At 32.6% G+C, this 127,627-nt stretch overlaps 11 protein-coding genes across 12 annotated transcripts; 7 read left to right on the top strand and 4 right to left on the bottom strand.

The window, feature by feature from the left end:
- Positions 1-343: 343 nt before the first annotated feature.
- Positions 344-32,101, bottom strand: LOC140051867 (A disintegrin and metalloproteinase with thrombospondin motifs 3-like). The gene is made up of 24 exons (XM_072097197.1): positions 31,982-32,101; positions 29,981-30,307; positions 29,200-29,248; positions 28,451-28,839; positions 26,702-26,816; positions 25,620-25,816; positions 24,631-24,714; positions 21,228-21,366; positions 18,069-18,177; positions 16,994-17,134; positions 15,541-15,676; positions 15,157-15,276; positions 12,802-12,935; positions 12,372-12,435; positions 10,569-10,680; positions 9,347-9,480; positions 8,272-8,392; positions 6,489-6,569; positions 5,822-5,985; positions 4,793-4,958; positions 4,186-4,321; positions 3,283-3,487; positions 2,726-2,864; positions 344-1,640 (listed from the first exon to the last, which is right to left on the bottom strand). The coding sequence occupies exons 1-24, from the start codon at positions 32,099-32,101 to the stop codon at positions 1,414-1,416; spliced, it is 3,609 nt and encodes a 1,202-aa protein (XP_071953298.1). The 3' UTR covers positions 344-1,413.
- A 1,123-nt stretch (positions 32,102-33,224) lies between these two features.
- LOC140051665 (small ribosomal subunit protein RACK1) lies at positions 33,225-39,007 on the bottom strand. Its single transcript, XM_072096950.1, has 7 exons — positions 38,797-39,007; positions 37,237-37,405; positions 35,785-35,932; positions 35,197-35,292; positions 34,654-34,764; positions 34,273-34,413; positions 33,225-33,615 (listed from the first exon to the last, which is right to left on the bottom strand). Exons 1-7 carry the CDS (start codon positions 38,903-38,905, stop codon positions 33,442-33,444), a joined length of 948 nt encoding a protein of 315 aa, XP_071953051.1. The 5' UTR covers positions 38,906-39,007; the 3' UTR covers positions 33,225-33,441.
- A 4,674-nt stretch (positions 39,008-43,681) lies between these two features.
- LOC140051865 (aggrecan core protein-like) lies at positions 43,682-46,433 on the top strand. The gene is made up of 3 exons (XM_072097195.1): positions 43,682-43,960; positions 44,142-44,166; positions 44,414-46,433. Exons 1-3 carry the CDS (start codon positions 43,682-43,684, stop codon positions 45,331-45,333), a joined length of 1,224 nt encoding a protein of 407 aa, XP_071953296.1. The 3' UTR covers positions 45,334-46,433.
- A 5,168-nt stretch (positions 46,434-51,601) lies between these two features.
- Positions 51,602-60,373, top strand: LOC140051860 (aggrecan core protein-like). Its single transcript, XM_072097188.1, has 3 exons — positions 51,602-51,622; positions 59,181-59,205; positions 59,451-60,373. The coding sequence occupies exons 1-3, from the start codon at positions 51,602-51,604 to the stop codon at positions 60,371-60,373; spliced, it is 969 nt and encodes a 322-aa protein (XP_071953289.1).
- An 8,492-nt stretch (positions 60,374-68,865) lies between these two features.
- On the top strand, positions 68,866-69,834 carry LOC140051858 (aggrecan core protein-like). Its single transcript, XM_072097186.1, has one exon. It carries the CDS (start codon positions 68,866-68,868, stop codon positions 69,832-69,834), a length of 969 nt encoding a protein of 322 aa, XP_071953287.1.
- Positions 69,835-73,398: 3,564 nt separating this feature from the next.
- LOC140051339 (serine/threonine-protein phosphatase 2A catalytic subunit beta isoform) lies at positions 73,399-80,206 on the top strand. The gene is made up of 7 exons (XM_072096524.1): positions 73,399-73,612; positions 74,778-74,987; positions 75,273-75,446; positions 75,976-76,065; positions 76,585-76,746; positions 78,511-78,629; positions 79,001-80,206. Exons 1-7 carry the CDS (start codon positions 73,505-73,507, stop codon positions 79,071-79,073), a joined length of 936 nt encoding a protein of 311 aa, XP_071952625.1. The 5' UTR covers positions 73,399-73,504; the 3' UTR covers positions 79,074-80,206.
- A 3,476-nt stretch (positions 80,207-83,682) lies between these two features.
- Positions 83,683-95,529, top strand: LOC140052089 (germ cell-less protein-like 1). The gene is made up of 16 exons (XM_072097486.1): positions 83,683-83,853; positions 84,317-84,440; positions 84,795-84,891; positions 85,155-85,252; positions 86,245-86,291; positions 86,643-86,708; positions 87,526-87,591; positions 88,240-88,324; positions 88,839-88,926; positions 89,575-89,706; positions 90,361-90,430; positions 90,900-90,981; positions 91,359-91,420; positions 91,737-91,820; positions 92,136-92,223; positions 92,825-95,529. The coding sequence occupies exons 1-16, from the start codon at positions 83,708-83,710 to the stop codon at positions 92,993-92,995; spliced, it is 1,506 nt and encodes a 501-aa protein (XP_071953587.1). The 5' UTR covers positions 83,683-83,707; the 3' UTR covers positions 92,996-95,529.
- A 387-nt stretch (positions 95,530-95,916) lies between these two features.
- On the top strand, positions 95,917-97,823 carry LOC140051926 (very long chain fatty acid elongase 4-like). The gene is made up of 3 exons (XM_072097273.1): positions 95,917-95,967; positions 96,636-96,762; positions 97,010-97,823. Exons 2-3 carry the CDS (start codon positions 96,637-96,639, stop codon positions 97,571-97,573), a joined length of 690 nt encoding a protein of 229 aa, XP_071953374.1. The 5' UTR covers positions 95,917-95,967; position 96,636; the 3' UTR covers positions 97,574-97,823.
- Positions 97,824-99,503: 1,680 nt separating this feature from the next.
- Positions 99,504-103,459, bottom strand: LOC140052719 (very long chain fatty acid elongase 6-like). Its single transcript, XM_072098411.1, has 2 exons — positions 103,400-103,459; positions 99,504-102,639 (listed from the first exon to the last, which is right to left on the bottom strand). Exon 2 carries the CDS (start codon positions 102,623-102,625, stop codon positions 101,792-101,794), a length of 834 nt encoding a protein of 277 aa, XP_071954512.1. The 5' UTR covers positions 102,626-102,639; positions 103,400-103,459; the 3' UTR covers positions 99,504-101,791.
- A 1,195-nt stretch (positions 103,460-104,654) lies between these two features.
- LOC140052720 (thioredoxin domain-containing protein 15-like) lies at positions 104,655-108,069 on the top strand. Its single transcript, XM_072098412.1, has 4 exons — positions 104,655-104,728; positions 106,091-106,523; positions 106,745-106,872; positions 106,983-108,069. The coding sequence occupies exons 1-4, from the start codon at positions 104,680-104,682 to the stop codon at positions 107,192-107,194; spliced, it is 822 nt and encodes a 273-aa protein (XP_071954513.1). The 5' UTR covers positions 104,655-104,679; the 3' UTR covers positions 107,195-108,069.
- Positions 108,070-108,361: 292 nt separating this feature from the next.
- On the bottom strand, positions 108,362-114,168 carry LOC140052718 (core histone macro-H2A.1-like). Of its 2 annotated transcripts, XM_072098410.1 has the most exons (8): positions 114,018-114,168; positions 113,781-113,894; positions 112,633-112,739; positions 112,064-112,381; positions 111,648-111,738; positions 111,299-111,388; positions 110,591-110,774; positions 108,362-110,031 (listed from the first exon to the last, which is right to left on the bottom strand). In XM_072098410.1, the coding sequence occupies exons 2-8, from the start codon at positions 113,869-113,871 to the stop codon at positions 109,866-109,868; spliced, it is 1,047 nt and encodes a 348-aa protein (XP_071954511.1). In that variant the 5' UTR covers positions 113,872-113,894; positions 114,018-114,168; the 3' UTR covers positions 108,362-109,865. The 2 variants fall into 2 exon arrangements, with proteins under 2 accessions (XP_071954511.1, XP_071954510.1); XM_072098409.1 differs by having other exon boundaries at positions 113,781-114,168.
- Between the last annotated feature and the right edge of the window lie 13,459 nt (positions 114,169-127,627).

Here is a 127,627-nt window from a genome sequence, read left to right as displayed (position 1 = left end):
TATTTGTAACGATCAGATGAGTTAGAGCTGAAAAGCCAGTTGGAACCAAGTATAACTGTAGTACTATATACTGTAGGTCAAAGTAGCAGAACAATAGCATACATTGTATTCAAACTATACAATACTTTGAGAAACCAAAGATTTTGATGTGCTAGATTTAATTGCTCTAAAATTTAATTATGTATATTTTTGTAATTTGCTAAATTTTGTAGTAGAAGTGTAGATAATTGTGCAATATTCAGTGCAAAATGTTGTTCTAGTACTATTTTCACTTTAATAAATATTTCTAACAAACTTTAATTACTTTTTGTATTTTATTACAAAGTTATATACAATACCACCATATATCATGTGTTTTAAAACAAACTATAATGGTTTAACAATGTGTTCCATTTAGTTGTTTTAAATAGACATGATTTTATATTAAACAAAACATGATTATTTTAATAATTTGAATTTACTTACAGTATCTCATAAATAGAAAACAAAACTTCCACTAATAAAATATTGTATTGATACAGTATGTTAAGTTCTGTACAATTTAAGATACTGATGAGTAGAGTTTTATCACAGGCTCCAGGTTCAAATCCTTTCTGAAGGTAATAATAAATAAAAAATATCTGTTTCAACATGTTTGATTTACTTTAATTAATACCAATCATGGAAGGGTATACACCTTGAAGCAAGAATTTTCTGGATCTTTTAATAATAAATAAACCAAATCCGCGCCAAAGACCACCTATTATTATGATAAACAGGATAAATTTGATATTGGCAGTTTAAAAAAATGCTCTTATACATCAGTAATCCATTGGGGTCACTGTTCGCATTGCAGAGCCTTCTAATTCCCCAGTGTTTAGGTTTATTTGTACAATATTCTAATACATTTACTTAAAAACTATTAACATTACTTTAACGTTAAGTTATAAATATTAAATTTTATATACATTATAATACATGTAGGATCATTGAGCCATATCAATGTCATATTAAATAGCACCTTGTAGGATTGTCTCTGAAATCAGTATTATTTGTTTCATTATATTTGTTAAATCCAAGTAAAAAGAAACTTGAATATATACTACACAAAATAAATGATACTTATTTCTTTACGAGCGCCACCAACAATAATGTCTTTGTTTTACGAATTTTAAGCTGAATATCTGTCTAGCACCTACAGTAGACTAGGTGCAAAGATTAAATTAAAAAATTATATACTTTTAAATAGAATGAATTAATACTACAATACTGCAAATAATTTGTGCGTTGGAAATTGGTTGCATAGATATTACTATTTAATATAATTTTAAAAAATTACAAACATAGTAGATACTGTCAACCTTCAAGTTCAACAGTAATTGCATGGTTGACTTTCAGAATTTGTATGGTACTGTAGATCTAGGTGGAAATCTTTCATCCCGTATTTCTTCTATTTTGCTTTGCACGTTTAGCCTCTTTATCAAGTTTCTGTGAAGCATTCTGATTGGTTTTTGCCACCTTGCTAGCTTTGATCATATCCTCCAATAGCAGCCTTTGTTTTAAACATGTCGAACAGCATTGTTCTCGATAGATGGTTAGTTTACAGTATTGTTGGTATGTTCTTAAGCTGCAAATCTTGCCTCCCGCTTTGGGATTGCAAACTGGAAAACAAAAATGTAGACATTTTTAAAACAATTAATAGATAGAGTATCAAGTATCAAGTATAATCTTTATTCGTTCCCACAAGGAGAAAATTACATTGCTCGTCTTAAAATACATCATAATTACAATATTTATAACAACACGAAACAGTAGCTAGGTTCACATTCAGAAATTATCATGAGTTTCTTTATCATGATGTTCAATGTGAACCTGCAGGAAGTCGTCAACGTGATCTTGGATATCACGTTAATTCCGACTAACGTGCTCTCGGAGAGCACGTTAATTATCATGATCTTACGAAGTTATCATGATAAGAGACGAAATTCAACCAATCAGCGCTCGGTTGCTAATCGGGTAATGTATGGGTCATCGACCCAACCGGAAGCCGACGACTCAAACAACAACAATAATTTTGACAGCGCGTTATATTCTTTTTGACGTCTTCATCTTTCAACCAAGCAAGCTGCAATACATTCTTTTTATTTTATCGCAATCTTTCGCTTTTTAATCTTCGGATAACTGCTGTATAAAACTGAACTCGCGCAACGCAAACAACAACAAACCAAGCTACCGCACCATGTCACACACCATGTTCTCAACGTTTGACCTCTGTCACGCAACATTGCACCTCATTAGCATACTTATATCATGATGTCCAATTCTATGTGAACGCTCTTCCTGCTAACGTGCACGATACGAGAGCATGATAAAATCTTATTTTTATTTTGATCTATGTAACACATGTTTGTGTTGATCTGATAAAAACAGAATAATGAATACAAAAAAAACAGTGTTTTTTTTTGGTGGACTTCCTTTTCTATGAATTACTGAGGAAATGCGTATTTAATTTGTGGAGCTAATTCAGCACGATTGCCTTGTATCAACTTTTTATAAATTCTTCCTTATCATACTGTTAAAACTTATATTTTACAACTTTATTTCATGTGTGTACTATGAACTGTAAAATATTACAAGTACTACGCTTTGGTATGTAATATGAGGATAACTTTTTTGCAATGACCCTTGACTATCTTCTTTCAATATAAAATTGACAGTTCCAAAATATGTAATAGAAGTTACTCACCACATGGTCCCATATCACAAGGTTTGGTACTTCGATTTTTGTCTTTGATATCACAACCATAATCTGGGTTCGGCTTGCCGTCACGTGCTACGCATGTTATTTTACGTGTCTGAACGCCCTTTTCACATGATACCGAACACTAAGATAAAGAGTAGAGGTAATCAAATGTTTATGTATGAAAATCATCGAAAAAGTTACAACAATGAATCTGACATGGCGGGTCTGCTATTACTATTTTATTGCCTAGTAAAACAAACGAATATTAAAGCATTGAAAACATTGGAATGTCATCATGTTTATACCATAGGGTCTAGAAAGCACATTCTGAGGCAAGCCCACTACTATGTTAAGTTTAAAGCTATAATTTTATACAACAACAAAATCAGTTGTAAGTAAGAAAAGTTTGTAGTAAGACTAGGATACCTATAAAGCCCAACTCTCATTAATAATCAAAGTGTGCATTTATGGCGGATTGGTACACTTAAGTCAATTATCTTTGTTATTATCTACAAAAAATATTTACTTGGAAATCTTTTTAAAAATGATGTAACTCTTACTTGAGACCATTCACTTCTTTTCCATTTGCCTACACAAAGTGAAACATTGCAAAGTTTACTTATGTCAGGCCGTTCACCTTTACACAACCTTATTGGAACTGTTTCGTTTACTCCGTTTTCTTCCATTACACAGTCAACCCAGCGACGTTTGTAGCTACTTAGACCACATGTCTCAGAACATTCACTCCAATTGTATGTACGCCACCTTTATTAAAAGTTGAACAGTTGAGCAAAAGTTGAGCAAACAAATATATACATGTATCTCAAAAAAATTCTCTGGATTCCTGCCTGATTTCAATAGATGCAGATAGAACACTCTATTGCATTGGGGATAATTGCATGAATTTTTTTATAATCAATAAAGTACAGAGAATTATAAGTATATCATAATTTCTATACCTGAAAGTGTGAGTGAGTGGAGTGAGTGAGTGGCCGAGCGGTTAAGACAGTGGAACCGTAATTACGTAGCCATAACATCAGCAGGGGTTCGAGGCTCACTCACTCCATGGTTCTGGTGGTAGAACGAGTCTTCTCGGATAAGGACTATAAACCGTAGGTCCAGTGTACACATCTAGCTCGTGTGCACTTTAAAGAACCTAGTACATCTTTCGAGACGAGTAGGGGGTTGCCCCGGTGTATTAGTACATCACAGCCACTGATCACCAACTGGGCCCTCTGGGAGACCAGTCTTTGACTGAAGAGGTTACCCAGTATAAATATATATATCAATCAATACCTTTTAAGAATATGGCCTTTTAATGTAAGCTACAGAAATCATCAATTATTTTATTTTCAATTAATAAATACACCACAATTAAAAACAAGCTACAATCGTTAGCCATGGCTGTGTCATGGACGTTATTCATGAATTATTTATTCCAGCGAAAAACCATGAGAACTTACTGAGCTACAATACAATCACGTTCATTGCATACTCTACTAACTGGAGTGAGAAAATGACCATTTGAAATACAAAAAAACTTGTCCACTACACGGTCAGTACCATTTTCTATGCAGTCAAACATTTTAATTGATGTGCCTATGGTGAAAAAAAAAACACATTAATAGTGGAAAAAGTTAAATAATCTATATAATTCACAATGTAATTCTGGGGGTCTCCAATTTATTCTTTTGATTTCTTGTTTTAGATACCTACTGTATATTTTGTACAGGGTCATGATGAGACTTATTCTAATAATAGTCTAGTTTTTCTATTCATCCTTTATTTTTTCTTACTGTAAACCATTATTGAATAAATGTTACTGATTGACTGTTACTATAAGACGAACAGAATTCAAATCTTCTCAATACAAGATCTTTTAGCCATTTCAATTACAATTTATTTTGTCAAACACTCTGGCCCGAGAAGTGTCTTGCTTGTTAAAAGTAAACAATCACATAATAAAATATGATAAAATTGATAAATAGTTTGACACATATATACTTTAAATTGTCAATGCATAACAATGATGACACATGTGAATTGAATTGATTACATAAATGATCATACCATTTCCGCATGATTTACTGCATACAGTCCAACCCTTGTCTCTCCAGTGATACAGTCTCTTCTCTATATTCTTTGTTTTATGTGAAATTTGTTTTATTAATTTGTTTCTATTTATCACGTAACTGTAGTGAACAATGATTGGTCCTTTGTCACTTCCTTTACCTAGCTATAAATAAAAACAAATCATGACACAAACGTAAGTACAAGTTTCTAAAGAGATTTCTTCACTCTCTAATTGTCATGCAAATTTTCTAATTGCATATTATAATTTGTGTACAGTATAAGTTGGGTTGGGGATGGTAGTGTATGGGGGATAACAATGGAGTCAGTAGGGAACCAGTAACAATAAGCTCCACTTCCAAAAATTAATTTAATTTAATTTAAATGCTTATTATCTAATGTAATGTTAGCACGCTGTTATTGTTCATGACTGTGACAGGCTATGTGACAAAAGCATAAGAGAGCGCTGGACTCTTCTTGATTTGATTTGATTTGAATTTATTCGGAAGTACACAAATATACATTACAATTGGTAAACAAGAACAATTGTAATGTATATACGGTAGTCTTCCATGGATAACCCAAAAAGCCAGTAAATATCATTCCAGCTTATTTCCATTGGGGTCCATTATATACATACATACATACAAACAATAAAATATTAAACCAGTAAAACAATAAAACATAGCATATAAAAGCATACTGTATAAAATTGATTATTAAAATAATATTTCATGTCATTCTTTATTTATTTATTTATTTATTCAACCATATTTCACGAGAGTGACCCAGCCAGCGGAAGTTGATTTTAAGGGGCCCTCAACAATACGACATAAAACATAATAAGTAAAAAATATATTAAAGTCTTACAGTAAGTTAAAATGTATTTATTCATGAGACGTTGCTAAATATTCCTTTACTTTAAATTTAAAATCTGTCTTGTTTTTAAAATGTGTGGTACTATAGGTTCCATTGTTTGTTTGCTGTGTAGAAGAATGTGTCTTCTAAATTCATGTCACATTTTCTTACCAATACTGTTAGGTTGGACCGCATTGGACCTCGTGCTTTAAGTATCTCAAGCCCATCTTCATTAATGTACACAAAGCTAACTCTATGATAGACAAATTCACATGATGGCCCCTGTGTGCTCTTACTGTTTAATATATACCGTCTATGTAAATCATCTTTTAGGGCTAAAATAAAGAAAACTATATGATTGATATTTAATACTGTATAGCTCAAGTATAATCTCACACTATAATTAAAGCTAAATCTAGAATTTTGTAAATATATTGTAAATGCAATCTGAGTATAATTCCCACACCATATTTCCCCCCCCCCCCCCTGAGCATGCACTCAGAGATATAAACATAGAAACATAGCAAAAACATTTTGAGAAACTACTGACAAATTTGGTTACATCACTTTATAAAACTTTCAATGACTTTCTTTATACATTTAAGATCAAGGAGGTATCATCATCATGATTTAGTATTGGAAAATGAATAGCTCCCTCTAATCTACGGTTAAGATAATATCAAGATAAAGACTTAATACAATAACATTCTAATAATATGTTATGACAAAACCATTTATCTTATTTTTAATTACTGTATACTGTTTCGGTAATGATTTATTTTTAATGCAGTAGCAAACAATTATGTTAAGAGATAGAGAGTAAAAAAACTTAATTTACCTAAAAAATGATTGCTTTTAGTGACCTCTTGTACTCTAATGTCATATGCTCCTATTGGTATTTTAAGTGCCACTTGATATGCTGTAATAAAATCAAGAATCCACTTCTGTTACTAGACAAATTGTATATCATGTTTATTATTTATAACAAGCTTTAACAATAAATGGGGTGCCTCGTATCTACTATTTTTTTTTTTATTATATGGTGCTATGAAGATCTTTGGTGAACTGTAGGCTATATTATGCCTAGCTTCATATTACACTGATGCATCATTCATGTGTTATGATTCAACTCCAGACAGTGGTGTAACAACTATGATTGCTCACTGGCTAAACTCAGGGGCCCAGAGCTTAAGAAGGAACCCCAGAGCAGTTCAATGCAACTAACCAGTGTTGGAGGGCCCCTTAGAAGTGCTAAACTAGGGGCCCAGAGCTTAAGGGGGCCCAGAGCATGAGCAGTTCAATGCAACTAACCAGTGTTGGAGGGTCTCTTAGGAGTGCTAAACCAGGGGCACAGAGCTTAAGGGGGACCAGAGCTTAAGGGACCCCAGAGCATGAGCAGTTTAATGCAACTACCCAGTATTGGAGGGTCTCTTAGGAGTGCTAAACCAGGGGCCCAGAGCTTAAGGGACCCCAGCGCATGAGCAGTTTAATGCAACTACCCAGTGTTGGAGGGTCTCTTAGGAGTGCTAAACCAGGGGCACAGAGCTTAAGGGACCCCAGCGCATGAGCAGTTTAATGCAACTACCCAGTATTGGAGGGTCTCTTAGGAGTGCTAAACCAGGGGCCCAGAGCTTAAGGGACCCCAGCGCATGAGCAGTTTAATGCAACTACCCAGTATTGGAGGGTCTCTTAGAAGTGCTAAACCAGGGCTCTTCGCCATGACTCCATAATAAATATGTGATATTGCATAATGTTAAGGAACTGAACTATTATATTAAATGCACATTTTCACAAAATAAATTAAAGAAAAGATCAGGGATCATGGAACAGAAAATAATTTGTTTCTATTAATACATTGCATTAATGAGCATTCAGTTTTTTAGGTATCATTCCGAGGCAATAAATATAATAATAGACACCATTAAAAAGTACTTTCATGATGCTAGTGTGCAATAACACAAAAATAAGAAACTTTGATGCCATTTTATAAGTAAAAAAACATTTTACAACATGATTAGATGCAAAACGATACCCATAGGAGATTTAACATTTACTATCATTTCCTATATATGGTCTAGACATGTACATATGAACACATGTCAAGTTTGACCTAATTTGGGCAAGAGGCTGAAACTAAAACATCAAGAATAACTTTACATCTCAAGTCTTGTATTCTTATTTATTATAACCAAAAGCAGATATTGTGCATTGCATTATTGTGGGTGTCAACAAGTGAAACAGTTTTCATTGTTATTGTACATAGGCCTACAAAACAATCTGTGAATAATTTTAAACCTATTTTATGTGATTCTTTATTAAATGTTAATTTTATTCTTTACAAAAAATAAAATCTTGCTTTCGATTTGTGATTTAGGACATTCACATTGATGCGTCATTGTTTATTGTCTGTCAACGTTTTGTTGTTGATGCAATAAAGTTAAGAAACACGTCTAAACTTGCTAGCATGCGTAACTTGTGAATTACATGACATAACCTGCTCATAGGATGACGATCGTCATGGCCACATCATGACAAATCAACATTGTTGGCACATGGAGTGCACCATAGAGATATTATAGTGATCTCTATGAGTGCACAAAACAATTTGTTAATACACTTACTTCTCTTTAAACGTCTTCTTTTTGAAGAATCGATTTCTCTGCATGTTGAATTATTCCCTCCACATACACCACATCTGTCAATCTCGACTTTCGATCCTAAAACCTTGTCACAGCCAATTCTCTTAATCAAAAATACAATAAAATCCTGTCTTATATTGATTGAGTTATTATGTTTTCATTTTTTTTTTATTTATACTAACTACAAATAAAACATCTCTTTTTCAACAATTATAAAACAGTTAATAAAGTATCAGGTAGAAACACTATCTTTGTACAACTTTTACATTAATCAATACTGTAAAAGTAATCCAGAAATATTTATTGACATTTAACATGTCTACATAACATACATAACCTAACCCCATCTAGAATTTCAAGACATGCCTCAAATCACAAAACATATTTGATATAAATTGGCCATTCCCATAGGTATTGAATTACACTTCCAAAATTATTTGAGGCATGTTAACTATGAGAAATGTAATTTCCATGTGATGGACTACATGATATCTACCAAAGTACAGTGACTGTTGTTTCAACTCATGGAAAAGTATTTTCAGTTGATTCTTTCAAAACCATGAACACTCTGAAAAATCTCTATCCTTAATTTCATTACGGTTTCAAAAGATGTTTCACTGTTTATGAATTTTCAGATTGTGTATAAAATAACAATTTGAAATATTACAATGCTTAAAACAAAATTTGACTATTGATGAACGTAAAATATAGATAGATATATGTAGGCCTATTTTCAAATCTAAACAACATCTATTTTTTAAGTTAAGAAAGCTTGTCATTTCTCTTGTCATCCCCTGGCTGTTTATGTTATTAAGTCTTGATTTAGAATTTTGTTTAATTGTTTTGGACGTAGTCCTATCTCAATTGATATCCTGCCATTATTACCTACAGCATTTTGGTTTTTTTTTTCAGCAATTGCATGTATTTGTCGGATGCAATCCATGACTCAATCTTAGTGTGTGAACATTTTTTTGTAGCAATCCCACTCGGCAATAGAGAGATGATAATTTAATAATATTCCTTTAAATTCAAACAGCAGTTAAAATTGTTTACTCACCACACATCTCCCTTCAATGCAAATACCATGTGGGTTTTCATACGAGCATGCAACACCATCAATGACGTTCTGATCAGTGACCACCACTGATTTTGTGTTGAGTGACACACAGGATAACTTACACGAAAGACTTCCTAAATGCAAGACAGCTATGTTAATCAGTGTCAGATATCATAATAAGAATACATGTACTAAAAGCGAGATAGCAAAATCATCATTACACTGAACAAAATAGTACAGTAACCTTACGAGCTAGCTTATTAATGCTTTCTTTATTATTGACTAGTATGATTAAATCAACTGCTACAGTCTTCTTTGAATAATGTGTGTATATGAGAAACTTTTAACTATGTGTTTATATATTAGGGATCATTTCAAAATGATTCTACTGAATTTTGATTTTAAGTTTGCGGTCACTACGTATATTTAGTTATGAAAAGAACTGTTTTTCGGCGTTTCGATCAAAATACTTCGATCGTCCTCAGTTACTGCAGTGTGTATACCCAAAAAAACTTTGCAAACAGGGTAAATCGTAAACAAAATATATATAGATGTAGTTACTGCAGTAACTGCAGTAGAATAATTTTGACATGGTCCCTTTAATATGTCTATGAATGAAAATATTAATTATTATTATTAATAATTAATTAATTAATTACTTTATCAGGCAATCTATACATAAAAAATAACTTGTGAAACTAATGCCTAAACTAAACTTTTCATATACATATGAAATGTAACAACATGATTAACATGATTGACTGTTGTGTTATAAATGTCAAGATTGAATTTTCTAAAAAAAACCTCAGAAAATGAATTTCAGAATCACATGTTGCCCTAGTTATGACACCTTTGTTTGTAACCCATCATAAATTAATGACATAAGGGACATGTGCTGGTGATACACACCTGTCCAGACTACATATGACACATATCAGGTGAAACCAGTATAAACAAATTTATATCAAACACATGTCATGTATGACATAATCCATTTTAAATTACTTCTTCCCCACCCCATGTTTCTTAGGTAGTGGCACAGTTTTGGTCATGAAAACAAATCCTGATAATGTGCCAGACAGGATTTGAACTTTGCACCCTGGAATTAGCAAGCATGTAATTTAATCACCAAGCTATATTGCTACTACAGTACCATTCTAAAAACAACACCCAAGAATGAAACCTCTCAACATTCCAAACCATAAACGTGGAGAGTACCTACTATTAAGAAGTTCTGAAGGAACCCAAGAGTGTGGTTCCCCTTCATGTAGCCAGTTGGACAAGTTGTCCTTACATTTGTCAGCTCTGGGGTCTTGAATTGGATTTCCACAATCCTGTAGAACAAAGAATAAAAGTACAAAGTCATTCCGGCGTTAAATGATCTGAATTGAGAAAGAAACATTCATAATTAGATTAAAAGCATGAGAAATAAAGTGTAATATTATTTAATTAAATTATCATATCACTGAAGTTTTAACAATGAGGTGCTGGTGAGTAAATAGTCTGTATCATACTATATTAAAGCATGTTTTCTGTGTATATAAAGTGCAATATATTGAAATTTACACTTTTAACATTGACTTTTTGTTTTCACATTTTGTTTTTTTTTTGGGAGGGGGGGGGTTTCGGAGTCTTGTTTTAACATTTTCTGAGTTTTTGTTTCCACATTTTCTATCTTATGTTTTCTGTCTTTTCTGTTTCATTTTTCTGTTTTGCTTTAATATTTTCTGTCTAATTGTTTTATTTTTATTTTTGTGACCAAATATTTTTTATTTTAATAGTAGAGCTAAAACAACGATTTCTAGCTCTTTTATAATGTAGTCTTCCATACTGTATAAATAACATCTTTGTTATTTATGTTATAATATGAAAGTAGCCCTAGTAGGATTATCTAATTCTACATATATCCCATGGTATTTCACTATTATCATCCACTTTTCCTTAAATCTTTCCCATTTTAATCCATATAGTCCACTCACTTCCTTCTCAGATATTCCCATTTTCATTTCACCCTCAATTTCTTCTTTTTTTCTGCATTTATTAATAGTAATTGTTGATTATATTATAATAAAGACACACTGATCAATAGCCATGAGTGGTTTGTGTGGCTTGACCGAAAATGACCAATTATGATCAAATACTGGATAGAAATACGATATATGTTTGCATTTGTTCTGTACAAAGGAATCCTACAGTGTGTATATGGTTGGTATTTATTATAGAGCATATTAAATTATATTGTATTTCAACATAATACAAAATGAATGTAAAAGCACAAACTTGCTAACGTCATACTCCAAAACAAGCTTGTTTCCCAATTAAAACGGATTTTTGTCTGCCAGAAAAAGACATCAGTTTATTGAATGATGTCTGAGGCAAATAAATTAAATAATTGCTTCCTTGGAAAGAGTTATTATCATAGACACAAGGACTTGCAATAATCCAAGTCCCATTAATGGCACCATACTATGCAGTTGTGGTAGGAAAAATACATAGCTTTAAAATCTATTGTGCGACTGGGTTTTAATAATTTTAGTAAAAATGTTCTATACTTTATTATTATACTATTTATATGGTGTATAGTTTATTCCAGACATTTGACTCAATTGAATTACTGGATGGAAATAATGAATTATAGACATGCTGCTCTTCATCATGGGTGAGGACTGTGTCATTATGACGCTTTGGGAGGAGTCTCCATTAGTTTGATGATGTGTCATTTATAAGTGAGCAAGAAGAATTTTTCTTGTAGACCTTAAAAAGAGACTGCGTGATCGTTTCATACTGCGCAATAATACCATGAATTGCCAATATTAGGTCAATAAATGTAGAAAGCATATACTGTAGCCTCCTGAACAGTAGTATGTGTGTATATTACGGTCATGGCAATCTGTTATAAATCATACACAAAACACGACAGAGAAACAGAAGTCATTAAAATGCATCTGCATAGTTGAAGGATTATTTTACATGACTATGACATTAACAATTTCATTTGAGAATTTCAGAGGCTTAATCATCTTACCTGTGTATTGCACAATTTATATTCAAATGATTTTCCTTCACATTTTTTGCCACCAAACTGAGCTCTGAAAAGTTACAAAATCATACAAGTGAGATGATTATCATGCTAATTTTTCATAGTATACAAATAAGTATACAAGGGTGCGACATGCACGACATTCTGAATACCCGAGAGTGCGCATCTCCACTCCACTAATGCACAAAATTTAGACTTGTGCATTATTTGTTTTATAACATGGGTCTATGAACTATTTTCACTTACACCTTTTTGGGTGAATACAACTAGGCCTAGCCTGCAAAAAAGCAAGGCTTATGGCAGGCACCGCTGCTAATAGCTTGATTCATGTTTTTTTGTATTTTCTTCCTATCCACATGTTTAACTCCTCTATCTTACTGGATACAACTCTTTTATTCCGTACAATTACACTTACCTGGGCTTATCACAATATCTGCGTCGCTTGCTGACACCAATACCACAAACTCTAGAGCACACTGTCCATGCAGTCCACTTACTCCATCCACCATCCTGATAATTTATATGAATGCATGATCCATTTATACACCACTAGAAAATAGAAAATATGAATTTACATTTAAGTTTTTTAGTATAATTAATAACTATGGAAGGAAGCTGAGGAAGTAAATACGTTTTAAAAAGTATATAAACACTTCTTAATTGTATAATAAACTGAAAATAATATTTTAAGCATGAAATATAGTAATTTTGTCAATAAATATATAATTAAAAACAGTATTTTACAGTTTGTTATATTAAAAGAAAACTGATTTGGTCTTCTAGCAGAATTTTGTCTTTTCTAGAAGAATTACTATAAATAAATCAATTTAAATTACAAAGTAAACAAAAGGAAATACAGGATTTATGTTGGAAATACAGTACTTTTATATTTATTTTGGAAGTTGTGTCACTATATAATGTTATTTTAATTGTATCAATGCATGTAAACTTAATATTGTATGGCAAAGGTAAAACAATATCAGAAATGAAGACTAATAATTCAATCAAAAGTCTGACTACTGTGCAATTACTATACCCTAAGGGATGGGATAAAATTGATGGTTGCCAGGTTCAACTAATAATCCGCTGAATCATCTTATATATCCAGAGATTTAATCCAAGCAAGATTTGTATGTGTCATAGGTCAAAACTGGTGTTGGGATTCGTCGTTCTTTTTTTCAACTTTTTTTTCAATGTGATTTTCATGTTTCTATGTATTGTTTTATTAATAATGTTCGGTGAATTGTTAATGATTCCTAAATGATTCCTAAAACTACTTAGAAAATGTGTATTTGATTTTATTAGACAATTAATAAAACTTGTTTGTCTTTTCAGGAAAGAGTTAAATTACAAATTATAATTTAACTCTTCCCTGAAAATAGTTGAATATGGTTTTAAATTTATATAATTGATATGTCCTTGCAATAATCTGAACCTAATAGTCCTGTAATAAGTAGTAAAAAACATGTATATCACATTATCCAATAATGAGGCATTAAATGGATGTATCATGGGAAGAGGCCTTCTCTATGATCAGTGGTTAAACCATAGAGAAAACATGAACTTGAACTTAAATACAAGGTTTTATATACATTACATTAAACCAGTTTATCTACACTTCCTTCTATAATAAGTGTAATTTATTTATGATAAATATTATGAACGATTTAGAAAATGTGTATTTGATTTTATTAGACAATTAATAAAACTTTAAATAGTGAATTATTTTTGAAAAGTAAACATCCTTGGTAAACATTTGCTTATAAGGACATCTTACTAAATCTTGAATTAGACCGACAGATGGAGAAAGAGATAGAAACATTTAGAGGAAAGAATAAAAAAAAAGTATGTGCTAGAAACTAAAGGAAACATATGCATCCTAATATTATTAATGTCATTTAGGAAAATAACTTCAACGATCTATAATATGCACAAAACAACAGGATACGAAGAACAGATTAGCAAATTGACCAGTTATTAATCCACCCTGAGGATGGAATTCCAGAAGGAAAATTGTGTATGGAATTTGTTTGGGTGTGGGCAAACTTGGGAAACATTATAGACCTTACGTCATGTCACATCAAAGTTTGCAATGATGTAGATAAGATCAGTTTGGCTAAGACATGGATTTGTTCATATATATCACAAGTTCAAATATTTTGTATTAATCTAGATCAGCCATACTACTGCTATGTATATGTGGGTCACCAGCACCTTAAAGCGTAGCATGCTGTAACCAGTACAAAATGTTCTTATTTTCGGTGTCATTTGGGTAATGGAATCTTATTCAAACATCTGAGATATGTGTTCAGATTCCAGACTACAGTACAAAAAGTTTATGGATATTAATGTGCAGGCCTAGAACATAATTTATATACCCATTTTGAATACCATTCGTTGATTATGTATGGGGTTTACTGAATTAATCTTCATTTCACAGATGCCATCAATTGGACAATTTTAGGTTTGATGCGCATTAAATTTTCTACTAAACAGTTTAATAAGAAACAATAGTCACATAAAAGTGTTTAATGTACTGAGTATGCAGTACAAGTATATGAGAGTAGGGCAAAACATCTGAATAATTAATTTAGCTCCCTCACTATTTATTTGGCCAACTGAAAAACAATAGTACAACATATAAAAATTAAAAAAATGTGGGACAGAAGCAGTTTAAGCAAAGTGCATTGCAGTATATAAAATGAGTCAGCTATGCCCGATGCAAAGCGATGCCTTACTAGGTAAATTATCATCCTTAATATTCACTTACATGATCTGTTTTACAAAAAGTTCCAGGAAGGGGTGGTTTGGCTCGTCGTTGTGAGAGACAAGTAGGATACATAAAGTCAGCACCACATCGTAGATAACGACAATCAATCTCCTTATTTTCCTGAAGGTAAAAAGAACTTAATGTTATCACCAGGCAGGGTTTTTTTAAACTTAAAAATTGTGTATAGCAGTGATGTAGCCACAAGAAATAAAGTGGTCCTAGAAAAGGGAACAATTTCTGTTCAAGCAACTGAGTTGTCAAGGCCTCTGTGAAAAAGTGGTCAGGTTGAAACCTTATACCAACTGTACTGGTGGCTACGGCCCTGTATAGAAAAAAAAGTAGTATAGTTGAAGATACCAGTAGTACAATTTAAAATATACTTACTACAACACAATGTCTATAGTCTTCACCATGGTTGAAATAGCATTGCTGATCACGACTATACAATTCCCCCGGTAGCATCTGTGATGCCTTTTTGTCTAGTACTTCAAACGGACTGTCTAGCAGACAAAACTTTGATCTTCACATCAATCGGAAATGGAAGGAAATTAAATTGTCTTCATTGTGCCATAATTGAAAGTAAAAGCACAAAATTGTTGTTTCTTTATTAGTATTTCAAAATTGCAGAATTAATTCAATTGTTACAAACATTCCTAGCCTAAATATAAAATGTTAATTCGACCTCGGTGTTGTTGATTGAGTTAGTTGGAGAAACACAATTACTAATTTCAAATTATGCTGCGATTTTTGTTTATAGTTTTTTAAAAACCAATAGTGCAAATCTTTCATATCAATTTAGTATGTCTATAAGTGGTATCATTGATTTTGCCATTGCCATTTAGTCATTAAAATTAAAGTTATTTAACTATGATTAAAATTAAATTTCAATACACTTTCTTATTTCTATTCTTTATTGATTACTGTATTATTCTATCTTTATTGAAATAAAATAAATAAATTGCATATAAAACATATATCCTTCTAGTCCTTCATTAATACTAAACATACTAAAACATTTCTGCTTAATAGCAACTTTAGTCAAAAACATCCTAATCAATCTGTCAATAAAGGTCTTCCCCAGGATACAAATTAATTTAATCAGAAAATGTATAGTAATATTATTCTTTGCCATTTGAATGTTGATTGATATTAACGTTTCAACCTCAAAAGAATTAAAAGAAAATGTCTCAAATTTTATACTAATTTTCACAGAATTTTTTTTTTTTTTGCAGTTATGGTCTGTCTTATTTATGGGTAAACAGTGTCGTAATGGATATGAGCGCTCACTGGCTAAACCCAGGGGCACCGGAGCTAATAGGGGCCTCTGAGCAGGACCCAGAGGAGAAAAAAACAGGCATTAAAATATGTAGGAAAAGTCTAAAAACACATGGCCTCCAGCATTGGAGGGCCACTTGGGGTTCCTAAACCAGGGGCCTCAGGCCTCCGTGTTATGCCACTGTGGGTAAATTGCTAAACATTGAAACACATACTTTAAATGCTATTAGAATACTTACTATACGTATGAACAATGTACTAGAAACGGGACTAGAAAATTAAACAATGTGGCCTCTTCCATATGATTACACTAGTGTCCAACTTTTGACTTTGAATTACTTTCTTTATACCACTGTCTTGAAGGTTGCTTCAAAAACTTTCCAGGTTAAACTACAGCTTTGTTAAACTGTCATGTTATTCATTTATCAAAAGAAGACCTTCACTTTTTTAAATTTTTAATTCTCTTAATAGTTTAAATGTTTTCTAATTCGATATCTTATTGAAGAACATTATCTATAAGTAATTTGGCTAAAATAGAACATTACAATTACAGATTACTCACTCTATGTTATCTTTAAATGCTCTCAGGCTACATTCCGACCAATAGTATCCACTGTGGGCTTTCACAAGTGATGACATCACACTTGATTTTTCAGCATCCTTCTTACAATCTTCTATATCATTATCATGTATCATTCCTAACCTAAAAGAAAATATCATTTATTTTATATATATATGGTACTGTAGTTTGTTGAATATTATTTTACATGTTGGACTTTTGTATCAGATAACAATATGTATTTTGACCAATTTGACATCAAAATGTATTAAATATTTTGTATATAAATAAGTAACACTCAGGTACAGCTCTAATTATGGAGAAAAGTGGGTTTAGACAAAAAACAAATCTCAATCTGCTATAAAAAAAAGTTTTTATACATCTACCAAGCATAACTACTATTAATTTCAGGTTAGCCAACTCATTGCTAAATTGAATCCATATTAATATCTGTATATAACTGAAGTATAGTAGAAGCCTCTTTTTGGGATGCCCCTATTCAGGAACACCCCTATTCAAGGGACACCCCTATTCAGGGGACACCCCTATTCAGGAACACCCCTATTCAAGGGACACCCCTATTCAGGAACCCCTCCCTTGAGATGCCCCTATTCAGGGGACACCCCTATTCAGGAACACCCCTATTCAAGGGATACCCCTATTCAGGAACCCCTCCCTTGAGATGCCCCTATTTAGGGGACACCTCTATTCAGGAACACCCCTGTTCAGGAACACCCCTCTTCAGGAACACTGTTGTTTGTTTGTTTTTTTGTTTTTTGTTGTTGTTTTTTTTATCCATATTTAATGAGGGTGATCCATCCAGCTATTGCTGATCATTAGGGACCCTCAGAGGTTCACAAGACAAACATATACACAAGATGCTCTACATAAACAAAGTTTTATTACAAGTCTTTGGGAGTGGAGTGATTTGATCCTTATAAAAATCCTGACATGTGACGGGACTTGAACCCAGGACCCTTAGAGTGGTAGCCAAGCATCATAACCACCAAGCCACAACTCCACTCCTGGGTTTGAAGGGTTCTACTATAGGCCTACTGTAGATTCATAGCTTACTCACATATGGCCTACTTCATGTGCTATTACAAAGGCAGTCTGCAACAATCCATCATCCCTTACCACAGCACAGCTTATTCCACTCTTACACATACTATTCGTCATGCTAAGACCTGCAATGTGGAGATCATCAAAATAAATATATGAAATACTACTTAGTTACCAGGGATATCATGCTGAAATAAATAATAATGTAAAACAAGATGACTCAAAATAGAGTGAAAAAAACAGACCTACTGGGGAAGAATAAGAGTTGACATAATAAACCCAAGTATGGTGTAGTGAGATCAAACCTACTTATATTATAAATGTGGGATTGCTACTAGTTAAATAGGTAATATTTTTGGAAAATGGCAAAAAAAAAGTGACTCAAAATAGAGTGGAAAAAAAACCAGACCTACTGGGGAAGAATAAGAGTTGACCATAATAAACCCAAGTATGGTGTAGTGAGATCAAACCTAATTATATTATATATGTGGGATTGCTACCAGTAAATAGGTAATATTTTTGGTAATGGCAAAAACAACCCATATGTTTCAACAGTTGATTTTATCAATTTGTCACTCGGCCCAATACTTAATATTCATCATCACAACATGGATTATGAACAAAAATTAATAAATTCTAAAGAATAAATGTAAGTCAAGAAAATGAACTTTTTCATAATGAACTTTATGAACTTCACATCTGACCTAGTGTAAAAGGATTAAAGAAGATACAAATACAGATAAAAGTTCTCTAAATGCTTCCTGCCTGGATCAATATATATTTTTTCAATGACATTTAGCTTGTTTTCAAAATAGTTTTTCATAATTAATAAATTTACTAAAAATAGGATGATAATTAACAATGGCGAAAACATGAATTACGACTAGAAGTAATTTACAAAACAAAAACACATATATAATCCTAAAAATAAAATAAAACATTAGGCCTATTGCATGATAAGAGATGTCATACAGGTTAAAGTTCATAATAGAGGATGCAATGAATTTTGTAGAGGCAATTTCTGTCACTGATATTAAGGATTTAGATTGGATGGATGGGATAGTTGTGTTGAACTACGGAAGACAAATTTGCTCTGGCTCCAAGTTACTGATCGAGTGCAGAAAAATGTCAACTTAATTTGCTCTTTATAATAGCAAGCTCTAAATGATAAGGATTTTAGAACAGTTATCTAATCACAGAAGCTTGAAACTAGAGTAGTTTGTACTTTAACAGTTGCTTTCACTAAATTTTAAAATTTCTTGAAAAGGTTTTTAGCATGGATCTGTATTTACTCGCTTGTCACTCAGTGGTGGGTGGGAAACTATTTTTTTTACAACAAAATCACTAAGTGTATAAAAGTATTGTTTATTTAAACACTCAAATCACACCTCTTCACTTTGTGACTTGAGGCCTAACAAAAGCTAAAGTAAGTCTGTATTGCTAAAGATTGACTAACAAAATGCCATGCCTTTATTCCATGCTAAAATGCATTAATATTTTTAATCATAAATTAATAATACAGTAAAACAGAATCATGCATGTGTCTTCGTTATAAGATAAAAAAGATGATGGGAATATTTTGTTTTAGTGTTTTCCATTGGATGGTAGTTTACAATGCTGGGATGATAGATTTTCATTTTTAGAAAAGTGTATGCAAACATTTGCAATTAACAAACAAATACTTCTTCGTCTCAACACTTTACTGATAATAAATACTAAACTAAATAAAAACTAAAGTGTGTGAACAACAATAAATACATTTTTATTATTACTGTACCCGTATTAAAAATAGTTGGTTTACAAACAAGCAAACAACATACAGTATAACCGATGGACTGTAATAGTACATTAATTGGTAATTTACTATAATATACTGGATTTATAAGGAATAACATTGTAATACTGTGTAGCTTAACATTGGGTGGCTGCCAGTAAAATCACATTAAACTAAAACCTGTCAAGATGATTAATGATGCATTAATAATTCCTGTTGAAAATAGGATATTAATCATGGAGAGCGTTCAAGAACATGTTGAAAATATCCCTATAACTGACATCAAATCCATTAAAATAGATTCTTGCTGTCGTACAAATAACATAATGTACTCTTTATTTTGATTTATATACAGCTTAAATTTTAAATGAATAAAACAAAATCCTGAAAAAAATATATGAATTACAATAAACATACTGTAAATCGATATTAAAATCATAAATATATTATTTTGATAGTTGTATAGGTACTTGACGAAAGATTGATGTTATTGAAAGCTTGGCATTTTCTTTCTGCCACTTTTAGTTAATCATTTTCCATATTTTATTTCTCAATGATTGTTAGATTATAATAGCGCACATGCAATATATATTTTAAAGTTTTACTGTTGATGGATGTTTTAATTAATGTTTTTAAATTGTAAATTTGTTCTATGTATGATGTAATTATGAATGTTTTACCATATTTTTCTGTTGAGGAAAACAATTTTTCAATGTACAATTTATTTTATATGGAACGAATAAAGATTTGATTTGATTTGATTTGATTTGAGATTCAGCCACTGATGCCTATAGCATTGTTATTTATTCAGTAATTTGTCTTTAATTATAATTTACTATCTATATCAATTATTATTATTTATTGTAATATTTTAACAACATTTAAGAAAATTCTTTCAATTAACATTTACAAAAATTCATACTTTGACTCTATATTATAAAAATATGGATTCTGAAACATACTCCTATAAATGCAACTAGTAAAAGTTGTGTCTTAACCTTAGCAGGTACCCATTTGTACACCAGAGTTGGAGAAAGGCAAACATAAGTAAAGTGTCTTGTCTAAGGACACGGGCAATGTGACGAATGGTGGATTTGAACCCACTATCTCACAATCTACTATCAGTAGTCCAACATCCAACACACTGTGCCACACGCCCTTACGGAGATAAGGGAGAGCTTTATTGTGACTGGTAAAAAATAAAGAAATAAAACTTATAGAAGGAAGATGGCCAATAAAGTATACATAAGACAGGACTTAGGCATGGTAATACTAAAATAACAGACTTCTTTTGCAATTTAAACACTCCAGAATTAGATATAAATTGATTCCAAACACTACAACTACTAAATAAAAGCAAGAAATGAAGAAGAGCACATGCAAGAAGTGGTATAGGCCTACCTGCGACTAGTAATGTCTTTCGAATTATAAAGGCTGTCAAATCTGGATTACGAGTGCTGGATTTGGAAACATTTTGAGCTAATAAAGCCACACTCTGGAAACTCGAATCACGAGAACCACTAGTTTCAATTTCAGTAGACTACCGAGAACAAAAGTATAATTGATGATAAAAAGGAGGTAAATTTGATATTACCAGGTAAATAAATATATATTGAAAAATTTAAACAACATCCAGAAGACTATATTTTTTTTTTAAGCAATTACAGCATTAAAACTAGGATTTTGGAGAGAAAAAAAAATTTGTAATTTCAAAAATAAAGCTAATAAATATAAAGTTGAGATTATAGGCAGAGTCAGGGGAAAAAATAGAGGGGGTGGGGTGCTTAAAGTGTCCAATTGTAAAAGGCAATTTTTTCTCATCAATTCTAGACCATTGTTGATGAAATCAATTATGATTGAAAATGGTTTGTAGTGAAACAATTTCTTTTTTACCAAACTTTTTTTACCATCAAAGTTTTTTTTTATTTCATTGAAAAAAAAGAAATTACCAAATTTATTGAATAAAATTGTATAGAAATTGGTGGGATTAAAAGTTATATTTCGGATCTCAAGCTATAGTCTAATTTATTTTTTTTTTAAGGTGTCCCTAATATTTCTCTAAACATATTCTGATGTATGATGAGGATTCCTCCCAATATTAAACTGTCCTGTAGCAAAATCCTTCAAAATTACAGACAGCGATGTAATCACTCCCATAAATTTAACATAAATACATTTTTATATCTTTATGTACCACATGTTTATTCCTGCATGTCAAAGGATTTGATCTCACCGCATAAATGTGATGAATGAATTGATTTAATGGATTTCGTCTGGGAACCCCCTTGACAGTTTTTATTTCCATTCCAAATGTTTTGCTAACATTCCCTGGACGACAGTGTCCATTAGGTTTAGTTTCTTGATATACAAAGTATGGTTCAAATATAACTGATAAATTATTTTAGGGGAAAAAATGAGAAAATATGCTTATCAAAATAATTTTTTTTAACATAATAAATCTGGAAAAAGGCTGGAATAATGTTACAGTAGGTTAAATATGGGATACACATGTTATGCTGTATCACTGAATAGGTCTATGATACTGGAAAACTTACAGATACAATACTAAGAATCGGCTCATAACATTAACAACACAAATTTGTTTAGAATGACAAGAAAAAGAACATCTAATTATTCAAAATCACAAATAAAAAAAAAGGATAAATAAGTGATTAAGGCTGGCCATGGTTTCATTATCTTCCACTAAAAATTTCAAACATTTAATCAAAAGAACTTCTTGGAAAACAGTCAGATTAAAGTGCAGTAAAAGTTGTAGAATTTGGCTAGTCTAACACTTCAGCTTCAGGGTAAACTATCATATCATTTCCTCTTAGTTTAATACCCAATTACACTGGATTTCAAAATTGTTTTTTGTACTATTCCAATCAAGAAATCAATGTTCTAGAATATACGCTTTTTCACTATTACAAAAACAACTTTGACAGACAAGATTAGAATACTGATAGATCTAAAATTAAAAACAGACTAGACTTCTTATTCACACAGCCTACTAAAGATATTGAAAGACTATTTTAGTTTTTTAAATAAGAATTTAAGTTCCAAAAATTGTTAAATGAATCCTTATACCTTGACCTTAATTCTTCATATAAATTTAAGAATTGTGCAGTTTTTTTTTTCATTTAATGACCCTCTAAATCCATATATTTTAATCAGTCTTCTATTCCTGAAACTATTGGCCTCATGATCGAAAGTTTTAAAGAGGTATGGTATTAGTGTGTTGCATTAACTATCCACACAGAAAAAAAAAAGCTAAAAGACAGGTACAAATACAACATTTCACATACTTTTAGCAATTACAAGATTTACAAGAAGTGCATTTACTGCAGTAAGAAAATGGTCTTGCTAAAAAAAATTGCATGGTTTATTATGTAATGTTGAAGAATAGACTAGTCTGAAGCGAGACATTTTTTAGTTTGGAGTTTGGGGTTGGGGTGGTAGGAAAGGAGGATGGATTAACAAATAGGATTCAATGACAAAAAGCTATAAACGTGAGTATAACATTTTTTTAGTAAAGGGAAAGCTTAGGCATGCTACAGTAACTGTGTGTTATTAAATTTTCTGGTTAATACAAACTACCTCCCTAGTAGAACAATAACAAAATAAGCAGCAAAGAATGTTAAAGCCATTGAGTAGTAAACAGTAGTGAAGAAGTCACTGCAAAAGGCTTTTTAGCTATGCAGGGTTCCTTTATGCAAAAGGCAAGCTATCATAAATTGAAACAAACTTGCATTGAAGGACTACCTGCAGGGGGTGACAGATTTCTGAAGAGGAAGACAGCAAAATCATGGTTGCCTGCAGTAGCATCATTATGGTTTGAACGCATCCATATCCATCTACAAGGGATTTTAAGACGTTTACGCAAATCTACTTTATATTTCTCACTGTAGTTTCTGGACTGAGCAAAAAGAAGACGAATATAGATGTAAAACTATGCAACAAATCAGGAGAGAGAACAAACTCTTAATATTGTAAATTACAGGTATTGATTTTTAAATAAATAAAAATAATAATAGTTAGTTAATATAAATATTTAATATTATAATATAAATTATGAACAATTAATCTTGAATTACAATTACAGAACAATACTATTGAAATGCGTAAATATAAAATATTGAGCATTTAATCCTGTTTGGCACATTTTTCGACTATTGTGTAATTGACATAAATAAACATTCTTCATGTATTATCTCCAAAAGACATAACACCACAGAAGGAGGTTTATTGTTTGCAGTACCCTATGGGTCTTCTGTAGTTATCTATCAACTTCAAATGCTGTGGGCCAAACATTCAATTTAAACTCAATCCAGCGGCCTACTTCCTGGGGTATTATGTTATCATTTATGTTATATTGAATTTTCAAAGAAAAATTGGATTGGATAAAAAAGAAAATTTAACATTGTAGTGATGTGTCCATCATAATCAAGGCCATATGATGGTTAATGCCAATGTTTTACAAATGTACAAAATAATGTTTACTGAGCCTTGGTTTGGAATGACATCTCCTTTAAGAATTATATCAAGTTTATGAGGGGCGAAGGTAGTCTTAGGTAGTAGTAAAATTGGGTTGGTCTTGATATGAACATTCATATGTTTATACTTTATTAGATGGTATAGAACTACTGTATATGCTAAATGACGACCTTGATAAAATAAATATACCAAAGACTGAACCAGAAAAAATGAAAAAGAAGGTTTCTTTTGTGTTTTTGGATGAATTACTAAAACATAGGATAACATTCTAGAAAATTAATTTGTTAAAGTTACTATATATTGCTCTTACCTGTCGTTCATTCAAATAAATAATTTTTATAACCACCAAAGTAACTTTACTGTTAAGACTCGGATGATTAAATAATTGATTAACCTAGAATTAAAATGATATAAATAATAGTTATAGAATGTATGTTAAACACAATAAATGTTAGTATCATTTCCATGGTTCATCCTGTTGTTTATTGAGTTATAATAGGAAAAGAAAGATTATTTCATTTTGAACAGACAATGTGTGTATTATCTCCTGGGAATTGATCACTGTGTCTACATCATCAAATCAAATTAATACATTTTTAAAATGATTATTGCCTTAATCAGATAATTACAACAACAATATCTACCTAAAGGGTCTTTCACACCTGTTCCGGCACGGTTCTGGTCCGGTGGCGACAAATCAAATCGAATGTCAATGTTTTTACGGTTTCATGACGCTCCATGCGGATATGCACCAATCGATATGGGCATAGCCGTGTGAACATGAAACATTGACGTTCGATTTGTCAGAGCCAAATTGGAAACTTGCCGGGGCGAGTGTGAAAGAAGGTTTAAATTTAGAACCATAATTTCCCAGTGAAAACCACTGTGTATGGATTGGCCTAATTTTCAGGAAAAATATCTACCCAAACAAATTTCAACAACTTCATTTGCAAGAAGGTATAGGGTTTTTTTTTGTTGATTCTTAAGTGCTTAGAGGTGACCTGCATTTTGTGCTATATTAAATTGAAGTTTATAATTGTTATTATATAAACAGATTTAAGTTTTGAAAGGAAATGAATGGGTATGTTAAATGTTGATCCATAAATAAAATCCTGATGATAACTACAAAGTAGCTTTGTGTCAGTGAACTATTAGTTAATCGGTCAAACATTGTTTCCTACTCCGATGTATACACTGTACTGTATATTGAAAACACGTTGCAAAAAAGGGTTCATAGTACAGTTACAATTGTGTTAGAGTAAGGCAAAACATTTTACCAATTAAATAAAATCTTCTTACCATATTTATAAGTTGTATAACATAAGTTTCCACGTCGATTGCTCTATGGAAAGCATACATACTGCTGTCCACTGCTACAAGAGTTTCCACGAAATACGGCCTTTCAAAGTGTGTTGACCTTTTCGATCTAAACTCTTCCAATATCTTATAAGGTTCTTTTGAATACAGATTGTCTTGTACAAGGTTAACTTTTGAATCTGTCAAACAAAAGGGGAACAAATTTATAAATTTTTGGTTCCAACATCTTGTTCGTATGTTGGTGGCTTACAGTTTCAAATTACAAAACATAAATTAAACAGAAGGGAGAGGTGATCGATATTTTGGCTAAATTTACCTAGAAAATTTCAAAGAATTATATAACAAGTTAAGTTAATATAATATTTTTACAGAAAAAAATGAGAACCTTGAATCTTAAATCCAAACAATTAACTTATTTCCTCTAACCTTGATTTTATTGAGTAATACAGATCGACTACAAACAACATTAAACATTTCGATAAAGTATGTTTTAATTTATTTAGTTATTATTCTTGAAAGAATTTCATTTGGCTTCGATTTTGTATAAATGACAAATCTTGTTTTTGTAAAAGCACAAGTTAACGGAGTACTTACTCGAACGTTTTTTAGTTATTATTATTTGGAAAAGTCAGTTTCACATAAGGTCTGTTTCTGCTGCATAGCACCAAATAAACCGTTTATTTATTAAAAATTGATTTAAAATATAATTTTTATAGACTGCATTTCTGCTCAATTTTTGCTCCTAAATAATCTGTTTAAATCAGTGGGTGGTCGTCGACAGAAATTGTTAGCAGTACCCAAAATTCAATGGGCATTGGCGGTCAATTCAAACGTTAATGCAGTGTAGTTGACACAAGGTCAATCAACGGCTGTCAATCAAATTTAAACGTTACTATCAGGCTGCCATTAAACCAGTTATTGAAAATTGGTCCTGTTCTGCTCCCAAGAAATACAGAAAATACAGAAATTCACATGGTTATTAACTGGTTATTTTTTTCCAGCAGAAACAGGACCCTATTGTAAACTGACAACATGTTCAGCTATAAACATTGAACCACACTTACCAAGCTTATTAGTTTTACAAATAACATGAACTAAACCATTGCTTCCATTACTATGAACATGAGATTCTGAAAACGTTATTAAAAAATCTTCATTCTTCCATTGAATCCAACCATTCTGAATAAAAAAAAACGATTATGAGCAAATATCAGAAATGTCATTAATAATTGTATACTTTGCAGTGGCTTGCTAAGTACTTACTACTGTAATTTAAATAAAAATATTAATCACTGCTCTGACTTAAATATAATGGTAAATGTTTTAACTCATGAGATATTCTCGCTATTCAATTCATAAACATGCATTATTTGTATACCATTGAACGTGTCTAGTCTTCATATAAAAAAGAAATCACAATCAGAAATACCATTTCAGGTAAAGGTCACAGGACAATCCTCCCACATGCTTGTATGGAAAAAATATTAAAAGATATGATTGCTGACTTCTTGGTACCAACATACAGAACAAATTTAATGCATTTACCAGGTATTTTGTTTATCTCTGTAAAGCATTTGTTATGCCTATAGTATGATCAAGGTATTGAATATTTAAATTATTATACTGTATAATGTATTTTTCTAAATAATTGTTTGGTTTAATATATTTATATTTCTTCATATATGAATATACTGTTTTTGTTTATATGTAATGCTTAAATGGTCTGAATGTTTTGGTTGTTTAATAAATAAATAAGATATGCCAATTTTTTTTTATTATTTAAATTTTAAATTATTTTCCAAGTTGCAATTAAAATTCTTCCATCCTACAATCTGTCTGTTGCCAAATGGTACTATATATTTTTAAAGGCTACTGTCAAACTACATACAGCATTAATCAGGTGACATTTTACATGGTAAGAAATATTTCATCATATACAGTATTAAATTTCATTTACACTTGTATCCATTTCCTCCTATTTCTTTTAATGTCATGGTTGCAAGGACATAATTTATGTTATCTGGGAGATGATACTCTAGCAACATTAAATCTTTCACTAATTAAGTGAATTTAATCCTTAATTGCAAAGTCTACCTACCTCAGATAAACACACAATGCAATTATGTTCTTAAAATGTGTTTTTTTAATTCAAAAGTTATGTGCTAATAAATGTAAGGTATATAATTACATAGCATAAATCAGAATTACCCACAGGTGAGTAGAATAGGGTTTCTTTTGTTAGAATAATTTATAGGACTTTGGATCTTGTTTCAAAAGGCTATAATAATTTGTAGGGTTCATAACGTCAAGATAACTTTTGAAAGCAACTAATCAACAGAAAGTTAATCACATCATATTAGCCTCCCCTAATCCCATGCTGCATAACACTGAAAAGCCATTTATTGAAAATAGATGGAAAAAATTTAATCAAACATATATCTGCTAAAAAACTGTTTAAAACCCCCAAAAAAATACTCAAATTCAATGCACTTGGGTGATCGAATTTTCAAACAATATTGTAAGTACAATATAGACTAGTCGACAAAACAGCAGACAATCAAATAACCGTTATTTTGCACAGTGGCTAAAAGTTGCACAGCGATAAACCTGCTAAACCTTTAGGGTGTTTAAACTATGTTGAGAATATCATTCTAAACCTGATTTTATTTTCAAATTTGTCCTGTTCCAGCTGCTAAAAAAATGGTGTAATTTTATTCACACAGTTTTATTAATCAGTTATTTGCTGCCAACAGAACCAGTGGCAATTTTTTCCAAAACACATCAGATGCAAATAAGAAAAAAATGTTACTTACCAAACCTATATTACAATTATTTATAGACACAATAGAATTATATGAATTGTTCACTATTCCTTGGTAGAAGCATTTCTTTTGCACAGAGTTTGTAGAGATCGTTCCATTATCAAGGTGTTTTTCAATCGAGGTGTTTGGCGCCACCAGATGCGAACTTAAGCTTACGTTTAATACAAATTGTTCACCAAAAGCCGAAAATGTATAAAATATTGATGAAGAACTATTCTTTGGAAAATTTGTTGGAATGTCATAGTCCGGATGATTGTTTGCGAACATCAAATATTCCCTGTATTTCTCTTCTTTCTCAGTTGACAAATTGTAGGAAATATAATCGCCATTTGACGAGGAACGATAAGGTGTAATGTGTTCATAATGTTCACAAGGGGAATCTGAAAGTATTGAAAATAAAATTGAGTAAATTAATAACCATATCAATTAATTATATATTATTCTACATACTACTGTATGAGTTTAAGGAATTTTTTTACATTTTCTTTTTGTTAATTAAAAATAAAATGCATCAATTTCCATTATGAATGATTTGAATTGTTTTAACATCCTGTAAGAGTATTTAATTGGATTGGGTCAGTGTCAGTCTGCAGATACTTACAATTACAACCCAATATAATATTGTCAAGAACAAGGCCATTATTTTTGTGTACTTATGAAGTTATCCACCTTTACTCTGGTGAGAACATTCTGCCATTAACACCTGAAAAGAGTAGGCCTACAGTACAATGCAAACTTACCATCAAAGTGTTCAGTCTTTGAAAAATCCTGATTTGCACAATTAACAACCTGTAAAAACAATCATCATTCAGTTAAAGATGTATTGTCCCTTTGACTAATTCCCAAACAAATTTTTTTTCGCAATATTTTGAAAAAAAGTGGGTCATTTTGAAGTATCATAATAGTTATTAACTTTCACCAAAAATTAGTCCAAAAAAAAATCATTAAACTGAAATACAGACGTTTCTTAGTTCTAAAAATAACTACTTTGACTTCCAGTCAAAGTTTTCGATCAAAACATATCTCATAATGCAACGGGCTTGTTTGGCTACTCTGTATGCATAATCATAAAACTTCCTCGCGATCTGTGTAAAAACACCATCTCAACCGTGACGAGTCGTAAACAATCTTTATTAGCATCATGCATAATGCATACTCCTGGTTTGAAATCTTTGTTTACTTTCGCTCGCGGCAATTTTCCAGAAGAAATGTAATCAAATTAATTTACCTGTTAATTAGGAAAACTTGTTGTTTTTGGCTTTAAATTTCGACTTAAAGTGAATAACTTTAATATTACTTTGATATATCCAATTTAAATTTTTTGTGTTTCAAGGGACAATACATCTTTAACAGTGTACAAACATAAAAACCATTTAATTTAAATTTCAAAGTGTACTGTACTAAGTCTATTTTATAAATTAGTGCACTTAATTTAAATTTAAATTATTAATTACTTTGAAAATACTTTTAAAGTACTCAACTTTACTTTTAGAAAAAGTATGCTGGAATTTGGAATTCTACAGAACTACGTCCCCTACATCCCCAATTATTCCTCCCTCTCCTTCCACCACCCTTTGCCATGCTAAAGTTTGCTTTGTTGAAGAATGGAAATCCTTCGACAAAACAGAACTCACTTTGCGGCATGGCTGACTGCTCATCTAGTATAAAGTTTTCGATCAGCATGGTCGATCTTGGAAACAAGTCATTAGACAATGGAACATGATTCACCACGTCGATTTTAATAAAGATTTTTGTACGCATTGTTGACCGTGCCGATAGAAAAAACTGATGTGATAGCCAGTAATCAGTGTCTATAGAAAAAACTGATGTCTGGCCAGTAACCAGTGTCTATAGAAAAAACTGATGTATGGCCAGTAACCAGTGTCTATAGAAAAAACTGATGTCTGGCCAGTAACCAGTGCCTATAGAAAAAACTGATGTCTGGCCAGTAACCAGTGTCTATAGAAAAAACTGATGTCTGGCCAGTAACCAGTGCCTATAGAAAAAACTGATGTATGGCCAGTAACCAGTGTCTATAGAAAAAACTGATGTCTGGCCAGTAGGCCTAACCGTGAGTATCTATAGAAACTTAGAATGAAATGCACGGTTGACTGTGCCAATAGCCTCAACCTAACCTATACTGTTCCAAATGTAACCTAATGGCATCAGTACATACCATTATAGTCAGAAGTGAATAGACAATGATGATTACTAAATGTTGTGACAGTTCGTGTCGAATCATCTGTCTACATTAATGATCAAACTTGATCACTTTACTTTACTCCAATACAACAAAGATTTGTATAGTGTATGTTCAGTTCTTTTGGTAAATATTTCCTAAAAGACACCTGGGAACAAAAACTGCAAACAAATTCAGATGATCGACCATTCTTATCTTAATAGCATCTCAGTCGCTGGTCAGTTATCAACCCAGTACAGAAAGTCCTCCTAGAGTTCGCAGCACTGAACTCAATTATCATTGTTGTCTGTAGGCCTACAGTTTCCATTGAGTAAATTATTCCATATGAGTTATTGTAGACATATACGCTGCAACGAAAAATATGCACTTGTCGCGTTTAGGTACCTCTTGACTGGAAATTAAGTCTCGTAAATGTAACACAAGTGCTTACAAGACGACAGTGCATCAATGAGTACGTGCTGAATTTATAAGTTTCCGTCAATTGAAACGTAAGAACTGTCAATTACCTTGGAACCGTCCATTATGTCCCATAGGTAAACGTAATAATGTACGCAATTTAAAAATAAATTAACATTAACAAAAAACACATTTTCGTTCAATCAAACACTATTTAAGTATAAAGTATTTGATTTGAAATTAATCAATAATAATAATATGTATAATATGTATTCATTATAACTTTAAAGTTGTTCAATGACTCCACCTTTAAATAAATTAACCGCAGGACGTCGGGAGGTCAGACGCAGTCGCGGTCAGAGGGAACCAACAAGGAGTGATATTACTTTTTACACGGTGCTACAAAGGGTCTTTTTTATCACACCTCGTCTTGGGTAATACGATGATGATGATTCATTCTTGTAAGTTCAAGAAATGTCAAAATAAAGTGTAAATATTTATAGGCAAAAACGCAGGAATGTCCCCTCTCCCCCGACAGGAAAGAAATGTCAATTTAAATGTTTTTTTGGCAACAAAGAACGGCCAAGGAAGTTCAAGAATTCGGTGATGATGCCAAATAATCAAGTTCAATTTTCGATGTTCTGTCCAAACAAAGGCCCTTTTATGATATTATTATTAGTATATAAGACCTTCTCTGTGATAAATTTTTAATCAAAACCCTTATGAGTTCATCTAATAACATATTAAATTCCGAGAATTGTAAATTCTAATTTGATTCCTCTACTACTAAGTATTTGGATTAATGTATTACTGTATAGAAATCATACACTTTAATATGCACTGTCTATACTTTCTCCACTTCTGTTAATCAAGTTGTACAATGAAATTCTTAGGCCTCTAATCAATGCCATACAGAGACATCATACCCATTTCCAAGTAATAGTCTCTTCTGGATTAAATTTATCCACGCTCCTACTAACAGGGCAATAACCATTGCTGACCACAAGGCATATATCAAGAAATTCTGGCACATTAGATTTCTTCATGTTTGCAATAGTCCATTCAATTCCCACATGAATTGTACAATGTTCCTATAAATGGACTCCTTTCCTTTATAGATGAATAGTAAACTAAACAGGAAATTGATGTTTTAATTTATTTAATGTAGATGATTAGTGTGTGGAGACGCCTTTTCCTAATTCCAAGTCCTTTAAGATAATTAATGATTATGTAAACCACATATATGAGTATATTAAAACAAATGTTGGTCTATACCAGTCATCTGGTTTGATATCAAGCAGAAGGTTCCTGGTTCGAATCTCAGTTGCGGGGACCTTTTTCTCATTCTCAGATTTCCTTATCTTTATCATATTAAATTAATACAATTTAATCAGTATATCATAAGGTGATTTAGAATTAATGTTCTGTGACTGTGTTTATATATAATGTATATATACAGTATATACTCAATAATAAACAGAATAATCAAATATGTTACATTATGTTCCATATTGATTTTGCACTGTATACTACTAAAAGAGTTGAGTTTTCCAACACTGCCAATTATTTCCACTTGATTACCGCTAGAAACATGGCACCAAATTGAACCCTACACACCATTTTTTATACTCAGCAGCCAGAGAGCAAAATGTAATATAATGCGACATTTATATAGTGCTATTTCATGAAGATCAGAGCGCTGTAGACTTAGATGTTACACCTTTTCATTCATTCTTCTCCACTAAGGGTCACATCGTGTCATCGGCAGCCAACTACAGCGTCATTACGTCTGTCCACGAAAGTGTGTGTGTGAACAAGTACACCGGGGTAACCCCTACTCATCTCCAAAGATGTACTAGAAAGTGCACACACGCAATATGCATACACTGGACCTACGGTTTATAGTCCTTATCCGAGAAGACTTGTTCTACCACCAGAACCATGGAGCGAGTGAGCCTCGAACCCTTGCCAATGTTATGGCTATGGATTACGGTTCCACTGTCTTAACCGCTCGGCCACTCACTCGCAAATGCAACACAACTATTCCTCCTGTCCAGCTCTCAATCACCCAATTGTACTGATACTATAATAGCGACATATGCATTTCAAATAAACACACTTCTGCATTTTATGTAACGAAACACTAAAAAATGAAAAGTAAAACACACATTTTCTTTGTTCTTCTGTATATTCAGAAGATTTATTTATGATGTGATTTGCATTTTACATTATTTAACACATCTATTTGTTATCTTTTTTTTTTAAAAAGACTTTTAATGTTGTTACATTGTTTTTTAAGTAAGTTGGAAACTTATATTTAAAATAATGATTTCTTATAATGATTCATTCGTTAAAATTGACCATTTTTTTTATCAAGCTCGATGAATTAACGAGCAATCGACACTTGCCAGACACGGATTAAGCTATCTGTGTATCCAGCAAAAAGTGTCTGACCATCCGCAGACCAGGCCAAGCAGAGGCAATCTGGAGGACGGCTCTTGCTGCTGCTTGAGATGACGTCAAGTCTTAATTCATCAACAATTGTTTTGGCTTCTAGATCCTGCAAAATCAAAGTTTTAAATTGATTTTAATTTTATTTAATACAAACATTATTTGTTCAATTTGTATATTGTAAAGTAAATCTATACTCTAGTAAGAGTATAGTCAGGGGTTATTTTCAACTGGCCTGACAATTGACCAGCAGACCTGTACTAAATCGAATGCTAAAATTTTACCAAGATTTGAAATAATATATCATTGTATATTATGTTTTAAACTTATCAGTGACTTATATGCAACACATACTAGCAAAATAGAAATGACCACTGTGCCATTGGTTATTTGGCCAATGAAATAAAACTTAAAGAATATTTTAATAATGAACAGCTTGGAATTTCAGTTTAATTAAGTTATTTTTAATATTGTTTTTTTTATGTTATCTTGTCTTGTATGTATTTTCTTGTTTTTTTTCATTTTACTGAGTCATACTTAATGATAATTGTACTAGGCCCAACCACTCACTTTTCAGTCATTACGGATTGGACCCCATTGGAAATAAGTTTACTTTTTTGTCGACTTTGGGTTATCCAGGTATTCTTTTTATACATTGTATATTTTAACTTTTATGTATGAATATCGAATAAAATCAATCAATCAAAGTATTCAAGTTTAAAATAATGTAGACGTGTTAATGATGATGATGTTTATAAATACTTACCCAAATCTTGATGGTTGGACCAGTAGCAGCGCAGAGCCAGTAACGGTTTGGACTGAAACAGAGTGAGTTGATTGGTGCTCCACCTTCTAGGGTGTACAAGTGCTTGCCCTCATTTAAATCCCATAACATAGCTTGCTCATCCTTAATAAAAATGTTTACAAATTTGTATAATCCTACATAAATTACATAAAGCTAAACGGTCCAAATAATCAATACTCTTAAAACCTACTTGAAAATGATATCCTTTTTCACTTTGAAGGGGCTAATATTAACTTAAATATTTTGAACAAAAACTTGCGAGTTTGTTTCTTTAAATTTCATGTTTCTCTAACTTACCATTTCTAAATATTATGTACTTGTCTGGTTGTAATTGTAACTTACCTTGCCACCAGAAGCACAAAGAGAACCATCTGGAGAGACAGTCACACAGTTCAAATAGCCACCGTGTCCAATATGGTTGGTCTTCAATTTACAATTGGTAAGATTCCACACCTATTACATAAACAAAATTATGTTATTTTAGTGATCACTATATATTATGTACAATTTGAGTTTCAATCTGCTGCTCTGCGCATTCATTCAGGGATATTGGGGTGTGGTTCCTTTCTTTCTCCTCGACATAGTTTCTGTGGCTTCTAAGTTCAGGTGATGACCAACAATAAGCTGCTAAATCCACTGAAAAAAATAAAAACCTGAAAAACAAACTTAATATACTATATATATAAATGCGCTGATGAAGGGCTAGTGTTGCCCGAAAACTCTGCTAACTTTTCTGGCTGTTTTACTTTGATTTATCTTTTCGCTTTTTTTTTTTGTATCTCCATTGAGATCCAGCCACTGATAGCCACAGCATTGTCATTTTTTCAGTATTTTGCCTTTGGATTTATATATATACATAAATTTAAATAATTGATTCTATAATACCTTGACATGTTTGTCCCAGCCACATGACACAATGATGGGATTATTGTTGCTTGGTGAAAATCGTACACAAGAAACCCATTCAGAATGGTTATCCTCCTAAATAAACAAAATGTAAACACATTTTTAAATTGTTGTATGGAAAAAAGGAACAAATAATTCAACTGATATAGACAAAAATATTTGGTCATAGTGCTGTACATTAAAGCATAAACAATCTAAGACATTGGTTAACTCATATTTTATTTAGCCTTGGAGAGGAATATACCAGTACTAGACTAAAACAGATTACCTGTAGACAAAACCAATACATTTGTTGTTCGTAACTAATATTCTCAAATCAACAAAAACAAGGAAAACAGATTGCTTTTATAGCTTTATTATGAGATTTAGTACATTTTCCTTTCTTTGTCAAAACTACAGTACAAGTGTTTCAGGGGCAGATCCAAATTTCGTAAATTGTAATGCAAAAGATCAAATTAAGCTCAGCCCTTCATTTCACCATTTTTAGGCCCTGGGACTCCAATTTCAAAATCATGGGTCCGCCACTGTGTTTCATAAATAGAAGACAACCGAAAGTGTTTTTCTTACCTGGATTGTATACTTGCATACACCTAGTGTGTTCCATAGCTTGATGGTCTTGTCTCTTGATCCTGAAACAATTTGACGATTGTCGGCAGAGAAAGCCACACTTAGCACATCCTTGGTATGACCAACAAACTCCCGTGTTGTTTCGCCACTAAATAAATTATGATAAGAAAATATGATACACTAAGAATCAACTACTCCAATTTTAGCAAGAGCTTATCTGTAAAGAATATCCAATCAGTGATTTCAACCAAATTTAAACTTACTGTATTAGATCAGATGAGGTCAATATTTGTCTCAGTGTATTTGGAATAATCAACAAGCATAGGTGTTTAGCACCTGTTTGGTCTTTCCTTGCCTTTTATATTTGTTTTGTCTTCTTTGTATTGTATATGGCAGAAATTGAATAAATATTATGATTTCTACAGTAGGACTACGAGTAAGCCTAGAAGTGAAAATGATATCAGTAGTGCGTCATGAGAGACGGACGTGTTCAACTGAGCTCCACTCACCGGTTCTAACTACAGTACTCTCAAATCTACAATCAAAATCAACTACGATAGATGGTAGGCCTACTTTAAGACGAAGTCATACCACATCGTTTACTGTATTATTATTATTTATTAATTAATTAATATATTTATTAATTTATACTAAGCTAATGTCTATATTATGCCATGATTTCATGCATGCATGTGTATGTATAATGTAATGTACAGTTTGTAGGCCTATATGGGCACATTTAACATTTCTGCTTCTGTTTTGAACCTCATCTGGTATTTGGTTGTCCTGGCAATGGTATTCCCTAACTATGCGCGTCCCCTGTTATAATTAATGGTCTAATCGTCTATCTTTTATTTATTTATTCATTCATTTATTCTTTTTACGGTAGCTTAATTAATGTAACTAGTTTTTAGTGGGCCTCCTATCACACGCCCCTTGGGGTTTCTTGGAGGTCCCTTTCATTGTTAAAAATTTGTTTTACTCATTTCTTGCTTGTTTTTGTTTGTTTATGCGATGAATAAAGAGATTTATGTTATCACCAGCCTACAATGTTTTAAGAAATTACAAAATATTAAATTCCAATATTAGTTTTAAAAAAAACTTCCTTCTCCCATTTAGAATTTATTATTTTTTTTATTGTATTGTTTACCACTGATAGAAATTAATAAATGTTGAATTCTATTGTAAAGATGTAAAGACATCTGTAAAGTGTTTTAAAAATGTGACCATTTTTATTTATCTTCTGCTTTTGTTAGATGCTGTGATTCCAGAGCACAGGGTGGTGGTTGTTGTTATGGAGGAAATAATATCTATTTCTTAACATTTAATTTGATGGGTAAGAATTCTTCTCAGCTAAATCATATCATTTATTTTCAACAAAGATTTTAACTGGTTTACCAGTGAATTAGAGATTTAATAAAACATTGGCAAGAGTCAAAACTAATACCATACCTAGTCAAATCCCAAAGACGCAAAGTGGAATCCCAGGAACCAGACAGAGCAAACTGACCATCAGATGAAATGACGACATCAGATACAAAGTGACTATGCCCTGTCAGAGACCTCTGAGGAATACCATAGTTTTCATCTCGGGTTAGCTTCCATACAATCACAGATTTATCTAAATAAACACAATTTAAAAATTGCATCTATTAATTAAATTTTCTTTCTTTTTATCTAAAATCGAAATCAGCACATTGTTAAATCAAAATGAATATTAAATACTAGTTCTTAAGCTCTGTCTACACTATCAAACTAGTTTGACAAACAAAGTGTGATGGTAGTGATATGCTTAAATATGGAAGGAATATAACACCATCATGTCTATATATGGGCACATCACATTTTTTGTCACAAAGTTTGATAGTGTAGACAGAGCTTTAGTAGTAGTAGTAGTGCCACTTTTATAATTCTACAATTATTTTGAAATGATAAAATGTGTGAGCTGACTACAGTTAATGTTTGATTATTTCTGAATTCCCTATTCTTCTATTTTTTTTTTTAACTTCTCCTCTCTTGAGTTGCTAGCCTACTACTATCTGTACGTCTTTTTCACAAAAGGCAGAGAAAGACATCTTCAATCGATGACAATGGTGTGCAGAGAAGCGTAACCAACAGAAATAACATTGAGCAGGGTTACTTCAAAATTTGTAATTCTTTGACGTAAAAAAGATTAGCCTACATCACTCACTGTATGATTTTAAAAATTTTTTTTGATCGCCTAAACTCCGACGGAAAAAGATGATAGGTAAAACACATTGAGGTACCGCGATAAAACGGTGTGGACAGTGTACCCTACTGTATGCTTTATTTAACACTGTATTGTGTCTTTTTTTCTTATTGGATCTTAGGCAATCAACAATTTTCTAAATTTTTTTATTCATTCAGGAATGTAGGCCTAGGTCAATCTTTGGTATCATGGTATGGTATCCTGAAATCCCCTGAAACACTATATTTCTGTTGGTTATTGTTATTGAGCAATCAAAGATGTCTTCCGTTTCGTGAAAAGCATATTATTACTTACTAACTTAACTAGCTGCTAGCAAAGCTAAAGGCCTATAGGCTAGTATATAGGGCAAAATATGACTGGAGTCTCCAGAGAGGTTATTAATATTTAGCCTATATCATAACGATCCATAGGCCTAGCCTACTTTTATCTAGCCCGGCTAGGCTACTACACTGTGTAGGTGACCGGTTACACACCACTACACACATATACGACACATACAGAAGGAGTAGTAGGCTAAATAAAAATAAAGTAGGCCTAGCCTAGTTTAAAATTAGTCCTATTTATGCTAGGCCTACTCCTACTGTCTAGCTAGGCCTAGCCTAGGCCTAGTAGCCTATATTAGTAGTAGGCTAGGAGGCCTACGCTGTGTGGGGTATAATATGCAAAGTATAATCATATAGGGGCCTACTGTTTAGTATTAGGTAACTGATACAACATGTTTTACGCTACTCGTCATATACATACAGGCTCTAGGCCTACACATACTGTCATACAATCCTTACCCCGAGAGCTTGACAAAATCATGTCTGGAAATCGTGGTGCAGTTGCAATTTGAGTTACCCAGCCATTATGGCCTTTAAGGGTACCCTTAAGAGTCATTTGCTCAGCCATCTTTAAATGTTGTTTTGTTGTTTTCTTGATTTAAGCGGATTTTTGTGGCCCTTTGCCACGATTCTGTACAGACAGAAAATAGGTGAGCTGAAAAAGACCGATTTGTTTGTTCGTTGTAATATATGTAGTCTTTCCTCCAGTGAAAACAATTTCAGATGGTTGTTTGTGTAAAGAATGGTTTCAAAACACAAAGGTCAACTAGCATCAATACGCGTCAAAATTGAATTATAGTAAAGCCACACACACACTGTAATTTGATGTTAATTGTTTATTATATATAATAAATATGCGAATTTGGTGTAATGGTATGTATAAGCAGCCTTTCAACTAACAATAGAACAATGCCAAAAACAAACGGGTGAATTTTAAAAGAAATAGGTTTTTTAAAACTACTCGTATACAAAAACCTGTAAATTAAATCAAATTATGTTTTAAAATTACAAATCACAAATTATAACCCTTGCCTCTTGTACAAAAATGAAGTTTTTTGGACAAGTAGTTCTCGAGAAAATGCAATTTCAGTTTACTTGTTACTTTAAGACTGCAATCGTCCTATTTTTTAACACTATCAGGTCTGATAATTATACTAAAAATTGGTCCAGAATTGGAACCGTGGTCCCAAAATTTAATGGAATGGTCCTCGACCACATATCTATCTCTATTTTCATTTTGGTAAAACAAACAAACAGCCACAAACGCGATCGACTACATATACCTCCTTGGCGGAGGTAAATAATAACATAATATAATGTAATAATAAATTGGCCTTAATTGAAAGAAAGGAAAAAGGAAGAGATAGTTTTGACAAATTCGGATCATCTTTTCATAATAACATTTTTTAATTATGTTTCTTATGCGAGTTCTCATTATATACAGTGGTATCACACCTTTCTCTTCTGGTCTGGAGTTACCAGCTTCTTAACATCAGCCGTGCTGGATGTTCGGTGGTTTGTTCCAGGAAAGTTTACTGTTACGCCCGTATTCTTAAACCGGACTTTAGTCGTAGTTCGAAGTTCGACTTGGAAAAGTCGTAGTTCGAGCTATTACTTCAAATTCGATTCAAAAACGAAGTAGTCGAAGTTTGCAGTTCGACTTAATGAAGTCGAACTTTTAGTCGAGTTGCACACGTCTGGGTAACAAAGGCTATACATTGGCCAATGACAAGAGAGTATTTGAGGAGCAGACGAAATTTTGCGCATTGATATCCCTTTCCATTTCTTACAACACTTTTTACGCATCAGGACTATATACATGAAAAATAATTTTAATCGTTAATTATTAGAACAATATCAGTATTAATTTAACAGTGAAGTATATTTGATTAACAACAAATAAAATCTTAAAAATATATTTAGGAACCATGGCGGTACGGTAACTTTTATATTTTCTAGGCCCCCAACAAACTATGATCGCCACGAACCACGCACTTCATAGCGTGACAAGAAAGCGCTAGGCCCCCTAAACATTCCATCGCGTGGTGAATTGCCGCATCTCCCATTGTCGCTATGGCGTGACGTAGCTCAAGTCGGACTTGCGCGAAGAAAATAATGTAATTTGTATACAGTTGTAAATAAAGATGATTTTCATTATTATAATCTATACCAATGTATATTTAATTAAGCTAATATAAATATAGATATTTCATTCTTCAATATCTGGCCAATATAACAACTTAATGACTGTTACGTTTTTTATAAACATCGTTTAAAAACCATTTAGTCGACCATTTAGTCTTCCCCCTCCAGGACTAAAAAAATCGATCAAAATCCGTCTCGATTTAGTCGAGGTTGGCCTGATTTAGTCGGTGATTTAGTTGAAGTTCGGTTTATGAATTAAAATGACGTCATTTTTTTAGTTTTAGCTCGAACTACGACTAAAGTCCGGTTTAAGAATACGGGCGTTAGTCTGTTAATTACAGTAAGAAAAAATCAATAAGAAGATAACAATTAACTGGATACAGGCCAAAAAAAGTTCGTTCACATACATCGAAAAGGTCATTATTATTGTAAGCATTCTAGATTCATTACCTAATAATTATCTTTGTGAAAGAATATAAAAAATGACAAACCTTATGAGCCTATAATATTGTATTGTTATACACACGAATTAAGAATTAATGTCTCTGCATAGAAATACAATAAAGTTTACGATTATATTTGTGCTGCATTAAAATATAAAATATAATAATGTTATTGTTATTGATTATCGAGTTAATTATTTTACCGTCGGAAACACTGTACAGTCGGACCCAGCATATATTTGGATGCTAGAGAAGACTGCCTCTTTGATGCGACTGGAGGAAGGAAACTTATGCAGCAATACAGATATTTTTTTAATTTAATTTTTATTTTTATTTTTTATTTTCCACTGCACACAAAATATCAGTGAGCTTAAAGCTCTGTCTAACACTATCATCAAACTAGTTTGACAAAAAAAGTGTCATATACCCTAATATGGTAGTGATATGACATTATCATTTCCATATATGGGCACATTTTTTGTCACATAAAGTTTGATAGTGTAGACAGAGCTTTAAATACAAATGCTAAAAGTAAAATAAGCAATATAAGTGTGTGGACGGAGACTAAAATAAGTTTGAACGCACTTTTAAGACAAAACGCTTAAAATATGTAAAACACATTTATGAAATCAAGTGATTTTATCAATAAGGAAACATTTAGTAAATAACAGATGCCATAACACTTTAAAAAAGAAGAACTGAAATTTAAAGATTGTTTATTGTTTTGGAAAGTCATGACAATATACGGAATATAAAAGTTTTGTATTTACTTCTCGGTAGTGTTACAATTATATTTATATAAATATAAATTGAATATTTCTTATTATTATTTTAACAGGTACTGGATAGAGTACCAAATGATGCAGTGTTAAGCTTGTGTGTGGGTGAGTGGCCGAGCGGTTAAGACAGTGGCCATAACATCGGCAGGGGTCCAAGGCTCACTCACTCCATGGTTCTGGTTGTAGAACAAGTCTTCTCGGATAAGGACTATAAACCGCAGGTCCAGTGTACACAACTTGCTCGTGTGCACTTTAAAGAACCTAGTACATCTTTCGAGACGAGTAGGGGATTACCCCGGTGTATTAGTACATCACAGCCACTGATCACCAACTGGGCCCTCTGGGAGACCAGTCTTTGACTGAAGAGGTTACCCAGTATAAATATATATTTCAATCAATCATTAAAAAGCAGATATTGTGCTATTTTGGTCACATTAAGCGGCGAGATTTTAATCAGTTTTTGTAACGTCACCAATATATCATTTTTCATAAATATACATGATTTGTTGGTATACAGGTATTACAACAGAATGATAACTTGGGATTATGCCAAGTAATATAATTTCGGAGACTATAGCGTAGGCTTCAGATTACATTTGTGTTTTCGTGAAAACAATTTAAGTTTGTGATACGTGTTACTTTGATGTGATAACATTGAACGTAAAATCGATTAGTGTTGAAAACAAAAGAAGCAATAATAAACTACTTCTGCAGGTTATTAAAGAAATCATGTTTTATGGTTAAACATTGTAATTTCTCGCTACTGTATTGTTTATTATTATCTCCGGTTTTAAAAACTTTAAAGATGTATTGTCCCCTAAAAAATAGTTCTTAACAAAATTTGTGTATGCCATTTAATGTAACATAATAGTTATTCACTTTGACGAAAAATTGGATCGAAAAAACATGTATTTACCTGAAAAACTGTAATTTCAATGGGTTTTGGGTTGAATTTAACCATTTATTTGGTCATTTTATATAAAAAAATTTCTACGAAAGTGATTAACTTTTTTTAAACTACAAAATAACTTATTCAAAGTCCGATTTAATTAATCTTCATTTTTCATGTTTTGGGGGACAATACATCTTTAAATTATTACAGATCTCTCACAGCTGTGCTATTGAAAAGGCCTTAATGAATGTAAACCAGAACAATAATTGCTAGTCATAAGACTACCAATTTAGTGTTTCGATTACTAGCTACCAATATCAATTTAACAATAGTAACCAACAAAGATTGTTATCGTTACTCACTCTACCAAAATTTACAATCTCTAGGCAGGAATTTTTACAGGGTTTTATTACAGCGTTTTTTCTAGAAATGGCGTAAATCGTCATAGGAAAGGTTATTAAGGCTTTAGGTCTAACTATCATTTCTGCTGATATTTTCTAGTTTGAAAAAGGCACTTTATGAAAAAGCTCTGTCTACGGACTTGCACAATTCGTGAATTAAGCTATACCGAATGACACGGACTAAACATTGCGTTTTTTTAAATAAATTGAAAATAACTTCGCTATAATCTTTTGTACTGACAAACGCGACACGAATATGGTGTTTGTACGTCAATACAGAATCTGAGAGGTTAGTAGAAATGTTTGAACAGGCGATCTGAATCCACAATTTCTGTACAGTATTAGATTTAGAAAGAAAGAAAAAAACTGTTGAACTGATTATTAGATTTAGATCTTTTTCAAATTAAAATATTAAATTACAGTTCAACAATGATTTCAACGAAGAACGGTACAATGTAAATACAAACAGGTATTGCAATGATACATCAATCATCAATGTATATCTTTATTACCACAATATACAATATTGATTTTGTACAAACATAACGATTTACTATACCAATGCATACTAAATGTAATAATCGATTTTAATTTTGATTATCACAGACAAACTCTTCTTATTTAAAGCAGTAAGCAAAAGTACATTATTTGACAAAATAGGATAATTGAGGACAGGTCAACATTATGTATTTCCCCGTACTCTTTTGTTTAATCGTACTCTGTAGTGAACCTACAAGTTCTCAATTATATAGAGTGATTTCACAACGTTCTCTTCTGGGCTGGAGTTACCAGCTTCTTAACATCGACCGTGCTGGATGTTTGTTGGCTTGTTCCAGGAAAGTTTACTGTTGGTCTGTTAACTACAGTAAGCAGGATCGTTTGTGTCAACTCAACAAAAATGTACAAGACGAAGCATATACAGAAGATTTTCAACAAGAACTTTCATTTGAATATATAGAGAAGGTATAGTTATTCGACTTTTCTTTTTGTATTTTAAACCCTATAGGCTATATTATATATTTTGCTCATTCTTTACGTGAAAACAAAAGTACATGGAAAATATAATATTATAACTTTACAATTATAATATTTAATGTCATTGTGTAAAATATGTCTTTTAATTGTGGTATTATCTCTTATATAGGTATTGGATAAAAGTTTAAAGAATCGTGAGTATAGACCTAATGATTTCTGTAGAATAATGCCTAGATATTTAAAATAATCTCTAATTTAAAAAATTATATCCATAATGTGCTGTTTCTAAATACTTTTGTATTTTAAAAAGCAATACTGTGGTAGCCATATAACTGTGTTACGACACAGAAGACACAAAATCATTTTTATAGAATAAACACAATACATATAACTCTCATCAATGAGATATTTGTTGATGAGCGGTTCTTTCGTCTTTTTCAGATGGTATTTATTCTAGTTCAATTAATGCTACTTACGAAGTAGCATCCAGTACGTGTACCAATAACTTAGGTTCGCTTGCATCGTATGAACAACTTTACAACACATATCAACCACGTATGGACAACTGCATCGAAGGATGGCTGATTAGTGGTGAGATAGCCTTCACCGAAATCAACGGAGACAAATGCACATTGAATTCACCAGATCAACGAAGTAATGTTTTTCCAGACAAGACATATCAAAGTGGCTATTATTGTTACAGAGGATATAATCAACCATTAGGTTTGTTTGATTATATTCCGACAATCCAACGAATTATAAGGCTAACAGGTTTAAATTCAGATAAACTGAACGCTAATGAAGCTGAAACTAGATGCAGTACCCTCTTTGGTGGTCGGCTGGCGACTCCTTTTGAGGTGTATAATGCATCACACTCACTAGATGTTGATCTTTGTACTAATGGATGGTATTTGAAGGGATTGGGAGGAAATTCTTGCACAGGTAATATTCCGTCGGATTTTTGGCTTTATCCATTTGGTGACTACATTAAGCTACACGACCCATCAATGGAATATTTCGCCATGTGTTATATTCCTTTAACAAACCAGAACATCACGTTTCCAGATCCATTTCCCTCACATCGAGTGATGAATGTGCGTGGAACTGAAAGATACCAACTTACGTACCAGGATGCAAAAGATAGATGCTCTGCTTACACTGGAGGAGCACTAGCAACACGAGCGCAACTACAAGCGTCACAAATAGCTGGTTATGATTGCTGTAACGCCGGCTGGGTCGAAAGTGAAGAGGTCATTTTCCCTACAACGCATGCTAGAACAGGTTGCGGGAATTATGGAATTAATAGTTGGGGATTCGAGAATCTTGAGGTTAAACGTGATGGTTATTGCTACATATTATAGGCCCTAACAAGTGGAAGCTTCATACAAATCCTTGTTCCAATAAAACCGTAACTATATAAACTGTCATGATTGATGCAGGATGCGGCATATATTTATCTCTTAAGTGCACAGTGTTGTAGATTGCACCAAGGCCGAGGCTCTGCTGATTTTTGTCATAAAAGTTTTAACAATTGCCATTTTCTATATTTATTCCCGTCCACTTTGTGAATGTACGAACATACTAACTGATATAAAAAGGTTGTTCCTATTTATATCATGTATAGTTAATTCTTTAGTGTACCAATCATGTATAAAATTACACATATTTTAATACAGTATTATTAATATTTGTACCGTTGCACTATAAACATTCATTATTTGTATATGTTACCAACCAAATATATGCAATCGTCAATAAGATACATCTTAACTGACTAAATCTAGATACAAATATTTATGGTATTTCTATAAATGTAAGTTGCAAAATTGGGTGATGACTAATATTTATATTTATTATTTCATATAACAATACGGCAAATATACATATTATACTGTACTATTTTTACTATAATTGTTGTACATGTTTTTGAAAACTGTTCTTTCTATTCTTTAATTACTTTTTGTATCGGAAAAAATTACCATAGTTAAATTGAAGGTCTATAATTATTATTAGCATTATTTTAATATAAACATGACAACGTCAACAGGAATTATACAACATAGCTTGTTAAAATAATACAACTTATCTTATTTTTTTATGGCAAGCAAGAAATGATTAATTTGGTTTAGTCTTACATTAATAGTCACATAAGTGATTGGTTATTATTAGATCAAGATAATCTAATTACAAAAGCGGGGCTCCAACTACACGTTTAGTGTTGTTTAGTTGCTATGACGACCATCTAGTCTACCTGACGCAACATCATTATTAGTGCAGGCTATCGGATGTAGCAACAACAATAATGATGTATTTGGATTTCGTCCGTAACCTTCTGAAAAATAACCAATTATACACTATTTCTTTAATTATTATATTATTATTGTGTTTGTTTTATCATCCGTGAATTTAATATGGATGACTAGTTTTTTAAATATTTTAAAGGTCGTTATATCTGAATATTATGAACAAACAAAATATTATTAAGTTTAATGTACATTACAATAACAACTTTAGCGTAAATAATACAAACCTAAATGTAATCAGCAACACGCCTGATAGGATTCATTCTCGATGTGTTATATTCCTTTACCAAACCAAACTATTACGTTTCCAGATACATTTCCCTCTCATCGTGTGGTGGCCTTACGCGGAACTGAAAGATACCAGCTAACGTACAATAATGCAAAGAATAGATGCTCTGCTTACACTGGAGGAACACTAGCAAGCGTCACAAATAGCTGGTTATGATTGCTGTAACTCGGGCTGGGTCGAAAGTGGAGAGGTTGTTTACCATAACGTATGCTAGAGATAATTGCGGAAATGGTCATGGAATTATTAGTTGGGGGTTTAAAAGTTTTGATTCGACATATGACGGTTTTTGCTATATTCAAGATCTCATTAATCTTTAAACATGAGATTACGCATTTTAAATCCTTTAGTAATGAGATGAAAAGAAGTTTTGTGAATTGAATGATAATGATGATGATCAACATGTTAAAGTTTGGTGTTGACAGACACAGACAGTGAACTGAACGGACGTGTCGTTTTTTTTTCGCTCTCTAAAGCGTGGTTCCCACTAGCGACGCAACACAAGGACGTAACGCAACGCAAGTGAAATGACCAATCACAAGCGATGGCTTATTCGCTTGTGATTGCTAACTGTCTATAACGTCATTGGTCAACACGCTTGCGTTGCGTTTACGTCCTTGCGTTACGTTCTAGTGGGAACCAAGCTTTACTGAACACATTGTGTGAGTATTTGATACTCTAGCCATGAAGCTGGCAGTAGTTCAGTAGATATTATACTTAACTAACAGCTCAGATAAGTACAGTGAACATTATTTTGATTTTTCATTATGTTTAAACGCGTTTTGAGGCGTGTTACTAAAAATGTTCGATAGTCGTAAGCAGTTGAACGCTACAATGGCTAAACTAAAGGATATATTTCAATGTAACATTTCAATACTATAACAAATGCTAGTGATGTTAATAAATTACAAAGTTAGTGATTATAAATAGAATTCCTTTACATTGTTATAAAATATTGTTAATAGCCTACAACATATAAATGTAAATTTTCGAACAATTTTACAAAATAAAACCTTTTACAGTATAGGTCAAAGGTCAATAACAAGATTTTAGGTCAATTTCTTGAAAAAGTTCTTATTAGACTGAATAGAAACATATACCTTCAGATTAATTTGAGCCCTATTTAAAGTTTGTCCAACAGTTATATGATATGTAGGTCAAATGTCAAAAATGGCAAAATTCATACTTCCGGCCATTTTTGGACAAACTTTTCCATTAGAACGAATATTAATATGCATCTTCCAAAAAGTTTGACACTAAAATTATTTCATTTAGTCTAAGCGTTACAAAGATATGACCATTTTATTTTCAATGGGTCAAAATATTCAAATTGAAGTCAGAGGTCAATGATGAATTTTAAAAATTTGACAACATGATTTGCGTATTTTGGTAAAGCATAGCGCCCTCAATTTTCGTATTTTGGCATGATTTGCGTATTTTGGCAAAGCAGATTTGTGTATTTTGGCACGATTTTACGTATTTTGGCAAAGCAAAACGCCGCACAGTGGGCCAGAATTGGTTCAAAGTGTACCAAAAATCTATACGCATGAATAAATACTGATTACGTTAATTTTTAAATGATCTAAGGGGTTTTCAAGCCCGTAGAATTTAATGGAAGTATTTTTAAATAGGTATGACGTAATGCAAATTGGTTTGAGTTGATTGGTTGAGGTGAATGTGCTTGTAATTCTTAAGTCGATTAATATTACATTCACTATTGAAAGTGTAAAGGTTTCTATTACCAAATTTTGATTTTTCTGGCTTTCTCATAAATTTTTCCATCTTAAACAAAGCTGTTGAAACAGGTGTCAGTTCATATCCAAATGCCGTTTCGATGTCTCCATCTCTTTCAGCGAGAACAATAAGTATGTTGAAGAGAACCGTTTTTTCGACAGAAATCTTCTTTGTTCTAACTTTTACATGCTTTTCAAGAGAACTTAGTAGTTTTACTTTCATAGGTGAGTGGCATCGTCCAAGCTTTCTTCGATGTCTTGGCCAATGTTCCAAGCATATTCACAATTAACTGAGTTTGTGTTGGTTATAGTCAATCCAGTTGAGAGTGAAGCTATCACAAGAGGATCGCTTACCACTATAAATGGTCTTTCTGTAGACGTACTTTCCCGAAATCTTTGTTGCTTCGTTTGTCTCTTTTTGAACCGACCCTTTCATTCATCATCATTTCCAGATGCTTTAAGTGCAATAAGCTAGAAACCCACACTTTTACTGAATTCGTATGACGAAGTCTGCCACATGTGAGACCACCACTTCATTTGGCTTTTCGCATTAGGGTTTCCTCTATTGTCATGTCTGAAAACTGAACATCACTATATAAACGCGTTGTGTGATATCCATTCTTATGGAACATCTCATATGTATGTGGAAGTTTGTGTTTCAGCTCAAGCATTTCCTGTAGAAAAATAACACTCTTGGCATATTGTCCATGATTAGCTGCTGCAAATATGTAAAGCATAGATGATACTGTCTGAAGATGGAGCTCCCAATCGTGTAAGCGTTCTGCGGCTAGGAACAGTATTGCCTAACAAGTGGTACCATCTCGTGATATAAAGCCCACAGCTTAGATGTTCTTGATACCTGTTTGATCTTCCCGATTGTTCTATTTACTGTGTCTATATCTGGAGTCAAAAGATCTTCATCCTGTGTCATCATTGTATGATAAACAGCTGAATCTGCTAAAAATAGGCATTGTATGATAAACAGCTGAATCTGCTAAAAATAGGCTCTGAGAGCTTTTGAATATGCAGCTCCCTTTAAAATGTAAGTGACAGTATTTGGTCCATAAAGTAAGCTAAGCACATCGTCCAAACCCGAACCAGCCATTATATGTACAATACAACCCAAGATGCTCTTGAGAAGATTGAATCATCCAACAACTGGCATGTGCCTTTTCCTGATTATCTTTATTGTTTTAACCCACAGTGGTTGATTATGTGAAGAGCTATAAGATATACATTTACAGAGTGTAGTATAAACTGTCGAATTATCATTTGGGTCATTTAGAATGATCGCCAGAAACTCTATTGTCGACTTCTCCACTGATCCAGTACTTGTGCATAAATCCAGACCAGTTAGGATGACCAGTGCTGGTACACCACATAGGACGCTGCTTTAAATGGGATCTCTTTTGTCACAAAAAGCATAATTATATATGATGATAGCAGCCATTTTGAAAAACAAAATGGCGACCATAGAGTGAACTTAAAATAATTTATTTGCATTCATTGACCCTCAAAACATACATTTTGCCACATCCATTTATTTTGTAGAAGCTGAGATATGAGAAAATCTGTATATGGCGGCCATTTGAAAAACAAAATGGCGGCCATTGAGTGAACTTCAAAATGCTGTATTTGGATTCCTTGACCCTAAAAACATATACTTTACCACGAAAATCATGTCCATACATGATGTATAAGCTGAGTTATGAACAAAAATCTGTAATTTATGGCGGCCATTTTAAAAATCCAAAGTGGCGACTTTCTCCAGGTCAGATGAGCTGGAACTTTTTTTGTGGATATATAGACCCCAGATGACACAAATCAGTTGAGAAACACTTGTTTCTAATTTTTTCCCAAATTGGCCCTTTTTAGATTTAATTTAGGGATGCCAGTAAGTTTGGTGTAAAGGTATGTAACCAGCCTTTCAACTAACAATAGCTTCAGTCAACTAACAATAGAACAGCAACGCAAAAAACACAGGGGTGAATTTGAAATGAAATAGGGTTTATAAACTACTCGCATCAAAAAACCTGTATTTAAATTAAGTTTTAAAATTACAAATTATAACTCTTGCTTCTTGTACAAAAATGAAGTTTGGACAAGTAGTTCTCGAGAAAATGCAATTTTAGTTTACTTGTTAATTTAAGACTGCTCACCGGCTTTTATCTTTTAACACTAGCAGGTCTAAAATTAGTTCTAAAAAGTGATCCAGAATTGGGACCGTGGTCCGGATTTTCACCAATTGGGCAGTGTCGTCCTTGCACCAGACGACATGTATGATAGTAATTTGGAGTCATTCGAATCAAAATTGTGAGCGCTAGAGTGATGACAAACAAACAGACAAACAAACACATAAACCAACATCAAACATACTTGGACAATTTTTAATTTGGCCAAGTAACAAACAAACATACAAATGAAAGCACTCAGAAACTGAGTGAAGTACTTGGCAAAATATATCCACTGATAGGGAGCATGTTAAATGATACAATTTTTTGCTTTAGGCATTAGCTTTATATGGTTCAAATCCTGCTGGGGTTTATATAATTTGTTTAAATAATTTTTAATGCAAACAAACTCCGTCATTGCAACAATGACCTTTCTAAAATCTGCAAGATTGACCAGGAGTTGAGGAGTGTCTTGAAGCTATGCCGCTTGCGGGGCCCCTGCCTTAACCCATGGAGTAAGCTTAACCGCTCGACCAGTCAACTAATATTTTGGTCTATATCAAAGAATATGTAATGTTCATGTTAAAAGAAGACAGAGTGCGTGCCATTTAATTTATCGTACGGAAGATAAGCTTTTTTGACATGACCAATATATCAATTTTCCTGAAAATCAATAGTCATGTTCTGTACCGTAAGTATATACCTATGTACAGAATGAAATAAGGAAATTAAATCAAATTATGTTTTGAAATTACAAATCACAAATTATAATCCTTGCCTCTTGTACAAAAATGAAGTTTTTTGGACAAGTAGTTCTCGAGAAAATGGAATTTCAGTACACTTGTTACTTTAAAACTGCTCGCCGGTTTTTAAAAATTGTCTCCTATTTTTTAATACTAGCCGGTATAAAAATAATATCATTTTTATTATTTATTAATAAACCAATTTTGTTGATTTTCAATAGGCAAAGTAAATGACTATACTTAGCCAAGTAATGAAAGCACTCAGAAAATGAATGAAGTACTTTACAAAATATATCCACTGATTGGGAGCATGTTGAAAGATATTTTTTTGATTTAGGTATTCTTTGAGAAATAAGTCGTAGTTCAAGTGGCTTTAATTTAAGTGTTTCAACTATGGAGGTTGATCTGCAAGTTGTAAGTTGTTGGCTTTGGATTGACATGGCATTTTCCCCTTCATGTGTGACAAATCCATTCTTTGTTATCCATTGATGTTCTTCTGTAACCACAAATAGCATTACAAATCTCTGTTTTCAGCTTTTGATAATTCAGTGGTTTAAATTATACTACTGAACACCGATATAATAATCTGAGACACGAACAACAAATATAATCAGCAGCATCTTCTTTCACATGTTTATGAAAATTAGCAATTACTTCTATACTAATCGTAATGCTGAAGTGTCAACAGCAGTTTCCACACTTCGAGTTCTTTTTATATTTTGGTTTACTTTGGCCAGTCTCTCTTTTTTTTCTTCCGTTGTTTCCTTATTTCGGGATCTTGTAACATTCGTTTTTACTTTGGCCAGTCTCTCTTTTTTTTCTTCCGTTGTTTCCTTACTGCAGGATCTTGTAACATTCGTTTTTACTTTGGCCAGTCTCTCTTTTTTGCCGTTGTTTCTTTACTTCAAGATATTTTCACATTCGTATTTACTTTGACTAGTCTCTTTGGTTTTTGCTCAACGGTTTCCTTATCTCGAGTCTTGGCCATACATATGGTAGTAATATGACATCATCATTCCCATATATGGGCACATTGCAATTTTTGTCAGATAAAGTTTGATAATCTACACGTTTAGTGTTGTTTAGTTGCTATTGCGATTATCCATGAAGCAACATCATGTACTTTTTCATTCAGAATGATAACTTGAAAACTGTAGGCGCTATCGTGCTAACAAACAAACATACATATACAAACAAAGTAAATACTATGCTTGTCAACATTTTACAACAAAATAAATAGTAGGCCTATACTTGGCAAAATTGTATTTATTGCCATGTTACATAAATACAAACAAAGTAAATACTATACTTGGCAACATTTTATGCTAAGCATAGTCTGTTAAAACTTAATAAGGAACATTTGTATTATTTTGTATAGTTATGACTACAACCGATAGATTACAGTAATGAGAAACGTTTTTATATTGTTGTAGAACAAATGCATTCATATAATAATAACACAATGTCGTCCTTGATGATACAAATTGGCCTTAATTGAAGAAAAAACAAAGATATTAAAGACAAATTAAGAAAAGTATAGTATTTATTTGGTGTGCATGCGTTATTATCTACGGTACTGATTCTTCGTGCAGTGTAAGAACTGTTAAATTACAGAATAGAGTGTATTTTATTACCAAATTAATACAATTTTTGTTAAATGTTTACCGATAGAATACATTTTTCAAAATCATCTTTTCAATTATGTTTTTAATAATGTTTCTTTTACAAGTTCTCATCTATATAAAGTAATTTCACAACGTTCTCTTCTGGGCTGGAGTTACTTGCTTCTTAACATCAATCGTCCTGGATGTTTGTTGTTGAAAGATTACTGTTGATCTATAAATTAATATAAGCAAAAATCAATGAGAAAATACAAGAACAATTACAGGCCGAAAAACAGTTTGTTCGAATACATCGAAAAGGTCATTATTATTGTAAGCATTCTAGATTCATTACCTAATAATTATCTTTGTGAAAGAATATAAAAAATGTGCTTATATCGAATAGTGTATTGTTATACACACGAATTAAGAATTAATATCTGTGCAATAGAATACAATTTAAGTTTACGATTATATTTGTGCATTAAAATATTATACAGATATTGACTGCTTAGAGGTTAAATATAAGATTTGACATCCCCGAGGGAATGATATTATGTTTGAGGGAATATATATTTGCCGAATATTATGTTCGAGGGAATATATATTTCCCGAAGCGGCAGGTGAGGGAAATATATAATTCCCGAGAACTTAATATCATTCCCGAGGGGATGTCTAATCTTATATTTTACCGATATAAAAGGCGATATCTGTTATATTACATAGCCAACAACAAGTAGAATGTCTGCTGGGTCGGGTAGCTAGGCTAGGCTTAGGCCTCCTTTTTGTATTGTATGTAAACAAGCTGCCCAGACACCTTACCTTTCGAAGAATAATATACAAATAATTACTAATTAATGGCAATAAAATATTCACTAGCCTAGGTCGTTTAAATAATAACAGAAGAATTTCTATCCATAAGCCCACATTAATAATAATAATATTATTATCAGGTAGGCCGAATAAATAATAATTCTTCTTCTTCGATCGAGCCGAATCACCGGCCGGATGTTCAGTACGTCGCGCGCGTATCGGTTACTACTGTGAGTATTAACCAATCACAAACGGTCTTTCATCACATCTAGGGAGGACTAATAACAAATGAGGACACTATGTATGCATAGTTTAAATAGTTTAGTTGAGTAATTTCTTCAAGCAAGTTCCGTGGCGCAGCGCATGTAGCGCAATTTCATCGCGAGTTCAAGACCCAGTAGATGACTTTTGTTTATTTATCGGCAAACGCGAGTGTTGCCACACGAAAATTACAAAGTCAATATCTTGTACTCAAGAATTTATATGATTAATGACAGGACACGATAATTACGCGAAAATTACTCAGTTCTCGAGGATATATATACGATTTACGATCCTCGCAGCGGTAGTCATGTGATGCAGTTTCAACCAATCACGTTCACGTATTTACATAGGCTATGTAATATAACCAGCTATTTTGAAATATCAACATTGTTCATAAATGTAGGGCGTATCAATTGATCTCTGGTGGTGTAATATAACCAGCTATTTTGAAATATCAACAATGTTCACAGATTTCCTCATCTTTATCGTTTCAAATTAATTAATTAAATTTCAGTATATCACCGGGCGGTTTAGAATTAATGTTCTTTGCCTCTTGTGTTTATATATATAAAAGTATCTCTTCGGAGATCCCGCCTCTCGTGAATAAAAATACTGAAAGATGAGGGCGTATCAATTTGATCTCTGTTGCGCGTGCGTACAACTGAGGACTAGTGCTGTTCCGCCGTACCACGCCGAGAATGTTAAAGAGTCGTTATCCAATCGAGTTCGAACAATACCATGAAAGCCCCAATGGTCTAATGGTTAGAACATCTGCATATCAAGCAGACGGTCCGAGTTCGAGTCTCGGTTGGGGCGACTTTTTCTCATTCTCACAGATTTCCTCATCTTTATCGTTTCAAATATATATATATATATATATATATATATATATATATATATATATATATATATATATATAAATCAATGATGTTGCGTAGCACTGTGTAAATTATATATAAATCATACTGTAAATTATAGAAACAGTGCTCATATTCGGAACATGATCTCATAATCGCATCGAGCATAGCTCATTGGCGAAAGTTCCGTATTTTTTAGTTGTATGAAAAAATGTCTCTGGCTGGATTCGAACCTGCAACCTCTCGCTTACAGGGCGAGTATCATACCACTAGACCACAGAGCCATGTATGGTATTATCACAGATTTTCACCCACCAGATACATTCTCTCATACAACAAACGCCCTCACAATCAGTGGAGGCTTAACAAGTCAGAATAAATTCCAACTTTAATTCGCAACGGTTTTTAAATAATATTGTGTATATGTAAATCAATGATGTTGCGTAGCACTGTGTAAATTATATATAAATCATACTGTAAATTATAGAAACAGTGCTCATATTCGGAACATGATCTCATAATCGCATCGAGCATAGCTCATTGGCGAAAGTTCCGTATTTTTTAGTTGTATGAAAAAATGTCTCTGGCTGGATTCGAACCTGCAACCTCTCGCCAATGAGCTATGCTCGATGCGATTATGAGATCATGTTCCGAATATGAGCACTGTTTCTATAATTTACAGTATGATTTATATATAATTTACACAGTGCTACGCAACATCATTGATTTACATATACACAATATTATTTAAAAACCGTTGCGAATTAAAGTTGGAATTTATTCTGACTTGTTAAGCCTCCACTGATTGTGAGGGCGTTTGTTGTATGAGAGAATGTATCTGGTGGGTGAAAATCTGTGATAATACCATACATGGCTCTGTGGTCTAGTGGTATGATACTCGCCCTGTAAGCGAGAGGTTGCAGGTTCGAATCCAGCCAGAGACATTTTTTCATACAACTAAAAAATACGGAACTTTCGCCAATGAGCTATGCTCGATGCGATTATGAGATCATGTTCCGAATATGAGCACTGTTTCTATAATTTACAGTATGATTTATATATAATTTACACAGTGCTACGCAACATCATTGATTTACATATACACAATATTATTTAAAAACCGTTGCGAATTAAAGTTGGAATTTATTCTGACTTGTTAAGCCTCCACTGATTGTGAGGGCGTTTGTTGTATGAGAGAATGTATCTGGTGGGTGAAAATCTGTGATAATACCATACATGGCTCTGTGGTCTAGTGGTATGATACTCGCCCTGTAAGCGAGAGGTTGCAGGTTCGAATCCAGCCAGAGACATTTTTTCATACAACTAAAAAATACGGAACTTTCGCCAATGAGCTATGCTCGATGCGATTATGAGATCATGTTCCGAATATGAGCACTGTTTCTATAATTTACAGTATGATTTATATATATATATATATATATATATATATATATATTGAAATCAATCAATCAATCAATCAATCAATCGTTCGATTTATATAGGGCCATTCCCACATTCATTGCTCATGGCGCTGTAGAAAAAATCAGAAAAGGTGAGTTTTGAGTAGTGACTTAAAGTGACTCAATAATGATGTGTGTTTAATGTTTAAGGGTAGGTGGTTCCAGAGCCTAGGTCCAGCAACACTGAAAGTCCGATCTCCCCAACTATGTTTGCTCCTTGGAATGTCCAGTAGCACCTGATGACTAGATCTTAGTTCTCGCTTTCCCTTCTTGACTGTCAACAATTCTGAGAGATATTTTGGAGCGCAACTATTTAGGCATCGGAACACCAGCAGCAGGATCTTAAATTTAACACGTGACTCCATGGGTAGCCAATTTAACTCTTTGAACAATGCTGTGACATGATCATACTTCTTGGCACACATCACCAAGCGAGCTGCCCAATTTTGCACCTTCTGGAGAGTCCGCAACTGCTTCTTTGGCAGACCATACAGCAGGGAATTTCCCATATCAAGCCGAATGGTAACAAAAGCATGTATAATCTGCTCTGTTGCACAATGGTTAAATGTATTATTTAAAACTCGTACTTTCTTTTTCAATACCTTATTCATTTGTTTTATTGTTATTGGTTGAAAGAAAGAAAATAAATGTTTACGTTGAATTGAATTGAATTGAATTGAATTGAATTGATAGTCGATGTGCGATGCAACACAACATTTTTTTAGTCATAATGAACCCTAGTTTTGTGACAGTGATTCGGTATTTAACTATTTTGGCCAATATTGAACATACAGATCACTCGAGATTTAATATATTTTTGTAACGTCACCAATATATCAATTTTCATAAATAGAGATGATTTGTTGGTATATAGGTATTAAAACAGGATGATAACGTGGCATTATGCCAAGTAATATAATAATTTCAGAGAGTATAGCGTATGCTTCTATATAAATGTGTTTTCGTGAAAATAATTTAAGTTAATGATAGTGTTACTTTCATGCGATAACATTGAACGTGAAATCGATTAGTGTTGAAAACAAAAGAAACAATAATAAACTACACCTGCAGCGAGGATTATTAAAGAAATCGTGTTTCATGGTTAAAGATGTGTTGTCCCCATGAATAATAATTTAAAACATTTTTTTTAATATGCCATTTTAATTTCACATAATAGTTATCCACTTTGACAAAAAAATTGGATGGAAAAAAACTGTAATTTTAAGCAAACAATGGTCAAATTGGCTGCCAACCAATGGATTTTTGGTTTTGAATTTAACCATTTATTATGTTATTTTATAAGTGAAAACATTATTTTTTTTCTTTTTTCCTACGGAAGTGATTAACTTTATTAAAACTACAAACCTATTCAAAGTCTGATTTAATTAATCTTCATTTTTTTCATGTTTTTGGGGGAAACCAGTACAATAATTGCTAGTCACAAGTGTACTAATTCAGTGTTTCGATTACTACCTAAAAACAGGATCGTTTGAGTAGGCGGTTCAATGCAGCATGGACACGGACTAAACATTGCCACTTCTAAAAATAAATTGAACATTGAGATTGAAAATAACTTCGCTATAATCTTTTGTACTGACAAACGCGATACCAATATGTGGATTACTACAACAATCTAATTACAAAAGCGTGGATCCAACTGCACGTTTAGCGTTGTTTAGTTACTATGACGGCGAATATCCAATCTACCTGAAGCAAAATCATTATTAGTGCAGCCTCAGAAGTTAGTAGAAATGTTTGAACAGGCAATCCGAATCCACAATTTCTGTATTAGATTTAGAAAGAAAGAAAAACTGTTGAAGGTTTATTCGATTTAGGTCTTTTTCAAATTAAAATATTAAATTACAGTTCAACAATCATTTCAACAAAGAACGGTACAATGTAAATACAAACAGGTGTTGCAATTATACATCAATCATCAATGTATATCTTTATTACCACAATTTACAATATTGATTTTGTACAAACATACCGATTTACTATACCAGATCCAACTGCACGTTTAGTGTTGTATAGTTACTATGACGGCGGCCATCCAATCTACCTGAAGCAACATCATTTACTTATTAGTGCAGTCTCAGAAGTTAGTAGAAATGTGTGAATAGGCAATCCGAATCCACAATTTCTGTATTAGATTTAGAAAGAAAGAAAAACTGTTGAAGGTTTATTCGATTTAGGTCTATTTCAAATTAAAATATTAAATTACAGTTCAACAATGATTTCAACAAAGAACGGTACAATGTAAATACAAACAGGTGTTCCAATTATACATCAATCATCAATGTATATCTTTATTACCAAAATTTACAATATTGATTTTGTACAAACATAACGATTAACCATACCAATGCATACTAAATGTAGAAATCGATTTTAATTTTGATTGTCGCAGACATACTCTTCTTTTTTAAAGCAGTAAGCAAAAGTACATTATTTGACAAAATAGGATAATTAAGGACAGGTCAATATTATGTATTTCCCCGTATTCTTTTGTTTAATCGTACTCTGTAGTGAGACTGCTTTTACAAGTTCTCAATTAGGCCTATATACAGTTATTTCACAACGGTTTCTTCTGGGCTGGAGTTACCAGCTTTTTAACATCGATCGTGCTGGATGTTTGTTGGCTTGTTCCAGGAAAGTTTACTGTTGGTCTGTTAACTACAGTAAGCAGGATCGTTTGTGTCAACTCAACAAAAATGTACAAGACAGAGCATCTACAGAAGATTTTCAACAAGAACTTTCATTTGTATACATAGAGAAGGTACTTATTCGACTTTTCCTTTTGCATTTTAAACCCTAAGACCCTATAGGGCCTATTATATATTTTTTCATTCTTTACGTCAAAGTATAAGTAGGTACATGCGGGCATACGGTAGTTAATATTATAACTTTACAATTATAATATTCAATGTCATTGTGTAAAATATGTCTTTTAATTGTGGTATTATCTCTTATATAGGTATTGGATAAAAGTTTAAAGAATCGTGAGTATAGACCTAATGATTTCTGTAGAATAATGCCTAGATATTTAAAATAATCTCTAATTTAAAAAATTACATCCATAATGTGCTGTTTCTAAATACTTTTGTATTTTAAAAAGCAATACTGTGGTAGCCATATAACTGTGTTACGACACAGAAGACACAAAATCATTTTTATAGAATAAACACAATACATAACTCTCATCAATGAGATATTTGTTGATGAGCGGTTCTTTCGTATTTTTCAGATGGTATTTATTCTAGTTCAACTAATGCTACTTACGATGTAGCATCCAGTACATGTACCATTAACTTAGGTTCGCTCGCATCGTATGAACAACTTTACAACGCATATCAACCACGTATGGACAACTGCATCGAAGGATGGCTGATTAGTGGTGAGATAGCCTTCACCGAAATCAACGGAGACAAATGCACATTGAATTCTCCAGATCAACGAAGTAATGTTTTTCCAGACAAAACATATGAAAGTGGCTATTATTGTTACAGAGGATATAATCAACCATTAGGTTTGTTTGATTATATTCCGACAATTCAACGAATTATAAGGCTAACAGGTTTAAATTTGGATAAACTGAACGCTAATGAAGCTGAAACTAGATGCAGTACCCTCTTTGGTGGTCGGCTGGCGACTCCTTTTGAGGTGTATAGCGCATCATACTCACTAGGTGTTGATCTTTGTACAAATGGATGGTATTTGAATGAATTGAGAGGAAATTCTTGCACAGGTAATATTCCATCGGATTTTTGGCTTTATCCAACTGGTAACTACATTAAGCTATACGACACATCAATAGAATATTTCGCCATGTGTTATATTCCTTTACCAAACCAGAACATCACGTTTCCAGATCCATTTCCCTCACATCGAGTGATGAATGTGCGTGGAACTGAAAGATACCAACTTACGTACCAGGATGCAAAGGATAGATGCTCTGCTTACACTGGAGGAGCACTAGCAACACGAGCACAACTACAAGCGGCACAAATAGCTGGTTATGATTGCTGTAACGCGGGCTGGGTCGAAAGTAGAGAGGTTATTTACCCTATAACGCATGCTAGACCAGGTTGCGGGAATAATGGAATTAATAGTTGGGGATTCAAGAGTCTTGATAGTACATACGATGGTTATTGCTACATATTATTGTAGCAAGTGGAAACTTCGAACAAATCAAGGCCGAAGCTCTACTGATGTTTAGTGGCAAAATGTTTTGTAACAACAATTGCCATTTTCTATATTAGTCCCGTCACACTTAACATTTTGGCATGTCAGAACAAATTCCCTCTTTGTGAATGTACGAACATAGCCTACTATACTTATATAAAAGGGTTGTTCTTATGTATTTTATATAGTTAATTCTTTAGTTTACCAATCATGTATAAAATTACACATATTTAGTATTATTAGTATTCATGTACAGGCCATCTTTCACCTCATGAAAATATTTGTACCGTTGCACTGATAAACATTCATTATTTGTATATGTTACCAACCGAATATTACAATTGTCAAATAGATACATCTTAACTGACTAAATCTAGATATACAAATAGGCCTATTTATGGTATTTCTATAAATGTTAGTTGCAGAATTGGGTGATGACTAATATTTGTTTATTATTTCATATAAATACAGTAATTATACATATTATTCTGTACTATTTCTACTACATTTGTTGTGCATGTTTTTGAAAACTGTTCTTTCTATTCTTTAATTACTTTTTGTATAGGAAAAGATTACCATAGTTAAATTGAAGGTCTATAATTATTATTAGCATTATTTTAATATAAACATGACAATACGTTTGAAAGGAATTATACAATATGGTTTGTTAAAATAATACAGCTTATCTCAATCATTTTTTTTTTTTTTTTTTTGGCAAGCAAGAAATGGTTTATTTGGTTTAGTCTTACAATAAAGATGTATTGTCCCCAAAAACATGAAAAATGAAGATTAATTAAATCAGACTTTAAATATGTTATTTTGTAGTTTTAATAAAGTTAATCATTTCCGTAGAAAAAAAAATGTAAAAAAATAATGTTTTCACTTATAAAATGACAAAATAAATGGTTAAATTCAACCAAAAACACATTGGCTGGCAGCCAATTTTACCATTTTTTGCTTTAAATTACATTTTAATTTCAGGTAAATGCATTTTTTCTTCGATCCAATTTTTGGTCAAAGTGGATAACTATTATGTTACATTAAATTGGCATATTTAACCAAAATTGTGTTAAACATTATTTTTCCAGGGGGACAATACATCTTTAATAGTCACATGAGTGATTGGTTATTAGATCCGTGGGTTGCTACAACAATCTAATTACAAAAGCGTGGATCGAACTGCACGTTTAATGTTTAGTTACTATGACGGCGGCCATCCAATCTACCTGAAGCAACATCATGTGCTAATAGTGCAGGCTCTGAAGTAGCAACAACAATATTGATGTATTTGGGTTTCATTCGTAACCTTCTGAAAAATAACCAATTATACAGTATTTCTTTAATTATTATATTATTATTGTGTTTGTTTTATAATCCGTGAATTTAATATGGATGACTAGCTTTTCTAATTTTTTAAAGGTCATTATATCTGAAAATTATGAACAAACAAAATATTATTAAGTTTAATTTACATTACAATAACAACTTTAGCGTAAATAATACAAACCTGGAAGAAATCAGCAACACGCTATACCTGATAGGATTCATTATATCGTTATTAAAAATATTGGCTAGTGGAATCATTAAAGTTTAGACTATTATCAATAATGGTGATTTTACTGCAGATTCATTTTGATTATATCAAATATACACATTTTTTAAACCAAACACTGCGCCAAATTAACCTTATTTCAGAAGGAGAATAAACATTATGTATTTTATCGTGCTATTTCCCCCCGTTTTTCTCTGTATTGAGGCTGCTTTGGCAAGTTCTCATCTATATACAGTGGTTTCACAACGCTCTCTTCTGGGCTGGAGTTACCAGATTCTTAATATCGATCGTGCTGGATGTCTCTTGGCTTGTTCCAGGAAAGTTTACTGTTGGTCTGTTAACTACAGTAAGCAGGATCGTTTGTGTCAAATCAATAAAAATGTACAAGGCGAAGCATCTACAGAAGATTTTCAACAAGAAGTTCTGTTTGAATATATTGAAAAGGTAGGCCTACCGCAGTTAATAACTTTTCGTATTACTTTTATTATTTCTTCTTTTTTTTTCCTTTTCAGAGACTTTATTCAATGTTTTCTTTTGATACATATTTTTAACAATTACATTACACAACATCCATTAAATACTTGAGGAGAAAACATATTAAAACAAATTACTTAGTCCAGACCACTTTCTATAAAATTCTTCTTGGTTTCCCAAAAAAAATGGCAAATTGTTCCAAGCTCCTTTATTATATGCTTTAAGTTCCCTTTGCAACTCAGTTACATTTGGGTTCCTATTACACATGTTTCCTTTGTATATATAAAATTTAATAAAAATTAAAATAAAATAAAAATGTTCTGAAATCCAAAAATGAATCCATATTTTCAAATTCACCCAAAAGGTACAAATAATGTTACATTCACAAAACAAGTGTATCGGTGTTTCTTTTTCTTTATGGCTGAAATCACAAACCTCATAGTCTGAACATGGCACTATTATAGTTCCATGGTCTGAACGACCAATCATGTACAAAAAAGTGTTTGTACTCAGAGTTCTATTTACCAACCTATATTGGAACCACCTTGTATCAGTGGTACATTTAAAGTTGACATACGATGTAGTTTTCCAGAAATCAAGCGAACAGTCAATATTTAATGTTGAACACCACATCGATCTTGATTTAAAATTAACATTGGTCAAGTTAACAGAGCATCATATACATTTCTACAACCTCTCTTCTCAGAGAAAATTATTTTGAATGCAAAGGGAATAAAAGGCTCCTCAACGCATCTAGTATGTTCAGTTAAAATTTGACGTGTTTTTTTTAAGCAGCTAATAATTCCATTATATTGGATAAAATTAGTCTTTACTTTAAAAAATGTTTTATGCCATTAATTCAGTGTATAAAGTTGTTTTTAATGCTTTATTTTAGATATTGGACGAAAGTTTTAAGAATCGTGAGTATAATAATTTCTGTTTGATAAACTTAATTACCAGGCTACAGACATTTTAGAACAAACTAGTCCCTGAATAATTAATGTATGATAGGCCTACATATTTGAATTAATCAATATATTTAGCAACAAATATTTCTGCCAATAATGAGAAATTAAAAACTTAATAACAGACATAATTCGTTTTTATTTTTCTTCCATTGAAAAATCTTATGGCCTGGGTTGTTTTCTACGGTGGCCTGTAAGTGTCACAGCAACTATTAAAAAATATAACGGAAAACTACAGCAAAAAAACCACCACAATTCTTTTTTAAAGCTACAGCAATTAAAAAAAATCCCATGGCAATTTTGAAATAAAACGTCACGGCAAATTAAAAATAAAACACCACAGCAAATTACATAATGCCACGGCAGAAGTGAATTACCATTTGCCGTGGTATTTTTGTTAAATTTCCGTGGGGTTTGTTTTTTTTATTGCCGTGGCTTTTTTTTTAATTGCCGCTTTTTTGTAAATTGCCGTGATATTTTTTAAAGTTGTAGTGACACTTACAGGTCATCGTAGTTTTCTTCATCTTCCAATATATTTATTTTACTTACTTATTTCATTAAGTGTCTGGAATATTAATGTGTATATAACGTGCCAACTCCAGTCATAATAACTGAATATCATGTTTTAGGCCTATAGTTACATACCAATAATTTTAAACATATACTTTAGCACAACAAACGTGAATATTACTATAATCTTAGATAATCTTCAAATGTGTGATGATGTATACAAACCAAGATCTTCTTTTTTAGATGGTATACATTTTATTCCAACTAACACAAATACGGCTTACGACCTAGCCTCCAGTAGGTGTACCAATAACTTAGGTTCGCTTGCATCGTATGAGCAACTTTACAACGCCTATCAACCACGCATGGAAAACTGCATCGAAGGATGGCTGATTAGTGGTGAGATAGCCTTCACCGAAAACGGCGGAGACAAATGCACATTGAATTTACCAGATCAACGAAGTAATGTGTTCCCAGACAAGGCATATCAAAGTGGCTATTATTGTTACAGGGAATATAATCAACGATTAGGTTTATTTGATTATATTCCAAAAACCCAGCGAATTATAAGGCTGACCGGTTTAAATTCAGATAAACTGAACGCCAATGATTCAGAGGCAAGATGCAGTACCCTCTTTGGTGGTCGACTGGCGACTCCTTTTGAGGTGTATAATGCATCATACTCACTAGGTGTTGATCTTTGTACAAAGGGATGGTATTTGAAGGGATTGGGAGGGAACTCTTGCACAGGCAATATTCCATCGGAATTTTGGCTTCATCCAACAGGTGGTCACATTAAGTTATACGCCCAATCAAAAAGGTATTTCGCCATGTGTTATATACCTTTACCAAACCAAACTATTACGTTTCCAGATCCATTTCCCTCTCATCGTGTGGTGGCCTTACGCGGAACTGAAAGATACCAGCTAACGTACAATAATGCAAAGAATAGATGCTCTGCATACACTGGAGGAGCACTAGCAACACGAGCGCAACTACAAGCGGCACAAATAGCTGGTTTTGATTGCTGTAACGCGGGCTGGGTCGAAAGTGGAGAGGTTATTTACCCTATAACGTATGCTAGAGGTAATTGCGGAAATGGTCTTGGAATTATTAGTTGGGGATTTAAAAGTTTTGATTCGACATATGATGGTTTTTGCTACATTCAAGATCTCACTAATCTTTAAAAATGAGATTACGCATTTTAAATCCATTAGTAGGCCTAATTAATGAGATGAAACGAAATTTTGTGAATTGAATGATAATGATTTAAACAGTGAAAAGCAAAGAATGCATGGTATTAGTAATTTATGTTGTTAATTCGCTAAAATGTTGGTGTGTTTAATCATAATTAATCAACATTTGTCAGAAATATGTTTAGTATTATGATAGATTATTTTGATACACTTGCAATTGATTTCAAATGTGGACATCATGTCATATGTATCATTTTTATTTCATCTTTACATTATTTAGAAATAATTCAACGTTATACATATTATTACGTAGAGCACTTACTGTATACGTAATTCGTCTACGTTGAAACAGTTTGAATCCCCTTTTTGATTTTGTAAGCGTTGTGAGACCTTTTGGTAGATATTCATTATTAACATATAAAGACAAAATTAGGTTATTTTTTTTTTTTTTAAACCATATTTAATGAGGGTGATCCATCCAGCTATTGCTGATCATTAGGGACCCTCAGAGGTTCACAAGACAAACATATACACAAGATGCTCTACATAAAAAAAGTCTTATTACAAGTCTTTGGGAGTGGAGAATTTGGTCCTTAGAAAAAATCCTGACATGTGACGGGACTTGAACCCAGGACCCTTGGAGTGGTAGCCAAGCATCATAACCACCAAGCCACAACTCCACTTCAAGGTTAGCATCTGGTTATCGGTTAGTGTGAGATTTTGTTTTCTTCAGAAACTGAAAATTGGAACTTGAAATGAAAGGTCTTATCTGTTCCATTAATTTTCGTAAATAGTTCAAATAGGCTAATTATTATATTATTCAACTAGCTGTAGAGATATGAGTGTATATCCATAGTTATTTTCTCTATCATGAAGTATTTGAATTCATGTGTTGCTCCTCCAATTTAGTAAGGCATAGTGTGATGTTTTTATCAGCAATAATGGTAACGCAACAGAAGTAAATTGGTTTTTAAACCTGTAATCGGGGGCGGAAACTTTCAGCAGACATAACTTAACTCCGTAATATTAGTATAAGCTGAACATTCTTCTTTACTATAGTTGTCATTAGTTTTGTTAGACTAACTTAAGATATAACGAAATTAGAAATGTAAACTATTATTATTGTTTTTAATTATATACAAACAAAAAAAAAGTAATTTTACTTATATATAATAAAAGCTTTTATCTATACATATATTGATCATTCTCAAGACAGTAATTTATCATAATTTTATTGAAGTTAACTAAAACGTATAATGTTAAGTGTATTAGTAATTAGTTAAATGGTCTACGTTATTACGCCTACATTTCGTCAATATTTGATGGTTTGTTGTAATAAAGAAATAAATAATGTAAACTTGTATTGTTATTATCTTTTTGTTGTGTAAAAATAATCATAAAATAAATACATTTAACATATCTATTTAACTTATGAAATAAAAATAACAATTTGTTAATAAAACTTATTAATGTTTTATTAAAGAAATGGAAAATGTACAATGTAATACTATCTTATGGTTGTTTAATCATACTATCATTAAATAAGTAATTAGTTAAGTACATTGAGCATTTATATCTCAATAACGAAGATCAATGTTTACTATATACCTCTATATAATGTATACATTTATTAAAGTACTGTATTGGGAATCATTTGAGTATACGGGAGAGTCGAAGATCAACATGTATTTCACCGTGCTCTTTTTTTCGGTTCTACTCTGCGGTGAATCTACTTTTGCGAGTTCTCAATTATATACAGTGATTTCACAACGTTCTCTTCTGGGCTGGAGTTACCAGCTTCTTAATTAACATCGATCGTGCTGGATGTTTGTTGGCTTGTTCAAGGAAAGTTTACTGTTGGTCTGTTAACTACAGTAAGCAGGATCGTTTGTGTCAACTCAACAAAAATGTAAAAGACGAAGCATCTAGGCCTACAGACGATTTTCAACAAGAACCGTTTGAATATATAGAGAAGGTATCGTATTAATTTTTTAAACGTCTATTACTTATTCCTGACCCAGATATCATGATCAAAATTAAATATAAAATTAATGAGCCGCTAGAAATTTAGACAGTCAACAGTATAAAGATCTATTTTAATGCGGCATTATTATTTTTTGTGTATAGGTATTGGATGAAAGCTTTAAGACTCGTAAGTATATAATTGTTTTTCCATAAAAGGTTACAGGGATATTATAGTAAAGTGTTTGTAAATAATATATATAGCGCTTTCAATGTTCTTAACTTTATCAACAACTATAATTATTTCCACAAATAAGGTTTACTGGCTTACCTAAACTTACTTTTATAAATCAATATGGTTATTAAAAAAATATAATATACAAATATCTGTATGTATTCGTATCTTCGTTTATACATTTTTCGTTTATACAACATATTTCTCCGAAATGAAATTTTGTTAACAAAGAATATAACAGTAAATAAATAACGAAAACATTAAGCCAAATGCTTAGATCTAATTTGATTAACAATTTTGATGTATTTTGTGTCTTTTATGTGTAAACTGACTTTGGGGTTGAGTCAACCGGCTCAACTACAGTGATGAAGTTCACTTAGGTTGACCCTGGTCTCCCTAATTTCAGTTTTTTTTTAATGTTGTCACGAACTCCCTTTACGTATGTTTCCGAGCGGTTGAAAATACTTTAGGAACTCCCTTGTGACATAAAAGTATAGGGCCTACACACAAAATCCACAAAGTTGTAAAATAACTACTAAAAAAACAAAGCTTTAATTTCAATCAACTTCAACTTTCAACAATCCAGTAAGCACTTTAAACAACAGCTTCACAATAACTTTTACAATCAAATATCCAACAACCTTACAATATAGTTTTACATCCCTTTATATACAAGACGTTCCTATCCTTCTAGATCGTTCTTTATACTTCTTATTCTGTGGGATTACAGTTTCTATTAATAGCACTTCTGGAATGTTCCTGATTGTTCTTATTAATTATACATGGTTTCTTAAATCAAAACATCTTATTCTAGAATGTTCATGTAGACACTATGATACTGTGTTAGGAATGGTAATTTATTACAAATGTATATACTAAAATAGACCGAATATAATGAAATGAAATGAAAACTGTTTATAAATCAAACCAAGAACTCTTAGAACAGTTTCGAAACTTTTTGTGCTATTTCTAATATCGGTACAAAAAAAACTATTATGTTGGATTCGAATTATAAGGTTGTATGCGTTTCTGTTTCAAAAATATCCATGTCACTTTATTTATAGTTCCAGTTTCCATATACAAAAAGAGCTAGACTTTATTATTTGTTTTCAATTTTAATTGTTAACATGATTCCAACAAAGACAACACCAACTACAGCAAAATAACAACATCCTATGATGTCATCTGCTGGTTACACTAAGTTCCCATAAATTATTTTAGAGCAATATGTAAAAATAAATAAGCGTTATTTTGGGATGGTATGTTTCGCTTTAAGGAAACTCTGTATCGAATGATTGTCATTAGCCGTTATCAAATATCGTATATAATTGCAATAAATAATCTTAACTGTTCGACTAAGAAATCGAAACAAATATTTATTCAAGAGAATCGCACACAAATACACTATATTTAAGCCCCCATCCTTGTACTTACGAACAAACTACTATGGATAAAACTGGACATTACACATGTATTCTGACCTTTAGATTTGATATTATTTTTCTAAAAACTGTGAATTAAGTAGTATTTTTTTTCAAAAGATATTGCTTATAATGATCTGTCATACTATTCAATATTTCGGAATGCAAATTATAAGTGCAGTTTATCTATCAATCCTAGACTTTTTCTTTTCAGATGGTATTTATTCAAGTTCAACTAATGCTGCTTACGAAGTAGCATCCAGTACGTGTACCATTAACTTAGGTTCACTTGCATCCTATGAACAACTTTACAACGCCTATCAACCACGCATGGACGACTGCATCGAAGGATGGTTGATTAGTGGTGAGATAGCCTTCACCAAAATCAATGGAGACAAATGCACATTTAATTCACCAGATCAACAAAGTAATATTTTTCCAGACAAGACATATGAAAGTGGCTATTATTGTCACAGAGGATATAATCAACCATTAGGTTTGTTTGATTATATTCCGACAATTCAACGAATTATAAGGCTAACCGGTTTAAATTCAGATAAACTAAACGCCAATGAATCTGATACAAGATGCAGTACCCTCTTTGGTGGTCGGCTGGCGACTCCTGTTGAAGTTTTTAACGCATCATACTCACTTGGTGTTGATCTTTGTACAGATTGCTGGTTCTTGGGAGGATTGGCGGGCAATCCTTGCTCGGGGAATACTCCATCAACATTTTGGAATTTTCCAACTGGTAACAACATTTGGTTACAAGATCCATCAACAGAATGGTTTGCAATGTGTTATATTCCTTTACAAAACCAGAGCATCACGTTACCAGATCCTTTTCCCTCTCATCGTGTGATGCTTGTCAGTGGTGCTGTAAAATACACGCTTACAAAACAGGATGCCATGAATAGATGCGCTTATTACGGTGGAGCACTAGCATCACCAGATCAACTAAGAAATGCACAATCGGCCGGTTATGATTATTGTAGCTATGGCTGGGTTTCAACTGGGGGAAAGGTCATGTACCCTGTTGTGCGTTCTAGGGCGGGTTGCGGTAGTCCACCAATTATGAGTAAGAATATCCATAGTGGATCCAAATACGATGGCTATTGCTACATACCATGAGTCTATTGTAGCAAGTGGCAACCTCGGGATGGTATGATGCGAACATGCCTTTCAGAAATCCTGGATCCTCCATGGGATTTACTAGTCCCGGAGAAGATTTAAGTCTCCTTCAAGATGACCAACACCGATTGGGTGAATGGTCACAGAAGTGGGGATTGGAACTCAAATTTTAAGAGAGCTCATATTATTGTTGATTATACCATTACTGATAATTGGATTGAAAGCGTTCATACTCAAAAAGATCTTGGGGTTTAAGTTGACTCTAAAATTAATTTTTCTGTTCATATTTAAACAGTTAAAAGTGAAGTTAAAATGGCAAACCGTATCTTGAGGCTCATGTGAATTAACTGTAAAGATCTTCACCCGCAAACCAAAATGTCTCTTTATCAGACGTTAATTCGATCTTCTCTTGATTTCGGTTCTGTTATTTATAATTCAATTAGTTTGGTTCACGTCATACGTTTTGTCTTAGGCAAACTGAGCAATTAATTCAGTTACTGTTAATGTTTATCACCTAAATTCAGAACTTGAATTGAGTTTGATCTTCTTTATAATTCTGTTCATAGTAATTTTGATTGTAATTGTATATCTTGTTTCTTTATCCGTGTAGCTTCTCATAGATTAAGAACCAAACCCTCATTTCATTCATTCTTTGGATGGTTTTGTAGATTAAGTAAATTATATAATTCTTCTAATTCTAAAATATAATTCTTAATTTATACTATCTTATTATAATGTTTATTTTTAGGCATTTATTTATGTGTATTTGTATCCGTTCTGTTTTTTGTATGTTAACCCTCCTGTTAATGGCGATTTTTTTTTTTTTTTTTTTTTGCTGTTGGTTTGGGTTTCGAAATAAAATAAAAATAAACATTGTTACCATGAATTAAATAACCACCAAGATGTCCATAGTTAACACTACATTACCTCCTTACTATATAATTAGATTATTAAACGTATTATCTTTTGTTATCATGTAGAGGGGTTTATTCAAAGCTGATTTAAAGTTAATTCAAATGAATACGGTAATTCAAGAATGACGTGCCTAATACTGACAAATTGCAACGTTAGCGCACGGCAAGTAACCAATCATGACAGAAGTGATGATGATCCTCGCGTAGAGATTGATCAAATTATTTGCGTAATTTGCACTTACTGCACGTTGCGTCCAAGAGTGGGTGCCAATATTAGGTATTGAATTGTTTATTGTGTCTTGGACGTTACGGTAATTTTTAACTTTAATTACTGTTGTCCATTCATCGTATATTAAAACCTTTTTATGACAATTTTAAAATGTTAACAGATTTCTGTGATCTTTTAATATTGTAGTATAATCATGCCTTAACTATTTGTTTTACTTATTTTCTGCGCCTATGACCAGGTACGGTATTGTATTGATTAAAAGTGCGGATCGTACACTAAACAACCGGCCGAATTATTATGCTACCCATTACTAGTGTAATATAGTGTGTGTTGAGGTACTGACTTGTAATGAGGACTCTACTCGCTTGACTGCAGTAACACATATTGTTTATTCAATAATACTTGATGATACAATAATAATTCAGTATAATATGCAACTAAGGAACAGAGAATACAGTGATGATGTCGGTGAGGTGTGAGTGTAGGTGTTCTTCTGGAGAAGTGTCGGTAAGGTGTGTGTTCCAAGAAGTGGCTGTGAGGTGTGTCTTCCAAGAAGTGGTTGTGAGGTGTGTTTGGGCTCTTCTGAAACTTGGGGGTATATCGGCTCAGTTCATTAGCATATGTCATTACGTCATCTGTAAAGCTAATGATTGGTCCTAAGTTAATCCAGGGGTGTTTAAGTAGAAGTGATTAATGGTATAATAAGGTATTTCAATGATGGATAACAATGTCAAATCTGTACTTAAATAGTGTCAATCTCTCCTGGTTTAACGATGGGAAAGGTCGTAAGGTTAAGCAAAGTGTTTTCTTTCGAGATTCAATTATGGGCTAAATTGTCTTTTAAAACATCTAGACAAACTCTCCACTGGACTTTATTGAATTCTAATACAAAGGTTGATTTCTAAATTATAAATGTATATCATTACATTACATTCCTCTGTTTCCCTTTTTTTTCTAATCTATTTAAAATATAACAAGGCCAACAGCCATAAGTCGCGTGCTAAAACGCATAGTGATACCGGACCGACAGACAGACCGACAGACCGACAGACCGACCGACCGACCGACATAGTGAACTATAATAGAGTCGCGTCCACGCGACTAAAAATGATTATAATAGTGGCATGTAAAATTAAAGTTATATAATAATGCAAGTATAGTTGTATTGAATTTATGAAACAGAAATAATAAGTAATGTAAAAATATATATAAATTAATATATGTATTGTAAAAATCAATTTCATGTCTGCAATATAATTTATAGCTATTAGTTCAGTTGCCTATGTATTTTCGTGTGCAAATCATAAGGAACGTGTACATATTGTGTTTTATGAATATTTGAAGCATGCTGGTTATAAAAACCCATGTTGTCAAATTTCTAAAATTCACCTTTGACCGCTGACCTCAATTTGAATTTGACCAATTTAAAAAAAAATGGTCATATTGCAACGCTTAAACAAAATGAAATAATTTTAGTGTCAAATTATTTGGAAGATGCATATTAATAATCGGTCTAATGGAAAAGTTTGTCCAAAAATGGTCGGAAGTATGATTTTTGACATTTGACCTATATATCATACAACTCCTTAACTAACAGTTGGACAAACTTTAAATAGGACTCAAATTAATCTGAATGTATATCTTTCTATTCAGTCTAATAAGACATTTTTCAAGAAAATGACCTAACATTTTTATTGACCTTTGACCGGTCCTGGTAGTACACATTCCTATAATTTCATAAACTATTGACTGTAAAAGGTTTTTTTTTTAATTTACATTTATATGTTGCAGGCTATAATAATAACAATATTTTATAAAATGTAAAAGAATTCTATTTATAATCACTAACTTTGTAATGTATTAACATCACTAGCGCGTTTGTTATGTCCTTTTATATTTTTGCTTAGGGACTACAAAGACAAGCCACTTTGGCTTCTGTGTGTCTTGACCACAAACAATGTAAACTGTATTTTTTTATAGTATTGAAATGTGTTATATTTGCTGATTTTAAGCACAACATGAATTTATCAGAATTATGTGTATTCAATATAAAATTTTAGTTTTTTGATATAAAGTAAATGTAATTATCTATAAGCAATATATCAAATAATAATTAAATCAATCTGAGACTGAGTCTATTTGTCTGCAATATAACTTTATTATAGCTATGCTGATTTTTATAGTTTGGTTAAAAACAGTTGTATATCTTGTGTCAAATACCAAGTATCGAAAAATCCATCGAATTATCTTGTTAATAATCTTGCAGACTGAATAACTAATTTATAGCTGAGTAGACAGGCCTACCGGAAAAACATCAGAGCCATTATTAATTCTGACTCTCTGAAAACGTTTTTTAAAAAAAAGGCAATACTACCACCAACGGCAGTTCCGCATGACGTAATTTCGCCATTTTGTCTTAACATTCAACCGCTCCTTTCCCCTTTAATAAACGACACCGAAAATTGACGACAAATTGATGCGAGTGCAGTTTAAAAACTTCCAAACAGTATAAATAATTCTTAAAATCATGACAGCTGCAGACAAGAATTCTGCTAAAGAGTATGACGGTTGGATTGAGCAATTAAATGAATGTAAACAGTTACAAGAAAGTCAAGTAAAACAGCTCTGTGAAAAGGTAATTTTTTTTTCTTGATGATACGGCCTAGCCTAGGCTAGCTATAGCCTAACTAGCCCTAGGTAGGCCCTCTAACCTAATTAAGCCGGCCTTGGCTAGGCTTAGCGGTTGTGTCATTCTGTAAGACCTAGCTAGCTAGACCAAGTACCGTTTAGTTTCGTGGTCTAGCTTAGGCTAGCTACGGCGGCAGTAGAAAACTAGTAGTAGGCTAGGTAGAGTAGCTAGCCTAGGCCTAGCTAGGCCCCCTCTCTCTAGTAGGAGGCCTAGCCTAGGCCTGCCTAGCTAGTAGGCTAGGTAGGAGTTTTGATAACATATAACAATAATTAGGCTAGGACAACAGGCCTAGGCTAGCTAGTAGAGCCAGATAGGCTTACCATTAATTAATAATTATAATAGGCCCCGTCGGATGGCTGAGACTGAGTGGTTAGTTCTCAGACTTGCATTATAGACCTAGGCTAGTAGCCCAAAAACCTTTATTTTAAATTGAATTGTGAATAAATTCATACTGTGTGTGTAGCCTAGGATTTTAGAATACAGTACAGTAGGCCTAGTTTTTAAAGAATTGGTATTACTGTAACGATTACTGTATATCCCACTAAATGTTATTTTTTGATTTCTCAACAACTTTTTCGTAATAGTAATTAAAATTTATGAAGTGCTGCACTGTACCTCCCTGAATATGTTTACTAAACGCAACAGGGACATTATTGTACTATCTATACTTTGAACTTTGGACCAATAAAATATTGATTGCAATTGCATGTATATAACAATTGAAATTAACCTATTGATCAATGAATCACTCAGTACACTAAAAATTTGTTGCAAACTAAAATATAAAAAGGATAGCACAGTAGTAATTTCTATTATCTTTTAATAATACCTTTATTTTAATGCACAGCTTTTCCTTAAAGGATAGCCTACCTCTGGATATAAAATCTCTACCATAATATTTTATACCTTTGCTACTGTACAACATTGATATATTTTGTCAAACAGTAAGCAGTGAAATAACCTTACCTTTTGAAGTAAAGTAATTTACTGTTTTCTCATTTCCTCAGTGCTACCAACTTTTACATTTATGTTTTATCATTGTCAAACATACTTTACTACTGTACAGTAGTATATTTTATTATTGAAGTTGAAAATTCTAATTTATCGTCAGGCTAAGGAAATCCTTACCAAGGAATCTAATGTGCAAGAAGTAAAATGTCCAGTGACCGTATGCGGAGATGTCCACGGCCAGTTCCATGATTTGATGGAACTATTTAGAATCGGTGGTAAATCACCAGATACTAATTATCTATTCATGGGTGATTATGTTGATCGTGGCTACTATTCAGTTGAAACTGTCTCACTTTTAGTTACCCTGAAAGTAAGTACAAGACTATAGGGGTTATTTAAAAGATACATTGTCCCCCTAAATAAATAACATTTTTTAATATGCCATAACATACAAGTTAATAGTTTTTGGGTTTTGAATTTAGCCGTTTTTTCATGTTTTTCGGGGACAACAGATCTTTAAATAAATATTTGCTAATATCTTTATTATAATACAAGAATATAATATTTATAGTATGTTGTTACTTGATTGAAATGCATTAATATTGTAAATGTTAATTCCAACATTTTTTTTTTATATTATTTTTGTTTATTACAGGTTCGATTTCCAGAGAGAATTACTATTCTTCGAGGAAACCATGAAAGCAGACAAATCACGCAAGTTTACGGTTTCTATGATGAATGTTTAAGAAAATATGGTAACGCAAATGTGTGGAAATATTTTACAGATCTATTTGATTTCCTTCCTCTAACAGCACTTGTTGACAGTCAGGTAATTATTGTTATATTATGATTCTTAAAGTTAATAATCAGAAAAGCTCATTATGTACAGTATGTTTAAATGTGCTGGTTACACAGAATTTATTTTTTCCCTATATACAATTATTATTAGAAAGTGTATACACTACTGTACACTATAGTGTATAATTGTTGGTAAATTCAGGCAATTTCACATTTTACCAAAAATCAACATTTAACAAGATATCATTAAGGAGCTTTCGTTTCAAACGACCGACACAAGTATTGGGACATGTTTCCTCGCTTCCCGTCTCTACACAGGTTTGATGGTTTCTAGAACCTGGCGACAACTCACCGATTGACCTGACCTAGTTTGGTCAACACAAATTGAAGCTCCTTATTAGAGTATTATTGCACTTGATCCTTCTATGGTTATACTGTAGTACATTTTTGTATCTTATATGTATTCTAGAAAACAGTTCATGTTTTGCAATTGATGTTCAGGTTGCACTATAGTAGGAGAATTGGTACATTTTTTAAATTCTTTTTTGTCATCTCTGCAGATATTCTGTTTACATGGTGGCTTATCACCTTCAATTGACACATTGGATCACATCAGAGCATTGGATCGATTACAAGAGGTTCCGCATGAGGTAGGACTATTTTTCAAATTATTTTACTTGGTCGATAACGTGGTAAAAATTCAGGGCCAGTCAGTCAATCATCATTCCTGGTCACAATGGGCTAGTGAAAACTGAGGATTAGTTTCAACCAAAGCAATCTATCAACAGGACACTGAGCTTATCTTGCCAAGATAGGAACTCATAACATAACTCATGATCTTAAGTCTGGCCGTGACAAATACCAACAGTACTGTACTATGTACATATTCTCTGCGACGCTCGGTGTCTGTTAAGGGGCGTGGAACTGATTGTGTGGCTGCCACAGATAAACCCTTTAATCTCCGGAGCTCAGCATCCTGTTGTTAAATTGACCAATGTGTCTTCCCATTCTATGATGTTGGAAATGTACATGTGCGTGTAAAAGGCCATCATTCATGGACAGAAAATAACATCTGTTGCTGTTTTGTATGATAGATCAATCTTACATAAAATACTTAATTAAATATTATGTTCTGATAAATTTCCACCAATGCTTTCTTGCTTTTATAGGGACCAATGTGTGACCTTTTATGGTCTGACCCAGATGACCGTGGTGGCTGGGGTATATCACCAAGAGGTGCTGGTTACACCTTTGGACAGGACATTTCTGAAACTTTTAATCATACCAATGGACTTACTCTTATATCAAGGGCTCATCAACTAGTTATGGAAGTAAGTCCAAGTAACACATGTTCAAGTATATTATTTTGTTTAATATCATTATTGGCGTGCCATAAATAATTAATAATAATTGTGTATGATTTTTGTGGGCATGTCCCACTTTTATTTCATTTGCATAATAAAGAACTTTCTTTCTTCTCTGTTCTATATAATTATTGTTGATAATAATACTAATTTTGGCTACTGCACACCAGTAAAGAGACTATTCTGCATTGTGCAAGACAATTTTACATTTACTTTGTGATGCATCATTAATTAGGTTATATGCATGATATGCATATAACCTCTTGATTCTGTCAAAATCTTCATTTATTTATTTATTTATTCTTTCCTTAGCACTATTTGTCCGTGAATTATCTTGGCATCAGTTTCATCTATCTAAGTCAATTTTTCAGAGTATATTCCTTATGGCCAGGAATCGATGTGGTTATGTTTTCACGATGCGCAATCAAAAATTACGCGGTCTACGCGCGATTTAACGAAATCACGTTTGTAATCATATCTTCACAAACAAGAATCACTTTTAAACAAAATTTGGTACTCATAAATTTCAGGTCATATTTCATCATATGGCAATACAATTACGTGCGTAGCGCATATAACGCATGCGTACGCGCGCTTAAAATGTTGAAAATTGTCAGAATTTATTTTCGATGAAATTAGAGTACGTTTCAGGCAATTTTAAGCGTTTAAAAAATTGCCATGAGTGCGCAGATTTTTGCACGCGCACTGCGCGTCAAACGTTAATGCGCACTGTTTGTGTCCGATTACTGTTGTATAACCTTTCTTTAATAATATCATCATATTTTATTCACTTTTCAACGCGAAACAGCGTTATACGAGCACGTCAAAAGTGACGGGCTACGCACGTGTAAGTTAACAAAATGGTGAAAATATGCTAAATTTTGAAATTAATATATATCGTTAGAATGCTCGGGAACACGTATTTTTTATTTAATTTTCTTGAAGTGTATATATCATATGTATGATTTATTATGAAATTAGAAGAACAAAAGTTGATTAAGTCATCATTAATGGCATATTAAATTTAACAAAATTAATTTCGACAATCAAACAAATTATAACATTTTCTTAGGCCAAAATAACAAACTTAACGTTAACTTTCTTCCTTAAGAAGTTCATATATTAAAGTTAAAAGTATATAGTTTGACAGTGCATCATTTTTTTAAATTTTTAAAGATGTCATCATAGTAAAACATTATAATTCATTGCGGTATGTAATAATCTATCTGCACCAAAGTGGTTACTGCATAGTAAATACACGGAGGAATTTTTCTCCAACTTTTAGTCAGTTGTGTATGGCTCGATGGTCTGTGCTCGTGTCATGGCATTCAAAGTACCGAGTTCGAGTCTCACCTTGGGAAACGAAATAAGATTTTTTTTTTATTATCCGTATTGTTCAAATTTATTTCTTAGTGTATAGATTATACACATGATTTATAATGAAATCTAGATAAAAAGTTACTTTATGCCTTTATTATTATGTAACAACAAATGCGGTTTATGACATTATACGCAGAGGGATCTTTGATCGGATTGTGATACCGGCTATGGTGTTCGCGTTAGCAAAGTCCTATCATATATTATAAATAATTAAAGATTCTGAGAAAATCAATCAATCAATCAATATATCTTTTAAAAATCAATTATCTTTATTTAAATCAATGCATATAACCTATAATTCGTCATAGTGACGAATTAAATCTAGTTCTATTTTACTTCTGTCTTTTACAGGGATACAATTGGTGTCATGATAGAAATGTGGTAACCATTTTCAGCGCGCCCAACTATTGTTACAGATGTGGAAACCAAGCAGCTATAATGGAACTTGACGATGCACTTAAATATTCATTGTAAGTCATAAAAATAACTCCTGGTCTATATATATAGTATATTAGTTAGTTCTGAGCAAAAGATTTTGAATTGAAATAACACAGACCTCCATTTGTAATCTTTAAATGTGGCTCTGGATAAATTGTAGCACCCTCTATAGAACTTGGTTAGTTAGTCTAAAGCTCTATCTACACTATCAAAAATGTGATGTGCCCGTATATGGACATGATGTCATATCATTACCATATTTGGAGATATCACTACGATATTTGTGCATGTTACACTTTTTCTGTCAAACTAGTTTGATAGTGTATACAGAGCTTTATTTCTATAGTAAAATGAAGTATATGACATAGACCGTTCTTCAACTTGGACTTTTTTTTTATTGCAGCTTACAGTTTGATCCAGCACCACGTAGAGGAGAACCACATGTGACAAGACGCACTCCAGACTACTTCCTTTAAACACAATATCAAGATTAAACTGTTCTTGAAAAATCTGCGCCAGAATCTGTTTAAAAGAAATCATATTAAGATTCTCTGTAATGGTGTAGCACAGTGAACAAGTGTTTAACAGCAAACAGTTTTAATATGAAAACAGGTATTGGAAAGCACTTGGCAATTCTGTTTCTAATTTTCAACAGTGTGTCATTCTATATATCTATTACAAGTGGTTAAAAGTACTTGAAACTGTTTAGTATAATTATCAATATCAGAGAATTCAACATTTTTGTTGTGCGATTATTTGGTTTGTTTCTAGTGAAATGGGAGTTTGTAAATTGTGTAGCTAATTGTACTGTGTTTGTAATGACCCATTCCATGTAAGATTATCCCCTTTTGTTCCTCACCATTTTGTCCACTTCTTGCAAAAGCAGGAGTTGTGAAAGCCAGTTGTCTTCCTACACAATACCATTTGGGGTGAATATCAATACTTATAGCATCAAATAATTGGTGTTATTTATTGGTATACCATTGTGTAGCCTTTACCAAACTGTGTTACTTCTTTAAATATAAAATCTATATAATATAATCAATGAGGTTGGATGAAGGAACAATTAAATACACAGAAATAAACTACAGAAATATTGGGCTGTCCGCTGAAATACTTTTACCGTATAATGTTATGTTTTTATGTGTAGGTTAAGTTGCAGTAAACCAGATGATACAATCAATTTTGTATGTGTATAATTATTTCATCCCTAGATTTGATATGAAATTGTTAAATGAGAAATGCTCTTTTTTTACCTTGGTTGCAACTAGATTAAATGAATATCCTTGAGATTATTGTTATTCCTCTACATTTTTTCTACATTATTTTTAATTTTGTTGTGTATTTAGGAAATTTATTCTCAGTATAACATTTATATCAAGGATCATTTAGTCGCACTCATCCACAGCTACTAATCTAATTTTTATACATAGTGGTATTAAGTAAGCTTGCATGCATGATACATACGTGTGATTTTTTTTTTCAAAGCATGATTGGAGGGCAATACAAATGGCTTCATGTACTGTGCGATTGAGGCCTTTTAAAATGTGCATACAAATTCTATTTCTGTCGTAATAAATGTGAGATACTCTTTTTTCGTTGAAATTTATAGTTTTGTATTTTATATTTGGTGGTGTGCATGTCTCCAATGACTTTTTGTGTCGTCAGAGCTACTGGAGGTCTCTTAATTGCTGATTGAGCCCTGGACATTTTTCTTGAATTATCCCCTTTCGATTGATATAATTTACAGTTTATTATTTTCGTCAAACATTTTCAAAACTACTACTATATTTTAATCTTCGTTTTCACGACGCGAATTATTCTCAAATGAACACCGAACATGCGCAGAATGACTTTCTTCATAGTCGCGTAGTCAGTGGCGTTGAAAATGAATTCGACTCCATGTAAACTGTTACACTTTGTTCTTTATCAGTGTCGCCATATTGGTATCACAAGTAGATCACAGGTTTCGAAAAATTAATGCAAATCTAATGAAAAATTATATAAACATGTGCTTTGAACAACCTATATCCAAATTTATTTATTGCAGCGTGTATTAACATCTCATCACAAGTGCGCTATATAAGCACTGAGACTGTCTGCTTACTTGGTTATTTAACCATTGAGGAAAACAAATTTCCTCCATGATTTAACCTACTGTAATACTACTATGGAGGAACATCTATGATAATACAATGTTTTTTTTCTTATAAATGTATTGTAAATAGTTTATAACCATTGTATAGACAGATTTTATAGTTTGTTTTTTGGAATTACTAATACAATAACAATAGACATCTATGCTTTGGTCGTTAAAACGTCTTCTCAGTTTCCAAGCCTATTCATTCTTTTCAGGCCACATAAAGACCTTATAACCACATTGCTACATCAATAAGCTACTGCACTTGCGTATTAGCACATCACGTGAATTTAAACAAGAGAAGGTGTAACTTCTGACTCAATTGTGGATCAACTACAGTACATTGATTTGTGTATTGTTGATCTAGATACTGTTGTAAATATTCTAGTGTAGGCCTATAGACGTTCGGACTTTCTGATGGTGTCCATGTGTATTGGCAATTTAACGATTAGTTTTACTATTACGATTAACATATACGAAAATCTATTGCCTGATTATGGTATGGATTACAGAAGTGATTTAATTTTTCATACTGACTAAAGATTGCTCGTTTTATTCAGTGTTTCTCAATCAAATTCGTTGTCTACTATGGAGCATGAACCTGGAAATAATTCGTATCGTCAAATTCTCAACAAACTAAAGAAACATTCAAACCAGATATTTTCGAAAACTTATGCTCGAAATCGAACTTACGAACCACACTTATCGACTGTGCTGCGAGAATTAGAAAAAGAACGGGATTTAAATATTCGTAATTCTCATGAACAAATATGGAAAATATCATCACAGGATTGTTTGAAACCCAGATTACCAAAAAACAAAACACATCAACCGTTCTATCTGGGGAAACAACGCTCGGTTTCTCTGCCTACCCCCGCTGAATTATCGTCTTTACTGCCGAGAGCTGTTGCTCGAAAAAAGCGGGCTGTTATGACCCAATATAAACGGGTATCTAACAGGAGATTATCCACTGTTCCTGTTGATAATGTCCAGATATACCACTACAGGCAACTTGGAGAAAACAACGGTGAACGAGAGACAACTTTCGACCATGTAGATGCTATCGACAAGAACTCCTCTTTGGACATGTCAAGTGGTATGATCCTGAGTCTACCAGGAAATAGGACACGGAGACAATCAATTTCTGAAATGTTTACAGCGATTGATAATGTCAAAGAAGTGACTTCGTTGGCAAGGCGACTTAACATTTCTAAAGAAAAAAAAGATGACCGCTTAGTGAATAAAACAAGGGAAGAGTATAATGGTAAATCCAATATAAATGAATCTCGACTATCTGCAAAACAAAAATCCCGGAAACGTATTACCTTTGAACTTGACTGTGGCAAGCCAATTAATAGCAGTATGAGTAGAACGACAACAAATTCAAAATCACCAAAAATATCGAATTCATCTTACTTAGAAATGTATAGAAGGCAACTTGCTGAACACACACGCAATCAAACAGAAATGTCTAATGTTAGTTCCGCTGACAAACTTTCTACCTACATGCATGAGCTGCGATTAAATGCTTCGTCTGCACCACCATCAACCCGCCGCCGCCGAGAAAAGACTCTAGTACCTGTACGACCAAAAACGACGGGTTCAGGTTCAAAAAAATTACAAGAAAAAATGAACTTGTCTCTTGCAGAACGTAATTCTAAATCAATTTATAAAAGAACCGAACCAAATTTTATGAGGTCTACGACTTCATCTACTGGTAAAAATACTAAACGTGAACATTTAAATTTGTCTAGTATTATAGAAACTCCAGTATTTATAAACTAACAAATTATTATAATTAATTAATTTGTTTTTGTATTGCATCTTATTTTAATCGTACTAATAGGCTATATAGTTTTATATATAAGCCTATAAGTGACTAGGGAGAAACATAGACAAAAGGTTAGGTTCAAGAACAAAAGTAGTCGTTCCTTACGGGAACAAATAATTTTTTTTCCTATGGGTAGAGATAGATAGGCCTATATATATATATATATATAGCTAAATGGTCTATAGTATATAAGACTAAAAATAGTCTTGGATGAACTTTTTCTGAAATCATCAATGCATTTTATTCTAAACACATTCGTTTTCAACTGATAATGTTCACTCAATCGTTATTCACCTGAGTCTTTATATACAGAATTGAGTTAATTTTAAGAATTAATTAAATAACAAGCCCTATGCAGTTTCATTGTTTTTTTTCAATGTGCTACGACGGTACTTAAACCAGGAAGAAAGCATTGATGTTGCTTACACACAATAATATAACAGGTACCTTGGATATGAACCCGACCGTATGAAAAGAAAGGAATCGATTGAGACAAATAAAGAATTTGTCTTATCTTTAGTCACGGGGATTTAAATTTTCAACGAAGCCTTGAAGATGTTCTACTGATATACCGCTAAATCGATTGTCATTTACAATAGTGCGCGACAGAACTAAGGCTAAAAAATTTGAAACGAATTAGGAAACTTTAACTGAAAATAACCATACAAAAATCAGATCACATAAACTTTCTCATGAATTTAATATTAAAAAATATTAAATTTTCAATAGTATTAATATTGTTTTCAGACCTTAACAATTATTTTCCTTCTCTTAAAAGTTGTTACTGGGTCTTATTTTTTAATTTAAGTTTGTAGGTCTACGTATTTCCCTGAAATAATTAAGTTGTTGTTTGAGGTAATTGTTAGTTATTGACCAAACAAATCGTAAATAGAAAGAAATCATTGGGTTTTCAGTTCAATTTTGTTTTTCTGTTTTGGGAGGACAATACATTTTTAAATTTATAAAAGAAAGATTGACCTTTTTTACCATTAAAAAAAATAAACTTTTGTCATCACACACACTAATGAAAGAATATGTCACCAAAAAAGACGGCTGGTTGTATGTTACTGTTTAATGTTGTATTTGACGTCTGGATCGAAAGTCTATTACGTAGTAAAATTAAAATTCATAACAAAAAAATGGGAAACTACGTTGCAGGATCTGCACAAAGTGACTCTGAAAGAGATAGTAATTCAACCAATTCAAACAAATTTAATTTAAAAAAACGGCGGCTAGATGGTCAAGTCGATGATGATTTTGAAGAGGTATTACACACTCCTAAAAGGTAATGTATTTATATAAATATTGACTTTAAAAGGCTAGGCCTAGGCTGCTACATGCGGGCCAATCATCATGAATTAGGCCTGTCCTGTCGGCCCAGCCCTACTGGCTGGTGTGGTTGACCTTCCTAGAATAAGCCACCAACAAGGTCAGACTCACATACATAGGTTTTATTTACGGCTCTCAAACATTAAATCACTGTTTGTTTCTCATGAATATCAGATTTTAACAAGCTTAGCCTAGCCCCCCTAGTAGACGTGCTCCACCACTCACTCTGCTATTTATTAATTTATTGAATAGTTTGCTTCCTGACCATCATCATATTCAGGTACATACAAATAAAATACTAATAATTAAACTATTACATGTTTACTTAATTTAGCGTGAATTGGATGAACAGATGTCAATGATAAGGCCCACTGTTGAACCCATTTTTGTAGTCCTTTTTTTAAAATTATTATTTACAGGAAACGGTTGAAATCCACATCCAAATATATATTCACAACCCTTTTTGTAAATGGAGAAAATTCAGATATCTCTATAGTAGCACTTGGTAAAACATGGAAACTGCACAAGTTATACTTATGTCAGGTAATATTAGTCAAAGTTATTACTAGTACTATAATAATGATGATGATTTAATAGTGCGTATTATTGCACGGCATGTGACCTACAATTGTCTAATCAAATGACAAGAATTTATTTAGTTGTTAATACTAGTTATTAAATAATTGTTTAATTTTCTTTGATAAGGTTTTCTTTTAACTTTTTGTATTGAATGGTAATTTGTATGGAGTAAGTGCAGAATCCATTTAAATATTATTATTATAAAGTAGGCCTATGTCATTTTAGTTTATTTGTCTTTAAGTACCAAGACACTCATCTTTTCATTTCGTAGTATTTTTCAATTGTTTTTTATTTAGTAATTAAATTCTTTTATTTCAGTCACCATACTTTTCTAGTATGTTTAGTGGATCATGGAAAGAGTCAAGTTTGACGGAAGTGGACATGAATATACCAGACGCTAACATTAACATTGAAGGTATCATTTACAGTAAAGCCTTATAACAACATGGAAAACTTGCTACATCATCATTGCTTCAGTCTGTAAAATGGCATCCTTTCTGCTTAATTCATCAAAGAGCATTTTCATCATTTTGAGGATTTCATTTAATTACAGTTAAATCCCATTATTTATAGTCTTGTTGCACAGAAAGATATCAAGCTATTAAGCATGTTAACCCATACCATCCATACCACCATCAAGCAAATATCACTGTGTTCATTTCTATTTATTGTTTTCAGCATTAGATGTCTGTCTTGGATCGTTATATCAAGATGAGGTGGTCATTGACCCATCAAAAGTTGAATCAGTTCTAGCCGCATCATCACTACTACAACTAGTAAGTTTATCCTCAAATTATTGTACATTAGGACTTGTCATCCTCTTTTTATATCAACAGTGAATAACCACTCTGGAATAAAATATCATTTCATGAGTACAGCCTAAAATGCTCAAATTGTTAACTCCTAGAATAGAGCTGTTTCCTATTTTACCCCCTTCTCCACCTTCCTCACCAGTATCAACCTAGATCTATCACTGCATAGGTCCGACTGAAATAATGCTTTTTTATATCCTTAGCATTCTCAATGTTCAACTCCCTAGCAATATGTAGAACCTCCCTATTTTACCCCCTTCTCCACCTTCCTCACCAGTATCAACGTAGATCTATCACTGCATAGGTCCGACTGAAATAATACTTTTTTATATCCTTAGCATTCTCAATGTTCAACTCCCTAGCAATATGTAGAACCTCCCTATTTTACCCCCTTCTCCACCTTCCTCACCAGTATCAACGTAGATCTATCACTGCATAGGCCCAACTGAAATAATGCTTTTTTATATCCTTAGCATTCTCAATGTTCAACTCCCTAGCAATATGTAGAACCTCCCTATTTTACCCCCTTCTCCACCTTCCTCACCAGTATCAACGTAGATCTATCACTGCATAGGTCCAACTGAAATAATGCTTTTTTATATCCTTAGCATTCTCAATGTTCAACTCCCTAGCAATATGTAGAACCTCCCTATTTTACCCCCTTCTCCACCTTCCTCACCAGTATCCAGTAAACAATGGAATAAACAATGACACATATGCTGGTACTAAAAATAACTGAAGCTACTGTATCCATAATATCATAGGTTTGATTCTGTATAACATTTTTTTATTACACCTTATTTATAGAGGGTGACCCTAAACAGTGTATGCTGACAATCAAGGGGCCCTCTTGATGAGTGAAAGTGGCTGTGTGTATACTAGTACACCGGGGTAACCCCTACTTGTCTTGAAAGATGTACTAACTTCTCTAAAGTGCACATTAATTGTTCTTTCAGGATGGATTGATTCAGCAATGTTCAGACATTATGACTGACACAATATGGTAATTATTTGATAAATTGAATCCCATCCTGTACTGACCTGGATATAAGCCCATATTTAAAATTTGAGAGGCTGGGAGTTTTGGGTGGAAAGTTTAGGCCAACAGAACATTTCAGTTCTGTCGGTATGGTAATTAAAGTGTATATGTTGTAAAGTCAAAGTAAAAAAATTACATGTTTGCTAAATTCAATTTTATCTAGTTTAATTGTATTAAATGTACAGTAGTACTGTGTCAACTAATTCTCCTCCCGCCTTCTAATTTACACCTATTTAACCGACCCTATGTAATTTACCATAGTACAGTAGATTGATTAAAAACACAGTAGAACTAAGACTACACTTTTCATTACAGTCTTAATACAGTCTGTTCATACTATATCTCATCTTCTATGTACGGAATACAACAGACATTACAAAGGTAAGGTACCACGTGTCTCATACATTTCAGCAAAAAAAAACACCATTAAAAGTGCTAATGCCAAAACATAGTGTTTGTTTAAACATTTTACTGCACTATATAAAGAAGAAATTAGCATATCTTTGTTTATTATTGTTTTTGTCGAGTTTAACTTTTCTTTGTTATTACTAAAGTATTTACTTTAATATTGGCTTTTTTTTGCAAAAATTAAAGTAACAATTTGCTTTACTATTTTGCATATAGTGTGTGAAAAAATTAAACTGCCAGTTTACAATTCTGAATCTGTGTATGTACACACACAAGTCAATGCTCAAACTCAAACACATTCATAACATTCAATGTTTAATGTACAGTACCTTATAGTAATTAAGTTAAACAATTATATGATTATATTAATATCCTAAATATTTCTATCTTCATTACTATAGTGCTAATGCTAAAACATACTAGTACTGTACTATAAAATGAAAAACAAGAAATTAATTAGCATATCTTTTTTTATTATTGTTTTTGTCGAGGTTTACTTTTCTTTATTACTACAGTATTTACTTTAATATTTTCTATTTATGCATAAATTAAAGTAACAATTTACTTTACTATTTTGCATATTATTATGACTAAGGTAAGCTGCCAGTTTACAATTCTATTACTATTTTGCATATAGTGTGTGAAAAATTTTAAAACTGCCAGTTTACAATGTCAAGTCAATGTTCAAACACATTCATAACATTCAATGTTTTCTGTACCTTATAGCAATTAAGTTAAACATGTATATGAATATATTAATATCCTAATATTTCTATCTCCATTACTATAGTTGTTTTGAATGGCTGGAAAGGAATCTTATGATGACGACCAACATTTCATTATTAAAAGAAATAAGGTAAAAAAAATGAATAGTATTAGTAATCACTAGGATATGTATAATATCCTGTTACGCAAGCCAGTTTGTCACTTTCAGTTCGTCTCTGATTAACCAATAAAAAAAGGAAATATATGATTGTTAGACTTTATGATTGTTTTTTACAGCATTTAGTAGTCTGTGTTCCAGACTTAATATTAGTAAAAAGATAAATATTTTGGCACAAATGGCGTTTCATACGTATAATACTTGAGCTTGTTTTTGGACAAAAATCGTAATGTCGACTGGTGGACTAACATAAAAAAGACAATAAATACAGACTTGGGGCAAGTCTAATCATTTAGGTGTAGATAAGTATAGTTTCATTGCTACTCATTTCCGGTAAAACCCCAGTCAATATTTTGATATACCACACACCACTAGCCAACGTCTTTAACAAGCTTAGATGTGAGCCCATTACAAGATACATGCAGACTTATGTCCTATTATAATTATTATTTCTTGCAACACAGTACATACACCCATGTTGAAATGCCTATATTTAATTCAGACATACACCATATAAAAAGACAATTCCAAGGCTATGGTTGGAAATGGACAGTACGATAACCAATCAGATATATGTAAACTTGTGGTGTATAATTTTAACATACAGTACTTTATTTTCAGTGTTGATCTCATGAAGTCATTAATCAAATCATCCAGCTTGTTTGTACTACAAGTAGAAATGGATATTTATTCTTTAATTAAAAAGGTAATGTAATGGGTATACACAAATACATAGCACTATTATTCAGCAGTGAGTTCAGCCATAGAGATATTATAGTGAATATCTCTATGCACTATAAGCTAAGCTGTACAATGCATACTATTTATGTGTTCCAAATACTGTAATAACAATTGAAGCCTTCCTTTGGGACGATTCTATTTGAATGAAAACACGCCTATTATGGGGGCATTTGCCTGTGCAAACAACAAGCAATATATTTAACACTACAATCAAACCCTGTTTAGGGTACACCCTATTAAAGGGAATACTTAATTAGGTCCCAAACGTGTCTCTTTAATACAAGTTACTCTATGCTGTTTTTTAACCATTTAATACTGTTGCTTGTTCATGTGTCCCACCATAGAGATATAATATCTCTATGGCCCCAATACCAACACCTCCTTGAAATTATTAGAGACTATTGGAACAAATTATTCTCATTCGGCAATGTCATTTTTTTATTCGTAGTTCAATCAATATTAATGGTTCTATTCTATAGTATGTATATTTAAAGCTAACACCACATTGGAATGGAGAAACCAAACAACTTGCTAAAGATGCTGACATCTACTTTAGGAGCCTTAAAGGTAATGTAAATCTAATTACTAGGCCTAAAAGAGACACTTCTGTTATAATTCATGTTATTGTCTTGCCAAATTGTATTGTTGTGAATGGATGGACCACCCCCGTTAAATATTGTTGAAATAAATAAATTGCACACAAAATTAAGGGTTGTATGTAGTGGGTTGTCCTATTGGTCTATGTGGATCATTTTATATGAAAATTACTCAAAAATTGGGTAGGACTCAGGTGCGGATTTAGGCGGAGGCTAAACAGACTTTATAGCCACTCTAAAATTTAACAGCCATGTCTTTTTAAAATAAAATAATTACTATTTTTATTTATCTGCAACCCGAAGAATCGTTTTTATCACTTATAAAATATTTAGCTCTCCCCCCCCCCCCCCCACCTAATTTCTGAAGCTGGATCTGCCCCTGGGACTTACAGCCCCTGGTGAGCTCCTAACTTTCTCATATGGTATCATTCATTACAATAAACTTGGATAACGTTATTGTGATAAGTATACAATGATAGCAGGAGTGTTTATGTCCAAAACAATTGTGTCTAGAATCTTTACTCAAGCTTACATATACATTATAACACTTGCATATAATGTATCGTCTGCTATTCCTAGATTTCATTGTTGTTATAATTTATTTCGTATTTCTTTTTAGAACCTGGTGAATTTTTAAATTCCGAAGCTGGTAAAATATATGAAGATTTATTCAGAGGAGTTCGACTTCATCATATTATCAATGACTTGTCTTCAACGCGACTGATTGACAAAGACAAGATTATCCCACCAAGTAAATATAAGTTTAATTCATTTCTTTATAACAAATTGAAAAATTGAATTTGATATTTGTTAATTTATAGTACAAGTTGCTCTGGTTTGAATTTCCCTCAAAACCTTCATACATTAGTATACTATAGATTAGATAGTCATGTTGGGAACTCTCTCAACAGCCAGTGGTCGTATTCACACTTAGCTGAGATATTTTTCTCATGTTTAATACTATATATTTTACTTAAGTCAGTTAATATTTAGCAAAATCCCTTAAGTGGTATTCACTATTCACAATTTTTAAATTTTGGCGGTAAATATTTCCGAAAGTGTGAATAGTGAATGTGGCCACAAAGTATTTTTTCCTCTCATTATTATTTGAGAATTGAGATGGTTTGGTAAAGATGAGAATAAGCATTACTGAGGATTTATTATACTGCTGTAGAATACATGGTTTTTGTATACTTTACCAAACCATGTTATGGATCGTCCTTTACACACAAATTTAGATGGTGTCACATGAATATACACTACATCGATCTTAACCCAATCATTCCTGTTCTCTGTTTCTGCCATACCTACCTTTAACTAATAATAATAATGAATTATGACACTGTAGGACTGTAGTGAATATATTGTGTTAGATGAATAGTAATGTAACAATATTTTATTTTAGGTTGGATACTGCCAGTGTATAAACAGCAATGGCAAAATATGTTGTGTGTTGAGCAAGGACAAGATAAAGGGTGAGGAATCAAAACCTTTATGAACAATTCTAATTCACTGCCTCTGGCCTAAATTGAACTTCCTCAATCAATCTCCAAGTTGTTCATTTGTATTATTTATGTGTAATCAATATGTGCCTTTATTGATGAATATTAAATATGTTTTAGGCATAACGCAAAGATCTGAGGCCCCTGGTTTAGGAACTCTAAGTGGCCCTCAAACACTGAAGGCTTGGGACGTTTTTAGCCTTTTTCAACATATTTTAATGCCTGTTTTTTCCTCTTGACACTGCTCAGCACACCATATGACCTGGGTGTAGCCAGTCAGCGCTCATAGCCGATACGAAAGTGCTACTAAATTATATTCCTTTAAATAACTGTCTTTTAAAGACATTAGGTAGTCATTGACTGGCTGTTGACAGTAGTGATGTATACTGTACTTCTTATTTTTTAGAATAGGTTTGATGAAATATTCTTTATTTTTTAACAGACCAACTGAATCAGAATTGACACCAGAGCAATTTAGAAAATATGCAATGAGATGCGGTCGTATTATATCAAAGGAAGGAGAGGTACGCGTTAATAAATCCATATGTCACAAATGTTTCAAATGCAATATAACATACTTTATAAACTGTCCTTAGTGGGTGTGTCTACTTTAAAATGTTATCCATCATGTCTATAAAGTTTACTTTGAATGTCATACAAAAATCAAAATTGATAAACGATAAATGTTTATCAATTAATGTGCTGCTTATCACAGCAAATAGAAATTATCAGAAATGTGCTTTCTGTACACTCCTTAATATATCATAACATATTGCACCTATAAAAAACATACAAATCATTAGGAATGTAAACAGCATATAACAAATACAATAATAAATATGTACAATAATTGCACAAAATCTGCACTGTTATAAATAATTATTTAATTTTTTTTTTTAAGTATTGCTGGAGGTGGACTGGGTTTAACTATGGAGTTGATTTATTGTTAACTTTTTCTAAAAGGTTTGTTTTATTTGATTTTTTTACATAAAACTGCAGCTACCTGGATGGACAGATCGTCAAAAGTAAATTTCTGCTTCCAATATAATTAATAAATGTTTAATTAATCTTTCAGTCCTAGAAGTGCTCTGGTACAAATATATTGTAAAAGATTGTACTTGTAAAATGGTTTTCTACCAATATGACGGTCATAAGTTCAAATTCTCTCTGATGGACTCCATTCGTTGTTGTACAAGGATTACTCTTGTTCATTTCCACTGCCTGAAATATTCTCATTTTATGTGTGAAGACTTATACTTACATTTGTTTTTATTTGTAGACAAGTGATTTTTAAGAGGAACACCAACACACACCCTGTTAGTAACAGTGTTAGTTTACAGCCAAGTAGGAAAATCATGTTTCAGTAAGTGTTTTATATATTGATTCATTTTCGTCATCGTAGACATTGTTATCCTGTCGTCACATGATCCTAATTATTATTGTCATTACTATTCTTGGTCTGATTATCACTGTACAGTCTAGTTATAATATCATCATATCTGAATTGAAGAGTTTAAAGACTGTGGGACCCTTTGGGAAAATGTTGGTTTAGTATGATAATATTTTTACATAGTTTGTTCCAGATATTATTGGCTTTAGTTGTTTTTGTATGTGTATTGGTGCATCCCCCTGTTGGTGTGAAATATGTGTGTTTATTTATGTGTATTTTTTTTTTTAGAGTTACTGTGACAACATACAATAGCCAAGGCCATAGTAAATATACAAAATCATCAGGCTTAAATTATCTTGATCTAAAAAAGGATCAAGTAAGTATTCATTAACAATTATTTTATTTGTGATTACCTTTAATACATTTCTAATTCCTATACCTGCAAGAGTTTATTTCTCATAAATTTGATATATCACAGGGGCGGATCCTGGATCCACCACTATCCATATATATTCATAATAATAATAATAATATCCTGGATTTATAATAGTGGCTAATGTTGTGAAACCTCTAAGCGCTGAACATTATTACCCCAGTAATTTTGGATCAAACGAGTATGGAAACATACTCCCATAATGCAGCTAGTAATCAGCGCACGGTTGTATCTTGATCTAACCAGGTTCCCATTTATACACCTGGGTGGAGAGAGGCAAACGTAAGTAAACTATCTTGCCTAAGGATACAAGCAATGCGGCGGGAGTTGGATTCGAACCTCAGTAGTCAAACGTCCAACACACTGCGCCACATACCCTCACGTAGATAACCAAGTGGGCTTGGTATTTTAAATGTACTCCAATGGTGATCTAGTGTTTACATGGGATCTGTTTGTGTGTTTTAATGGCAAGGACAAAAAAAAAGTGGTTTGGGGAAAGTTTGCTGTACATTTATTGATTGGTATGTTGATATTTATTTTACAGGAAAAGGTTGTGTTAGAAATGGATCCTTCAGCAGAGTATCCAATACAGATTAGTGTTTATTATTTGTGTTATTCTTTACCAATGGACTTCTTACAACCTGACTCTGTGGAGAACATATCAGAACAATCTATAGCAGAAGAATCAAATGAAACACAAGAAGGCTGGTTATAGATTCTGGCTAAAATGTCATGAGTCAATGTCAAGTAAAGCTATGTCTACACTATCAAATTTTATGTAAAAACAAAATGTGATGTGCCCATATATGGACATGTTGATGTCATATTCCTACTATATTGTGGCATATCACTACTATATTTGGGCACATCACATTTTTTTGTCGAAATAGTTTGATAGTGTAGACAGAGCTTAAAATAAGGTTCTCAGTGCAGCCTGTAGATTCCTCAATATCAAGTATACTAGAATTGTATTCTGGGGTGATGTGGAACTGCTTTCTAGTGTTATAATTATTTCAGGAGACAGCTGTAGAAGACAAAACCAAAACATATCAATCTAGGAAATAAATGATGTACCGCAAACCTACAGTTTCTTCTCAAATATTTAAATTTTTATTTTTGTGATTATTGTAAAATTGCTAGTCTTAAGTATTAAATTCTTCTATGTTTCATTTCAGAATCCAAAATTATCACCTAAAAACAACCCATTTATATCATATATAGTACTTTTTATGCAAATTGGTTTTAAAATTCAAATGTTAAATGAAACTGTCCTGGTGCTATGTAGATGTTTAGTGTGCTTGTAAATCTTTCTTGACTTTCTAATGGATTACAGCCTAGTAGTAGTTGACATAAATTTAACTTATTATTTTGTCTTCTTTAAGAGCCTTAGTACATAAATGAAATCTTGTAACACAAACATATTGTTAAGGAAGATAACGAAGAAAGAAATGTAAAGTAATAGATATGTTTATATATATATATATATATATATTCTATTTATTATTACAAATGTTTATAAATATACAATTTTTTAGACTTGACTGACTAGGCTTAAGCTTTGTCTACACTATCAAACTAGTTTGAAAAAAAAATGTTGATGTGCCCAAATATGGTAGTGATATGCTTAAATATGGTAGTGATATGAAATCATCATGGCCATATATGGGTACATTTTTTTGTCACATAAAGTTTGATAGTGTAGACAGAGCTTTAAACCTATTAAGGGGAAACCTTTGGGACCCACAAAGTGTCCTCTTATAAGGGGTGTCCCTGTATAGGGGTTGGCTGTAGTGTTAAACATATTTCCTATTGTTTGTTTAACAACATTACTACTATTATTAAGTTGAATCAATGGTGCTTGAGCATAGAAACCCTTGATAATTAGTCATTCAATTCTCTCTATAAATGTCATCATTATCAAAGGTTTCTCTTCCATTAACATTTATAATATTATATAGTCAGTAATTTTATGTAGGCATATAGGTTGAGTAAGAAAAGCGCCGAATCAGCAATCATTCCACCATATGAGGTGATTTGGAATTTATTGCATGGGTTACTAATAATAAACGTTGGACAGTTATTAAATAATGATAAACTATAACTACTTCCTATGTCTGTAAGTAAAAGTATCTGATGCAATACTGGTACGCATTCAGCAGTCAGTTTAAGCACTAAAAGTAATTCCACCATGGTATAAGCGAATTAGAAGAATTAAAATTTTAAGTTTTTAAAATAGTAGTTCATTTTTAATGTTACTATGTTTTCCGACAGTACGGGACTGCAACTGTATTTTTAATTTTGATCTCATCATTATAATATTCCTTGCTAGACACAAATTATACAAACAATGTACTGAATACTGAAGCCAAAATGTGATGTGCAATTAATTGTGTACGGACACCCCAACCACATTTCATAGGTAGATATTAAATATACTCTAGTTCAATAAACAGGTAATCCGATTAGATACATTTAGTAAAGCTCTGTCTACACTATCAAACTTTATATGAGATTACCTGTTTATTGAACTAGAGTATCTATCCACCTATGAAACTTGATCGGAGTGCCCGTACAAAATATGTGATGTGCCCAAATATGGAAGTGATATACACAAATACGGTAGTGATATGACATCATCATGTGCATATATGGGCACATCACATATTTTGTACGGACACCCCGGTGGATATTAAATATACCTAGTTCAATAAACAGGTAATCTTCCGTGCTAATTCCTTCATGCTTAGTTTTCTTCCTTGGTTAATCATAGATATCCGAGATCCTTAGTGTGGTTTAGAATATGTATAGTGATAGATCGTATAAATATATTATAAACCTATACAATAAAAGAAGAAGCTTTATCATTTTTACATTTGGTTAATAACGTTTGTTAACGTGTTCGAGTCGAGGTTTGGATATATTTTAACATTTTATTCAACATTTATACTACCGTATCTTCCGCAAATATAATTAAAGTTAATTAATTATTAAGTTAATACGGTACCACTGAGCTTTTGTATCATAAATTAGTTTATATACAGAAAGAGATTCATGCTTTGTTATTATAAAACTATACCGGTGACGTCTTTGACAAAAACAGCTACTCCGAGGCTGAGCTAACTATATTTGTAAGAGGACCCTGGATGTTGTTTTCTCGTGGTGAAATGTACTGTAAAGGTTACGGGAACGTAATACGTGTGTGCAAAAATATATTATATTGATAATAAATTATTTTAACATCAAAGAGCAAATTTGTGTTCATTGCTGTCATCGGGCTTCACTTTCTCTCTAAAAAATAAAACATCTTGTTCAATGTGCGATGTGCAAAATAGTTTTGGTACTTATAAATGAAAACTACAGTCTGAGACGTAAGCCTATTTTTAACTGCATGCATTGATAAATTGTTATTCGATCAATAAGCGGCGTTAAAAGAACGAACTTTCTAAAAGGTAAAACTCTGTTCGGCGAACAGACCGATGCGAGTAAATGCACCGAGAGTACATCCGAATCAACCTGATAGAAAGCTGACCTGGTAAAATATTCAATAATTATGGAAATGCCGATTAGGATCTCATTGTATTCGTCACGGTGTGGTGGTTTTAACTTAGCTTGCCCTTGACCAAAGGTGAACTGAGCAACGGTATTCAACTTAAAATTCAATAAAAAAAAATCAGCGAATTAATAAAGGTAGGTGGTATAGCATTTTAAACGTTTCACGACGTTCCTATAATTTACAAGGTTCAGCCACAGTAGACAAAATCCAATACTAATTGAATAGTTTCTGTAATAAGGGCTAAATCTTAATCTTACTAAAATGCCAGATTCTAAGGAAAACTTAAAATATGTGCAGGTGCCCTCCTAGCGTTTTATGAAGCCAAAAATATTTGTACGCCTCTGTGCTCTTTTCCATTTGTCTGCCTGTGCCTTGTGAACCGAAAGGGATTTCCCCGTATCACACACAGTCACACCGCCTATATTAATCGAATACCCTATTAATTTCATAAGACAGCTGTATAGGGGCTTGGTGGTACGAGGTTGTATCGTACTCTCTGCATTGAACACGTGCCATTAGTTTATTGTATGTGAAGTAGGGAAGTCCCCTTCCTATATATCGGTTCACAGGTTGCCTTTTCTCAGAAATGTTCTGCTGCTTCCTATAGCCAGACTTCAAAGTAGCCTTCTTTTTCTCATCTTTTGATGACGTAATGGAATGTTCTTCAACCCCAAGTCATATAACAGACAGTCCCCTCCCTGAAAAGAAGTACGCAGTCTTGGCCAATAGATGAAAAAGAATAAAGCCAATAGAGGGGAAAATGAACTCATATTTAAATTATTTTTAAATGATCTCTTATTAGAATGATTTGGCACGTCGTTAAACTCTTTGTCGGACTTCAGTCCTTTCCTGTAATGGTAGGCTATCTGGTTATGGTGTTCTTGGCACCCTTTTACCAAAATATCACAGAACCGATGTCCTTAAGATGGGTAAGTCTGCATTATTAATGTTAAACGTACGGAGTGATTATTTACTTTCCAAAAACGACTATCATGCTAGAGGAAATGTTGTTATACATATCTAGACCGTAAGAATGGTGGCGACACCAATGGATGAGATGTGGTGCGGTCATAAAGAGTGCATGATTCAGTGAAGTAGAAGGTTGTGTATGAAATAACGGTGTTGCAAACAGGGACATTCAATTCAAGTATATTGACATCAATGTTTCATTTTCAGGTGATGGTCGTATACAACTTGTTCTGTAGTTTAGCAAGCATCGGTACGTGTCTTGCGTATGGTTACGGTATGTACGATATCGGTTCCATTTTTGTACTCAGTTCAACTGACGTTCTCAAATACGCATTCCTCGTGTACTGGATCATGAAAAACGTCGAACTTTTAGATACTGTTTTTATGATACTACGTCACAAGAGTCGTCAGGTATCGTTTCTTCATGTCTACCACCACTCTTCTATGGTGCTTCTCAGTGACTTTGCTTATCATCACTCTCCCTATGCTGGCATTGCGTTTCTTCTTGCGTTAAACTCATTTGTACACGTTTGGTTGTATTACTATTATAGTATAACAGCCTATGATTCGAATCAGTCACCGGCGTGGAAGAAACGAATAACGCAGCTGCAGATTGCACAGTTCGTTATAGCCATATTCCACACTACTATCGGATATAGATCTCATGGATTCTGTGTTTACAGTATACTTTACGCGTTTAGTATGATTGGTTTGTTCAGTAACTTCTACTACCAAGCATTTGTCAGAACAAGGAAAACGAAATCATCCTGATGACGTCAATGTTGCTACGTCTTGAGATAATCCTGACGTCATAAATTCTGCCACAACACTCTAAGTAACTCAAAACTGCCATGATGATTAATGATAAACTCTATCTTTTGGAATATTAGATATATACTTCTGTATGTATACTTTAATTAATCAAAGGTCGTGTTTGTTAGGCCTAATGTGTGTATTTAAAATAAATCGACATCAGTGTCTGTACCAAATGAGTTTCTTACGAGATTATTATAGGCCTAAGTACTGTACAATCCCGGCCTGATATATTAAAATGCATGTTCAGCAAAATTCAAATTACTGTATGCATTAAATATTCATAATTACTTGAGCCTAATAATAAGTTTCATCAATTCAACAACTACTAGGCTACTATAAAGAAATATAATTATGAATTGATTAATTATTAATTAATTCTACTAATTTCAATAGAATTAAGTAATGTTATATATTCGTTGTTACGTCATCATTTCTTAACAAAAACCGGCGATCGTCCACACTATAGGTGTCGGTAACTTTTATTGATCCGATCGATACTTAACTAGATACTGTTACACCAAATTGAATATTTTTCAATAGCTGTTCAAATCATCCAAGCAGTAGCATATTTTATGGATTGCCAACATTATATTTTAAAGCTACAAAAATGATGACATGCGTTTATGTTTCATATTTGGCAGTGGCACACTAAATCACCTCATGGATATGCTTCATGATATATCATATAGCAATATTTTAATGACAGCGATTACAGCAAAATCATGCGATGACGGAGCATCGCGCATTTGATGTCAACCTTTGACTTAAAACTGATCATTCTATACAAAAAACACGTGACATGATCCCCCCCCCCCGCCCTCCCTTAAGTTCCGTTTATTGTAATATCACAATTATAATCCACTTGAGATGATAAGAAAAAGACCGTATGCCTACAGTAGGAACAATTACTGTATATTCAAACTTGAACTTTAGAACCTACAATCACAACAATCAGTATCTCGTCAAACTAAACAGTATTGCATAATTCCTATGAGAGGTGTGGGGGAATTTCACATACTTACGCCACGGAGAACGTTTTTTGGTCATCCTATCTCACGTACGGTAGCCTACCAATGAAATTATAATTCTATACATTGGTGGAGGTGGATCATTCAATTCAATTCAACTTTATTTAACCACGGAGGCCCAGATCATCAACACATGGTTGTTGTCCTTCCCTGGGGCCCTGCACAAACAAAAAATACAATTTCCATCATTATTCTGTAGTAAATAAGGAAAACCAAGAGTGAGTGGGGGAGTGAGGAGTAGAGTGAGTTGGGGAGTGAGGAGTAGAGTGAGTTACATGGGGAAACAAGTGTGAATTGCAGGTCTGACGCGAAGACCAATTTTAAGGGGCTGCTAAATTTGAGGAAACTGAATAGAAAAGTACTGTATAAATGAACTTTGAGTTGATCATCACGTTTAGCTAAAACGTGGTTCCCACTAGCGACGCAACACAAGGACGTTACGCAACACAAGTGAATTGACCAATCACAAGCGATGGCTTATTCGCTTGTGATTGCTAACTGTCTATAACTTCGCTTTTCATTGGTTAAAACGCTTGCGTTGCGTTTACGTCCTTGCGTTACGTTCTAGTGGGAACCAAGCTTACGGTACAGTTAAAGCTTGGTTCCCCACTAGCACTCAACACAAGCGAATTGACCAAATCCAATCGATCATTCGAAACGTTCCTTGTGATTGGTCAATTCGCTTGCGTTGCGGCTTACGTCGTTGCGTTGCGTTATAGTGGGAAAGAATCTTAAATACTGTATTAAATATGTCTTTGTTGCGTCAAGAGAATTCAATATAATAGTAGGCATGTCATGTAGGCCAAAATAAAAAAAAAACACATAAATAAGAACATAATTAGCAATTCAACTTTGTTTATTATTTTTTTGTTTAATCCCACCTGAACCACATTATTCATGAAAATGTAACAATTTAAGTATATTTTGTTTATTACTAGCGATTACAAAGAACATTTCTATGGAAATAATTTCCGACTTCAAGCCAATTTTTGTTTGGCCATCATTTAGGAGAAAGTTTCCAATGAAACGTTAACAGAGTACGATGCTATCAAGGCCTGCTCAACATTTCACAATAAACAAATGCAACTAATACTTATATATTAAATACAAACAACTGAAATAATTCTTTGAATTACAAATCATATATTTTGGGAACATTTTCAAATCACTCCGAATCTTAAAGATTACTATCATTGCAAGATTTTGTACAAATTCCCAAAAATGTTTAAATTAAGTTAAGTATGCATTGGATTTAACAAAACTGATTTACATATTTAAAAAAAAATTAACTTGTATCTATTTAAAAAATCTTGTGTACCTTCAATGAACATTCTAACATTACATTCTAAAAATAAATAAAATAACCAATACTGTAATTATTAATTGAATGAATATATCTTTACAAATAATGTAGAGACAACATCTAGTTAAAAAACCAAACTGAAAATTATCTTTAATTAGAGGCAGTGTGATTGGATGGTCCTTAATTAGAGACAGTGTGATTGGATGGTCCTTAATTAGAGACAGTGTGATTGGATGGATTGTCTGTATTGGAGGTAGTATTATATGTATATATGACATTTGAAGCACAGTTTAAAATCTTATTCACCATATTATCCTGTCTGGTTGACAAGTTTGGGTTTTTCTGCCTGCACATTCCATTTTACTTGCATATTTAGACAACATCAGAAATTTCAGTTAAATTAACATTATACAAAGATATAAATGACAATTATTATATATGAATATAAAAGGTATAAATGACGTACATTAAACAGTAAGAAAACATGATAATTTAATAGTAAAGTAGTTTTCTTTAGTAAAAATCATTTAATAGATTTTCTTTGATGGATAAACATGGTAAACATATGGTATAAATAATAATACTGTACTGAATTAACCGACAAATTTTAACACCATTTTGTAATGTTTTTAACAACATTTTTAAAACAAATAATTTGCATGCACACAACCATGAATTAACGTTGAATTTATGAATAAGTTTATGGACGACGATCTCATTGAATTTACAAACAATCTTAATTACAAAATATATTGATACAGAATTCAGGAGGGATGTTTAACAGTAGACGCACTATAAGACCTAGATGGTCAACACAATCGCAGCTTGTTGAGTTGAAAATGATAATGGCTATGCCTAGTTGACGCTCTAGTAGTTTTAATCATATGTTCTGTATTCATATATAATTCCTGTAGTACAGTATTCAAATTATATGATGCAACTGCATAAGAATTGAGATGGGTAAGATGATGATAAGATGAGGTCATCAGATAGCAAAACAATACAGCTGCATTTTAATTAAGCAGCGTTTTACACTTGAACTTTGATATAACTATCTACATTATCTACTAACATATAAATATGAGCTGCATTATATAATAATATTTAAACTGAGATGGCTTTTATATATTTTTATGGCTTATTAATAATATTATAACAGCTGCTGTGAGGTTTTATTTTTTCTGGAAAATAAAAAAAATGTAATTAAATTTTGAAAAAGCTTCTGTGGATAATATACTAAGGACTTCAATATATCCTTTTACTTACTTATATCTTTATATCCTGTAAGATAACTTTACATAGACCTATTCCAACCAACTTGGTTGATACAACAAAATGTGTATTAATACAATACATTTTTGTAAAACATTCAGAGCAGCATATTTGAAAATGAAAAAATGTAAATACTGTACTACCAAATACTATATTTTCTTAAATACATAGCAGTCTACTGTAATCAATATAGTAATCATATTGTAACATCAATACTTTACTTTATATAATAAGTTATGTTTTTCCACAGTAAGTATTTAATATTACACTTTTACATAATTAGCAATATGTTATATTTGGAGAATTGTTTAAGAATTGTGGAAGGAAGCATACAGTAGGCGTTAGGTGGTGGGATATAGTGTAGCGAACCATTTCAGTAGTAAACTATTTCATTAATCATTTAATCAAATATTTAAAAGATTTATTTAAATTTTTGTATGGAATTTTTCAATTGCTGTACATACCAGAAACAACACTTTAAATACCATGATTCCTCGTTAAAAAAAAGCATACAAGTTTTCTTTCATTGTACTGAATTAATAAGTTAAATTTTAGTTTTATGTAGATTATCTACTGCTTTTTCAGGTGGTCTTTTTCAATGGATTGATTGCGTTTTGGTAGCATATATGTATTATAAAAAAAATGGGCAAAAAGGAGGAAGTAACTAAAATACATAAGAAATGAAACTCTAAGATTCATGTCAGTCGTCGAGCAGACTTCCCCTTGTTTCCGGAACATGTACGCATATCCGTTGATAATACACCCGACAATCATTTGTAGAAGTTGCAGCGTCGTAATCATTATGTTGACCCACGTCGGCACTGGCATGATCTTCGAAGCTTTCAATGCGTAATAAGTGTACATCAGCGCATGCACGGTGTAGTTCATGAGAACGAAGTAACGACCAGGTGCAACGAGATGAGCATAGCTGTACCATGCGTACAGTAATACGGTAATGTGGTGATACCAGTGAAGAAATATCAGACGCTGTTTACGTAGAATGATAAAAATTGTATCTCCTAACTCGGGTAATTTACTGCAGATGAATAACCACGACCAGAAACCGGTTACGCCTTGGTAAAATATAGGGTCACACATAGAAGCTTTAAAACCGTATTGTTTCACAAAGAATATGTAGTCTGCCCATAATCGTATTGCTCCCATCCAACTAAAAACCGCTAGTGTCATTGACCAGATGGTCAACGGCATGCGGAGGTTATACCGGGGTCGGTTGGTCATAAAAAATTTGCCACCGAATATTAACACCACATAGATGGCCGAATACAGAAAGGCTTTGCTCCAGTTCTCCGCAAACCAGTTGACCTTCGGCCGATGATCAAAACCTTTTTCAAACTCAAAAACATTTGAGAAATGAAGAGATGTTCTGTTGATTTCCACAACCATCTTGAATCGGTCTCCTAAAAAATGTAATGTTTGTTACCGTAAATATTAATAAACTGTATGTAAAGTTTCTTCATGTATTTTGTTTAGTAAACACCCAAATGAATGCAATCTATACAGTGGTACTGGTAAAACTGTGACAGCACATAGCAAGTTTAATAGGTTAAACAATTTTAAATTATGTTTATCCATTTATTTGTTAATAGGATATATTAACATATGAAATTTTTTTTTTCGAATTAGTTAAAATATATACATTCTAAACATTAATATGCAAGCCAAATTTCTTTTTAGTGCTTCTTGAAAGGCCAAATTCATAGATGAATTCTTTCTAATTAAGTCCTACTATATTACGTAAGAGTATGAAAAGAATTAGTCCAGGGTGGGTGGCAATGCCAATGCATGCCCTCCATCAAAACGGAAGTATTGAAATATGTTATAGTAAAGGGGTAGGGCTAGGGAATTACCGGGCTAGGCCCCTATATATGGATGGCGGGTACATATTTTGATAAACAATTTAAATAAACTAATAGCGGCACCTGGTAAGGTATATAAACCGCATTTGGATTATCTTAAGTATCAACTCTAAACATGCGAGTGGTGAGGGATTATCAGACCACATCATCGACTGGCAAGAAGGATACCACGCCCCTAATTAATCCAACCTCTAATGAATGACATAAAAATATAATTATTTCAAATTCGCTAGGTTAAAAAGAATAAAACTATCAAAATCATCATTAAAAACTTCAACGCATAATTTATGAATAAACTTACTATATGGTGCACTACGGTAACGTGGAACAACCGGCCCGGTGGCTAGCTCACTGCTTTGAGTCGAAGATCAGTACAAAATAATTTTGAATAAGCAATTCAATTGATTGATCATACACCCTCTAAAGCGGTGGCGCTGTTCGAAATGTTTTTTTGTTCTGTTTTTACTGTTCGATCATGGATAATTAATAGCTCGATGGTTCGATTCCGGTAGTATACATATTAAGATACATTACTACCACAACATTTAACTGCATTATCCTCAAAATAGAAAAACATTTATAGTAATTCATGCGCATGACCCAAATTTACTTTTATTCTAGTCCCACTGGGCATGGCTTTAATTTATAGCTCCATGCTTTAATAAATTACCTCCACGATATATATATATACCAACCACATGATGGTGCTAATTACTGGTACTTAATATTAGAATGTTTCTAAAGGATTAATATCTAACTGGAGTCTTTATAATATCACATGCGCTTTTGAAATCATGTGAAAATAATCCAAAAAAATAATAGAACGGATAATTTAGGTATACTATCCATGAAGGTATTTTTATACATCCATGATGATCTTATGTATTACTACCCGCGGCCTCCATAGCTTACTTATCACCAGAAACACAACTTAAAATAAATAATCGGGAAGATTTATATTTGAGCGTAAAACAAAAACAAAAATAAATATAGCAGAGGGAGTAGTAACAATACATAGGACGCTATTTCTATAGTAACCATCGATTTAATTGATTGGCTAAAATAAATCACGTGACAAATCATTCGATTTTTATTTCATTTTTACCCTTTGAATTGATGGCATATAATATAGACAATCATCAATGCCGTGATTTTTTTCTCTCTTGCATCTGTATCAAAACAAATATCACTGATGATGATGTTATTACTGTACGTGACAAAATTATTGCAATTTAATTAGGTATAGGCCTATCAAGTATCATCATACCTCTCATTGGGTCTTGTTCCATCAAACATTTTGAATATGTGTAAAAAGTTTTCAAAAACGTGTATGTGTACTCTAATAAAATTCATAAGTAGTTATGTATTCAATTTGGTAAATATTACATTTTAAATAAGAGGAGACTGAGAGAGGGCTCCTGCTGGTGATGGTGATGGTGATGGTGTTGTAATTTAATTTATCCAAAGAATATACTTTGATTTATCCCAGCGCTAAGGGGAGAAGGAGACTAATAAAATACCAATCTCAACTCCAGAGGGCAACATGTTCAAAATCTGATTTATCAGACGAATATAAAAAGCATGGTTGTTTTCCAACTTCAAAGTTTGTGGTCAATACTACTTCTGAAAGGTATTTTAAATTAAATATAGTGGACATTAAAATCAGTTTTTTCTAAATTTATTATTTGGGGTACCGTAACTGTATAAGTTTCTTATATATAGGGAGCTAGACTAGGACCCTATCTAGGCCTAGGCCTACTCTGAATCTAATTAGTAGAGAGAGAGAGTGTGTGTGTGTGTAATTAGCTGCTGTAGTGGTTTTCCTGGTCGTTTCGAACTCTCAATAACCGGTATTAAATAATAGGCCTAATATAAATAATATTGTAATAATGTCATGCACAATTTGAGGCTACCGTATTGTATTATATTATAATGTTTTATATATATATATATTTATATTTTACTCAATAATACTAGCCTACTAGGCCTAATAAGTATAATTATCATTTATCAATACATATGTTATGCGCGATTTGAACGATTTGCGCAATTTGAAATTGCGCAAAAAAATCCTTGCGCAATTTGAAATTGCGCAAAGAATTCTTGCGCAATTTAAAATTGCGCAAGGATTTTTTTGCGCAATTTCAAATTGCGCAATCAACTTGCGCAATTTCAAATTGCGCAAGAAAATCTTTGCGCAATTTTAAATTGCGCTGCACAATTTGTAAATTGCGCAAGATAGTTCTTGCGCAAAATGACACCTTTGCGCAATTTGAAAACGAACTGTAAATTTTCAAATTGCGCAACAAAATTCTACCAGACAATCGGTATTATAATAATTTATTGGAAACTAAATAACTCAAAATAAAACATAATAAATGCGAAGATAACATGTGTATAATAAATACATAACATTTATTATTACAATTAAATAATATTATCACTGTAACTTGAAATAAATCAAAATAAATGTAAAAATTAAGTTTTTAATATTAGTTTAAGCTAGGCCATGTAACCTAGTCAGTATCAGTAGTCCAGACCCTAGCTAGGCTAGAGTAGTATAGCCGGCCGCCCGCGCCACGCCCGCCTGGTGGAACACCACCGCTTCGTTTTCCTTCGTCGGTTCTTCGACGGTATGCTAACTTATAACAATATTTGCACTACTAAAATAAGGAAATGCGATATTTATCTTTAATTTTGAATCATTCTTAGAAATTACTATAAAAATATGGGTGTGCATGATTTCACAATCTGTCGAAAAACCTTGCGCAATTTGCAGATTACTTGCGCAATTTAATACGTTGCTTGCGCAATTTGAAACACATGTTTCAATTCAAATTGCGCAAGGATTTTTTTTGCGCAATTTCAAATTGCGCAAATCGTTCAAATCGCGCATAACACATACATAAATTGGATGGTTAATTGTATGTCACTTTTTGTATCAAACAATATTTCCAAAGTACATGAGTACATTATTTAACTTTTTGAATAGGTGTTCTGGCTTGTCATGCAACAAAAAATGATGCAACTACAGTGGACACAGAAGTATTAGTAGAATCTCAACAAGCACAACAAAATAACGTCACCATCTATAACAAACAACAAGAGTTTATTCAGATGTTAATTAATGCATCAAACTCTCAAAGTCAGCAATTAAACGATATCAACTCGCTAAACAAAACTAAAGTAAAGTATCCGTGCATTGTGCAACAAGAAGATTCAACTGCCATTGTTAGAATTGTGAATACCACTAAGTTACTTGATATAGTCAGTGTAAAGAATGTAACAAACACATCGTGTGCATTCGTAATGTTCTATGCACCATGGTGCAAGTTCTCTGCAGAGAGTGCACCGTATCTCAACGCCATTGGACGTGCCTTCCCAGGGCTGGATGTCCTTGCTGTTGACACTATGCAATTTAACAAGTAAGCATAGCTTTCAGTATCTTCATTTAGTCTGGGTTCCAGATGGAGTTTTGTTTTAATATTAGTAAAAAGAGAAATATTTTGGCACATATGGCGTTTCATACGTATACTACTTGAGTAGTACAGTAATTTGCCTTTGAATAAATAAATATAATATAATAAATATATATCTTTCTTCTTCCTTCTCCTCTCAATAAACCATGGTTGCTTTTCTTTTTCAGTTTAAATACAAGATATGGAACAGTAGCTGTTCCAAATATATTACTATTTTATAAAGGAAAACCTGTTATGAGATTTAATTACACAAGAACCTTTGAGAATTTTAGAGATTTTATAAAAAATTATACAGGTAAGGAAATCAACCTACTATTACTGTAGTTACATATTATTATACACATATTTTATAATAGCCCGGTATAAAAATGTATTAAATGTTTTGTGTTTAAATATTATTTTTAGGTATTCAACCTGATTCGTCAGTTGATGTATTACCTGAAGATTATGATGGGCCCTTACCAAGCATACCAACAAAGGAACCTGATTACATCTTATGGTTTTCAATTGCATTTTTAAGTTTGTTTACAATATATATGATGTATCAACATTGTGGTCAGGCTGTCGCTAGATTACACCAAGAAATGGTTGGTGATGTACATGAACATATAGATTGAGAACATTTTTTGAGAAAGCATAGATTTTTTTTTTAACCATATTTTAATGAGGGTGATCCATCCAGCTATTGCTGATCATTAGGGACCCTCAGAGGTTCACAAGACAAACATATACACAAAATGCTTTACATAAACAAAGTCTTATTACAAGTCTTTGGGAGTGGAGTTGTAATTTGGTCCTTTGAAAAAATCCTGACATGTGACGGGACTTGAACCCAGGACCCTTGGAGTGGTAGCCAAGCATCATAACCACCAAGCCACAACTCCACTCCTGATTGCAGCTGACGTACTAACAACAGTGCCATCCTACAATTCATGTGCCATCCATGTTCATACTGTGCAAATCACATATTCCCACATGTTGTCATGACCACAGCTTATTGCTGATTGTGGGAAATAATATCAGCAATATTGTCCATTTGTAATTAAACAGGGGTAGATCCAAGTCACGCGCTCCCCTCTTGTGACAGACAAAATGAAATTATTAATACAGATTATTAACGTTAGTGTTCTCCGTTTAAAAAAAGCCTGGATGCACCCATTTTAAAGGAGAATAAATATCTGCAGTTGTGCAATTGTTTTAATTTGTATGTAGTGGAACCATAAATTTTCTCTGTGCTTGTATGCCACACAATGCAACGCTGAAAGATGAACACTTTGGAGTTGAATTAGATGGAACCTGGTTATAAGTTTGGTGCGAAAAAAAAAAATGTGGTGCAGGATTGAGCCTGAGACGGAAGCTAAATTGATAATATTGCATTCCACTGTGTGCTTACAAAAAATAAGCAGACACATATCCACTTTCATGCAATGATGATATTAATTTATGAATAAAAAAATATTCTAATTATTTTGTCACACACTTTTATTATGAATTTATTTCAAGTTTCAGAATAATTTAACATTCATATATTATGAGCCATTGTCAATTATATTAAGTTGATAAGATAGGTGGTTGTATCTGTTTTTAAATAGCCCAGAGAATACAGTATTTATAATCCCTATTAAGTAAAGTAACACTTTCAGGACTCAATAATATGTCTCCCTAAATAGGATTTGACCATACTGTTAAAACATATACTGTATTTAACAAACTATATAGTATTTTCTACCCTCAATGCAATGGCATATTAAGATTGGTTTCCACTAGGACACAACGCAAGCTAGTTGACCAATGACAAGCAAAAGTTCGAATAATTTATCGCTTGTGATTCGTCAAATAAGTCGTCGTGTTGCGTCTCTAGTGGGAACCACGCATTAAAAAATGATGTTCTATCCAATCTTTTGTTTATTTCTTAAATGTGCTACTGTATCTTCTACTGTATCTCCTAAAGCTCTGTTTACACTATCAAAATTTATGTGACAAAAAATGTGATGTGCACATATATGGACACGGTGTCATATTACTACCATATTTTTTTGTCAAACTAGTTTGATAGTGTAGACAGAGTTTTAATTTCACAACACATTTGTTTTTCAGTGTGTACAAAAATGGTTTATTTCACAATCACATTGTGTTTAAAATAAAAAAGTTTTTCTACAGGTAATTTAGTATTTTGGCAAATAGAGTGCAAGTGTCAATTCTAAAAAAACATTTACTACATATAAAAATGGCAAAATATGTATTGGCATATTAAAAGTTGCTTTAAAATTTGACCTAAACTACAATTTAATTATAATGTGCTGCCTACAGTATCATGGTTGAAAAGGTCTAACTTTCTATACATTTATCTGGCTAAATTGATCTCATGGTTGGAAAGGTCTAAACTTGCTATACATTTATCTGGCTAAATTGATTAGGACAACTAAATTAAACTGATTGGAAAACATTTAGTTTAAATATTCTTTACTACTAGTACTACAAATGGTGTAATATAAATTGCATGCAAGTAGACGCACATTAATTGGTTTTCAAATACTTTGATGCCTTTTTACCGTTCAAGGTAAATAAAACACTTTCTACATGATGCACAATAAAATAATAATAATACCTGGTACAGTAAAAGCATTAAATACCTCTTATCCAGAACAAATATAAACATACATCTAATCCTATAATATATTTTCTATATTTCTTATAATTAATTTAATGCTTTTCACAAAAATCTTCACATTTAGACTGTAAATATATAGTAACCAATTAACTATAAAGTAATTAAAATTCTCACTAATTGAAATGCAAAATAAAATAACTAAAAAACATAAAATCAATAAACTATGATAATTACTGTTAAAAAAAATTTTCTATAAATTATATTTCAAAATATAAAACTAACTAATTATTAAAGTAAAACAAATCCCTGTATTATAGTAATATGTTTACTTTTTTAAACTGTTTCCCTGAATAGATTGTGTTGTGTGCTTTCATTTCTGGACGGTAGATAAAGAAGATAGTAGTTTAATAGACCATGAATCTACCTTCTATCTGCTAAATAACTATCTCTTTCATCTACCATCCTGAATCAAACGCTTTCTATTGTTTTACAGAAGAATCCAAATTCATTGTAAAGCTTTGTCTACACTATCAAACTAGTTTGACAAAAAAAGTGTGATGTGCCCAAATGTGATAGTGATATGCTTAAATATGGTAGTGATATGACATCATCATGTCCATACCATCACGTTTGATAGTGTAGACATATAACATTTATATATTATAATAAAAATGACTTTAATCTGTTTCTAACTTGGCTAGTTCACTTGTATATACCCCAATACTCTCCTTGTCATACAAAACAAAATAAACCTGTTTTAACGATGATGCCATCTTACTTACAAAATAATTACTGATGGTCTTTAGTATGGTTTCTGCTGCAGCTTGTTTAGGGAATCCACCCCTATGAAATAAAGCAAATATTTATTATTATTATCAATCAATCTTTTATTTCCATCATAATCACACACAAATTCATTCATAATACTGGTAGGTAGACAGTTCACTGTTATATTATTTCATACATGGGGGCAGAAAAATACATGTTAACTTCAAACTCAATGTAACTAACTGCCAGCACACTCCAGCAGTGCATATGTAATGTGCATATAGATGTGTGTATACAGCTCAATCTACACTATCAAACTTTATGTGACAAACAAATGTGATGTGCCCATATATGGACACGATTACATCATATCACTACTATATTTGGGCACATCACACTTTTTTTTTGTTAAAACTAGTTTGATACGTAGTGTAGACAGAGCTTAAGCTTATGTTACCCTCCCTCCGAAATTAGATCTGTTGAGATAGTTGTATAATGTAAATCACCATTGGAGTGTCAACAATTGGCTCACTGATATTGAACTTTGTCTAACAGGTTGTTCACTGAATATACGTTTTTGTCTTTGTGGGTTTGATCAATATATGAACTGTTTGAGAGAGTTTTCCATGCTTACCTTCCACTGCCAACTGAAGGTAGGGCAATTGTTGATAAATTCTTTTCATCTGCTAAAGCCAAACAATTCTTAACACAGTTCTCCAGCCTTTGTATAGCAACACTGTTGTTGGTTCCACTCCAAACTGGACTATTGCAATGTATCACCCACTTTGCAGGGAAATTGTGACCTAAACATATAGCAGCTGTTAACAAAAAAGAGAGAGTGACATGATAAAAAAATGTTTAGGTTCTTTCTGTTGGAGGTAAATTTGTTACAGCTCAAAATCGCCAGTAACAACCGGTAGTACAGAATGCCTGGCAGCATGTCAATTAATACACCACCACAACCTATACTCTCATCATACAGAACTTCAGAAATGTACTTTTGAAGTTGTTTCTAAACTAATACAGTAGAATCACCCTTATTATGGGGACACCTTCAGGACCAAAAGGATGTCTCCTCAATAGTTGGACAATGGTTGGACATACAGTATATTGACCCATTTGATTCACTGGTGCCCCCTAAATAGGGATATCCAAAAAAAAAATTACTATGTATTAAATTTCCGTTGTCCTACATATTTTGTTACCCTATCATGGGATAGGCAGTATTGCTCTATTTTCAAACTAATATACATATTATATATATAATTCACAATAATTATTTCATATATTACCATTATTTAGTGTATTATTTGATACTAGACTAGTAACACATAGAACAAACCTCCTGCTGTATCTAATGTTTTCTGACTTTCCTTTAACTTGTCAACTTCATTCATGAATTCTTTTCCACCAGCCTTTTCAAGTGCAGTACCTAAAAAATAGATCAAGATTTGTTATTTAATTTTGGAAAGAAATAGTTTTATTATTTAGTGATGGCAACAATGGTTATTTGAAAGTTTGATTACTTTTGATATGTGCCTGATTGTTTACAATGTCACAACGGCTTATCAAACAACAGCAAAAGTATAATAACATGCGAATATGTGTATTGTTCTTGTTGATCATTTCACCCTATTCCATACTCGGTATTCCAATGGTTTTGTTCATTATTGAATTGATTTAAGACTTACCAACTTGACCTCCCATGTAGAAGCTATCATTAGTAGGATTTACAATTGCATCTACTGGGATGCTTGCTATGTCTGACTGAATTACAGTTAGCTGAAAGATTTGAAAAATAACTTAAAGCATCAGGTTTAAAAGATTTTTTAGATTTTTTTGATTTATAACAGTGTTAATGTGTTGTTTCATCATTCATGACAGAAAGGAACAATAGATATTTTACATATTATAAATGTCTAAAATATTCAGAAACTATCATGTACGAAAAGGGGAAGATCCAGTACTGTATGTAAAAGAGGGGACCAAAAAATGGATATGGACTCCACCGTATGGAGCCAGCTTGTCCCCTTTCTATACCCAATAAATATTCAAAGCCAATTCATCTACTGGTCACTATAATGATACAGATTTATGTGAAATTTACCTTTTGTCCCAGAAAAAGCCTTTTCTCTGATAAAATAGCCAGTCCACCCTTCTTTAGAGCTGCAGTAACCTTTCCTTTATCGTTTGAGTTTCCTCCAGAACTTTTGGAGTTTGCAGCTGCTGCTGCTGCCGCCGCCGCTGCCTTCTTTACGTACATCTTTTTTGGAGGCATTTTCAATTTTTTCGGAGGAGCTGGGGATGGTCGAGTTGCACCATCGTAAATGATTTTGCTCTTTGAACCACGTTTTCCTCTCTGTAGAAGTTCAGGGTGGATACGAGGTATCACGCCACCACTTGCAATTGTAACATTTTTTAGAAGCTAGAAACAAATAAAATAATGGTAACAAAAACATATAATAATATAAAAGCAAGAGTTGATGCTATTAATTCCCAAACATGCTTACCATTGGTCAATCAAAAAGTGTTATTATAAAGATCCATTTTAAATAGGGCGGTTGGGGAAAGGGTGCAAGTCTAAAAAATGTAAGTGCTAAACTTAATCTGATGGCCTATCTGATGGGGGGGGGGGGTTAAGGTTCCAGCTGAACAAACTTTGATGACATCTCATACCTGATGAAGTTCCTCATCGTTGGCAATTGCTAACAGAATATGCCGTGGTGTAACTCGACTCTTCTTATTGTCTCTTGCTGCATTTCCTGCCAATTCTAACACCTCCGCTAAAAACAAAGAAGAAGAAAAACATCAAATAATATGCTATTAAATAAAACTAAATCAAAAGAATTCCATTTCCATTCTGAAAATATGCATCTGACACATAATACATACGTGCATATATAATTTTCCCATTTGAATGTTTATGTTATGCGCGATTTGAACGATTTGCACAATTTGAAATTGCGCAAGGTTTTTCTTGCGCAATTTCAAATTGAAACATGTGTTTCAAATTGCGCAAACAACGTATTAAATTGCGCAAGTAATCTGCAAATTGCGCAAGGTTTTTCGACAGATTGTGAAATCATGCACACCCATATTTTGTTAGTAATTTCTAAGAATGATTCAAAATTAAAGATAATATCGCATTTCCTTACCCTCCCGGGAGCCTCCCTCCCGAAATTTTTTTCCGAATAAAAAAATCTCGAATTCCCAATGGTTCTATAAAATACCATATTCACACATAATATGAGGAGAAGGCATAAATAAATACCAATAGTAATATAATAATTTCAATTCAAATATCAGTACTAATGACGATTAATAAGACTAATAACGGTTGGATTTTTTTTAGAAACAATAATTATTACGAATTATTAGACGTTTAATATTTAACTTAAAAATTAAATTTAATGACAAAAAAGACTAACCTTTCGGTACCATTCTCAACAACAAATGAGTACAATAATAAAAATAACAAACAGTTCGTTTTCAAATTGCGCAAAGGTGTCATATTGCGCAAGAACTATCTTGCGCAATTTACAAATTGTGCAGCGCAATTTGAAATTGCGCAAGGATTTTCTTGCGCAATTTCAAATTGCGCAATTTAATATTGCGCAAGAAAATTTTTTGCGCAATTTTAAATTGCGCAAATCGCGCATAACACCTACAATCAATATTAATATTTCTATTTATTTATTTATTTATTATAATTACTGTATTTTTAATAATAATATTATTTTTATGCAACTAACAAAATTAACTATATTGGCGTATTATGTCTTATGTATTAGCTTTAACAACATAAAGCTAGGCTCCATACTAACCTGTTAAGTACTCGATAACAGCAGCTAAGTACACCGGTGCTCCCATTCCGATCCTGTACTTGACAGTATTCGTACGAAGATAACGATGCATTCGGCCTACTGGAAAAAGAACTCCTGCACGAGCAGACCGAGAAATACTTTTACCTGACCGTTTCTTTGCACCGCCTCGCGCGGACATGTTGAACAATGTTATCTTCTCCTTTTTAGCCTATTTTTAACTAAAACACGCTCAATCACCTTAGCTTTTATGCTTGTTTAGCTCCTGCAAAAGAAAAAGGGCAGCTCGCTCAGAAGACAAAGCAGCTCAGCAAAACACAACATTGACCTGGGGGAAGGAAATAAAATAAAAATCCAAGAGGTGCTCTTTCCCCCTCTACTATAATACAGTACTACCGTACACAGTAGTAACTTGTAGTAGCTGATGCTGAGCGCGATACCAATCGACAATGCATACTCAGAACATAGAGGTATAATTACAATTAATACATGCTACTAGGCCTACGTAATTATTAAGCTTTACAATAAAATGATAAAAAAGAAAGAAATTATTGATCATCATTGTTAATAATTGTGATAATTGTTTTAAATTATATGGCGCCCTCAACGTTTATTAACTTTAGAGAGTGATGGTGGTGTGGTGTGGCGTTGTGAAGTTTAGTTTACGTACTTTCAGAGAGCAGACTATGATAAATGTTCAGCAAAAACTTTTATTTTTGTACCTACCACCTGTCTATAGCCACCACCTGTAAGAATACAAGTAAGTATTCTTTTTATACAATGAAATGAGGTAAAACATAATTTGATAACATTTAAGAAAAATAGCTGGATTACTTACATAGATCAGCTGGACTATAATTATTAATAATAAAATAACATTACTGTACTGTACTGTAATTAAATTATAATTAGGCCTACCTAGGCCTAGCTAGCCTAGTAGGCTGCACCTAGCCCTCTATGTTAGCCTACTACTAGGCCTAGCTAGGTAGACCCTAGGCTAGGCTAGGCTTAAGCCTTAAGCCCTACTATTATTATGTAAGCCTAGTAGGGAGGGTAGAATAAATACAATACAACTAACCTACACTGATGAGACAGTCACTTTTTAATTTTAGTAGGGGTGGCTAGGCATAGCCTACCCATGGTGGATAGATAGTGGGTTGTGAGTGGACTTTCAATTTTTTAAACTTGACATGTATGATTTATTCGATCCTTAGGGAGGATTGTTGCTTCTTTATTATTTTGTTACAATTTCTTTGTGAACATTTCTTCATGACATTCCATTCATTCCCTCAATATTTCTTGTAAACTAAGTGTAAAAACCAATTCAGTAAATTCACTGAATCATATCTAACAAATTGCCAATTTAAACTTGTTTTTCAATTTATCAGGAACATTTCCTATCAAGCATGCAAGTAAATTTCACAGTTCAGTTACTGTAAAAGCACCTTAGATAAATCAACTTTCAAAATTTAGTACACCAAACGAGATTTTATCAAGAAAATAAAACTTAGGTAAGTCATCAATAATTGTAATAACAATATATTTCAAAGTTAAAAACATCATCTTAAATATAAAAGCCATCTTTGAAACAAAAATGCATTGCAGTCTGTTGAATTTGATATTATCAGTGGTGTTACATTACAAGGCGTGTGTATTTTTAATGGGACTGATTCTGGAAGTTATACAGTCAACTCTCCCCATACCGTCCACTTTTGGGCTGGCCTAATATGTCTGGTTTTCCAGAAATCCTGGTATTCAGAGTGTGTTTAGGATGTTTAATAAAAATTAATTTGGGACCTTTTGAACCCCAAGAAAAGTCTTGTTTTGGGAAAGTTTCTGGTTTTCAGAGAGTCCGGTTTTGGGGACAGTTGACTGTTGTAATCTTTTTACTGACTGATTTATTCTATTTTTGTTTGTTTTACATTATTTTTTGTTGATCACATAAATTGATGAAATGATTAATTATTTAATAATCAAGAGGGCTTGAGCTGTTTTTTTAAATTTATCAACTCAGAGTATGTTACTCTTTGATATGAGCAATCATTTTATTATACAGTATCAATATTTTCCAACAGTAATATTAATACTTTTACCGAGACAGATTGCTGTCAAATGTCAGCTTTTATCAACTGGTAAATATGTAATCCTAGATAAATGTTAACTTGATTTGTAGTGTTTTTATCATAAACTGATATAAGGAGATTTTCACTTTTTTTGTTATCAATCAAAATGTGATTGACAAGAACTAGGGTGAATCTGACTCAGTCATACGAAGGAAGTGTATGATGAAAAGCATGTTCAAAATCATTACCTACACAGTATTCATATTCAACCACAATTAATAGAAATACTTCATTTCACTTTTCATTTGTTTTTTTTCCTATTTTAAGAAATACTTAAATGGTCAACAGTAGTTTTATTTTTGATCAAATGAATAGGATGAACTACCCTTTTCAATTTTAAAGCTCTGTCTACACTATCAAACTTTATGTGACCAAAAAATGTGATGTGCCCAAATATGGTAGTGATATGTTTAAATATGGTAGTGATATAACATCATCATGTCTATATAGGCATATTTTTTTGTAACATAAAGTTTTGATAGTGTAGATAGAGCTTATAAGTTTTCTTTTAAGTTTTATGGAATATGCTTCGAAATCAAAGGTTCATCGTAAAAATGGTATTGTTTGTTTCAGTCCTGTCGGCACCATAGCACTGATTAATTAACTGATAAAGTACTTACTTGTTCAGATAAACTGAATGTAGACAAATAGTGCGGTGCCTTATTGTCCAGTCTACCTGAGTGATTATTGAACCGCTGACCAATTGGAATGTACATACTTTCTAGAAATTGGTTATATTGCATTATCATAGTGTTCATTACGCAATATTTGAAATGAACTTGATGGAATTTTAAATCAAGTAATAATTAACTACAATATTATTTTAACTTGGTAATGTATTAATTATTTGAAAACTGATCCAATAATTCATACTAAAATATCTCTAAAGCTCTGTCTACACTGTCAAACTAGTTTGACAAAAAAAGTGTAATGTGCCCAAATATGAAAGTGATATTCCCAAATACGGTAGTGAAATGACATCATCATGTCCATATATAGGCATATCACTTTTTTTGTCACATAAAGTTTGATAGTGTAGACACATTCGTAAAGTGAAAGCAGCTTTTGAGTATTTGAAGAAGTACCGTATCTGTGCATATTTTATAAACATAACTTTGCAACTCCTCCTAGATTATTATCAAGGTGTATCCACAGGATTATTCCCTTGCAACTCTACTATTCTCGTACAAAACTCCAAATCCATCTTGATTTATGACGAAAGAAGACGTGTAAGACAGTGTGCAATGGTTGTTTTCCCGGGGGGGTCACTTGTATATAAACCAAACGGGTGGGGGGGGGGGGCTGTGCAGCAGCCACTTCAAGACATGAGGCACTTGCGCTACCTGTTTTACTGAAAAATACTACGGACTTGAACTACCATTTACCAAATAAAAATCCAGTGTTCTCTAAAAAGACGGTAGAAAAAAGGCCACGCCAGAGAGGGCGCAATATTTGTACTGGTTCCCGGCATGATCTGCGCATGGCCAAAGAGACCGTTCATGGCAAAATCACGAACGTGTTTTGGCAAGTTTATCGCTCGTCTCCGCGCGGTGCATGACGACGATGATCAAGAGTCAAGAGTGGTCACAGTTGAATGATTTTGTCCTAGGCTATGTTTCGTGTTCTTCTGCTGATGCGAAAACTCTAGGCCTATTCAAAGGTATTTAGCGATGGGCTTATATATAAGCCGGGCTTATAGCATCCATTATGCTAAAATACCTGCAAAATTTGTCAATAAATCGTGACATTTTGACACGGCGGGCCAGGGACTTAAACTACTAATTTCACCCTGTCATTTCCCACACTTGTGCTACCAACTCTCCATAATTTCCCACACTTGTGCTACCAGGCCCTCGAAAATATACCCGTAAATGCGGCACCTCCCCGTATGGAAATATTTAAGAGGTTTTGTTACATTTTATTTTTCTAATCAAAATGGTTTTGTGATAGAAAAGAGTCAGCTAATCATGCTGTTAGAGAGGAGGAGGAATACCCTTTGCTGGAATTCATTTCACACAAATTTGTGTGTGGGTTAGAAAAAATGAAACAAATTTTTCATTTCCCACACAAAATCCTTTAACATGTAATGCCTTTATGCTACCAAGTCATCAACATCACACCAATATTACTTATTCTACCCCTTATAAATACCGTAAATGCAGCATCTACCTTGGAAATATTTAAGAGTGAGCCCCCTGGGGAAAAGCATCATACTGTAAGTGCTAAAGGCATTGATATAATATGTAGGAATCTGTATTTAAATTAATTTATATTATTAAATATCAAGGGGGAGGGGGGAGGAAAGCAATCTTCTCTGCTGTATTTCACTGTCAGTGCATACACCTGGGTGTAACCCCTTACACAAACTCACAACAACTCTTTTTCAAGGTTAGATTAGTGATAGGTTGATATTACCAGATTACCAAATCACAATAATACTACTGTGTGTAAAACTCAAGACAAATGAAAATAATGAAGAATTAAAGCTGTGTCCTAATGATCCACTTTAATGCTATAAATCCTTTTCAGCATTCTTGGTGATTTGATAGATTTATATAAGAATGTCTATTATTTATTGTTGCATAGAATACAGTAGTAGGTATGTTTATATTAGTATTATAAAAAGATGTGATTTCAACATTTGGTAACACATAGAAACGATTTTATTAATATTATTTTTTTTTTAAACCTAGTTATATCCAGCTTTTTTATTTATCAATTGCAAGTAGGTTTAAATGTTAAGGTTATGTGAGCTATTAAAATCTACAGCTACCAGCCCAATGAGCTGTACTGTATAATATAACAAGACCAGAATTATCCCAGGTACATGGTAGACTAAGTAGCAGTTGACAACTTGCTATACATGCAATATTTCTGAACCTAAACTGTGTCCTCCTTACAATAATGTCTAATTTGATTTTATAGTCAGTTTTACTATTGAACCAAACAACCAAACGAAAAGATAAAAAGAGATATTTTTGCGGTTTTATTAATTTATGGTTTGTAATATATTTACTGAATATAAGATCTTGGCGCCAGAAATATTTTGTTGTAATCTTGAACAAGGCATCTTGCTGAGATATGACACACACATTTAACAGGGAATAATTTCACCAGTGTAGCATAGCAAAAAGCTATACAAAACAATGTTTCTCGAATCAAAAATCAGTTTGATTGGCAATATTGCTAAACAGAATTTCGAAATGATATTTTTCCCTGTTTAAACCAGCTGGCTGGCTGTTCTGGCTACCCCAGAGTTGTAGTAGCCATGATATCAAATAACAGTAATGTACCTTACTAATATAATGTAATGGGGTCCTAGAAGATTTTACAAAATTATTCCAGTTCTGATTCCCGGTCCATATCATAAATTTTGAACAATACATACAATGCAAAGATAGAATATTACTATTCACTACTGTATTTTACAATTATTAATTTAAGTCATAGTTACCCCATCCCAAACCCCTCTCAATATTTCAAAATCCTGAATCTGCCATTATATTCAATATTCTATTTGGATAAATCAAGAAAGGTGCTACTGCTTACTCGAAAACATACAAATATTTTAAATGTAAAATAATAGATAGATAGATTTGAATAGAATGACATATATTATTTATTACAATTTAAGACAAGAATTATAGCTTGTTTATTCAAGCTTCATCATCAATGGTCAATAAAAATGATGAAGACGTGATTATGAAGGAATCTCAGTTTTTGAATGTCAGAGTGATGATAATGTATGTTTTTATGGACTGTTTTTATCCAGTAATTACACATGGATACTCATGTTAAAAATTTAGATTTAAAATTTCACCTAAATTGTCATTTGAAGATTAGAGTAGTTTATAGGCCTTTTAAATGTCCCAAAATAATTTTCTACGCCACTATTAAAGAACAATTCTGGCCATCATATGGCTGCAGTCACGTGCTCAAATTTGAGTTAGTGTTTACCGACTGACCGACCGACCAACCAACCGACCGATATAGTGAGCTGTAGAGTCGCGACTAAAAATTTATTACTTAACCTCATATTTAAGTCTTTCAATATGTTAGTGTTTTATGTGTTGTACAACATGCTGGTTTATAACACAGAATTCTTGGTTCAATTCCTTGATAAACAATGTCAGCACCTAGCTAGTTTTAAGAAAAGCATTTATTTCTCATCATGTAATTCAGTTTAACACTGTGTGCTAAATTTGAAACAAAATGTTGCATTACATATCAAAATATGAATGTGTAATTTATGATTCAACAGACTGGTTTAGTTGGGTTCAACCAGCTTTATCTTTTAAATCTCACTATCGCATCCCTTTTTATAAACCGTGTATCATTTTTACAATATTTCACTAACCCTCTGTATAGTTAATTAACTTTTTTTTCCTATCCCGATATGAATATTGGATGAATCACGCTGATCAGATGGAGCGCATTGGCACGGTTCCAGAATGGCGACGAAATGCTGTCTATCGCATTGAAACTTGTTATGACTGTATGATTTGACAAAAGTATTACAATTTTTTCATATTTAATAACATTGGGATGGACTTCAGCATTAATGAATGGATTTTAAATTAATCTAATTCTGCTATTTTAACTTTAAATAAGTTGGACAGCTTATGGTATTGCTTGTCCGAATCTATTTTTCTCCTCCCCTTGCATTTTTATGACAAATACAAATTAGTTTAATGTAGTAAGTTTCAAAATTAGTTGTAGGTGTACTTTGGTGTGTCAGTTCCAGGGACCTAAATTGAAAAAATAGGATTTAGTACTTGGCTGTCAAATAGTTTTTTTGATCGCAGCATTTATAAGAGCTTATATACTTTATAGTTTTATCTAAATTGTATGAAAATAAATCATTCTGTCAACAAAAATATATTAACTTTTAAAGAAAATCAGATTGAAAACAGAAAAAATTAAAATTTATTACTTTATTAATAGTACTTTAGTTTACTTTGATGTATTTATTTACTGCTGATCATTTTTTAGTTTGAATTTATAGATCTTTTTTGTGCGTAGGTTTATCTGGATAAACTAACAATAGCCTCTCTCTCCAATGAGAGGAATACATTACGAAAAGAACTTTAACATATACGCATCCCTGTCGGATAATGGTATAGTCATGTATAGTTTCTGTCACCAGTTTCTATTGCTATATAAACAAGTCAGTGGTCCTTAGCTTTTTAGGACTGGTTCTTTCTTTAGGGACCACTGCTTTAAAATCATATTTAACTGTTTAAAATATACCTGTATATTAATTAGCAGAATAATATTTTTAATTTTTTTCTCTTTATTTTTTTTTTTTTATTGCTTATAAATAACTAGTGGGTCTTTCTATAATAATCCAGTCATTAAATTAATCATCAAACCTTGAGCTGCAAACTGCAGTTGCTTAAAATGTATATTCTTATTTTGACCTACAAGTATCAGGAAGGAGCAAGTTAACCCTGTCATTTTGTATACAAATTCCATCATTATTTCTATGATGTCCTAATTATTGAGTCATATTATATTAAATTACACTCAGTGATAGGAAATTACTGGCTAATCCCAGTGCGCCTTTATGTACCCGGTTCACACAAATTTAGGACATCTTCTGTCCTGCCTGATATATACTGTAATCATTCATTACATCATAATTTTCGAAACATTTTTTTTTAAAATTTGCTATGGAGAACATTACAGCACTCGACCATCCCACTGTAACACACTCAGATAATGTCAAGCATCCCATGAAAAACTCCAAAAACAATGTACAAAATATCTGCTTGAGCACTCAGAGCCACTGTAATTTAGTATGTTCAAATCATTTTACTTTGGTTATTCAAATTTCCAATAGGCCTACTATATAAGCCTACATTTAACAGTAGGAAAAAAATTAGGGCAAATGTTCCCATAAGACCTCATGACAAAGCCTGGAGGGATGTGAGCTGAGTCAAGCGTCTAAATATAGAACAAATTAATGGTGACCCCTGGGAGGCAGAAACTAGAGATGGGCTCTCAATATTGTCAGAGAGAAGTCTAGCTAGCTTAGTAGTAGAGTAGTACCAAAGAGCAATTTTATAGCTCCATCATACGAATAATAATAATAGCTTTAATTGAGTAGAAACTTTAAACAACTCATATTATACTGTAATACGGTATACTTGTGAAATTTTGTTGATTCTCGGTTATAAAAAACAGAAAATTAAACAATACAAAATATTCAATAAATGATTTAATATTCAAAATAATTGAAAGTTAAGTGCTTCTGAATTTTATGCAATAACTATGTTTTAGTAGGCAGATACCCTTTAGCAACATAACCCCTATCACTGAAAATGGAGTATATATATAATCCTGGAATACCCATCCGTTTGTGAAGGACCTTCGTGCGGCCCCCCTTCCATCTGAGAACTCCATAAGGAATTCTCGAAATGTCCCTGACCATAAAACTGCCTGTTTAGGCTGTTTATTTTCTAATATTTTAGAATTAAACTCAAGCGTATGACAAATCTGATGGAAATATTGAATATGATTTGAGATACAGTATCTCCCTCTTGGTTATACAATATTATGATACAGAAACTGAAAACTCAGGTTGCAAATATCATCAAGATATAGTTGTAATACTAGATGACTGAACATTATTATTATTAATTGAAAAATTAAATACTCTAAAGTAAAACTTGTACATTTTAAAAATGATCACAATAATGGCAAGACCACCTTCTGCTGCAAATAATAACAATACAATAGTTAATAGTTTATGAATAAATTATGTTGTTATTTCTTTTTTTCTTCAGTTCAATTTTACAAACAGACACATTAAATAAAAAAGAAAATGTACAAGGAAACAAGTAACTGAATGAACTGAGGATAACCCATTATTCCAGTATTATTGGAAGTAGCAACAGGACCATTTTTAAAACTTCTTTTAAAATAGGCCTTCAGATTTTAGATAAAGATACCTAAAGAATAATAGGGGAGGAATTTAATATCCAGGATATCTAGCCTAGACTTACAAAATAGAGGATCAAACTCAACATAACTGCTGCGTAAAAGTCTTTGGATCTGCCTTAATAAGAACATACAGTAGTGTAGTAGTTATTGCTCTCTTATATAAATTTATTTTAAACTATCACAACTTTTTCAACTTCAACAGCAAGACAACTTCTATCCACCTTTGAAAGTATTAACCACATTTAATTAATTTTTATTCTGTGTCATTTCCTTTGTGGTTGAATAGAAAACTTTCTTTATTATTTGAGTATATCAGGATGATTTTTCTCTTCCTACATTTTCACTATTATATTAGGCCAAGTAAAAATTAATAAAATAAAAATAATAGTTAGTTTCAATTCATGTCCAGTATTTTGTTGTTATTAGGGGTTTTAATATTAGAGATATTGTTGATGTACAAACAAGAGAATGAGTACATACAGTAGTAAAAAGAAGTCATGATGTTCTAAATTTTAAAAATTTGACGAGGGAGGGGATGGACAACTAACTTTTTTTTTTGGCTTTACTATTATTTTGATTTTGGTTTGTGTATAACTACAATTTTCCTTATAAAAACCAGTAGATTTTCCTTGGCTGGGATTTTTACAGGTTTTCAGCGCCATGTGTCATATCATTCTGTTGTGTTCATATTTTATTTGTAAAAATTGTATATATTCCTGCATTTTTTAACATTAAACATGCCTACTGTGACATGCAGCCTACTATATACAGTATTTGTTTTCTGTTTTTTAATAGTAAGTTTTTTTTTAATAGGTAGGTTAGTAAATAGTATAGATTGAATAGTCAATTTCTGAGAAATACAGCATTAAACTACTACCAGGGGATATTCTAGGTAGATGTACAACTATAGCCTAATCTCGATGTCCAAGAAACCTCACTCACTCACTACTCGTTTGACCAACATGTCCAGAAGGCGTGAACTCAATCAACAGTTATTTACCAAAAGAATTTTATTTGAAACTTAAACCTGATTATTAGTGATGATAACCAAGTGGATACTATAAGGTTATTGTACTGTTATAGTGGAATGGTCATCTTGAATGGCCGCAAGGATGTCCACAATTGACCTGTCCACCTAACCTGCCCTAGGCAGTCTTTTCATTATGATTTTGGCTTTTAGTAAGTTAGGCTGAGCTGCTGGTAGGACTCAAATAAAGTTAATGTTTCAAATCACAGTTCTACCATCAATGGGATAAAATATCAAAGTTTGAAAATATAATTTTTATGGAATATTTTGTGTACTTTACAATAAATGTCATGTTTTTAGGACTTCTAAAAATTATAACTTTAGTTTATAGAAAATATTCAAGGTACATCTAATCTTTGAATAATTATAATAATATTACGACGACAGTACAGAATATGATACAAGAAAACTGATGTTTTTCGAATACAAATCAGAGCCCTGGGCATTTTTTAGATTGGTTAGTTCCACATCAAATTTAGCTTAATTAGTTTTAAGGAAGTACTGTACATTTCTGAACTTTTATCAGGTCATGTTTTTAATATAGTTATTAACTGTATTAATAAATTTTGGAATTTGTTAATTTGTTTAATATAAGAACAAAAAAATAATGATAAGACTTAGAGATTAGAGGCAGTGGGTCACAGTATCGAAGAAAAGAGCTCAGAGAAGAAAATGCAGAAGAACTGCAGCAGACACCTTAACATTGGTCTTGTTAGCCACACACAACAAAATTTGACGAAACCCATCAACAAGAATTTATTATATAAAATTATATTTTGAATAATATGACCACATTATCAATAAATCCTTTGGGATTGCTTACTCATTGGGCAGAATAAAATCAGCAGCAGCCACTTCGAGACATGAGGCACTAACTTGTGCTACCTGTTTTACTGAAAAATACTATGGACTACCAAGACGACAGGAAATAGGCCACGCCAGATAGCCGCAATATTTGTACTGTAATAGTTCCCAGCAAAAGGGGAACCGTTCACGACAGGGTTTGCATAACGTAGGCGGCTAGTTTACGTAGGCGGCTAATTTTCATTAATTCAATTTTTTTAGCTAAAATCCATTTAGACACTGGACGGGCCAGGGACTTAAATTACTAATTTTACACCTTCATTTCTCCCGCTTGTGCTCCTAGGCCCATGAAAATATACTCTGTAGATACGGCACCTTCCTGTATGGAAATATTTAAGAATGGACCATATATATACTAAATTAATGAGATTGAGATCCGTTGAGAGATTTGCAAATTAAACACAGAATCTTAGTAGGATGCATGGATTAAAAATTCATGATATTAGCAATCGTATGATAGTGGAATATCCCATTCGCTCCCGGCCCTCCTTTAACAATGCCCAAATAAATTTACACAACATCTCAAGGGAAGTTCAAACATTTTAAAACTCCTTTTGTAATCTACCTGATCTATGTATGGAGTTTTGATGTTGTCAATAAGAGTTTATTGAACTCTGGTATCAGTGTATAGTTCTCATGGGTAACCCCAAGATATATTCAAAACATGTGCTGTCTACCACCAAAAAAGATTTGACAGATTTATGAATGAGGCTTGTGGCGGACTTGTGTGATGTCTTATTTATTGTGTACAATCACCTTCCAAAAAAATGTTGTTAGTTTGTATACTACACAACTGTCTTCAAGTAAAAGTGACTGAAAAATTTATGTATTCAAACTAAACTGTTAAACTTTAAACTAGTAAAAGTGGAGGTATGAAATACGTCCACTGGTAATAGGTTATTCCTTCAGATATTAGTTCCTCAAAATACAAAAATGTAAGTATATTGTGGTGGTAATAACCCAGTTTTTTTCAACTCTACTATTAAGAGACAAATGATTCTCTGTTTAGTTGGCACCTTTGTCACCAGAATCTTGCCTTCTTGGATTAATTATGCTGTTTTTGACACAATTATGACAATAAAACCCCAACACAAATCACAATAATGAAAGCTAAGACTGTAATATAAAAAGTACAGTAAATCATTGGAGGTACAATTCATGTTGAAATACATGCTTACAATAATTTATTGTGAACAAGTTTATATCATGATATATTGCATTAAATTAAAATAAATTTTAAAATGCAATTTTTGCTTTCTATCAGCAAGGAGTGTATAGTTCAAACTTGACCAATTCACATCATTAGCGAGCTTTCGTAACGGGACGGTAAACGTACTCATTTACTAGGCTCCCGTCATGTCTGTTACTGTTTCGTTTTGTTCACGCGACGGGAACATGTGCGCGACGTCATAGTGCGATCAGGTATCATCATCAGTTGTCTCGGCTTTCAGCATCTCACACAACATGGCGAACCTACATAGGGTACGAGATGCAGCGCTCTTGTTGCTGCCTATATTTCAGATGTTCTAGACGAGGAAGAATTCATTATGTTGTATAGTATGAATTCTCCAAGTAATTCTGATTTTCAGTATAAAAGCGATGAATATCAATTCAACTTAGATAAATTCAACGATGATGAATGCAACAGCTATTTCAGGCTATTTCTAGGCCGAATCTCTAAAGTCTAAGCCAATTTTTTTATTTTATATTTTGTATCACTGATCTAGAGCACTACATTGTTAGTTAGTAAGTAATGCTTAAATTAAATAATTAAATATATTTTTACTTCTCTGGAGGACCAAACTTAAAGCCTTGGCTTTGTATTTATTAATTTATGTTTCTGTATTATATTGTATTGTATTGTGTGAAACAATAAACTTGAAACTTGACATTAATGAACATTCATTTATGCTATAGCCTAGTCCATGTTTGATTACAATAAGTTAAAATAACGACTGATTAAACTGCTTTACTCTTGACGATATTACTTCCATCGTGTCCTCCATAATTAAAATACACAGCTGAATGTACGTTTCAGACAGGACGCTATTTCTTCTCACTACCGTTCTCAAATTTAACGCTACGGTGAGTCTCAAATTTCTGCGCATGCGTGGATCACATTTCGGTTCAAATTACTGTACTGAACTACTTCCGTACTACAACGAAAGCTCGCTATTTTCAGACTGGCTCCCACCTGTAACCTAGGCGGGAGACTAAAAATGATCCACTCAACGTCTGTGTCTGGCCTAACGAAAGGGCAGTCAAACCTTTTAGGTACTAGGAAGAACTTGTTCCTTAGTTGTCTGCCCTCCTCCTGTATGTTGCTTTTATATTGATTGTTATAATTTTATGTATTTTGGAAGAAATAAGTATATTGTTATGTAACCGAATAAGTGTTCTGGGTGAGACCTCGTGGGTTGAGGATCCCAGGATGGGGAGAGACTCATGTTTTATGTTGGAACAGCCCAATTAAGTGTTGTATTTATAGATTTCAAGACTACTGTATGTGATTGATTACTACCACAATACGTTCATAGAATCATAGGTTACTATAGTATACTATATCATTCTCACTACAGTATACTGTATCAATCTGAGTCGTATTTTTAAATATTCCATATATCACATGATTTGATTCTTGATATAGATCTGTATATTATTCTGTAAAAGAATCCATAAAACTAAACAATTTAAATTGATTTTAGATATAAAATTTCATTTTCAGCAACTATATCTTAAATTTTTAATTGTTTTCCTACCTAGTTGATATCCAATAATTTATATAAAAAAGGTAAAATACACAATTTATGTATTTTGAAATGATCACAGGAAGGGGTATACCTTTTCTTAGAATAATCTATTATTATTACTTAAATTATTTATGTATAAAA

The sequence above is a fragment of the Antedon mediterranea genome, chromosome 6, assembly GCF_964355755.1.
Source record: "Antedon mediterranea chromosome 6, ecAntMedi1.1, whole genome shotgun sequence".
Lineage (NCBI taxonomy): Eukaryota > Metazoa > Echinodermata > Crinoidea > Comatulida > Antedonidae > Antedon > Antedon mediterranea.
This window is presented reverse-complemented; position numbering and strand designations above follow the sequence as displayed.

Bases quoted from the DNA above. Each gene is read 5' to 3' on its own strand.
- LOC140052718 (XM_072098409.1), bottom strand. From the start codon at position 113,958: ATGTCCGCGCGAGGCGGTGCAAAGAAACGGTCAGGTAAAAGTATTTCT. The intron at 111,389-111,647 runs GTAAGTCTTAAA...TCTATTTTTTAG, and splicing joins CTACATGGGAGGTCAAGTTG to GTACTGCACTTGAAAAGGCT. The intron at 110,032-110,590 runs GTAAGCATGGAA...TTTATTTCATAG, and splicing joins CCTTCAGTTGGCAGTGGAAG to GGGTGGATTCCCTAAACAAG.
- LOC140051339 (XM_072096524.1), top strand. From the start codon at position 73,505: ATGACAGCTGCAGACAAGAATTCTGCTAAAGAGTATGACGGTTGGATT. The intron at 74,988-75,272 runs GTAAGTACAAGA...TGTTTATTACAG, and splicing joins CACTTTTAGTTACCCTGAAA to GTTCGATTTCCAGAGAGAAT. The intron at 78,630-79,000 runs GTAAGTCATAAA...TTTTTATTGCAG, and splicing joins GATGCACTTAAATATTCATT to CTTACAGTTTGATCCAGCAC.
- LOC140051665 (XM_072096950.1), bottom strand. From the start codon at position 38,905: ATGGCTGAGCAAATGACTCTTAAGGGTACCCTTAAAGGCCATAATGGC. The intron at 34,765-35,196 runs GTATTATAGAAT...TTTATGTAATAG, and splicing joins GCTGGGACAAACATGTCAAG to GTGTGGAATCTTACCAATTG. The intron at 33,616-34,272 runs GTAAGTATTTAT...TTGATTTTGCAG, and splicing joins GTCCAACCATCAAGATTTGG to GATCTAGAAGCCAAAACAAT.
- LOC140051926 (XM_072097273.1), top strand. From the start codon at position 96,637: ATGATTTGGCACGTCGTTAAACTCTTTGTCGGACTTCAGTCCTTTCCT. The intron at 96,763-97,009 runs GTAAGTCTGCAT...TTTCATTTTCAG, and splicing joins AACCGATGTCCTTAAGATGG to GTGATGGTCGTATACAACTT.
- LOC140051860 (XM_072097188.1), top strand. From the start codon at position 51,602: ATGGAGGTTGATCTGCAAGTT. The intron at 51,623-59,180 runs GTAAGTTGTTGG...TCTCTTATATAG, and splicing joins TGGAGGTTGATCTGCAAGTT to GTATTGGATAAAAGTTTAAA. The intron at 59,206-59,450 runs GTGAGTATAGAC...CGTATTTTTCAG, and splicing joins GGATAAAAGTTTAAAGAATC to ATGGTATTTATTCTAGTTCA.
- LOC140051865 (XM_072097195.1), top strand. From the start codon at position 43,682: ATGTATTTCCCCGTACTCTTTTGTTTAATCGTACTCTGTAGTGAACCT. The intron at 43,961-44,141 runs GTATAGTTATTC...TCTCTTATATAG, and splicing joins CATTTGAATATATAGAGAAG to GTATTGGATAAAAGTTTAAA. The intron at 44,167-44,413 runs GTGAGTATAGAC...CGTCTTTTTCAG, and splicing joins GGATAAAAGTTTAAAGAATC to ATGGTATTTATTCTAGTTCA.
- LOC140051858 (XM_072097186.1), top strand. From the start codon at position 68,866: ATGCAAATTATAAGTGCAGTTTATCTATCAATCCTAGACTTTTTCTTT.
- LOC140052720 (XM_072098412.1), top strand. From the start codon at position 104,680: ATGGTTGTTTTCCAACTTCAAAGTTTGTGGTCAATACTACTTCTGAAA. The intron at 104,729-106,090 runs GTATTTTAAATT...CTTTTTGAATAG, and splicing joins GTCAATACTACTTCTGAAAG to GTGTTCTGGCTTGTCATGCA. The intron at 106,873-106,982 runs GTAAGGAAATCA...TATTATTTTTAG, and splicing joins TTTTATAAAAAATTATACAG to GTATTCAACCTGATTCGTCA.
- LOC140052089 (XM_072097486.1), top strand. From the start codon at position 83,708: ATGGGAAACTACGTTGCAGGATCTGCACAAAGTGACTCTGAAAGAGAT. The intron at 85,253-86,244 runs GTAAGTTTATCC...TTGTTCTTTCAG, and splicing joins CATCATCACTACTACAACTA to GATGGATTGATTCAGCAATG. The intron at 90,982-91,358 runs GTACGCGTTAAT...TTTTTTTTTAAG, and splicing joins TTATATCAAAGGAAGGAGAG to TATTGCTGGAGGTGGACTGG.
- LOC140052719 (XM_072098411.1), bottom strand. From the start codon at position 102,625: ATGGTTGTGGAAATCAACAGAACATCTCTTCATTTCTCAAATGTTTTT.
- LOC140051867 (XM_072097197.1), bottom strand. From the start codon at position 32,101: ATGAAGAAATCTAATGTGCCAGAATTTCTTGATATATGCCTTGTGGTC. The intron at 30,308-31,981 runs GTATGATGTCTC...TTTTTTCTATAG, and splicing joins AGACTATTACTTGGAAATGG to ACACTGGTTACTGGCCAGAC. The intron at 24,715-25,619 runs GTAAGAAGATTT...TTTTAATTCTAG, and splicing joins TTATACAACTTATAAATATG to GTTAATCAATTATTTAATCA.